At 41.2% G+C, this 144,179-nt stretch overlaps 1 protein-coding gene across 1 annotated transcript; it reads right to left on the minus strand.

Annotated features, from left to right (window-relative positions):
* Positions 1 to 6,211: 6,211 nt before the first annotated feature.
* Positions 6,212 to 96,700, minus strand: DCX (doublecortin). Its single transcript, XM_067549676.1, has 7 exons — positions 96,612 to 96,700; positions 94,675 to 95,065; positions 80,153 to 80,493; positions 28,440 to 28,542; positions 24,729 to 24,851; positions 11,154 to 11,248; positions 6,212 to 6,268 (listed from the first exon to the last, which is right to left on the minus strand). Exons 2-7 carry the CDS (start codon positions 95,036 to 95,038, stop codon positions 6,212 to 6,214), a joined length of 1,083 nt encoding a protein of 360 aa, XP_067405777.1. The 5' UTR covers positions 95,039 to 95,065; positions 96,612 to 96,700.
* Positions 96,701 to 144,179: the final 47,479 nt, after the last annotated feature.

Below are 144,179 nucleotides of genomic sequence, written 5' to 3' on the forward strand. Positions count from 1 at the left end.
GGCTCAAGAACCACACTAGGCTCTCTTAGAACATAGAGCTATGCCATTAACATGTGGTGTTTTGCCAGCACAGCTCCTGATGGATCAGAAGATTAAGTCTTTTTTACCAGGCCCATTGATCAAATTCTGAATGGCCAGATCTTAAAGTGTACAGAGAAAAAGGCAGAGTTATAGGAATTCCAAACCCAGCTTTACAACTGAAGTCACAGGTTACAAGACATAAGAGAGCTAAGGCCAGTAGAAAAGTTGGAGGGGGAGGCAATGGGCAGCAAGACGACCCAAGAACAGAATCCATGAAGGGAGCAGCAAGAAGCCTCAGATACTATCTAATACACACCTCACAGGCTGCCTTCAGAGAAACAAGATTCAGTTTTATCTCATTCCCGAGTCACCACTGAGAAGGCCTCCCTAAATCCGCAGACTTGCTGTGAGAGGGCATCAGTGCCACGAGACAGGACAAATCTGTGATAAACTATACTATCATCACAGTGTGCTAATAAATATGAAGCAGAATAATCATCTCAGCAGGCTCGAGAGACAAGTAGTGTACCCTGGCTGCCAATACACGCTTAGGCCTTATTGGGCTTTTCAATATTAGCAAGTGTTTCTGAAGCCCGAAGAGGGAAGATGTGCTGGAAGGCACTTAACGAGTAAATTGAGTTGGTGTCACTACACAAAGACTAGGTTCTAGTTGTATCATTTCTAGGTTATCCCTAACAAAGCACTTACTTACCCCATTGCAAACACACATGGCTCTTTGTATTAGCTTAAATCTCAGTGTAGACCTAGCGGTGAAAAATTCTGTCTCTCATCTGCAAACACTTTGAGTCATCCAGCTCCTTAATATGAATGACATCATGAAGCCTGAAAAACAGCTTGCAGTCAGCTTTGATATTGGAAAAATAACTTTAATACTAAGCACTTTTAAAACACGTGTAAAATCAACATTAAAGGAAAGAAACTAGTTTGTTCCCTCTTACCTATATTTGATAGCTAATATATGGTGAGACTACACCATGTGCCTTTTCCGATTGCTCTGCGGCTGTATTTCCATGTATTTCATGTGCCTATTTTTTGTTTGTTTATTTATTTTCTGTAAGGGTAGATCCTGCCCCTATTGAAGTCAATGGCACCTCTCCCACTGACGTCAGTGGGTGAAGGAAAGATATAAGGACCCTATCATGCTCCCACTGAAGTAAATGACAAAACTCTTATTTGACATTAAATGGAGAAAGATTGAACTTTAAGGGTCATATTGTACCCTTGAATGTGAATGTGACTTCCACTGATGTCTGTCAGTGGAGTTGCACGTAAGCAAGGATATTGTATGTCCCGAAAAGAGCAATGTCAGGAGCTACCACATGATGTGGCAGTATGTCATTTCTAAGGTCAAAGACATTAAGGAACAGCCACCAAAACATTCTGTAAAAGGTCCTAGATCTTATAATCTTAAAGGAGAACACACTTTTTACACCACCTTTTCCTTATTAAAAATGACTTATTTGTGACACTGGTTGGTTGTGTGCCAATATCTTTTAGTTTCCCTCTCGCTTTTTTCCGTTCAAAAATGATTGTTCATGGACCATAACACTGAAACAAGGGTAAAACGACAGCTGGCAAGTGTTTGTGAGAGACAGACCAAAGTGAAAGGGTGAGGTGGTGGCTGATTTAAACTAATTTTTCTGATCTCAAAGAGGGTAACACAGTTGGAGCTCCTTGTCCTTGAGAAGGTTATGCTTAATTTACAGATGTTAGGAATATGGAGAATTTTAGGACAGAAAGACATCTGACATCCCATCACAAAAAATGTGCCAAATGAAAACCAAATCACTGAAATCTTTAAAGTCTACCTCAGGGGCTCCATAAACATAAATCAGAGACTAGTTTAGCTGCTCTGATGGTAGAACTGGTGTAGCTCCACAATTCACACTAGCAGAGGAGCTGGTCCATACACTTTAGGATTCAGATATTAACAAAAAGTTTCAGAAGGATCTGTAATTTGATGCAATACTCTGTGGACCTGATCTTCTACAAACAAAACCGCCGTTGACATCAATGCTCCTGAAATGTATGAGAGGACTACTGGTTGGTTGGTGGGAGGATTGCTCTAATTCCTCCTTAATGTGGATATGTCTTGAAATAGCCATACATACTGCTTAATATGCATAGACATTGAAATATACCAGGCATAGTATAAATTAAAGAGTGGGCACCTTCTCACAAATAGAGCTATGTAATACACAATGCTTAAGATTCCTTCCAGTAGAGTTTTAAACAATGCAGTCTTAATGACTCATTTAGTCTCTGAAAACACTTAGAACAGCCTCATATGGGAAATCAGACAGCACTTTTATAATAGAATATGACAGATCCTTATATCTTGTGGAGTTCTGTGTGTTTGTAAAAGAAGAAAAAAATTAAAAGTGAGCTGTGAAGTTTATCATGGCATTACTATAGTCTGTTCCAAGTCTTCAAAATGACTGCAATTTGTGCAAGTAGTCTGCTCCAAGTAATTCATAATTCATCACAATTCAGGACAACAGTTAAGCACGTGCTTAAGTCCCATTGAAGTAAATGGGATTTAAGCATATGCTTAAAATTAAGCAGATGCATAAGTGCTTTCCTGAATTAGGGCCATCCATATATTGAAACGACTATAGTATACTGCCTATAATTCATTTCTCTTTATATTCCATCTATTTTAGGGATCCTATGAAACCAAAGAAGCCTAGCACTGTATGTACGCTATTCCACATGCATTTCTGTACAAGTATTCATGCAATATCAGCATTAATACAAACTAACTATGTGTTACATCTGAAATGCTCACTGACCTCTACCTACACTCCAGGTATCTCTACCTGGAAAAACGCTTCTAAAATCTTTGAGTCTGACCTCTTACCCTGCTTTACTTGTGGCTTTTGCTCATTTGAATGGCTATGCTTTCCCTCTGAAGAAAATGGTTTCTTTTATTAGGCCTCTGTAAATTCCCACGCTGATGCCATTTGTGCTCAAAAATGATCATCAGGCTCAGTCCTGCAGAACCCTTACTAATGTGAGTAGTCCTCGAGTATGCAAAACTCCTCCCATGAGTGAGTATTTGCAGAATCAAGTTTTTAGTCATGTCACTTTAAGTGCAATTCACAAAGAATGCCTGTAACAGTTCTTTAGAAAGTTCCAGTAGCAGGGATTTGTTTAATTATCTAAGCACTGTTCATAGCAGATGGAAAACTATCTCCTTCTGCTTAAACTACCCATATAGCGGGTTGCCCATAGTTCCATTCAGTTTGTGGGTTCCTGCTTTGTCTCATGCAAACTAATTTTGATGGATTCTCGAGAAGAGTTTTCTGATGCATTTTGAAGCACTGTACAATACTGCTGTCAATAATATGCCTCATACCTGCTTGTGGGTAAAAGAGACTTGGATTCCCGGGTGAGCTAATGATAAGTGTTCTGAACGGCTATAAAGAAGACCCAGAAGTCCCAGACTTATTTTTTGGTGTTGGCCTCTTGCCTCCTAAACTGACAGGGATTGGGAGATGAGTGGCAAGACACTCAAACCATGGATGTGGGAGGAGAGCATCTTGTGTCACTTAAGTAACCACTCTTCTGCCTCATTAAGAAGCATCATTGCCACTGGAGTTCTGCTCAGTCATCTTTAACAGGTAGGATGATGACTACCATTCAGTGCAGAGCCTTTAGGAAGGCCATGGAGAAAGACTGGTGGTAGGGATCTTCAAGATTCCCAACAGGGAAGCAGAAAAGCTAAGAGGAAGTCAGTTTCTATTGTACCAAAGGTAAATTTGACTTCTCAGTGTAACGAAGGCTGTAGTCAATAGTATTGCTGGCATAAACAATTCAGTCTATGATGCCTTTATACTTAAAGAGCTGTATTTTCAAGAATGGTCCATAAATCAGCACCCACCTGCTAATTTACACCCAACCATCAATGCTTAGAGCACCAGATTAGTATCCTCACAAACAGTAAAACCTTGCAGTTATGCAACACCTTCCATCAGTGGGTCCCTTTGCCAAGTAGAGCAGTGCTGTTATCTTCATTTTACAGATAAGCATATTGAGGGACCAAGAAACTAAGAGACCTGCTCTAGTTCATACACCAAATCTGGCACAGCCAAGAGCTAAGATCTCCTGACAGCCACTCCTGTGCTTTGTCCACAAAATTGTCCTTCCCTAACAGGGAGCTTTAACCATGAAGGAACATGAACCCCCATCCATCTGAATTGAAGCCAAATATCTTAATACAATAGGTCAAATGGGCACTTAACACCCAAGTGGTCAGAGAGTTACCTTAAAAAATTACGTTTTTCATGGGCACAAATGATTTCTCATGCAAAATTGCACGTACAAATAATTGCGGGCTCCAGGCTGAGGGTGAAAATTTGGTGCAAAATAACTCAAACCTCTGGGTAACTCCAAAATTTCTTTTGAGTCATCTCACATGCAGCTTTTTTTTAAAAAAACTTGCATTATACACATGATCACGTGAACCTAAATGGAAAAACAAACCAAATACGGAATGGCATCCAGGCACAAATGAAGGAACAAAACTGTGTCATCCTATAGCCAAGAATTCATGTAGCATCAAACATCACAACTTCATAATTCATTCTAATGACAAGGGATTGCAAGGACATAAAATAATCTGCATATCTTCTGAAACAAAGTAAAATAAAGGCAAAAAAAGGGGGGGGGGGGGGGAAAGAGCTTGTTTGCATGGACCATACCCAGGTAAAGTTTTGTAGTAGTTAGGTTCATTGAAAGAATAGAGGCAATGTCAACTGACCTATGCCATTAAAGCCTAAACATAGTAAAAACCACTCGCTCTTTTTAAATACATGAACTTTGCATCCTGCAGGAGTAATTAATAAAAGTGAAAAGTTTCTCTAAATTCCATACCAGTTTGTTTTTCCCCAATATGAGTTTCTTAAAATATGGTCTTTTGAATATCACAAAGTTTGATCTGTAATATAATTAGAGCATCTGGCCATAATTAGGAGTATTGAATTGTATAAAACAAAAATGCAAGTTTAAACATTACAAAAACCTATCAAAACATTCATTATTTTGAATTGACTTCTCTTCTGTTTGGCAGTGATGACATGATTTCTAAACACAGTTATTACTGTTTTGCAACTGGCTTTTTTTTTTTTGTAAATTTTTCTGAATGTGTTTTTTAACCAAAAGAAAATTACCAGCTTTTATAAAAAAGGAGCTTGAATACTTACTCCCAAAAACAGATACAAGTTTTTTTGTTTTTTTTTTTATAAAAAGTGTATTGGTTTCTTGCTACAAAAAGCGACCTAAAGGTGTCAGACCTGAAAACAAATTCTCACAGTGTTTTCAGTGTTGGCTGTTTACAAGGCATTAATATTATAAGCAGAGATAGAGAGATACCATATGGCAGGTATAATAACTTGATATCAGCCAGCATTATCTTTGGGTTATATGAGAAATCTGGTTCACCAGACACTCAGCTGACATATATATATCTTTGCTTATTTATTAGAAAATGACCCAATACGTAAATTTATAATGTAATCACTGTGCTATAAAAACTTTACTTAGCATCTTATGCAGCATTTCTTAATCTTGTCCAAACTCCTTTGTTTCACATTCTGCTGGCATCTTTTTCCAGAGTAAACAAGTCATCTCCCTCACCACTCTTCAGCAACAGAAATTGGTGCTAGACAGCATGCAGGTGATAAAACCAGGGGTGCAAAATTAAAAGCAGATCTGCTTTCAAAGAGCTGCTAGCATTCATCAGCATTTTGAGAAGGTGGGAAACAGTATTTGATTTCTTTTAGTTTTAGAATTGCTCAGTGGAAGATTTATTTATGCACTTCTAGGGGGAATTGTCAACTTTTCTGCAGTCAATAGTAAATTCAAGAAGTTAGAGCAGAAGAAAAAAAACTGAAGTCAAGGGGAAATGCAAGAGATCATTGGCCTCTGATTGCTGGCAATGCCCATTTTGCATCCCTATAGAGTTACTCAGAAGGATGGTATCACTCTATCCCTATTAGTCGATAGGTGTCGATTTGTGGCACAGATGATAAATCACAGAAAAAAAAAGACATATAACTTTGTGTCCTTTGATTTGAAAGCACCAGTCACCTATCTGCTTCTTTTGGCAGAAGTACTGTACTGTATCATAAACATAGCTTGTACTATGGACAATTAGCATTGTGTTCTTTTACATGGAATCGCCGAGGGAATCAGAGTCATCCAAGGACAGAGGCAGGTACAAGTCCTGTAAGAAGAAAGAAGAAAGTGTTAACTCCCACAATCAGTTTCCAGCTTCATCTTTTAGTAAGAAGACAGCTCTATGATTCAGCTCAGTGAAGTACAACTTCCTGTGAACAAGGTTGAAATCTCCTTCATGGGACTTTGAATGGACAGACCTACTATTGTCTGAGGAATTATGACTGAAACCAGGGCAGTTTACATTCATGGTGGAACAGGAAGATCTAAGTCACAAAAGGCAGAGGTGATCTGAGAAGATTTTAGCCACTTCTCACTTCTATCAATCTGTGTTAGATTTTGCATGAATCAACAGACATTTTCGTGATACAGGTCAGTTTGAACCTAGGGTCAAAATAAAGAGTGTTACCTTATTTAACAGCTCCCTCTATGAAACATCTCTAGAACAGCTGTCTCAAGAGACTTGAGAGGAATATTACATGCTCCATCACATGTTCTTATTTGAAGCCCATAATAATTATACACAAACAATTAAAATGCTTTAAAAATTAGTGCAAGCTGCATCATTTGGCTCTGGCTCGGGCTCTAAACTCTACAGTTCCTATCTTAGGCTTTGATCTGGTTCCACTTCTGAAAAGATCCCATATGGACCCACCCATGTATGCAAACTATCACTGAAGAAGGCTATAGCTCTGCTGTTCCTTACTGAGTGCTCTGTTATGCACAGGCTGGGGCTATCATCAAAACACAGCAAAGCACAAAAAAATTGAAGGGGGTTCCAAACAGACCTCAAGCCTCAAAACAATGGCTGGGCTGGGGAATTTTGCAAGAGAAAAGAGAGTTTTAGAGTGTATGAAGGCTGGAGCTTTTTACTTTATACATTTCAGGAAAAAAAATAAAGCTGTTTTTCTTTATCAAACACTAGAATAGCTCCTGGAAACAAAACAATGATGCATGAATGTTCTAATAACTTAAAATGTTACATTCACGTCTGCTGTTAACTCAATGGAGAAGCCTGTAGTTGATCAGCTCTGCCTTCAGTAATCACAATTGTAAATTTTCTATGGGAATTCACAAGAGTGGTCATGAGTCAACTAGGCAACAAACATAAATTAAACAAGGTGAGATTTTAAATTTTCGTTACAAGGATATGGGAAAAAATCCCACCCCTACAATATTGGAAAACTATTTTCAGATCCTTGATTATTGAGGTATAAAAAGGGAGCTTAAAAGACCTGGAAAAGACATGATCAACTGCTGTATGCAGGCTGTGGGCCAGGAGCTGCTCCCACGAGACAAGTGACTGATTGTTACTTAACCTCCCTCCTTCCACCAGCAAGAGGTGTTTTCTACAGGGATTATGTGCCTGAGGACCTATTCATACAGCACTAGTAAACAGCAGGCATTCTATAGGAATCAATAGGGCTACTTTTTAAGCCCATGCCTTGCACTTTGCACACACATCCGACTGCACCAACAAAAGAGACTGAGCACTTGTTTCGTGTGTACTAACACCTGTTTCTACAGGGAAATGCCATTCTGGATGCACTAAATTGATTCACACACACTTTGGCAGCCACATTCAGTTGCACGTGAAAGAGTGAGCATGCAAATTCAAAGACCAGACTCTGCTTGGTTAAAAGTTTGGCATTAAGGACCTGATCCAAAGCCCACTAACATCAATGGGAGCCTTTTCACTGACTTCAATGGGGTTGGGATCACGGACTGGAAGTCCATTCTGAACATCATAAAAATGTATGTTAAAATAATATTGAGGATCTGATCTGCCTGAAATATGCAAAGCGCCAAGATTTTCAGAAGCAAATCTCCAGCTCCATGGGATATTATGTGCAGGTGTAGGGATCTCTGGGAAGTCCTACTCGGATGGTATGATTGCACAGTCCCAAACCAGGGGCCGTACCTTAAAATCCTACATGTTATATGATTCATCCAAAGCAACTGAAATTAATGTGAGACTTTCCATTGATTTCAGTGGGCTTTGTTTCAGACCCATAATTACTATGAGACAGATTCTGATCCCATTACTCACCTTGATCCTCAGTCAACCAACCTAATCCTCAAAAAGGGACTGCTCAAAGTGAGTCAGGATTGCACAGTCTGGCCCATAATGAGCCATAGGAGTCTTTTCATTGGCTTAGTCAAACTGATTTTCATACCTCCTTACCTTCATTCTTTTTTATTCCAAGGTTTTCTTTTAATTCAGCACCTTCTAACACAGACTGACAGGGCCATTTGTTTATTAAATTACATTTGTGTGCCAAAAGTAGGGTGGTGTCTCTAATAAAAAAAGGATGTTGTTTGTGTTTATTAGCGCCGAGCCTTTAGAAATGGTGCCACACAAACCTGAAAATCAAAATCTGTTCAAGAAACGCGCTCCCATATACACCTCAATTTTAGTCCAAAGTGCTTTTTCCCCCACCAGCTTAACCCCTCCATGCCATCAAAGGTCAATTAAAATGTTATATCTATTACTGGTGACTGCCTCTACCATGTTGATCTTGTTACATACTGAAGCGTAAGACTAGTCCTCAGCCATGAAGAAGTAAGGAGGCATGAAGAATGTCGATCACTGTTCTTTACTAAGAGAGCCACCTGTTTTCAATAAAAATCTTTGTAGGAAAATCCTTTAATTCTTCTGTTTTCAGAAAACATATAGCAGCGATCAGATCAAGTAACTCCCTAATTCTTTTGTAGGCCTCTTGTTGAGAGTTGGAGACTATCCGAGAAATGAAGAAAACCACCTGAGGCAGGAGAGCGGAAGAGTGAGGTGATGAAGAAGACTGGTTATTTCAAAGGAAGATCTGGGATGAAATCCCGATCCCATTGAAGTCAATGGCAAACTTCCATTGACTTCAATAGGTCCAGGATTTCACCCTTTAAATTAACAATTAGGATATATTTCACACTGAGTGAAGACATCTTGGAGAAGAGGATACCTTGTCCGTGGGGTAGCATAGCCCAGAAAAGAGATCAGAGGAAGCCAGTGGGAAAGACAAACTGGATGCAGTCAAAAGGGTGGCGGAGCAGCAGCAGAACCAATTACTGTGTGTTTTGAGGGTCCCTTTAACAAAAGATTCACCTCTGGTCATAGATGGCAACAGCACAAGTTCACAGATATGTAACAAAACTCCCTGCTGCTCTTCAGATGGCATGGTAAATTAGAGGACGTTACCAGGAAAAACAATCATTGTACCAGAAAGGAATTACCAGAGAACTACCGGAAAGTAATTACACAGTAATTCATAGCTTGTAAAATAGAGCATGACCTAAAGTTGTTGTTTTTAAAATTTCCTTATAAGGCAATATTAGGATCACTACTTAGAGCTTCACCGACATGCACATTTTTTTCACTGTTTAATGGGACAGAGCTGCCAGCACTTTAGGCTTTTTCAAGAGAGAAAGATTTACAAGATGATGACTGTTTATAAGGAATGTGCCCATCAATACACCAGAAACTATTTCAAAGAGTGAAACAGTTTAAGAGTACAATTATCCTCTCTGATCCATACTGGGGATCAGCCTCTCTGTCTCTCAAATGGAGGGCATGGATCAGTGATCTATGGCCCATCATACCATTACACCCCAGAGCCACAGGTTCAAGTCTCAGAAAAGTCAGTTCAGCCCCTTCATCTGTCTGGGGTTTCTATTCAGAGTTCCATGCAGTTTAGTCTATATGGGTCTTTTGGATGTGATCTTAAAACCAATATCTTTTCTCTACTATGGGAACATTAAAGATTTAATGACACTACTTGTAAGGGCAGCAATTTGCCACAAGATCTTTGGCCAGCATTAAATTTCCTCCTTTTCCTTCCCATCCAGAGTTATACGCCATTCATCCAAAGGTGAACGCATTTCAGCGGTGCTGAAAGCATGAAATTTGTAAAGAGATTTGGGATCCTTTCAGAATGAAAGGACTTTACAAACATAAATATTGTTATTATGTATTTCACACAGAACTCCCATCTATAACTCTGACAGTTTGGTAAGATGGTCTAATGCAAAATATGTGATACAGCTGTGTACTGAGAATGGGTTCAAACCAAAAGCTGCGATCCAAACAGTCCCTTAACTTTGGGGAGCTTCTTCTCTGGACTCAGTTCTGAATTCGGCATTTTGGGCCCAGTTTGGCAGATTACAGACCTTGACTGGTGACTAGAGTTTTGCCCTAATATTTTACTACTAGAAATTTGAATTGACAGGTGAAAAAATGTGTGAATTTAGTGCTAGTGGAAGGTGCTGGATTAAGTGTTTAGAAAGGGGATGGCTTGATTCCGTGTTCAATGTACAAAGGGAGAATCTCAGCTGTGGTTCCAGAGGAAATTCTGGTGTAGCTAAGTGACACCATCCTGATTCTCCATTAGCTTTTGCGGCAGCAGTGTGCAGGTATTGACAAGAGCACCTCTGGGCAATGAGAGGAGCCAGAGTTGTGGGCCTTGCATTTCCCTCTCTTCATTTATTCCCTTGTCTGTGCAGCAGTGGTTCACAGGGATATAGTAATCCTTGATTTGTTGGTCTTGTTCCTGATGTTCAGGGGAACTTGGAGAGAACCATGGGTACCAAGCTGGCTATATCTGAAAACAGGCACAAGCAGTTCCTACGGCAAATGCTGAAAAGAGCTGCAGAGGAAACAACCATCTGAAAAAACCCTTGTATTACACTCAATGTAAAGCTCCTCCAAGTCAGTGCTATACTAACATACTACCTTATTCACCTACAAAGCGCGCTTACCGGTATTCACTGTGGATTTTTAGTCTTTGAAAACAAAAGGATTCTAGGTAAGGGCCAGATTCTCTGCAGATATAACCCATGAAGTTATGCCACCCAAGAATGTGGTTTTGTTTTAGCCATTTTGTCTATATATCTAGGTATATGTAGATAGAAACAGTTTTAGTAAGGTATAAGAAACGTAATACCTTGTGCTTACGGAGGCTCCCTGGGCTGGTAGGTGTGGAGATTGGAGACTGCTTGGACTTGGGTGTAGACAGCTGACTGCTTGATGTTCCATTTGCTGTCATAAAAAAAGACTGAAGTCAGCAATGAATTCTCAAAGAAAAGCAAGAAACAGATTACTTCTCTACTTCAGGGAGATGGAAAACATCCAGACTGATAACATCTAAAACAAGACTAAAGTCAGCAATGAATTCCCAAAGAAAAGCAAGAAACAGATTATTTCTCTACTTCAGGGAGATAGAAAACATCCAGACTGATAACATCTAAAGGCTCCAGTTTATTTCATCTATAATTCAGACAGGAAAAAAATCCAAAGAACAAAATAATTACTCATCAGATTGGATGTTTCAGCTGTTCTAAATACAGGGCCTTGCCCCAGCTGAGATGCAATATTTTACTTTATAAACATTATTGCATATTTACCAAACTGATTCAATGTAGGAATTGACTATAAAAATCCACTGTAAGATTTCCAGACTTTCAAACCTTTTAATACAATTTAAACTATGCAGTATTTTGACTTACCAATAAAAATCAAAGTCTGTAAATGGCCTAGACAACCAACTTTAATTATTATTCAATGAGTTCATGTGTTAGCTTAGGGTTTATATAAAACTTGGTCGCTTGAGCCCAGGGATTGCACTCAGTGCTAAGGACCCTTGAAGTGCCAGACACCACAGAGATATGGGCATAAACATAGCTCCATCCATTCGCCCACTGCGCAGGACTAGGGAGTGTGTGGAGGAATGAATACTGTACCCTCCTGAAGATGGTGTAGTGAGAGTACATCTCCTTTAGGTCCCCTGCGAGGTAGCTTCATTCTGCACCCTGTGCACCAAAGCAACAATCTGGCCTTTTGTAACCACTAAAGAAAACAAAAATCTTCCCACTCTTTAAGTAACGAAGAGAAAAAAAAAGGATGATTCATTTAAACCAAACCTCTGAACAAAATGTTGGAGGGTTGGTCTGTGTCGTGTTCACATAGCCTATTAGCAACTGGATTTTAATTAAAGTGAAACAGGTGAGGTCTATGCCAGAGACAGCTATTATGGATGTACTGGGCAAAAAAATAGATAAAAGCAAACAGCAAATTATAGCAAAAAACAAACAAAACAAAACACAGTGAATAAAAATGAAATGAGCGAAAGTGAAAATCTTACTGCAGTGATGTTCTTTAAAGTAGTGTATAACTTTGAATGTTACCAAGTGTCACAGAGAATACCAAGCCAATATTTCATAAGGATATGTTTCCTTCTTGTTCATTTGGTAATGTTTCTGCTAGATTCTATATGCTACGCTTTAATTCCAGGGAGATAGACCCTGATTCTGCTCTTGTTCACATGGCATTTAATGGTGCAACTCCATTGGCTTGGTGGCATCACTTTGAGGGAAGTGAATTCAGAGACAAGCTGGCTACATATAAGTATATTATCTTTTTGGGTCCTTCCATTCTGAGTAATCCAAGCAGAAATAGGCTGGAGGGCGTTACTTAAACAAGCATTAAAAATACATTTCTCATTCAAGTCTACATAAAATGACATATCAAAAAACAAGCCATGATGTTTATTCACTCAGTACAATCCCCAAAACTAAAAAAAATAAATGTTTTGATTATTGCTTTCTTAAATGGCATTAAACATCGCTAACTATCCATATAAATACATTAAACGGAATTTTCCTTTGCCAGGGAAACAAACAAACATTTTTAAAAATTGATTTGAAATTTTACATAGAAGGAAAGAAAAGATAGGACTGGTTGTCTTCTTACTTGGGTGTGCCTAATATGTGCCCACAGTTACACTGACTGTCAGTAGATGCATGTAAGAAAGGCAAAAATTAGGCACTTGCTTGAAATCATGGTAACTGCATGTGCAAATTAGGCATGTAACTGAGCATATATCTGAGTGCCTAAATTGTCTGAAAATCAGGCCTATACAATTTATAAGGCATAATATTGTGAACAATGGCAGGAAGGGTGTATGGTATATCAAGTTTTAAAGGTCAGAAAAAGGAGGGGAAAATAAGGGTTTAGATAAGTAGCAATAAGTACCCTAAAGTGGAAGAGAATGACAATTAAGGCCTCTTTATACCTTCAGAGCCATGTGAAGATGCCTTAGCAGAAATGAGAATTAGGCCCCATATTTGTGATCCTTACACCTATGAGTTATCTGGAATTTTGCCTGGGTAGGGACAGATAGCTTGAGTCTCACCTATGCAATGCTAACTCTATAATAGTTCTGGGCCAGCCTAAATAGGGGTTGTGGCCTAAATACATATGTGTATACACTCACTGACCTCACAATCATAGAATCACAGAAATGTCGGACTGGAAGGGACCTCAATAAGTCATCTAGTCCAGTCCCTTTCACTGAGGCAGGACTGAGTATTAACTAGAGCATCCCTGACAGAGTATTTGTCTAACCTGTTCTTAAAAACCTCCAGTGACAGAGATCCCACAATCTCCCTAGGTAATTTGTTCCAGTGTTTAGCTACCCTTACTGTTATGAAGTTTTTCCTAGTGTCTAACCTAAATCTCCCTTGCTGCAATTTAAGCCCTTTACTCCTTGTCCTGTCCTCAGTGGTTAAGGAGAACAATTTATCACCCTCCTGTTTATAAAACCTCTTATGTATTTGAAGGCTGTTATCATGTCCCACCCTCAGTCTTCTCTTCTCCAGACTAAACAAACCCATTTTTTCAATCTTTCCTCTTAAGGTCATGTTTTCTAGACCTTTAATCATTTTTGTTGCTCTCCTCTGGACTTCCTCCAATTTGTCCACATTTTTCCCGAAGCATGGGGCCCAAAACTGGACACAATATTCCAGCTGAGACTTTATCAGTGCTGAGTAGAGTGGAAGAATTACCTCTTGTGTCTTGCTTACAACACTCCTGCGGATACTTTTTCTTTTTTTGGCAACACTATTACACTGCTGAATCATATTTAGTTTGGTATCCACTGTAACCTCCAGCTCCTTCTCTGCAATATTCCTTCCTCGGCAGTCATTAATTCATGATGTTTACTCACATATCCAGTCATCATCATGGTTATTTCTGCTCTTGGAGAGAATCCAGAGTTCTGGGATCAGGTTTTGACTAATTCCTACTCCTGCTGAGTCTGAATAAAGACTGACTGAAAACGGAGTAAAATCTTCAAGATTTGCTCCGGTAGGAATGGACTGCCAAACCTATACAAGGGGCTGATCTCATTCTGATTAGAACTACCTTTCAGCCTATGGCTCTGATCCAGCAAAACACTGGAGCACGTGCTTAACTTCAAGCACATAAGAACTGCGGTTGACTTCAGCGAGACTACTCAGATATGTAAAGTTAAGTATTGGCTTGATCCTGCACTCACTGAAATCAATGGCGAAGCTTGTATTGATTTCAGTGATGTAGGCTCAGGCCCTATGTGCTTAAGTACTTTGCTGGATCAGGCCCAGTGTGCTCAACACCTTGCAGGATTGACCCAATGGCACGTGTTTGAGAATCCATTATGCCTCTTTCCGATTGCCAGCCAGAATCTGGCACCTTGTCTTTGTATTTCCATATGAGGAACCATCCCAGTCTGTATTCACAGTGCTCTGTATTCACCACAACTCTGATTCGTTTTTTAATCCATTAGCATCCTCTGTCAATAGTTTCCCTCCGTTTCATTTCACACTGTTAGTGTAGTCATGTGCTTTGTGTAACTGTTGTGCTAAGACTGAATCCCTTTAACGTGGTTTTGTGTTTTGCCATTAAAATATTTGTTGACTAATAAATATGTTTTGTTCCTATTTACCACTATATAATCATATCTTTTTTTAAAATAAAAATAAAATCCTCAGAACCTATTTGCAAGAGACAACCTCATAGAGGTTCCCCAAGTTCACCATTAAAGCTAAAGACTGGAAAAGACCCTTCTCCTATTGAGTGAGTGATGGAGCTATTTAAATTTAGGCCGCAGTAAGAATCCAATCTGCAGGTAGCAGTGAAAGGCTTTGACGAGCTGTTTTAAAGATTGCAGTTGGTGCAAGGTGCGGGAGGAGTTTCTGTTCCCTCTCCCACACCACTTGTGCACTTGCACAGGGGCCAGGCCCAGTCCCGCCTAATTCTTTACTTCTGTGGCTCCAAACTTTCTTGACATTCTGCCTCTGAAGTCCTATTGCTGCTCTATTCCTGCAAAGTCATGATGGCTTTCCTCTCCACACTCTAGTTCTGAGATCTAGAATTGTAAATTAATTAGAATTTCTGGTTGGCTGTTAGAGTGATTTATTCTCCAATGAAGCGATCCTATGCTGAGTTCCTGAGACCCTCTTGATCCCTCACTACCTTTTGGGCAGTTGCTTTCATTTCTAATAGGGCCTCAGGTATTTTCTCTACTATCTATACTTCATCTATGATGCTTTTTAATACTAATTTTAGCTAATATTTTTGGGTTATATTTAGAGGTGATGCAAGTTACATGTTGATATGTGGATGTGACTCCAAGAGAGTCTAAACTGGTGCAACTCTCATGCTGTGGGAACGGGAAGAATGTATATGTCCTATCAGGTTAGATTTATTAGACTCACTTCAGACTTTGACCCTTTATTTTTTAACATACATTTGTCAGTATCATTTCATCTCTGTATTCAATGATACTCTGAGGGGCTGATAGGTAAAGAGGTCTGGTCATCATTTATAGTCTCTCTTTTCATTACAAATTTGTACCATTTGGGAATTAGATTTCCATTAAAACATGGTCAAAATATGGGTGTGCAGAGCTGGGGGATGGAGTGACTTCACAATTCACTTCAAATCATTCTGCACTAAAAAAGAAGTTTGACTGGTCAACTGTATTGGAAAACAGAACAGATTGCATACTAGCTATAGTGCTGTAAAATCCCACCATTCCTCTATTTCACCCTTGGAAGCTGAGTTACCCTTTAGATCAGGTGCATAAAAGTTGAGTTTATTAACTATACAACATAAAATCTAAACTAAAGACAATTCAGACATATAGATTTTAGATCTCCTGCAAGTTTCTTTAGCGGGTGACCTTGGCTTTTCTACTAAGTAAGCCGGTAGGTAAAACAGCTCTAACGTACCCTGTGTTATCTGGAAATCCAACTCTAACTTCTAAATTGTCTTTTTTTGTACTGACCTCCTGTTATCACTGACCCTGACACAGAAAGTAACTTCTCCTCGCAGGAACAGCATCATTTAAAAAGCATGCAAAGAAATAAAATGACATTTATTTGCAGCATCAACATTTTCCTAACCACAAATGGAGAAGAACTGGGAGAATTGCTAATGTTCAGACATCAGTGTACAGCAAAAGTATGTAATTGCTACAAGGGAGGAGAGAAATTCCCTAATACAATAAGACTTAAGTGCTATAGAAGTGATATTAATACTTGATGAGCACTGGTGAAAAAAAGACATTTAGTCAGTAATCCCATGAGACTGATGTTGATCATTAGGGATATTCATGAACAAGTTATCAGTAGCAGAAGCAGTTGAGAAATAGGTCTGATTTTCTCTCTGCTTTTGTAGTAAAAATAGCATTCTTTATCATACTTAAAAAATGTCTTCTGAACTCGAATGGAACCAAACAATGAGGTGTAAGGGCCAGATCCCAACTGGGGTAAACTGATATAGCTCTGCAGAAGTCAATACAGCTCTGATGATTTATGTTGGCTGGGGATCTGGCCCTGTATAAAGTCATAGAGTTTAGCATTTAAGGCCAGATCATCTAATCTGATCGGTCGACCACAGGCTACCAGCACCCATACGCATAGCTACCAGAAAACCAGATCGTATAATCAACTGTCAGAATTAATGAATGCTTGAATTCAAATTAAGCCTCTATTGTTTATTATATGTATAAAAATTATATTATATATGCTTGTGAAAATGCAATTCAACCCTATTGCATGTGTGCATTAAGATACAGTCTTTAACTACATGATCACATATTATTTTTCTAGAGGGTACCTGCCTCATTCAGTGCACAGGATGGACTGTGCTCTAGGGCTGAATCAGGGTTGTGCAGTGAAGGGAGCTGTCGTCTGTAAGACACCTTGTAGAAGATGGAAGATGTACAGTGAAGGATGCAGGGGATTGCAGAAGAGAAAGGACAGTCTCATGGTTAAGGCAGTTGAATGCTGCCATGCTGAACTGGATTCTGTTTCTACCTTTGTCATAGAGTTCCCGTGTGATGCTGGGGAAGTCACTTAAATCAAATTTTCTCCAGGCGGTCACTAACTGTGTGTTCCTCGTTTTCTGGATGCCTGACTTAAGGCCTTGGGGTCTGATTTGTTGAAGTGCTGAGCACTTACAGCTGCAAATGAAGTCAATGGCAGCTGTGCTTTAAAAATACTTTGAAAAATCAGGTCTAAGGCATTTCAAACTGAGCACTCAAAATTAATGGGCAATCTGACATTAATCGCTTTCTTCCTCAGTTCTCCATCTGTAAAATGGGATAATACCCATTATTTATGAAAGACTCAGATACTACAGTGATGAGTGCCATAGAAAAGACAATTAGGAAATGAATAATTCAGTATTCAGAGCAGGGTTTATATAGTATGCAATAATAAGGTCTGGGACCAAACATTGAACAAGAGAACAAAACAAAATAGTAAAGAGCTACTCTTTTAGTGAGCACCATCAATTCTGCATGCTGAATGAGGCAGGAGTCCTATGGAAAAAAATAGTATGTGATCATGTAATTAAAGGCTATCATAATGCATGCACATGAGGCTGGATTAAGATTACATGGGCAACCTTAAATCAGATATTTCCTGACTTTTGAATGCTTGACTTTGCAACTTTAACATTCTTTTAATTTAGCTTTTAACTTGTAATATCTCTATACAGTATACAGTGTAGATTGTCTGCTAGCTGGAGCTGAAGTGGAAGAAGTGGAAATAGATAGCAGGCTGGTTTGAGCAATATTGTGCATAATCCCAAAGACATCTGCTGCCTTTTTAACACATTCATTCATAATAACCCTTGGGAGTCAGGTCTGCAGTCAGGACAGATTGACGTTCTGTATCTGTTTGGTTAATTGTTGCTGCCTTGTGGAAATGCATTTGTCTTTCTATCTCATTAGAGAAGTAAGAAATTAAAGTCCAGAAGTAGTCCCTCTGTGATATGTTCATAGGTTCCCTGAGCCAAATTCAATCCCAGGCCACTAGATACTGTAGCTAGAGTAGGTCATATTTCAATTTAAACTCAATTGCCTGCAGATCTCCTCTGAGAGTCGCTGAGGGCATGCTGATGTTAATCATTTCCTGCTGGAAAAATCATAGACCTCCCTGTCACAGAACAAATATTTATACAACTGAACCCTGATCTGACACATATGAATTCTACCAAAGGCAAAACTTTAACTCCAGAAGAGTGAAAAGGCATGATGGAATCAATTCTTCAAACCTGAAAATAAAACTCTGATTTCATACACACTGTAGTTCTGTTCCTCTCTTTGAGAAATCTGAGTTATCATGAGGTTTAATGCAAATGGTTTAAGGGAAGTGTTTCTGGGAGTTCGTTAAATGCTATTGATAGGTGAAATCATTTTTTCAAAATAAATAAATACAAATGATAAATGACAACATTTCCCACCTGACATCATTACCTAAGATTTACCTCTGCTGTTTTTGTTGGTTTGTTTTTAAATTATTCCAGGTTTTAGAAATCTGTTGTCACAGTTTTGATCTTACTTATGCTGGCTTTACACTGGCTTAAATTGTTCGGGCCACATTGCACATTCTCCTTTTCCTGCCACCTCTGTATCTCCCCAATCCTGACCCTGGTCCCGGCCAGGGCCTGCCTGAGCCATGGCATAATGTAGAAATACCTTGCAAGCTGCTCTAAATTGCACCGGAATGTAACAACCCTCTGTGGGCCGTTATGCCAGAACATAATATCCAGAAAAAAAAATGTTCTAGGGCCACGCCCCCTCTTACTCATCCTTCCTCCAACATGCTCCCTGAACCAGGGGACAGGAGCAGGAACAGCATATAGCTGCTATGCCAGCTGTCTGTCAGCTCCTCTTTTGCAGGGGCAGTTTAATTCCTCTTTTATGGACCCTTTACACTGCTCTAAGACATTTCAGAAGGCACAGAGGGATCCATCAGTTTAGAGTGAGATGCATGAGATCACAATTTGGCCCTGAGTATTTAGCCATCTGGGATCCCTGCATTTGGAGTTCCAGTTCTCTTAATTCCATTTATATTTTACAACCTAGATAGTGTATGGAAAGGAAATAGACATTCTAAGGAAACTGACCTTTGGGTCAGACTGTGCTGTCCTTACACTGGGTAGTATCTTACTGTGAGAATAGTCCTACTGAAATCAATGGGCCTTCTCTGGCAGCAAGGTACTGCTCAGTATGAGTGAGATGGGCAGGATCTGCCTCTCTGAATTTCTGAATTATGGAGGGCTTTAGGTAAAGGCCTGAGTTATAATTCCTTCCCTGCTTCCCCTTACTCCTGGGGGAAAAACTTGCTACAGACTTTTTTCATGTGCTGTTTACTGGTCCCTGAAACTCTCCCTGCACCAGTTTAGGTCTATTGGTCGGTACTTTGGGAGAAGAGGGATAGAGACTTGACTCCACCCAGACCACACCTACTTGATCTGAGCATCTCCATGAATCTTGCTCTCCTGCTATGCCTGGGGGCAATCTGGGAGGCTGTTGGATGATGGTGGTGAAAGGTTAGGCCACCATCTGGCTCATAGTAAACAAGGACACGCAAAAAGATTATATGAAAGTACATTCTGAACTGCTATCAACTTGATATATTTAATGTATTAAATCACATTGCCATGATAATATGTAAAGAAACCAGCAGTGTCAAAGCAACAAGGAAGGTCAATCTGAGACTCAGAGGAAAAAGACCCACCATATGGGAGCAGTCATCTTAATACTGGGAGAAGCCACTGTATCCAAAGAGAACTGACATAGGCAGCAGCGAGAAGCTAAAGATAGAGGCCTGCAACAACTAGCAGTGAGAGGGAAGAAAGAACTCCCCTGGAAATACAAAGCTTGCTCCCATAAGTAGGAGGAGTTATTGTTTCTCAGACATTCTGCACCTCCATTGACAATCCAGTATTTGTCCTCTGGAGAGGAAAAGGAAAAGCTTGTTTCATAAGGAATATGGCGGCTGGTTACCGCATGAATATTTTGAAGCAGTTCCTTATTGTAATGAATGTAAGTTCTAGTTCCTGCCATCAATGACTACACAATGAAAAGATTTAACATCTCTGAGATACTGTAAAAGGATGAAAAATTATAGAGAATAGACAGTCTCATTATAATGAATAAGAAGTGGCCTGGCACCAAGGCAACTGAGTCAACTATTGTTACAGTTAATGTGAAAACAACATTTAATATGTCCGGTGAATACAGAGAGAACAGGAGTGTGCTAAGAAAACAGTTTGACCTGTTCTTGTAGATTAGCTAACTCATTTTTGGAGGATACCTTGAGAGGGTGGGATTTGGATACCTCTAGATAAAGCCCCTGTTTTGGAGGGAGCTGAGCCTTTCACGGTGCATCCATGATGTCTCTAGACTGAAGGAGATAGAGTTTCCTAAAGAGAAACTCCCTCTGGCAGAAGGTAACAATGTGACAGCAATTCCTGTTCCACTTCTAAGACCACCTAGCCTGAATCACTGCAGCAGCCAACTGCCACTATCGGCATCGTGGCCCTTCCATGCACAGACCCCTTTGGCCTGATGGTTGTTTTCAATGACCGTGTTACATTTAAGGATTTTTAAAAATCTTTGTTAATTCTGGGTTTTTGGAACGAGATCCGATCGTGCACATAGTTGGGTGGGACTCTGCCAGGGTTGCTATAATAAAGACTCCCAAAGAATAGCAGAATAATTAGTATATTGCAATTCATATCAAGCTGACAGTGGGTATATTTAGGTCACTCAGCAGCAGCCTTACATACCCCCCTTTTTAATATTTTCTTAACTATTAACATGCAGGAATCCACAAGCAATTACAACCTCAGGGACTTGTGCCGACACAGCAAATATGCACCCCAGAGTTTGGCGGTGCTCCAGGAATGCTCTACATACCAATTCACCTGCATAATCTGACAATTTACTGCATATCAATGAATACTTGACAATAGCGAATATGAGACAGACCGTAGGGTTGTCTCAGGTCAATGACAAATAAGGGCTTAACTTCCGCGTGATTCTCCCTCCTTCAGTTTGGGGAAAATAATGAGAGAGCTAGAGACTACAGGCCAATCAATCAGCAGGAAGGCATGAGAATGATGGGCGAGCGGACAGAAGAAGAAGATGCCTTTGAACATGAAGGGTGCCACACACAGCCACTCCAGCGCTGGGACTTTTCTGAGAAGGTGAGTTTTGTTTTGTTTTTTGTCGATATTGCTCTTCAAATATATAGAGAAATGAAAACCACCTCAATGCTTTTTTGTGACTCTTTCCATCAGTGGATTACAGAGCGCTGTAAAAGAATGGTAAGTATCACTACCGCCAAAAGAAGGGAAAAGGTTAAGTGATGTGCCTGAGGTCACCAACTAAGTCACTGGCACAGACAGGAATAGAATCCAGCTATCTAGACTCGCATACCTATGCATTATCCACTGTATCACCACTGTTTATCAGATGCTTCCAAATCCTCAAGGTCAGTAATATTTTATATATGTCAACACATACAGATCAAAAGTGTTTCTAGGAACCAAGAGTAGGGCAAGTGGACAACATTTTCAGGCTGTCAACGCTGTGTCATCAGGACCAGCAGCACAAGGCGACTATGCTGAGGCAGTTCTCTCTACCAGTGCTGTATAGCAACCTATTCCTTTTGTCCAATATCTGCTGACAGCATTGGTTTCCTTGTTGACAAATGAGACACAGCATGGGCGGCAGAATTTGCCTTAAGATTTACATTGTCTGTATGAATGAGGTGTGGGCTCAGATGAACACTGTTGACCAATTACCAGAGGCAAATCCACTGCTACATACATTCTGATTTTTGTTGATGCTCAATAATGTGTAATTTGCCCATCTAGCCTTGCAGAGAAATTGCATAATAAAGATGATAAACCCAAGAAAATATGTTCTGTTCTTTTCCATTCTATACAGATTTTTATACCATGCTCATCACCATGATTAGGACTCAGGCGGCATTAATGTCTACATCCTTGTCAGAGGGCATCATACCATACAGAGGGTGCTCAGATACTATGGTGACAAGCATGGGTATAAGAACTTATATATAATACAACAAAATAGATTAGACATTGGGAAACTCCAACTTCCAATAAGAGAGTAATGGAAAGAATGAGAGAGGAAACAACTTTTACAGGGATAGGAGGTCTAATGAACTGGAAAAAAATTAACTTTCTTAAAGCAAAGATTCATTCTGCATTTTACTCAGATAAAATATGTGAAAACTGCATGAAAATGGATCAAAATCTTATTCAGCATCATTTTCTTGCTCGTCTTGCTTGTCTCTTGAAATTTGGTACCACCAAGATCCAACTAAGCCTATTGATGGTTTATGAAATAGAGTATTCTCTCTCATGTACTGTGTGTGTAAAGTCTGATTTAGTATTGTAAACCCAGAGTCTTTATAACAAACTCAGTGGAACAGAAAGGCAAGATGGTGCTCCTTTTTCTCTATCTCCTGACAAAACAACAAAGGATCTACTGATTACTTTAACAGCACCAAAGAGTTCAACTGATTTTTTTTTCCTGAAACAGAACAGGCAACCATTTCTTTGCATATTGAGAACACCCATGAAAGTGTTAAAGGGTCATTGTCGAGATGGATGAGAGGGATCTGACTTGAACTTTGTCTTTCATTGTTGGTCTTACCTCCAGACCATTTACTACCATATCCAGAAATGATATACAGTCCTTAAAGTCCTACTTACTGATTTACATAATGCAAACAAACTATTGAATGTACACTGTGACCCATCAGCAAATCCATGATTCACAACTTTTGTTCACACTGAGTTGCTCAGCAAGCTGGATATAAGCAATACAAAGTTGCTACATCATGATGGACTGTTTGTCTATCTAAACTGTTTATAACCTATATAGACTGTTTGTCTGTTTGTCTTCTGGAAGAGGTCCTTTAGAGGAAGTTTTAAGTAATATGCCATAATGCATTCAGCGCCTGATCCAAAGCCCAATGAAGTCAAAGAGTTCTTCCATTGACAGCAGGCTTTGGATCATGCCATCAATACACTTAGGCAAATACAGCATGTGTTTGGGATTGTAGCAATGGTATGACTACCCCAAACCTGGTTTTAAGAAAAGAACATGGCTGAAATCACGAAGGAAAGGAATATAAGATGGGATCACCTTTTAGAGAGAGAATACAATTTTTAAACTATACAATTTGGACACTAGTCCTTTAATTTAACTTAGTATTCTTCAACATTTTAAAGAGCATTATGTGACTCCTAAATAAATGAACTGCCTCTTCTGGAAAATATCTGTTAAAAATTATGAAAGGCTTTATTTCCAAAGATATTTCCAGTTCAATTCAGTGGCCAGCTTTCTTTTGGCCAATCACACATATTAAATTACAAGGTATAAAGGGGCTGGGAGAAGGAATGATGTTTCTGGTCATGTATTCTCTGAGGGTAGAAAGATTTTGTGCTCCCCTTTGGCATTTTGGGTAACTCTAATTTAGGCACCTGGGGATCTGCTCCTTTAAGTTCTCCTGAGGGCGTTCTGCTACTTTAATTAGAGGCCATTTCCGGCATCTCCTGGAAGAAGTATTCTGATGGATAATATTAACACCCTATGTCCATTGTTGCTATAATAGGATTCCACCAAGTATCAATTACCAGAGATGTAATGTTGCAAATACAGCTATAAGAAGTGTGTTACACGGGCAGTTGCTAGACAAGCTGCAGTTTCTGCCATATCCGACCTGCCCTCTCCCACAGTACTGAAATATGAAAAGCTGCTGTAGCAAATTAACATTTCCATTTTATTTACTTCAATCTCTGAACAGGTGCCTCCATATCATTTTAATGAGCCAGCTTCTGCAATGGGCCAGGTTCTTTAGTCTACTTAAATAGGGATTAGACAGGCATGTTTCTAGATTATATAATTATTAACACTCACATTACATGGGAGGTTATTTTAAATCAAAGTACATCTAAGAGGCAAAACATCTAATCTGACACATATGGAATGTCCATTGGATCTCTCTGTACCTCAGTTCCCCGTCTGCAGAATGGGGATAAATAATACTCCTTTCTCTCACCTTCATTATCTTGTCTATTCAAGACTGTAAGACATTTGGGGCAGGCACTGTATCTTACTCTGTGTTTGTACAGGGCCCAGAACAATGGGGTCTTGATCTTAATTGGAATCTTTAGACATTATCACAATGCAAATAAATAAAAATAACAGCACTGTACAAGTAGCCATTGTTATAAGAAATGTCAGAGTTACACAGGGAAATGCCTGAGGTCACTGCATCCAAAGATACATGGCATTTGTTTCCTTGTCTGGATGAAGTCAATATTCATCCACCGGAAAACAGTCACTCACCATCTTGATGGTTACCTGAATCGGCTGGGGACTTGCTCCGGCGCATGGGCGCTGGACTCTTTGCTGAGCTCTTCTGAGGGGTTGGGGAGGACTTGCTGCCTGGAGTGGTCGGAGGATTCCCTTTCATTACACGGCACTCTAACGAAATAAATGACAAGCGTACTTAGTTCTCCTATTGACCGGAATTGCTAGGGGTCCTTTACCCTATGGAATGCATGTAGGGCACCAGGTATTTGCTGTACAGTCTCAGAAAAGAAATCAAAGACAGCACACCACTTCATAGTTTCAATTTGCTTTGCAGACCCTGGGGAAGATTCAACACCGCTGAGCACAGGGGCAGCTGGCATATCCATGCAGTGAGCAGGGTGGCTGCATCAGAGGGGAGATTCACCCTGGGGGACGGCAGCCTTAAAATCCAGCAGAGTTCGCTTGTGAGAGGTGCTGATTCAGTGCCTGCCTAGCTCAATTTGATTCCCATGGCGGAAAGGGGTTGCAAGTGGTTTGCACCTCTATACCCTTACTCCAGGCAAACCTGGCTCTGAAGCCCCGGCTGTGCTGGTCTCGACTGGCACACCATAGGTGGTGAATCAGGTCCATTAACTAATTAATTTCTGTAGCATATTGACACCTGTTAGAGTGCACCATGGGAAAAGTCAAAATAAAGCACAGTTAATGTGTCTCTTGGCCAGCTAAGGCCAGGGTAAAAGGTGATAAAATGCAGCCCGCACTAACCAGGCCATGTGTAACAACTAAGGACAAGGAGTGAAATTTACTCAGGTGTGGAAAACCAGCACCAGGCTTACTGCACCACTTAAGCCTCACTTATGGCCCTGCATTAAAGGCTTTAATTGGTGCATGGGCCATCTGCACAAGGGAGAATTTCACCCAACCTGAACAAACCCTCTTCTGTGACCTCCAAGCTGTCGTCTTTTGGGAGCTGCACTATAAGCAGGAAAAAAAGACAAAGCAGTTGTACAAAAATGAAGTCCTGTCTCCTGGGTACTCTGCCCCTGCTCTTACACACACAAGTAGATTACAGTCCAACTGCGTTTTCCTAATGAATAAATACGCTGGGTACTGAACAGAATGTAAACAGAATCTACGGAGCGCTCCAAAGAGGCGTAGAAATGCTACAAACCTTCATGGGAGTTAGGATTTCAAGCATTCCAGATCTTGAACTCAGCAGTTACTTGAACTGAGAGGTCACTGGAAGAATACTTCTCCACTTCCTAAAGTTATTAATTTCACCCAAACAGAGGGAGGATAAGAAGAAGAGGATTTCCCCTTTGTTTAATGCTGATTAGTTCAGCCCTGTGTCCCTGGACTTAGTCCTTCTACATGGACGCCCTTAAAAATGGACATTATGGTGGTTCTCCAAGTTAGAGCTCCCATATACAGTCTGTGTTCCATGGGGAAAGTTCAGCTCAGCCAGCCTGGGTTTTGATTTAAAACGTCCTCGACTGGATTCCCTAATGGAAATGAAATAAGGCAGCACACAGCAGACGAATGATTGGTCAACCGAAAACAAGTTGTCTGACCTAAATGTACATGTTATTTATTTATTTCTATATCAGAATATCTATGAAAATGTAATCACCCTAAATTTTCCCCGTGGCTTGAAATGAGGCAGCCGGCCTCATTTTCTTTCTTCCAGACAGTCTGCTAGAAAGTTTGCTGTTGAGTCATGCAATATGAGAAAAAGAGGAAATTATGCTAGTACTTGGCACTGTGCTCCAGGGATGCCACACAAGGCTAATCAGAATTAGCAATGAACCTGTTCGCTCTGTTTAATACCATAAGATGCATCATATACAAAAACTGTAAATTAGATGTAGGAAGGTGTAATGTTTTTAAAAGAGTGTGGGATCTTATTGATGGTATTAAGGAAGCACTGATCGTGGCTCTGTAATTACAGCTGAGTTGATATATAACCCCCATTTTATATACATACAGAGACATTAATAGACAACAGTATTTCCCTATAATTAATAACAGAAATAATGTGGACTCTCATATGTCACTGTATGATGATAACCATTGGTAAATATGGACATTTTAAAGGCAACCTCTGTGTGTGTGTGTGTGTGTGTGTGTGTGTGTGCGCGTGCGCGCGCAGATACACACATGGAGAGAGGATAAAATCCTGACCTCACTGACGTCAATGGAAAACTTCCATTGTCTTCAATATGGTCAGGATTTCACCCAGAGTTTTTAATTAGCTTCCTATCACAAGAGACACAGTAACATAATTCTGGAAGATACAGGGTCTCAACAATAGTAATTATAAGGATGAATCTGTGACGGGCATTTTGGAGGAAAAGGATGACAAACTTTTCTTGGACTACTTCTCATCTTGTCTCCTGATGTCTCATCAGACAGGACCTAACAGCCAGCAATCTGAGTGCACATCTTCCATCTGGGGAGGCAGAAGTGCCCATGACAAAAAAGATTGTAATGAAAGACATTCATTTGCGAGATATCAGGAAACACAATGAAGCCGTATCCCTGCACTGTGTGATTTGTAACAGAGAGGGATACTGGTGGAGAATGGGAAGATGGTGAGGGCTAAGGGAACATTGTTTGCTTTTGGGAGGTGCTGAGCACTTGCCGCTCCTATTATAAATGCTCAGTGCCTCTGAAAATCAGGCCAGGCTTATTTTTATTAAAAGACATCCAAACTGGAAACGTGTTCAGAATCCAGGCATATAGGACCACAATGTTTGGCTTCCTTTCAAGTTGTTCTGCTGCTAGGATTTCATCCAAACTGTTTTACAGTATGGAGCTCCCTCAGAGCTGCGTGAACTGTGTGGTGTTAAAATATAAGTGAAGCTCAGGTTACAGACAGCCTTTCTGGCTCAACCAGGGCTTCATTCTCTGTCTGCAAAGCTTTAGCAGAACGCTGGAAACTCTCTCTGACACACAGAGGCCACCACATTATTTAATCTGAGTTATGCAGGTCAAAAATACTAGAGCCAAATAAAGTCAGACTCCAGGAGGCGTCATAAAACTCCAGATTTTGAAGAAGATCAGAGCTCACCTGACTCTCGCGCTGACATTGAACAACAACAACTAAGGTTACACAGGATAGCTAAACACCTCTGGCATCTTGGAAAGCGTAAAGCTGAAGTCTAGAAATCCATTTTCTGCTGTATAAATGGACAAAACTCCATGAAAGTCAGTGGAGTTGCACTAAATGACACCAGCAGAGAATTTGGCCCTAGATATATACAGTCTTCGGATAACTGCAAGTACCGATGACTGCTAGGGTAAATCCTACAAGTAAAATGTATACGTTCCTTATTATCATAGATTTCAGATCTTAATTTATCAGTGATACCTACTGCACTGTAAATGTAGTGCTGCAGGGTAACGATCATTTTGTGGGTCTGTTTTTATTACTAAGCAATGGAGTAACTGATACTAAAATCAACCATACGTATATAACAAAGAGGACATTTGCTAACAGATTTAGGTTACTTTTCAATGAGTATAAAATGTTAGTGCCTTTAATGAGTTCACCTATTCGGCCTTGCGACAAATCAGGTAATGTCCATCACATCACAACATTCACTGACTGTTCAATAAGCCAAAAGGATGCTGAATTACTTGTGATGCATCTCTAAAAAAATATGCAACAAAATACAAGCAACGTCAATCAAACTGAGGTGGGGTGGAAGAAGAAACACCCCAAATACACAGAATAGAGATCAGTGTGTGAGATATTACCGTTTTCATCCAGCGAAAAGTCATCCTGGGCATAGCGGAATTTTTCCGGACCACAGGCAATAAACACATCATCATCCCCAAAGAAATCATGGAGACAGGTCACCTACAGAGAGAACAAAGTCATTCATGTTATTTTTAACTGTTAACTCTGATGTGGCTCAAGTTTAATTGACACACGAGGGTACTGTCTGCCTCTCCTCTCTATTTTTTTGCCCAGTGCTAATTTGGTAAGCCTGTTGCACAACACACTGTGTACGCCAGACAAATCAAGCATAAAATTATCATTTAAAAAAAAAAGAAAAAACCCAATCACTTTGTAAAATGCAATGACGTGTGACCTTTCTGATCCATGCAGGAGTTGACAAGCTCTATTACTCACCATAATGATACAATTGTTCTTGGGCTACCTCTCAAATAAGAAGCAGATGTGGCCCTTACTGGTTATTGATAGCCTTACTCATGTTGACTAGTACCTTCCTTCTCAGGTAGAGCCCTCAAAATCAAAGGGACTACTTACTTTGCAGAGTAAGGATCACAGAATGCGACCCTATGATAACAACATGGTAGCTACGAGATTTGAAAATGGGTGCAAATACTGAGTGCTTAATTGTGCCATTGAGGTATGGCCATAATAAGAGACACCATGGAGGTGTGCCATCCCAGAGGCACCATTAGGAAGCATTCACCCAAGTGCTCCACCACTCCCAGGCACACAGATACAGCCTACTACACCAATCTGTGAGGTACAGAGTATCCCCACCTCAACCTCCACTCCACCCCTCCTGCATTCAGCCTGTACTTATGAGAGCCCAGCAATGGCCCCCACACTCTTTGGGGTACATGCATCCCCAGAAGAATAGGGATCGAGCAGCTGCTGTGCTTCCTAAAGTTTAGTGGCTGAAATTCTGTCTGACCCTTTCCCCACACACATATGGGGAAAGTTCCTACCCTGCGGTGCCATTAGGGTGCCGTACAATCCGGCCTGGAACTGGGAAACTGATCCAGGACAGGGTGTGCCTCTGGGAAATATTGTGCCTCCTTGTGCTCTCTCCTGCTTGCGCGCCCCAAATGCGGTGACATTAAGACAATATCACGTCACTATTGCATCTTCTGGTGAAATTCTCCCATAGAACCTGAGCCCACCAGGAGAGGGAGAGCAGAGGAACAGGAAGGAAAGAGTCACCATGTGGTAAGCATGTGATAGGCAGTGAATTAAAGAAGATCATAGAAGGGAATTTCAAATGAGGATGACAGCTCTGTACTAAGCCCCTGCCCACAGTTCAGGAATGGAGGGTCCATTCAACAGCAGAAGGTAATCACTTCCTTCCTACCTAAGGCAACTTCTATTCCCAGTCTGTAGACACCATGGATGATGGGACACAGAGAGGGAAGACAGATGGACAGCAGAAACAGTCATGTTGGTAATCGTTCTGAATATCTCACCTCTCTATTTTGCCATCCTAAATGGGTAGAAAAAAACAACTTGCAACAAATCGTGGTCCAGACTCCCATCTCGCTTGTGTGGCCATATCGAGCCAGGGAGGAATGGAAGCAATGCCCAGCCTTTGCGGGCTGCAGACCAGAAATACAATCAATCAGGGAAGCTGGCATCTGGGAGTTAGGAAATAAAAGAACCCATAGCAAGCAACATGCTCCACTCAACTGCCAGGAAAGCATCCCGTGAGGGGTGAAGCGTGAAGAACAGTCACAGTGGAAGACAGACTTCGATGAAAGTGTTTTTGATGATGGAAATCACAGTTACCTGCCTACTATTCTACTGATGACTGAGATGGTATTAATAATCTGTATATTCAATCAAGATACTCTGCTGGCCGGCCACAAAATTATTAAAATAAAAGGAGTTCTTAAAACACTTGCTGGGAGCAATGGAGAAAAACGCAACGCACAGCCTTTGGGGGAGTTCCAAGCAACATGTCACAGAGAGAAACCTGTTAGGTTCTGGGAAGTGTGTCTGGGTGGCTTCTCTGGTTCCAGAATGGGTTGTGCTCTATATGGAATCAGGTTGGTTTCCAAATCTTTTACCTCCCTGTGTGGCTAGGATTGGCCTGGGCATGGGAAAATAAAATATGAAGGGATGAAACTACCATATATTATTTTCTTCCCTGCTGTCTGAGGGAGATCCTTTTTTGGTAAGATCACCTCCTGTCTTGGTGTGCACACCAATTGTAATTCATAGCAATGGCTACTTAGGGCCAGATTATGCCTTTTAGCCAGAGCCCTCATAGCGGGAGGGTGAAATCATGGTGGGAGCAAGGGAGACATTTTGTCTACTGAGCAATGATGATGCCGGGAGCTCTTCAGTGGGAAGCGAACGTCCACCGTGCCACCTTTTAAGGGATGCAGCATGTGCTCCCCTCCATGGTTGACCAGCTCTATTGTATGGCTCTGATTTCACAAGCCCTTTGGGTGGCTTGTGCCCTGAAGGCACTATCAGAGGGAGTAGTACCTGTGCTTAGAAGAACATAGGGAATCTATCTGTAGTTGGCCCCTGTGATGGAGAGGGGGGCATGACACCCTCCTCCTCACTCAATGGCCACCTACACAAGCGCCAGCCACCATCTGCCTTTGACTACAATGTTGGCATACAAAGGTACCTACGGTTTCCATCCTGAGTTTAAAAAGTCAGTGGGTGCCATCGTGTTAAACCTGAGTGCCCTGGTCCCGACCCACCCCCGACTTTGAAATGCAAAGACAAGTGTTCAGAACCCTAGTCCAACAATCTCCATAAAGCTCCCATGTACATTGATGGCCCTGTTCATTTCAACTGGGCTAAAAGAACTCTTTCCAAGGTACAAAGCCTAACGCATTTCCACATGAGGTGACTACACCTAGATGTCCTTGTCACTTTCAGGCTGGTAATTTTGCCCTTTCTACAGAAGAATTATGTTGTACACAGAGCTAGCCTGTAAGCAGCTGATCTTATTACCATTTGCCTCATCTTCCCTCACCCACTTTCCTTCTATGGTTTGTTACATATGGAAATTGTGTCTTGTTTCAAATTAGATTGTAACTTCCTCCGGACAGGGACTGTATCTTCCTGTGTGTTGTACAGCGCCCAACATAGTGGAGTCCAGCGGGATTGAGGGCTGTAGGCGCTACCGCAACAAGAACAACAAACAATAGTGCTCTTTATAAAAGGAAAAAATGCTCTCTTTTGCTACTGCATCTGCAGCTAGAGTTGTGACAGCTTAATTGCATAGTTACAGTGAAATATGGGATGTGATTACACAGTAACAGCAAAATCACTATGTTCATGGTGACTCCCCTGGAATCAGTGGTAATTACACAGTAACTCATGCTAATACTATTGTGTTATCTCCTGGTAAGTGCAGTTAATTGGAGTCATCATTGTGCAACAGCTAGTGGGAAATGTGCACAGGAGGTCACTTGGGAGAGAATCTTATGGACTCAGACCTGTCATCAACATCCTGCCAAACTTTCTTTTCACCTGGCCGTGTGGCATGTTGACAGGTGTTCTTCTGAGGCAAAATTGGATAATGATACTCTTCCACCTTTGTCAGATGCCTTGAGAACTTGGATGAAGTGCAAAGTAATATTATTATTATAATAAAGGGAGAAATATTAACAGGGAGACTTGGTGGGGACCGTAGCACACCAAAAACGTAGAGAAATAAAGTGGTGAGTATTCCAGAATGTACTTATTTATACAGGGATTAGGGCCCCTTTGAGAGTCATGGAGGCAGCTCTAGCTCCTTTTATCTTTCTCTGCCTTTTCCTCACATTGGAACTTTGTTGGCCTTATATTCCAAAAATCATCTAAACTAGCCATCCTTGGGTAAGTAGTGTGCAGGCAAGGAAAGGACCAAATTAAAACATCCCTCAAAATTGTCATACGGGGGTATCCACACTGAGTGAGTGTGAGCTCAGTAGCATGATCTCCTGGAATTGGAAAAACATTTCAAACATTTTCAAAAAATTCAATTTCCACTTGTAATCAGAATTTTCCAGCCAGATCTAATGTCTGCTTTGATTTTTTTGTACAGAATGCTGCAGACTGGCAGCTGATGGCGACTGTTTTGGCATGTCTGAATTGATGATGGAGCCTTTATAGTTTGCATGTAAATTTGAAAGGTCCACCAAATGTGTTGGACAGACTGGAGATAAACTTACTGGAATAGTTCATCCCTATGCCCACTGATCTATTTGAACTGAACTGTGAAAAAAGGTAATTTTGAGCTTTAATAAATCAAACATACAAATGGTTTTCAGCTATTCTGATAAGGTTCATAATTTCATACTGGTTATAATATCTAATTACAGCAGAGGGCTGATGGTGCCTGCTGCAGTTATGGTTGCAAAGCAGTTGCTAGCATAAGCCCCTGTTTTCACACACACAACTTCCAAAACCCTAACCCCTTAGGGTGGACACCTTCTACAGTTGGTTTTGATCTAAAGTAGAATTTGCTTGGCAAATTCTCAGCAAACATTTTCTATCAGGTTTGATTAAAGCTAAGTTGAAAATGATTATTGCATTATTTTTAAACCAGATTTCATTGAAAAAAGATGAAGTTGGAAATTTGGGACGTCGTACAACATAGCCCTCATTAATGGCCTAGAGTCTTTGCTAGGCTGAAAAATAATTGGATTTGATTTAATACAGACATCGCCATCTGAATACCTAGCATTGACTATGTGCAATAGAAAATATACTTAGGTCCTGGGAGCACACTTAAAAATAGATGCACAGTGCTACTAGTTTAGTGTGCACTGGTTCTTTCAAACAATTTATAAGCACTGCTGTCAAAGCTTTCCAGATGAGATCAGGAAAAGTTCAAACTTGCTTTTACTCCCTTCAGGTCATCCTGCAAGGCAAACATTTTTGCTATAGAATTTCCCACAAAAAGGGAAGAAAACCTGAGAAATAATAGACTCCTATTCAACCTGATGCACAATGGAATACTAACATCACGCACAAAATTAGAGGCCCTGATTATGCTCAGAGCAGGATGGAGAGCTGACTGCCCCCTGCGACTCATCACCAAGATTCATCTTGCAGTTTAACAGTAATTAGGTAGAGAGGGACGAGAGGGAAAGATGAGGTGCTATAGTGCAAAGGATTTAGGTGATCCACTGGTTGAGTTTCTGAATTGCACAAGCCATTAACTTCCACATTTGCTTTTACTTCCGTTTTCCCCATTTTAAATTTTTTTCCTTAAAAATCCATAGGAAATTAACTGTTTAAAAAAATCTAACATAATGCCATATTGAGGTTGCAAGATCCAGGTCTCATAGCGTTAGGGGATTCCAAAAATTAACTCTTATGCAATGCCAACTCACCCATGTTGCACATATTCAATTATACTATGTAGTATTTCCTATTCCTCTTTCACTTATTAAATATAACTCTTACCCTAGTAGACTTTTTTATTAATGTATGCCATAAAATATAGTGGATGTGCAATGTGGCCACGTTAAAATTGTTGGAGTAACTTTAACTTTTGAATTTTGCTTATTTTTGACTGCTTGATCTTACAACCCCACACAGGTATAAAAGCCATCCCTGAGGACATGAGACCAGAAGATCTGGCCAGGCAAACAATAGTGTATGCTGCACTCGTGGCAATTCCAGGATGAATTCTGTCTTTCTGAATTCCTCCTGAAGCTCGTGATGGGCAATGTAGATCTACTCCACCCTCAATGTAGGGTTGTTCTTGACTCACATGACAGAACCTTTAAATTGCATTAATGCTATTTTAATTTTTTGCATTTAATTATAAAGTCACATTAAGGATCTTATTTTCTCCTTTCTTGCAATGTCCTGTTTATCTCTTTTTCTTGGTAAAGCTAATAAATATTTCAGGCCCCTAGTATGCCAATCAACCTGAATCATTTATAAAGTTTGCTTTCCACTTAAGGTTTACTTTAATCAGTCGTTCTAATTATGTTTGATAATTAGTCCAGAACACCATGGAAATCCCAGGAGAAAGTAACTGCCAACAAAAATGTATCCCAACAGATATCTTGAAAATCATTAATTGTTCTAAATGCTGCATTATGCTGCTAGCTATTAATGTATTAAGCCATGATTCAGAAAACTGTTAACAGCTTGCTAGTGCAAAGACCAAGCTGCTCTCGGAAAAATGTTGATATTGATAACACCATTATCATGAAATAATGACAATGCTATCAAAAGCCACAAGGCCAGTAAGATTTTATTGTTAACATTAAATTTCAATGGTTTTCTGTGCAGTAGGTAAAAATGAAATTTATAATAGATAAAAAAATAACTTGCTTTTGTATGTATGTGTGTGTGTGTGTGTGTATTTTAAAGGAAGACAATACAAACAGTGCTTCCATCAAAATTCTAGATTAAAAGGACACACTTAGTTGACTTTTAAAAAAAATCATACTGCAAAGAAACATTTAACTCTTTATGTTTCTCCCATCTTAGATAATAAAAGTGAATGAAGTCTATTTCACCAGGTTTTTTTTATAATCCGTTTCACTTTCCTGTTTTTAGTGTTTGGGTTGCAAACCTAGTAGCAGCATGTCCCTGTAAAAAGTCAATAATCCCAAAAGAACTGCATTTACAAAAAATTGTGCTGGCTGCGCTTCTGTATCAAATATGGCTCCCTAGCTCTTTACTGATAGGGATCTTTGCATGAAAATGTTCTTTGTTTACAGGACACATATTCTATTGAGAATGAATCCTGCTCTCCTTCCTCAGGGAAAACTCTCAGCAACTATTATTGGGTCAAATCATGGCCCAAATCTTTCCCCTTAGTTCTGCACAGGGAAGATGTGTCAGAAACTGCAATCCCATGCAATATCTTTGGGGATCATCTTGTATTCAGTTTATGTATCACTATGGGCCAGAGATTGTATGCAACTCTGTGGTGGAGGGTTACCACACTCCTCCAGGAACCAGAAACAAAGGGGATGATTAAGGTGAATGACTTAGGTTGCAAACACCTCCACAGAGAGGTCCAGCCTGTAGGAAGACTGCATACACTGGTTCAAAGTGGGTTTTACAGGGACCAACGGACAAAAAGAGGCTTTTGGCATAAAAGGTCTGTGTTTAAAACTGACTGAGGACCTTCCTTCTGATCCAGCAAACAGAAAAGACCGTCAATCCCAGGGTGAACCCAATCCTTGTGAAAGGGTTGAAGGGACTTTGTCTTTCTTACTAGAGACATAAGTCTGATGGGTGACTCCTGGTCTTTTTAGTGTGTGCTTAAATCTGTTTATTGTATGTTTTCTCTGTATTGATTTTACCTTAATAATAAATGTATTTGCTTAGAAAAAGCTGTGCGTGAACTTGTAACTGCTGGCAATACACTGCTCACAGCATTCAGAGAGAAAGCAAAGCACTGGCACTGACCTTTAGGCAGACTGGCTTGCTGGGGATATCAAAGTGTAAGGCATGGAGTTGTTAAAACCCCCTGGTGAGAAGGCAGTGAGACAAAGGTCCCTGCCCAGAGACAGGTGACGACTGGAGTCCTGAGACCTGACTGGGCACTCCTGGAGTGGACCGCAGAGAGGGAAATACAGGTGCAGGTAACACTGAAACTGTGACAAAGGAGACTCTGCACAGGGTGAGATTTCCTCCCCACCCCTCCCACTACCACCATTGCTAGGCGAGATCAATACTATACCCTCCACCATCTGCAGTTGACTTTGCCTAGCTACATCACAGTTGAAACTACAGAGCCTTGTCTCCACTAGATTGTACGGTGAGCCAGTTCACACATTTTCGTTAACTCACTGTAAAAACACACCCTTTTCTAGTAGTGTTCTGACGCTTTAACAGTGGCTGGGTGTCTTCAGTTCCCACTGATTTCAGTACAGGAGTTGCAGGGAATCAGCCTTTGTCAGGGTGTCTACCAGTGGCAGTTTGCCCTAAAATACCATTGAATGGTAGGGATGGCAGGCATTTATTCCACAGCTAGCTTCATAACCCCCTGTATGTGACTTCACACTTCGCAGCTGCGGAAATGCTTGTGATGTCATTAATAGAGTTTTGTGAATTCACTTGGGGAAAGAGCAGTAAACATCTAAATTACATGGAAATGTCACTAATAACATCAAAGGGGGGGAAAACAGAGAGAATATAGGCGATACCTGCGGAATTGTGTGTAAATGGTATGTTTTACCATCATCCAGGAAGTGGCAATAGGAATTTTAAAATTATAATTCAATAGCAATTGAAATAAATAAAAGGAACATAGACATTACAAGCCTTTATGTTCTCCCTGGTTTAAACAATGTGGCTTCCTTTCAAAGTCTGAGTCATTTACCAGGGCAACACTCTGCTGTGCTTTAAAATGGTCTTGTGATTACCAGCACCTTCTGTTTCCTTTAGCACTCTGCAGGGTCATACAGATTACTCTATCTGCATGACTAATTGGGTGACCCCACTGTCATTCCAAAACTATTACAAACATCAACACCAAGAGCAACTTATCTCTTTTATATCCACTTTTTACAATTTACTGTGAAGTAGGTGATAAATCTCTAGTGATCGCATGGCTGGTCCTTTACTTAGAGACCTCTAGTCAATGAATTGCCCCATACTGTCTTCCAGGAATGTGGCTAGATGTAACACCTCTTTGAAAAGGAACATATCACAGGGGAGGATTAACTAAACTCTATCTTCTTCTCATTCCGGAGATATTATTTTATCAGAGGTTCTTATTCTTCACCAATAGAACCAACAGTGTTCTTGACATACTGTAAATGGTCAGTCTTTGTAACAAGCAATCATTCATAACACCTCCTTTAAGTCTACGCCCTAAGATTTATGCATAACAGCCTCCAAGCTTCAATCTCTTCCTGATTTGAGTTAATGAACATTGTAGAATATGAGCCATATAAAGTCTTCAGAGCCCTCCATGTATGGATGCAAAGAAACTTTAGAATAATAGCGCAGAACTATCATTTTCGCATCCTGGTTGTCAGAAGAGATACACCTCAGCCTAGCTTGTAGTGTTTCCACAAGTCTAAGCATAAGATCTTGTCATGGGTTTGTTCTTTTTTAAATTTTATTCATGATGGTCCTCTATTTTAGGTCTTACTTACCTTACTTACTTAAGGGTCAGATCTTTCCTGTTGAATACTTTAAAAGGAAGAAAGGAAAGATCTTGGCACGTGGGAAGGTCCAGCAATCCCCATGTTTCTGGAGTTTTGAGGTTTCTAAGAAACTGGACTTCAAGAGAGATCTATCTATCTACTTTCCTCAAATGGTCACCTTTCTTCCACTTGGAAAACATCTTTCATCCTTTGGGGTCCTTTATGGCCAGAACAGAAGGAGAATTTCCCCTTTTGTCTTTCAAAATAACTTCTTTTAAGGCAATTGAGAGTTATGGATGAATCCACATGAATGAAATTATACTACTGAGAACAGAACTAGAGTCTCTAACTGCTTTAATTAGTGTTAAGAAATTCAGCATATCAAAACTGTTATCTTAGCTGAAGAGTAATGACTTATTTCAGAGGCTTGCAAACTTAGCTCGTCTCTTACCACTTGGCCAGTTAGGTATTAGGGGATGTAGACAAAGAGAATGGACTGTGAAGTATAATCTACTTCAGAGAAAGTTAGACTAGTGCCTGTGTGGGACTCAATGTAACTAAGCTTGATTAAACTATAAGAAGGTCTTAATGGCCTTGTTTGTGTAATAGCATCTTTTATGTTTGATAGGAGTGTGTTTATTTCAGATGTGGGAAACCAAAGTCCCAATTACAAAGGCAGTATCTCTCTACAATTAATCAACTGTGTGTGCACGATCAATAAAGCCAGGTGCATGGTACAGGAATGATAAACACGAAGACTTGTTCTTTTGTCATGCCAGTCCCACAGCAAGACCTAACAAGGTCAGATGTCAGAGTGAATATCAAAAAATACCGTTAAGTACCTAACTGATTTTAAATGTGTCACCTTCTCTTTTCCCAAATATCACTGAGCGCCTGTTCAGAAGCAGAGAGCTGTATTTAAGGGGTTATGATGATGTAATGGAAAATGAAGATCTTGACAATGGAATGTGCAAACTCTTAATATAATTTTTTAAACAGTACACATATATGAATACAAGTCCAAAATACACATTACAAAATGATTTACATTTTATTATATTTTGGTTTCCTACATTTAAGTAGCAGAGATGTTTAGGTTTAATCGTTTTAAAGTTAAATACACATGCACAGACGCACTCAGTAGATTCCAAAAACAGAATTGCTCATCTGCTTTAGGGAAAACACTGCACATAAAGTTTAGGCAATGGACAAATTGCTATGGCAAGAATAATCTTTTTCTCATATGTAAAATTCTAAATGAAAAGACCAATACCTCTTTAGAAAATATGTGAAATTAACTCTTTGGGCCAGAACCTGCTTCCAAAGGCTAGGAACCTTTGGGGGAACTCCTGACTCTGCAGAAGTCAATGGCAAAACTCCCACTGACTTTCATGGGGCCAGGATTCATATTTTATCTTTAAGTTAGAAATAAATAATACTTGACATTTAGTAACAGATTCTTTAAACCCCTGATAAAAAGGTAGGAGTTGAGGGGTTATAAGAAAGTCCAATCCCTTCAGAGCTCTTAAATGTAATTATGACCTTAAAACTAGAGATGTAACTGTAAATTATAAACAATATGCATGCAAAGGCTGATACATACCTGTAATCAGCTATTCATGTTCATATGGGCTCATGTCTGTTATTTATGTACACATCATGCTGAGGGGGCTATGTGCATTTGCCGTTCCCAGAGATCTCTTCCCCAAACTGCCCATCACACAGGAGGAAAATGCCTGCTGCTATATCCTTGTCTCTCTTCTGTGCCAGTCTGCCCTGAATACCCTTATGATGGCAGGATCATGGTCTGGCCTTCTCCCCACCCTTTTCAGGGCAGTGTGTGCACTCAAGGAAATAGGGAAGAAGTAATCCCCACATTCTGATTTCAGGGACTGCAATGTTTCCCCCCAAAACAGCCTGAAGTGAGAGTTGGTTTTTTTTTTTTTTTTTTTTTAATTAGGCAGTGAAAATCTCAACCACTCGCACATTAAGGGGTATGAGTTTTCATTTATGCCTAGATTTTTTAGGGTAACAAAAATAGTCTTCTGTTGAGGCATATGATTTAGTCTTCAGGTTTTTTCCTTACTTCTTGGCTGATTCATTTTAACTGGAAAACATCTGGCAGTTCTAGCAATTTATATTATAATTCTCACCATCAGCCATGTGGGAGTCAGGCTGGTTCAGGTGTTTTCGTTGATTTGTTATGGGAGTCTGTATTAACCAATAGCTTTTTTAGATTGTTTTAGAAATATACAAATATAACCATACATCTTCTGCTATTTTTTATCAGTGATAAAAATACATCTTGAAAATGAAATAAAAGAATACTCTATGGATTTTAGAGGACCAGATTCTGACATCCTTGCTCATGTTGAACAATATTGTATTTCATGAGCTGTTCCACTAAAGCCAATGGGACTATTTGTGGACTGAACTGTAACTCAGTTGGAGTAAAAACATCAGAATCTGGCCCGAAGTTATTAGTTGGGCCCAATCCTGCAACATTTACGCTCACTCAGTAGGTATTACTCACACCAGTACTCCACAGAATTCAGTGAGAGCATTTGCATGAACGAGTGCTAGTCTATGAAAGGGCTGCATCATGAGGCCCTTAGTATTGAAGTCCTGGCACTGTATCAATTTGAAATAAATTAGAATGAAACCTGGCCATTAGCCAAGCCGCTCAATATCAACATTAAGTTGAATTGAACATGTCTGGTGAACTTTTGGTGCCTCCAAAACATGAGAAATCCAATTATCAACAATCAGAATGGTTCGTTTGCTCTCTCAATAGCACGTGCACGTGGCCTATGGGCAAGGCAATTTGGAATGTTGGCGGAGTTTAGGACATATGGAAGTTTTCAAGTTTAAAAGAATATATTATTCAGAAAAGATATGCAGATCTACATTCATCATCTACCACACAAGTGTCAGCCCAGAAGGTAGGAGAGAATATAAAGAGACCTCTGCTCCAATGACAGAGCCATGAAAACAGAAATCTGAGGTGGGTAAGAGACGTGCTGTAGTAGCAAGAAAAAGGGATTTCCAGCATAAATTGGCACACCATGTGTAGCATTTCTGATTCCTGGGGCCTTTTCAAGTGTTCTTCCTAGTTGTCTCCCCTCCCCACACTTGTAAGGGAACAAGCTGTTATGAAATATAAGAGAACAACACCAGAGGCTTCTGACATAGCATAACTACGTGGCCCAAGGCAAGTGACACAGCTTGAAGTGGTGGCAATGAAAACAAGGACACAATGGATCACCTAACTGCCCAAACTCAGGATGAAAACACTGTGAGGCTGACATTTCCATTTAATGTGATTTCCGGTAAAGAGTCCATAAAATCCATTGCTGTAGCTGATCCCATTGTGCATGCTTCAGGGGAAAAAAAAAAGACCAGGTCATACAGCTTTGTGAGTGACTGTTTCTCTTTCATACTATGGCAAAAGTGCTGATTGATGAAGGACAATAGTGGTAAATAGTTAATCTTCTTGTTAAAAGAAGAACATATGTAGTATTACATAGTACTCCAAATCCTCCATGTACTGAATGAATACCAGCCAACTAATCCCTACCAAACTCTGTGAGATACGGTAAAGCAGTGTTTCTCAATTGGTGTTCCGCGGAACCCTGGGGTTCCGAGAGATGAATTTCAGGGTTCCGCGAAAAATTGAAACCGCGCCACCGAAAGCTGCTGAAATTGCGCCGCCGAAAACAGCTGACAGCGCGTGCCGCCGAACAGCTGACAGCACCACCGAAAACAGCCAACAGCGCGCGCCGCTGAAAAGGGGAAGATGTCCTGGATTTTTCAGCGGAGGGTATTGCATGGCCCCGCAGAAGTTAAAAAGGGTTCCGCGGCCAAATTTAATTGAGAAGCACTGCAGTAGAGGAACATTATCCCTGTTCTACTGATGAGGAAATTGAGGCACAAAGAGGTTAAGAGCTAGATTGAGGATTTACCACTAGCACAGTGTAAGGGGCAACACACAGTTCCAGCAGCCCAGGAGCAGACCATAGACCAAACTATAACTCGGACTCACCCTCTAATCTTAATTTCCTCTTGCTCTAGGGCGAAGCAATCTGTGCCACCACTTTACCTGGTGCAGATTAGTCCCCCTCCGTGCTGCAGCAGTGAGAGGGGTAGCACCAAGGTTCTGAACATTTCCTGCCCCTGCCTGCCCACTTCCGCCCAGCCAGCCCAGGAGAGAGCCTAATGGTCTTCCGGAAGCTGCTCCTCACCCCCACCCAGTCTGGGTAGAATTGGGTGAATAGTCTTCCCTTACATTACTTGGTCTAGGCCATACGGGAGTTCCCAGCTCCCATTCCCAGTCTTAATTCATCCAATAGCACTGTTTCCTAAAATGAAAAGATGAACTCCAGATAATTATTTTATGGTTAGTTTCTCCAGGTACTGAACACCCAGCCGGAAGGTTTTTGTGTACAGATGGGTTAACCCACTAGCTAGGAGCATTTCAGTTGTACTTGCACCTAACTGTGTAGATTGGGTACTTTACTCTGGGTATATTTCTACTTAACCCCCATCAGTGACTGTTGTCATATTAAGCTGCTTTCACAGTGGGACACATCTGATAAAAGAAAAGTGATTTTGTCAGTGATTTCAGTGGCTCTGTTCCTGTTCAAACCAGCCCATTCTTCTCAACAGCTCTGTAGTGTGTAACCATGGAAACAAACACCACATTGCCCATTACAGGCCAAATGCTGCCTTCAGTCAAATCCCATGCAACTCATCAAAATGAAGGAGGAGGAGGAGTCCACACAAGTATAAAAGGGAGCAGGATTTGGCCCTACAACTACAACTACAACTTCTCTGCAAGGTGGGGTAAGAAGAGGAGAAGGGAGGGTCTGAGGAGGAGGTGGCCCTGCAGCAAAGTGTACATCTTGGATGATCACCCAAAGTGCCAAGGGAAGCTGTTTACTGTGAATGGATTTGGCTTTCCATACGATATATGGAAATGTTTTGCTCAGTGTGACAGTCTCTCTTTAAATACCATAGTAATACCACAGTGTGGTGTGTCCTACTGACAGCAATGACTTTCTTCCAGAATATGTGCTGGGGAAAAAATCAATGTCAGACTTGGTACTGTTATTAATTATTATTATTATTATTGCATCAGGAGTATGTTTCACATCTACAGCCAGTTCCTGCTTCTGTTGAAGTCAAAGAGAGTTTTGTGGCTGACTTCAAAGGCAGCAGGACTAGGCCTGACTGTGTCTTCACTAAGAAAACTACCAACTGCCTTGTCTTCACTAGGATTTTACCTTGTGTTAGTTACCACATGTTGGCTAACATATGGTAAGAACACATCACCTTGTTTCCCTAGTGAAGGTGCACCCTATAACTAGATTGAACGAAGCACCCTTTTCCCTCTAGTCTAGACAAACCTACTGACTTCATTTGGATTTATGCATGTACTGAGATGATGTCTTCAAAAGGGGTGCTTGCAGCTTTCCTGAATTGGGGATCCAACTACCTCAGAATTTCTAATGTAGGGTCTACTATAGGCACCATGTCCAAGAATCAATTAATAGAAGCTCAACACTTAGAAAACATAAAATACCTTCTTCCCAAAGGGGAACTTGGGAAACCGATAACATTTTAGTTCAATAGACATTAAGGGGAAAGGACACAATCCTAAATCAAACTGCTCTAAAAAAAAAATTAAAAAAAAATCTCAAATTCACCTCTCCCAGTCTGACAATAGAAACCACCCACACGTTTCCCAAACCAGTCTAACTTCACTCAGAGCCTATGGTCTGAAGTCAACCCAATCCTTAAAGTGTATAAAAATAGGCAGCCTGTACATTATCAAATATATTTTTTGAGCTGAAGTGCTCTTCACTTGCTAAAATATGCTGAAAAGGTTCGGAAAGACATTTTGACTGGTTAAATTTCAGTTTTCACCCCAATCTGTATTACACTGTTAATCTGGGAGATTACTAAAAAGTTAAAACAGACTCTTTTAAAAATTAAATTATACCAGAGACCATATTACCAGAGACCAGAGACCAGAGAGCAACAACTACCATCTAGCCATTCTTTAAGTGAATTTAAATTTCGTCCTTAAATACAGTTCTGAACATGGCCTTTGTGTTTGGGGAGCTTGCCTAAATTTATAGCAAATTCATATGTCCTTAGTATTGAAAGCATTTTGTTTTCACCTAATTTCTGTTAATCTTCACATAAAGCTATTAAAATATTTCTAATTAAAATGGACTTTTTAAATTCAACTGATAGCTAATAGAGTAATGGAAAATTCAGCATTGTGTCCTGTGCAAAAACCACAATAGGAGACAAATTAACAATGTTAATCAGGTTAGGAGATAGAAATACTTTGCACTGAATGTGCAGCCGGACCATGTCCTGAAGTCTCTCAAATGTAAATGTCTTTTTAATTCTGAAATATGTCCCATCCCCTCTGTGTCTACAGGACCAGTGACAAGTTCTAGCTTAGTATGCAGTAATGTTAATGGAATATTTGATGCAGTAAGGCTGAAATAGATGATGTGTAAAATGGCAGGCGGCATAATTGTCTGAAGTGAGTTCAAGCATTTCTACAGTGAAAAATAGTCCTGTTTTATAATCCTATCACGTTCACTTGCTGCTGTGTAACAGACAAATTTCGTTTGGAGAGGATCCCAACATTCAGTAAAATTACCCAAGGGATTCCTGAAGGCAAAAGGTTGTTGTTGCACTGTTTCCTTTACCCCAAGTAAGTAACAAGAGAAAAGGGAATCAGATATAGTATTAAAGAGACAGTATTAATTTCCTCACAACCTTATAAACTGCATCATTGTATGAAAAAACAAAAAAGACACCCTCTGCTGACTGCAGTTTCGGCACAAGACAATGGCATGAGGATGTCTGCAAAATATGCTCCTTTTTATTATTCTGTCTTTCCTCTTGAGTCTCTTCAGGTCATGAAATGTTACATGATGGACTGAGGAAGAGGGAGTGGAAACATTTCCAAAATGATGCATTAAAATAGGAAATAGGTTTCATTTATTTTTCTTGTTGAAACATGAAACATGAAATCATTACCAGTTATCACTATTCCTAACTCTGATTTTTAGACTATTCAGACAATTGGAAGTTCTCTCAAAATTCTCCCCATATTCTATTTAATAAAAATAATCACAATTAGTCATTGTGATCATTGGGAATTTTCCTGATTTCCTTAACAATCTCTGACTTTCATAGCAACTGTACTCTTCACACAGGTGTAGTGGTTACTATATGAGCTCATATTATCAGCCTGCTTTGGATGGTTATAATTAACATTTCCCTTTATTTGTGCCATTTCTGGAATAGTCGCTTATCTACTTCCAGAATTATTATTGTTGTTGTTAAAATAAAGTATCTGAATATTTTTCTTCCCCTACTCATTTACAGAATGAGCTCATTAGCGCTCTGCACATCATTCACTCTCAGCCTCTCCTCCCATCCCCCAACCTCTAGATTGAATGTGTCGTTTTCATGATAAAACGCATCCTCTCTGCTGGTGTGAAGAACATGAGCCTAGCATCTTCCCACACAGGACTTCACTCTCATTGCTGGTAACACACGCCAGGATACCAGGGGGCTGCTTATTCTTAACAGCATGCTAGTTAGAGACATGAATGCACCTTGCTGCTGTTCTTCCAGGGATATAGATTTTTGCAGATCTTTCTTGCATTGACAGACAGTGTTTTTTGTTCCTTATGGATTGAGAGCCAGCTTCTGATCACAATTACACCTGTGTAAATCCAGGTGGAGCCACTGACTTTGATGGAGTTACTCTGAATTGATATCAGGGTAGCTGAGATCAGAATCTAGTCTTATAACTACATTCCAAAAATCACATTACCTCACCCACCTTATCTCTCCAATATCCTGGGACCAATATGGCTGCAACAACACTGAGTTTGAGCAAATCTAACTCATTTAATCCCAGTTCAAGACATGGATCCATTTTTTGGTTTTTTTGTATTATAAGAGCCAGGAAAAAATCTAGGCTTGGTGCCTACTTATTATTGTAGACACAGGGCTCCACACACAAGCACATACACAAAAAAACAGCACAAGGATGAAAACAAATTAAACATAAAAAGCCAGATCCTCAGCTAGTGTAAAAGCACCCTTTGGTGTAACTCCACTTAAATTTATTCCCAGTGTCATTCTTGGACTTGACTTTACATCCCAATTAAATCTGCCAACAGCACTTTCGCATTATTTTATATATTTTTTGTCAAACGCCTTATAGATTCCATTTGCATCTTTCCCCTTTCAACTCTGATCATTTTTGACAGGTAGTTCAGCAATATCAGCCTGCCCTGTGGAAATCTTTTTTATATCCTTAGAGAAAAGCAGCACACTTTAAATTTGCTCCTGCATACTAACAAACACGGAGAGTAGATGCTATGGGCCTGCTTTTTCAGAGCTGCTGAGTTTCTGCTGCTCCCATTGATTTCCATGGGCACTGCAGAGCCACCTCTGAAATTCAGGCCTGTTAGGAATAAGTAGGCTATTGGAACCCAGACATTTCATTGAGCTCACTGAGACACCATAGACACAATTTGTAAAATAAATTTCTATTGCCTTCTGTCTTTTCTTATAAAAAATATTTTTCAGCTGGAAATGTACATTCCATAGGGAATGCAATGGTATTACACTTAAATTTCTCTGTACTAAGCTGGCGGCCTTTTTATTTTCTTCCCTTTTTCTTTGGCCCACGAGGATGTAATAATCTGTAACCAGATAAAAGAAACCAACCACCATCCATAAAACACCAAGTCCCCACAATTAACATGTTGGTGTAGTCAACACTTGGAACATCAAATCCACTATGATATTAGTACACTAGAATGATTTAACAAGCATTTTGCTTTTGCTTTGTTGCCCCAGACTCACACATGCTGAAGTAATATTAAAAAAAAATGCACCACCCATTTCCCTTTGTCATCTAGCTAAATATTTTACTGCTTTCCTCCAGAGAATATCCATTCCATTCTGTTTTGTTTGTGTTTGTTCCAAGGCATCTTTCTTTGATAAAGAGAAAAATAAGCACTGGCAGCTTTGAAGAAGAAAATTAACCTCAGCTAATCAGTGGTACAGTTTTCTCCATAACATTTTATTCATACTTTAATACCTAGAGCAGTATTCTTTTTTTTTATTCAAACTTCTAAACTTATCATTAGAAAATACTTTTGCAGAAAAGCTTGAAAAAAAAACCACAGCATCTTTTTTCTTTAGCTTTGTCTCTTGAAAGAGCTTCAGTGTGATCAGATCTGATTTTCTAGATGAGCCACTGTCACCTATTGTGTTACATTATTATGCACAGGACACATACAGAAGCTGTGGAAACACTCAGACAATGATCACTGTATCAGTTTACAGATTAAAACAGAGAACAGCATTAGTAAATACAGTCAGATTTGCATTTGTAAGCCTTCCTAAGTCTTTAAGGTACGTCTACATCACAATAAAAGACTTGCAGCATGGCCATGGCTGGCTTATGGGCATGGCTCTGGTTCGCAAAGCTATAAAATTGCAGTGTCGACATTTGGGCTTGGGCTGGAGCCAGGCTCTGAGACCCTCCCCCCTCGTGGGTTCCAGCCACAGCCCAAACATCTACATTGCTTATTTTTTAGCCCCACAGCCCAAGCCCCACAAACTGGAGTCAATTGGCCTGGTGCCACAGGTTTCTTTTTGCAGTGTAGACATACTAAGACTTGATTAAAAGCAGTTACCAGGAGTTCAACGAGCACAGGGAAGAAAAAAGGGATACTGCCAAATTTGGTAAGGCCAATTTGATCTACTTTTCCCCCCTTAGATGTGTGTGCAGTGTTGACTTAATTCTTCATTATAGCAGGAGTGAAGAATCCAGCACGTGTGTTAAGCTGGGTGAGTTTTTCCAGTCTAATTCCTTTTTCAGTTGCTCATCACTTTCTCCCAAGTTCACCTCCCTGCTGATATTTTCCAGATTTGGTCTTTGTTTAAAGATTTTTTTTTTCCCAAATATTTGAGCAGCAACCAGCAAGCCATTTTACAGTACGAGAATGATCAAATATAGAGCCAAGTCCCCTGCTGGACTACTTTACACCAGCAGAAATTTGACTCATATGCTTTTCCTACTTTAGAAAAGTTCTTGGAACCTCTATTTTTGAACAGCTCTCAAGCCAAACCATTGGGCCTAACTACAAAATAGGCAGGGAAATAGTTCTCTTGCAGGACAAGTGCCTTTGAACATTCTAGTCAACTTTGGCTTTGATTTGACTAAGTTATGACCATTGAATATCACAGTCTATGCATGTGCAAGGTATTTTGCACAGGGCTTTTCCTGAGGGCTGGACCGTGCCTGTCAGGAGCCACAGCATACCAAAGGGAGCATAGGGAGCATAATTTTCCCTCTGAACTGTTTGGCGTGTGGAGGAAGCACAACTGCTCCTTTATGGGGTGCAGCTTTCTCCCCAATGCATGCAGGTTCAACTCCACAGCCTAGTGGAGGACCTTGCCTCTTCTCACTGTCCCCTTTCAAAGTAGTTCCTGGACTTCTCAGAAGCATGATATTGTGTTCTTTAAGGAATGCCATATGATGATGCCATTAAATGCTATATCATAAGGGGCAGAAGGCTCAAGATAACACTGATGTTTTTCACCATGGCTAGTAGGATTAGGCCATCGGTTAGTAGGTGTCAGGTACATTTTTCAAGCCCTTCCCAGAACAGATATTCCATTCTATTCTGGATACAAGCATGGGGATCTGGAAAGTACACTCTTCAGGGCAGGAACATTGTCTTTGTAGTTGTCTCTAATATGCCCAACACACCTCTAGATCTATAAAAATGAAGCAATGGTATTGTAAGCCTTCACACACTGCCCCAAAAATGTGCCATCATTCTGACTTGGAGGGACCACTCTGGGGGAAGGAGTAATACATGCTTCTCCACTGACACTGCCAACACATTTGCCACAGACCACACTAATGCCAGAATTCAGCTCTTGCAGAATTCAGTGGCACTACTTACAATACATTACACCCGGGATACATTTTTGCAGGATTGGGCCTAAATTTTACGCTACCCATCATGAGTAGCTGATATAATTGTATGAAAAACAATGGTTAGATACCATGACAATAAAATTAAAATTAATAAATCAAATAAATAGATATGCAGAGGTAAGGAATAGTACTAATGCAAAATACTGTGGTGACTGATGCTTTAGAAGTCTGTGTAATAAATAAATAATGCAAATAGTTTAATAAAATATATTATTAATATATTACATATTTGTATTACAGTAGCATTTAGAAGCCCCACTAAAAATCTGTTTCTTTTGCATTAGGCACTGTACAAACAAGAAATATACAATCCAAATGCAATGCATATCTTATTGCAGTTTTAATGTAATATTGCTCTTCCATTGTTTATGCTAGGCAGACCACCCTGATATTTTAGGGTTAATGAATGATAGCAAACAGGAGCATGAAAATAAAATTAGCAATGCCCAGAGCAGCCCACTTTATCAGACTCAACAGTTTATAGGATTAACAATGGATTCAGTGAAAATCTCTGCTGTGGGTATTATGAATAAGATTTATGCCAATTAGCAGTAACAGTGCAGATTATTTGGGAAGAACATTCACAATGCTTTAAAGCGTATTCTATTTTTCAGCCATGGTGCTAGGACAGACATTTAAAGCATACATGTCCATTTCTAAGTCTAATTTTTACCCACTCCTAGAAAGATGTCTAATTTCTTGCAAGCATTCAGGGCTTTATTTCCTGATGGCAGTGAAGAAAACTAAATGATTCCTTTTCCAATAGAAGCCTTCAAATAGCTACTCACAACTACTTTAGGTTCAGGTCAAATTGCCCTCATCAGCATCCTGTGTGTTACATTCCTGGTTTCTTTCTATAAGGGCATGAGCCAAAGCCCACGGAAGTCAATAGAAGGCTCCCCATAGACTTCAACGTGTTTTGGATCAGGCCCTAAAACTCTTCAGAGGTGGAGCTTTCTGAAAGAATTACAGTGATTTATTGGCAGATGTCACTGGAACAGTGAGAGATTTTGGCATGTCTCCACCAAAGGAATGTCACCGCTAGCACACAGCGCCAGCTTGGTTTTCCCAACAGTGCAGGGAGGTCAATATGTATGCTTTTTGGTATCCAGATTGGAAACTACAAAGGTGCAGAATGAATGCTTTTCCCAGATGCTCTCATGTTAGTTGACAACAACAAGGATCAAGCTAGCAGGCCATCCTAGTGTAAGACACCTCCCCTTCATAGCTCAAACTATATCTGACCTGCTTTGCTGAGAGCACCTTTGATTATAGTTCTATATGCCCATGTCCTCATAAAACACTAATTCTGAGGTTTAGCATCCTGTCGTCTCTGAACAAGAGTTTATCTGGCACCACGGGGGGCTGGAGTGCCATTCTTCAGCAGTCTCAGAGGAAAGGGTGTTTAGTCCAGTCTAATTCCCAACACACATCGACAGTCTTCCTTTGCCATGACTAATGTAACTGATAATCTCTTCAGTCAGTTTATCCCCAAAGAAAGGCTGGTTAATATAAGTAGTTATTTACAACTGTGACAATCACATTGAAGTAATTGGGGGAGGGGAGGGAAGGGGACTAGAGGGAGGCAAAATTATATTCTTAATTAAGATTAACTGAAATTAAATGCTTTTAATTGCAATTTATCCAGTCCTTGGCTACTGTACAGATAGTGTTCTGACATTTATGCATCATCACAAATCAGATTTGTACTTTCCTGTGGCAAATCTGACTGTAATTATTGGCTGGCTGTTCAGTGTCAGAGGATGCTGACACCGCAAAAGATTTCCAGTGCAGTAAACCACAGTGGGGAAGAATTAGAGATTGAAACTTTCTTCTAGAATCACTTAAAAACGCCATTTGCTCACACTGTTCTCAGAAAAGCCTCCTCTGCCTTCATGAGTGAAAATATCTTTATGGCCTGCTCCTGCTCCCACCAAAAGCAATGGGAATTTTGCCATTGATTTCAACAGAAGCACAAAAGGGACCCTACATCTTTGTACCGAATTTGCCAATGTGCTTTCTCTTTCCCCACTTAAGTTAGAAGAAACAAACATGGGAGTACATTACATATTTTACAGATCAATTTCAAAAGTTTCCTTTGATAGACAGCTCCTTTATTATTCAGAGGATCTTCACATGCAAACTCTACCTGTTAACAGTCAAAAAGAATGGAGTTACCAAAGCCAGATAACAGATTTATTAGTGATTTTTTTTCTGTCTGAAGAACTTTTCCTACTGGTTTGCAAAAATGGGATTTAATAGTAATAGCTGTGATAGTTTTATGACCAGACACCTAAAAGCCTATTGAGAAACATCACTGTATAATCACACAGGGTTTCACTCCCAACTAGAACTTGTTTAGCTTCGTTGTCTGCATTATGTTCCCATATAAGGGCTCAGAACTGCATGGTGTTGAGTAACCACGAAACTCCAAATGAAGTATTGTGGTTCACTGCAGTTGAAAACTTTGCAGTTATCACCATCCTGTGACATAGCACATCAAGCAAGTAGTAAGAGGCTATAGGATTGTTGGTGCTCAGCACACTCCAGAATTGCTCAGCTCCTTGCAGGATTAAGCCCTAAATATTGCCTTGGTTAAATCCTATGCAACTCCAGTGGTATTGGATGGAGTGTGAGTCTGGTCAGAATTTGGTCCAGTATCTCTAAGACCAGGGCTTCTCAAATCTAGGGGATGACTGGTTGTTTTCAGATGGGGCAGTTATTTCTTAATATTGTTAGGGACCACAGAGCCATAAAAAGGGCTCCCTTGCCAGCCTTCCCTGTTCTAAAAGGCTATCATATAACATTTCTAATTACTCTACTTAGTGCCAAGATGTGTGTGCCCAAACACCCTGCCCATGTCCGCTCATCCTCACCCCACTGAATACAGTTGTGGCAGCTGGCTCAGCACTCTGTGCCGCTGAGGCTGCATCAGTTCTTTGTCTGGTCATCTGTCAATTTTCTGACAAGAAATTTACTGACACGGAGAGATTTGCTGATTTAAGCAGAATGCACCCAAGAGAGACCTGCCGTGGCTGCTGAATCTGCAGAGTAAATAAAAAGGCCCGTCTCTTCGCAGTGGGAATCAGAGGGCCCTACCTACTCCTCATAAGCAAAGCCTGAAACATCTAGGAAGAGTGTTTCGTGCTATGCAATGAAGTGTTTTATCCAATGCACATGTTAGATGACAGCAAGGGTCTCTCCTTTAAACTAGAATGAAGCTGTAGTCTGCCAGATTTGTTTCTGTTGAGGATCACACATACAGTGGTAGCATTCATTCCAATACATATTTCATTGTACAGATACATATTTTATTATGCTTTATGTACTGATCCCTGCTGCATTTCACTTTCGCAATGATGCGTGATAAGTGACCATTTTTTAAAAGGATTATCTGGAATTGTGTAATCCAGTCTAGCATCCTAGGCAGGAGTCATTCCTCCCAGAGACCTACTGTAGTTCTGTATTGCCTCTGGATTTAATCTCTCACTTGGGTTTCCCACCCATGTGTTCTTAATTGCAGCAACAGTGACACACCCCTCCCCTTCAGCCCCCCTCCTTCTTCCTGACTTCAACTCCAGACATTCCAAGCTCCTTAGACCATTCAGGTTTAATACAGAGTCAAATCCAATGCACTTTACTGAGAATAGACCTGATCCTGCAACTCTTATTCAAATGTGTAGTCCCACTGACTGCAAGAGATTTACTCACTCATTTAAGGAAGGATTTGCTGTACTGTGCCGACAGCTGGTCAAATAATAGACAACTTCACCCTCATGCAGAGGACCAGTACAAGTTCCACATAAACCGAGTTTTGAACTCCTAAATCAGACTTAAGTGGAGTCTAGTCCTTGTGTCGGCTGCTGCACAGGAGTAAATTGCACCCTTTGTGAGTAATTATTCAATGAAAAACACGACAACATTTGCAATTAATATTATTCCCAATGATTATCTAACCAGCTCTAGGGAACGTGGCCGGCCCCTAAACTCTGATCATTCAGCAGGAAAAATATATAGCCATAGAATAATAATTGTGTTGTAACCTTTGCATACAGTCCAGATTAATACCAAAGGAGTTATTTAAAAATATGCATATACCCAAATTCTTTGAGACCATTTCACATCTTGGTAGGAAGGGATTAAAATATTAGGGTTGAGTTTGACCACAGGATGGTTCTACCATGAAATCTTCAGAGACTGTAGTTTAAAGCAGCTATTTAAGCTGCTATGATATCAAATTAACTTGAATACAGGGGTATGCTTGGCTGTCTAGAGAAGTCACTGGTGGTTTTAATGACTTGTGATAATTTAAAGAGCTGGAAGAGCTCAGAGAGAGCACCAAACCCATTTTTAAAAAAAACGATATTTTACTTATGCAGTTATTTATCAAATGAAATCTCTTTTCCTGCTAATTGTAACATTGCATTTTGTAGCCTCTTTTCCTGACAAAAGAAATGTAGGTACACAAAAGTCATGTTTGAACTTTGTGTTTTTTAATGTATTTATTTATTGCTTTACAAAATGCACCCTTAGACACAACCTAATTAAAAAGGCATATATGTTTGCTACTTCTTAGGGGCAAAACTTCCAAAACTCCCAACCCTCTCCAGGAAACACAGAAGACCAGAGATGTTTTGCCCTATGCCGTAAAGGTCAATAGATTTAGGCTTTGTTGGGCCAGCAGGAGAGGCAGATTCCAGATTCAAGAACCCTCCATGTAGAATGCCAAAGTATTAGATCTTGAGACCATTAGTTCATCAAGAGCCCTGGATGATTTCAGGTGCTACTTTAGCACATGGGGTGAAAGAAAGCCTTTTAGGAAGCCAGGATCCAAATAATAAAGAGCTTTGCAGAGCAAAATCAACATCCTGAATGCACCTAGAAGCCAAAATGAAGTCAAATAACTGATGTAATATGTTCCGTTCAGCCCACACTGCGTAACAGGCAGCATCCACATTGTATTTCTTAAAAAATTATTCCCAACTAGAACATATGACCATAATGACCCAATTCAGAGCTTACAAAGGGACAGATTAGCATAGTCATATCCACTTCCACCAGAAGCACACAGCCATAAAAGCTACCTGGGATTCCAAATCACAGACTGTAACCTCTTGAGAAAAGGTCAGAGCAAAATCCTTTAGAACTTAGGTCAGCAACCAACCGCCATAATCTCAATATCCTTCCATCTTCTTACTATAGCACTGCTGTCTTGTCTGGATGGACTTTAGTCAGCTCCCTCTATCCAAGTCTCATTCTTAGTGAGGTGATGGAAAAGCAAATATAGCCCACCAGCTAAGTTTAATTCAAATGAGGCACAGAGCTGCATGTCACCACCTTAATGATGGTAGTGCAGCACAAATCACCTCCCTACCCCACCACAGGCTTATCTATTCACAGAAAAGGAGGACTGACAAAAGTAATCCTTGAGAAGGGCCCAGGGGAGAAATCCACTAGGAAAGAATAAGAATGGTGACCCCAAACTACCCTTTGAATGGATGGAACTACTCAAAAGTGATACCGTCCAGCCCGGTCCCTACAGGTTAGTTAACATAACCTCATAGTCACGAGCTTTGAAAGGAGGCTTCCTGAGACAGGGCTCACACAATGAAAACTTCAGTGTGCAAAAAATCAGGAAGAGTTCCCACGTGGTGCTGTGTGCAATAATGGCTCCAATGTAGGTAATTTTCCTCTGTTTTCTATGAAAACATGATTTTAATTCATCCCATTTCCTACAGTTTCACATCTGCAATTGCATTTTCTCTGCCACCAACAAAAGATTTAGGGAATAGGCCATTCCCCCAGCTCTCCCCCATCCAAGCTAGTGAGCTCACCGTATTGTTCCACTGTCATTTTTTCTCTCACTTATTTTCATCTTTACTTCTCACCAGTAGTGAATTCTCCTATAAGTCTAATGGTGAGGAAAAAAGCTATTTCAGCTGTTCACACCTTTTGACTGGTTTTCCGAGGGTGAGTCTCCGAGGATAATGTAAGATTAACTTACCTTCCTCTTCCTAAAGCTCAGATTTGGCATATGAAGTTAGAATATACGTTTTGCCTATGAAGGATTCTTTTGAATGGGTGCGAAGTGCACACACCACAGCAGTGAAGCACATTTCAATACTACTGCTGTGAATGTAGTTTAATAGACAATGAAGAATACAAATATGTGCTCATTTAGGGAAGGACCTGACAAATTACTTGAAAACTGTTTATAGAATTTAGCAAAATCTTCCTCCAAATGGACCCATTTTTCAGTTTGCAATGAAATTGGGATGCTGAGTACTTTTCTGTTTTACCAAGATTTTATCTACCTCCAACTGCAAATTCCACAGGCACAGGCTCTGTGCTCCTCAGCCAGCAAAGTATCTTCACATTAGGCTGTTTGTTAATTGCTTCTGCACCTTGTCTGGACAGTTATGGGAAGGACTCCATTGAGCAAAACAACAATTCCTAACTTTGAGCTTAAATCCATCCACTTTGCACCTGTGATTACTGCATTTGAGTCCAATTTGCCATCATTATTTTGATACAAATTTGCCACATGCCAGCCTAATTACAAAGATTTTCTTTCTGCACTGGTGCTTTCCAGATCCACTAAAAATCCCTCCTGCAGTCATCAAGAAAATGGTTTGGTCCCTTTTCCACTGCTTTCCTTTTATCCTGTTACTACAGGCAAATACACTCACTTGCTAAAAATTAGGCTTGTTTGCAGCTTACAAAAATCCACCACTTCTCTGCTCAGAAGTGAAAACAAATCAATGAAGAAGCATAAATTATCCCAAGCCCATGGCTGTGGTAACCTGAAGACTTAACTGTCTGTATTCTTTGTTATTCCAAGGGAAAAGAGAGACAGGCAGAGGAGTCACTATACTAGCTGCCCCATGGATCAAATTTGTATCACCTACATATTTGAACAGTGTTGCTGAGGTCAATGGGCCAAATTCTACTCTTAGTTTCTCCAGTGTATTATAGTCAATGGAGATATTTTGTATAAATACCAGTGTAAGAAATAACAGGCTCTGGCTTACTGCTACTACTTGGGTGAGGAAGGCAATCTCTGTTTATCCCCCTGGGGCATTTTTATGAACCACTAAAGGTGCAAAACACATTTTTCTATTATTTATATTGTAATAGCACCTATTGCCCTACCCTCATTGTACTAAGCACTATACCTACACATAAGAAGGCAGTCCCCTACCCCAAAGGGCTTACTTCCTATATTCTTCAGTGAATAAACACCCTCCAGTGTGGCTAGATGGTTCAGTGGATTAAGTGCTCTGGTTTTAATCGAGCAAATTGGTGCACAGTATATCACAAAAGCATCACCTTGAATCGCATTACAGACAGCCCCTCCTGATCTGCAGTAAAAATGAGCAAGCCAGTTCAAGCAACATAAGAACCAACCCAAATCTCAATGGATCCTTTTTTAAAGAGTCCAGAAGATTCAGATAAATTTCTTTCTCGGTTGCTTTTAGCACTCTTTGTGCCCTACGTGGTTTACTCCAGAAGGGGGAGTGCTGAAATACCATGGTCAAGGCACTGTGGCTTTACCAGAAGCAGTGATAGCAGATACACAGCCTCTCTGATAAGAATTGCAGCCCAACTCTGCAGAGGCAAGAGGCTCAGATAAATTGGTAGGATCTGGGTGTTTATCTGAAACGAGCAGTTGACCCTTTTGAGATTTACCTATTTGACTCTACCACCTCGCAAGGTCCCAGAGCCCAGGCTCCAGATGGAGCCCAAACATCTATAATTAAACAGCTCCTTAGCCTAAGCCTCATGAGCCTGAGTCAGTATGTCTAACTGCAGTGTAGCCATACTCATATCTCTGTTAGATCTTTTAAGCCACTGCCCCTCCTTCCTGCTGATGTAGCAGGGATAAGGGGGAGTGACTAGGATGTTTCTGTGCCACACCATACCTTGGCTGTGGTTGATACCCTTGAGGTCATTTGCAGCTGATGGAAGCTAGTGCAGCCCCCATGTTGCTCTAGCTCAGCAGAAGGGTTCTCAAACTGGGGGGTCGTGACCTCTCAGGGGGTCACGAGGTTATTATGGAGAGGTCGCGAGCTGTCAGCCCTCCGTGCATGCCGGTAAGGATGGCATGGGGGAAGGGGGGTCATCATTTTTGTGGGGGGTTGTCACAGCCTGGAATATTTTCAAAGGGGTCCCAGCAAAAAAAGTTTGAGAACCCCTGAGACAGGCCCTGCAGAGAGGTTGCACAAGGATCAGCACAGCACAAAGGCAAGCGTTAAGTCACTGGTGCACCCTCTCCACCCACCCGCTCTGTGTGCACATCTGACACTCCCCAAGATGTGCAGCAATTTGTCCATCTCAGATACATGTGAATGGCACAAACACAGAATGAGAATAAGATAAACTACTAGGAACTCAGCCATGAGTGAAATGTTCCTTGCAAAGCAAACACAGGGAGAAGCTATTTCCTGGAGTTCCTCTCCTTTCTGTTAACAAATTCAGCTCATTTGCCCCCAGCCTGAGCAGCTCTACTTTTCCACTATGCTGAAGCAATTACCTAAACAAAGGATTTGCTGGTAGCTTAGTTACATCATCGGTGTTGCTCTGGTAGGCTTTTGAAGACGATGTGTGATTAACATATCAACAGAGATGCTGAATGGTTAGTTCCAGACAAGCTGACTGCACGAAGCCACCATTCTGTAAGTACTATAGAAGGATACAGTTACTTAGACCTTATTCTGCACAGATGTTTGGGTGCATCTGGTTAGATTTATGTGCCCCCTTCATATTTTTTTTCCTTTGCAGCTTTGAGATGGACAAACATATAATGGGCTCTTACTTTGAGCCCCCTCAAATGCTGGGCCATGTTGTTTGGCAGTAAAAGAATTGCTGCACTGTTCTACAAGGCAGTAATCAGGTGCCTAAGTGGATACAATACCAGATTTATCCTAACAAGGAAAATGGATAATCGCTGAGACAAACAAATAACGCTGTTACCAGTGTCATGATAAAACCCCTCAAGACAATGTTTCTAAATACATTTTTAACAGTAAGCACTTGGGCAGTGTAGACAAGTAGCCGAGCAGGGGAGGCAATAGGTCTGAAGGGGGGAGTATAAGAACAGTGCTATGGTAGTAAGAACAGGTTTAGGGCACGATCATCTGGTATAAATCAGGGAAGCTGCACTGGCTTCAGTGACACTAACCAGACTTACACCAGTTGAGGATATGGCGCTTAGTCTGAAAATTGCCTCTGCAAAAATGGCATTATGGAGTTTCTTGTTTATTGTGTCTCAGTGATTCCATATCAAACATGCTCCACTGACAACAAGATGTTATTTTTCTAAGTGGCAGTCCTGAAAACTTAGCCTGGGACCTGAGAGTCAAGCGGGGGTCTTTCTGGCTCCCATGCCGCCACCATCACTAATGAACTTTTTGCAGGCTAAGCTACACCTGTGGAATTTATTTTCTTCTAATCCTGCCCTCAGTGACATTTCAGCCACCCCTTTGGTTTCAAAAGAATTGCAGGTGTAACTGACTGGCCCTGTAGCTGGAACTTAGTAAGCAATTCTCTTGCTGATGCACAAGAAGGAACAGAATCTAGCTTCTTCTCCTAACTGCAGGACTAACAGAAGCAAAATCGAGTTAAAATTTAGGAACAGATCCCCAGCTGATATAAATCCAATTTACGGTAACTTACACTAGCTAGAGGACATAGACTAACATGAATTTGACTGAGAATAGCCCTGCAGGGGGGCACAAAAGAGTCTCACACAATTTTCCTCTGAGGAAGGAAAAAGGGAGAAGCACAGAACTAGACGTGACAGATGCCTGTCATGCACTTCTGGCAAGTGTTCAGCAACCATTATGATAGGTGCATTATAAGAACCAGAATAAAACAGGAGAGGGCCCAGTCAGGGCGCCTTGCACAATCCGGTCACAACATTTCTGGTGTGTGAAGACCAAAGGAATCTAGCAGAGGAGAGCTGTGGGTGCTGCAGACAACAGTGAAAGAGGGGGGAGGGTGGCATGAGGGCAAGGCCAGGGCCTCCCATTCCCCTCCACACCAGCTGGCTGGCACAGGTGGAAGTACATGCTGTTAAATGGGGTGGAAATGGCTGCCTCCATTGATTATGGAGGATTTGCCTCCTGGAGGCACAATGCCTTTGGGAGCTGCTGTCAGTACACACAATCCCTCAACCCTCACAACAAGGACTGTGGCTGAATGTTGGTTTCAGTGGAGGTAGGCCAAGTCCGTCCTCCTTTTCCCCCAGTTCTTCACCGTCAGATAACGCCTCAGACTATTCACAGGGAGAGAATTTTAAATGACTTTATTTTAATGGTTAATGGTACTGGTTTATTTTCTGTTTTGCTTTCAGAGTGGCCAGTGAGACTAGACTAGCCAGTAGACATGAGAAGATGCTGCAAGAGTCTCTGACAGCACACACATAACACTGACTAATCCAGTGAGACAGGATCTGCAACTCACCCTCATGTTTACCTCTGACAAACATTTGGAGTGGGTGTAAACTGCTCCACTGGATCTGATCCTTGGATGGGCAAGGTGTCTTTTTGTGTTGCACATGAACATAGCCTCTCTTTATTCCTCTCTGCTGTGGACTTCCCCATCATGATCCACACCTTTGTAACATCAAGCCTAGATCGTTGCAATGAACTCTAACAGAAGCTTCTGGTATTGCGCAAGGAAGAAAATGGCCTCTGGAGCAGAGCAGCTATTATGACTACGGCAGTGGAAATGTTCTAAGTATTGGTCCCAGACCTCTGGTGGCTTGTCAGGGCCTCAGTTTGGAGAAATTGGGAGAGCAATGCAGGACTTCTCTGTCTGACCAGGCCTTTACTAAGCCATGCACCTCCCCATGGCAGCCATGTACAAGGATATTTTAATTGTAGATGTTCTTTTAATTCTGGTATGACACCCTGGAGCTGAGGCAATAGCCATCAATTATAAATCATTAAATGTATCAGCAAATACTGGCTTAACATGAGGGCAATAAAGAAAGACAGTGCACAGTAACTCAGGATAGCATGGGCCAAGTACACTGAAGAAGAAGTGAAAAGATCAGAGCCTGGAGGGATGGGGTGAGATGAGTATTGCTCCTCATTTCCACCCCATCACGCAACTCCAGAATCCTGGTTTACAAAGCAGCCTTGAAGTGAGCCACTGAATTCATGTTTTGCTTAGTGTTCCTGATGCATTCCACTAAAAGTGTTGCATGAACCAGGCTTTGGGTTCTGGTTGCTTTCAGTTTAAGTTTTCATATGATTTTTTTCCCCACATCATTTTTAGAACCTAACCTTTTTCCCTTTAAAGTGAGTAACTGCTATTTAGTAAAAGTAAATGTAAGAATGGGATAAATGACCATCTTGTTCACCCTGAGCACCTCTACCGCCTTTCTCACAAGTGAGTGCTGCCTCAGTGCACTGAAAGATAAATTCACAATTCTATTAATTAGTCTGAATAAGTGACATGATATAATTATCAAAATCATTAGACTAGCCATAAATAAATAAATAAAGCATCAACTAATCAAGTTGGTCATTCTTTTTGGTTTCCCTCTCTGCAAATTTCTCAGCGGTTCCTTGATGTAATAAATTAACCACATTCAGGACCACGAACAGCTCTTCTGGGACAGAACCTTTTTCTGATAGGCTGGGCATAAGAAATTTGTCTCTCTCCCCACAGCACGAGATTAATAAAATTAAAAGCAGCTCATGGGGACAACATGCATTTTCAAAGCTAAGCAATAATCCTTCTGCAAAACTCCATCTCTCGCTAACTCAAACACCACTGATTCTTAAATTACAGTTTGTCAAAAGGGGGCTTTTTCAGTCCTCGCTCTGCAGGCCACAGTGTGATGCTGTTACCATTCCAAATGAAAAGTCATAAATGCTTAAACGATCAAATCTGGTTTTAAAACAACACAAGTTTAATACTTTGTGAGTCTAAATAGTCCCCCCACTAAGCTGGCTCAAGGTGCAGAAGGAGGGGGGAATCAAGGCTCTGTTTATGCAGACTCTTTTGTATAGCAGCAGGATTTGACTCAATGCAGTGGGATTTTGGATCCAAATGTTGAAAGGATGACATTGGCAGAATGAACTCTGGAGAAAAAAAAAAATAAAAGTCTGACTTTGTTAAAGGGCCTCATTCGCACACTGGTGAGAAATGGCACTGAGCTGAAGCGTCTAGTAGCGACAGGGCGAGCAAAGAGCAGCCAAGAGGGCTTGGAACACCAACAAGAAATGGGGACATGGAATAAAGGGCTTCTGCGGTGAGAAATAAACTGAAACAAAAGGCTAGTTTGGAAGAGCTCTGGCAATGGAAATAGTGAGGCACATGCATTTAACATTCCTTCCAAATAGCCAGCTAACCACAGTTGCTAGTAAAGCAGTGCATACACTGTGTTCAGATTTAGGGATAAATCCTCAGCCAAGTTAAGGGCAACATCCCTATTTGTGGGTGCAATATCCGACTCAAGAGAAAAGGCATCTGCAAATGGATTGTACGTGCAAATCTTAGTAATTACATATCTAAATGCTTGATTTGCATCTACAATTGTCCCCACGAGTAGGAGCCTGGGCTGTAAAAACGTGGCCTTTAACGTTTGACGCGCACACATTATACATGATGATATAGTACCCCTCAGCTATGTGAAACACTGCCACAATCCTACTGCATGCTCTTATTCTCAGGGGTCTACAACTCATCATCATTTGTGATTCAGGTCTGAACAAGTTATAACGATGTATTATGGTCTTTTGTTGGGTGAAACCTTCTGCCCTGATCCCACTGAAACAGAATGGGACATGAGTGTGAGATGCAATGCACATTTTTCAAATTACAAAAGTCAGATTTTGTGCAATCAGAATGTGATGGTCACCCTCCATGGGCCTGATCCAAAGCCCACTGAAGTCAATGTGAGGCTTTCTATTGACTTCAGGAGGCTTTGCATGAGGCCCTGAAGATTTTTCATTCAAATACCACCCATAGCTGGGATATTAAAGAATAAATGAGTGGAAGATGATGAGATCAAGGGACTACCCAACTGCAATATGTGTAACATTTCAAGAAAGTGGATCACTACCATCTTCTGAGTTTACAGAATAATGTAAAATTCCTGTTTTTGTTTAGAATGGGACTGCAGCACCATCTGATTGACTTTTTTGCAGATATAAAAGGTGAACAAGCCTAGCTAACAATAGGAGTTAGCAAACGTCAAGCTTCAGGACATAACGTAGGTTGCTATAGGGGTCAGGAAGGAATTTCTTCTCTCTCTTGTATATAGCAATTAATTATTTAAGAGGAGTCTACCATGAAAGCAACAGGGAATGGCTAGTGCCAGAGGCAAAAAGAGGGACTTGAAGGACTAATGGTCTTGTTTGGTATAGCAAATCCATTGACAATTTAGGTCTGTAATCACCCTCCCTAATAGGAGTGACATCTTTCAATCCTCCAAACAACTAGAAGGCTACAGTTGCAGAATCACTGAGAGTTTATATACAGTGATTTTTCTCAATATGGGATACACTTGCCAAACTGTCTAAAATCATCTATTAGGAGTCCCCCCCCCCAAGTTGTGCAGAGGATTTAAGTGTGAAATTCCAATTAGGGCGAGGAGATTAGGCTGTTATATTTACATAGGATTTGCCACAAAGGATCAGTTCATTGGTCCATCAAGGCCAATTCCCTGCCTCTGCAAGGGGCTAAAATCTGATGTTTCAGAAGAAGGGGAAAGTCCTTCTCTCACAAATAACTCACATAGGTCTCTGTGCAATGCTGCTCAGAGGAGTAAATGTCTTTCTGACCCCTTCGTTGATCCGTATATGTCCTGAAGCAGGAGCTATAGGATTATCCTTATCATTAGATTCTCTGCATAAAGATGTAAATCAGAAAGTAGTAAAATAAAAAAAGTTAACATTAGATTTGGGAGTAACATAAGAAATCCATGCATGTACTGAGAGCAGAAAATAGCCTGGAAAAAGCAGCTCAGGCACAGTGGTGAGGAATGTGGGAGAGATGCCTAGATAAATTAGATAGAAATGATCTGCAGATCAGAAAGGAGAATCTAGCTCCAATACATGTCCTGGAAATACAGCACTGGACTTCTGCTATCTTGACATCATAAAGAGTTTTCTTGTAGGAAAAAAAAAGAAGTCCATCCTTATGAATTTTCATTAAGGATTTGGATAATGGATAAAATTTGCAGATGACACCAAGCTGGGGGAGCACTTTGGAGGACCAGATTAGAATTCAAAATGATCAACATAAATTGAAGAATTGGTCTGAAATCAGCAAAGTGAAATTCAATAAAGACAAATGCAAAGTACTACACTTAGGAAGGAAAAAATGAAATGCACAAACACAAAATGGGAGTAACTGACTAAGCAGAGGTACTGCAGAAGAGGATCTGGGGATTATATCAAATTACAAATTGAATGATGCAGTTGTGAAAAAGGCTAATGTTCTGAGGGTGTATTAACAGGAGTGTCATATGTAAGAGATGGACGGTAATTGTTCCACTCCACTTGGCCCTCGTGAGCCCTCAGCTGAAGTATCGTGTCCAGTTTTGGGTGGCACACTTCAAGAGAAACGTGGACAAATTGGAGAGAGTCCTTCAGAGAGCAACAACGATGAAATGTTTAGAAAACCTGACCAGAGAACAGAAATAGAAGTCGACGCTTTTCATTTTATCCCTGCAGCGCTCTAACTAGCCAAACATGCCATGGCTGCCCCACACAATCACTTTCATGGCTTAGGAAGAGGGAGGTGTTGTTTAAGAAGCCATAAATAGTTTCTGCTGGCGTTCTCATTTCTATTAAAAGTTGACTTTGATTTGGCTCCCTGTGATTAGCAGAAACAAGAGAAAGACAAATAATAATTCTGCACAGCTGTTTGGAACTGACAGACCTAACCTCCCCAGCTGAGAGCTCTTTGTGCTGTGGAGGTTGTCACCTAGCAACCAGCTTTTGCAGCTGCCAGGCTACAAAAAAAGTGAAAGCATGACTTATGGAAAGGAGGCACATGTGAAGAGGATAAGGTGGGAACTGAATCAATCTCCGCTTTGTCTTGTGGCCTAAATACAGTACATGATGCAAGAAGAGATTACCATCAGTGGCTCCCGCTGTGGGTCAATCTCCAAAACCCTCATGTGGTTATTCAAATCACCTATTACATAGGTGGCTTTTGGAGGTGAAGACAGAAAGGAAAATAGATTAAATGATGTTATGAAGTTTTCTGAGACCTAATACTCTGCACCATTCCTCAATGGATTTTAAAGCAAATAAACGTGAATAGTTAAGTCTCACACATTCTCGCATTCCAGTGATGTAGGTAAACATTATACCCATGTTACCAATACGTGAACTGAGGCAGTGACAAGTTAAAAACCAAATTTTCCAACGTGGAGGCATAAAATTAGACACATAAATAAGCAGACTGATTTCAGCTTATATAGGTACTTAGATATGGAACTGAGTGCCTAAAGTTAGGCACCTAAATTTGAAAATTTTGACTTAATTGCCTTACTCAAGGTTACCGTGAGTCATAGTCTGACTCTGAAATTGATCCCAGGAGTCTTAAATCTCTGTCTTCTGCTCTAATCTCTGGAATAAGATGCCTCCCTTGTATCAAATACAAAACCCTTGCTATAGCAACTTTCCCTCTTTTCAGGTTTTTGAGACATCAAGAAGATTCTGGTGGGAGACGTCTGATGCTGTATATCTCCAGTATTAACATTAGCAGATCCTTCATCTAGTTTCACCCTGTTTTATTGCAACTCAATTTCATTGCCCCTTTTGGGTCAGATTAAATACGTCACACTGGCAACTGGAAGGAGTCTAGATCTTTAACGTCAGAAACCACTGAGTTTTCTTTCAGCGTCTGCTTTCCATAAAGAAGAGCATTCTGGAGAAAAAGTGCCATATGTAAGTGGTTATATATGATTAGATACCAAGTTATATCCAATGTGAAAAACACCAGAAAAACCTTATGAAGGCTATGAATAATATCAGGTGGATAAAAATTTAAGGAAAGGAGGAAAAGGAGAAGGCTTTTAAAAAACCTATTTTCCATTTTAAATAGCAAAATGTGCCAAACATTAGAAGATTTCAGTCACTTCAGAGTTAAAAATAACATTCAGTCATCCCTGTGGTTTGCATTTTGATCCTGCAATATACATCTTAATTTTAAACCCCAATGACTGCATTTGTCAAAAAAGTAGAAAAGCCACACTGCTATTCATTCTGAAAGTAATACACAGTATTAAAATTCAGCGCAGCAGAAGAGATGCCTCCACTTTCAGCTAGTATTAAAAGATGTAGGCTCTTGTTTCTAATCCACTATGAAGGGCTTTCAAGTATGCAAGAATAATATTCTTGATTCCTAATTTTGGCTATCAAATTCAAGTCTTTGATACACTTAATTTACACGTAATCCCGAAGTCTGCCAGCAGTTGATAAGGTTCCTGATATGTGTAAATTCAGTGGAGAGAAGTTTAGTTATTTCAGTCATCTTATTGCCTTTTAGATAGCTCAGCTATATGAAGGCAGGCTGCTCAGGCTGAAGTTTTCAAACAAGCCTTTGGCTTTCCTTGTTTGGAATATTTATCCCTGCACTATTTTATCTCCTACATTTAAGATTCTTGAGGATTTTAAAAAAGGCACCCCATATGAGTTGTTAACGTACCTCAGGGTCTACTACACATACTGGATGTTGTGGGAGAGGTAAAAGGGTGCAATTTTATCTCCAGGCTTCATTTATGTGATGCTGTAACTGTGAATAATGAATAAAATTCAGATAATTCAAAGAGGTGTCTGAGACTCATGCCCTTGGTAAGAGAAGACACAAGTTAACAATGGTGACCTATGTTCCTTTCAAGAAGGATGGCTAGGTAAAAATGAAGGGTAGGATTTTAAAAAACACCCAGCATTAGTTTAGCAGCACTCCTATTGAAGCCAATGGTAAATCTCCCTTTAAAAAAACCAATGGGGAGCATAATTAGGCCAACACTGAGCACTTTTGAAAATCCCACATTAGAAGTTCAATTCTGCAAGGGGCTGAGGTCTATCGACTAACCACTGAGGTCTGTGTGAGCTGAGGGAACTCGACAGCTGCAGAATCGGGGCCACAGTCACAAGCCTTCTCAATTCCTTTGCCTTCTTTGGAGGTTCTAAAATGGTTGCGTAAGTGTTAGTTTATTTCATGCAAAGGGTAAAATCCCAAACCCCTTGAAGTCAATTGCAAAACTCCCATTGACTTCACTGGGGCCAAAATTTCACTCAGTCTCCGTTTGGAATCAGAAATGTCAAAATGCCATGAGGAAGGTGGTGATCATGATATTTCTGGCCAGGAGTTGGGGCCCAATCCTACACCTATCCAGGTCAATGGGATTTTTACCATTAAACTTCAGTAGGAGCAGGATCAGAGACCCTGTAAAAAAAATTGGGGGAATTTTGCAAGAGAGCCTGTTCCAGCCTAATTTCAGATTTAGTGGGTTCAAACAATATCAGCATCTAGCAGTCAATAGGACAGGAAGCTATATTCCCATGTCCAGGCAACCTGGGTGGATTAGCCCTGAACATCCTAAAGCGTGCACCCTACTAATTCACAATCTGCTTCATGCTCCCATCATGGAAGTCTGAACATCAACAATCTTATTTGGAAGGAAAGGAATGACGATAGCAGATAAAGCCATTGGTCCATCTGATCCAGCACCCAACAGGGGAAATACTAGATGACTCGATAATGCAAGAACTATAGAATGGGCAATCTGGAAAAACATGTTGATAGGATTTTCTTTCTCACCTCCCTCTCCTTTTGAGAGGGGGTGACCAGAACTGAACAGTGTATTCTCAGCTAGGATGAATTTTTAAAATAATGGTAGTATATTTTTCCCCTATTGTATTCCTTTTATATTCTGGCACTGGGTTTTTTGTTTCATACAAACCAGTGCTCAGATATTTCCACTTAACTGTCTTCATTGCAGCCCAGGGTCCCCCCCCTCTCCCCCGAGTAGTTACCATTGAATTTGAATCTAGGTGTAAGGTGAAAGTAATTCCTTCTAATGTGCAATATTTTGCATTGGTGAACAATAGATTTCATCTGCTGTTGTACTGTCCATTCAACTAGTTTAGCTGGGTCCCTCTGAAGTTCCTCCGTCTTCATTTACCTAAAATTTGTTATCATATTTGACTTTTGCCGGCCCACCCCCTTGTCCAGATTATTAGTAAACACCAGTCATGCTATGGAACCCCATGACATCCTGCTGCTAATCTTTTTCTGTGAGGAAAATTAACCATTTTTCCTACTCTTGGCTTTTTGCCTTAGCCAGTTTCCAATCCATGACAGTACTTTGCCCCTCACCTCATGGCTCTGCAGTTTTCTCACTTGTCTCTTGTGAGGAACTTTGTCAAAAGGCTTTTTGAAAGTCCACATAAGTCAACTGGTTCTTCTTTATTTACTACTTTTACTGACACAGTCAAAGAATTCTGATAGATTAGTGAGGTATGTATTTCCTTTACAGAAGCCATGATGGTGTACCCCTATCCGATGATGGCCATTTAGGTATTTCATAATGCTACTTTAAATTATTATTTCAGTATCAAATAAATTCACTGAAGTAAGGTTTACTGGTCTATAATTCCCAGTTCCACCCAAGTGCACCCACCAACTCAACAAGCCACAGACAGTCAGTAGGCATCTCTCACCTGCCTGACACCCATGGCAATCACCTCCTCTCAGCAAAGCCATAGGCAGCAAAAAAGACAGATCTGGAGAGGTGATGTGAACTGTGAAGAGAGCAAGAGATGGGCAATACCCTTCAGCATTTACTCTCCTTAACTAAAAAGGAAAAAAAACAGAATGTCTTCCTAAAGCAATTGTTCCTTCATACACACCCAATAATAAGAAGAAGGAGAACATCCCTTGCCACCAGCAATTCTCTCAGCAGAAATGATCATCCAGGCTAGGCACCTCACATGGAATTCTGGACTTGAAAACTCATCACGTCTGCAGATAGGCAAAAGTAGAATCTGAACTACTGTCCCCAGACTATAGATTGAATGTCAGATAAGCAGCACACAGCAGATGGTGAGGGCAATGGAGAGCAATGAAGGATACTAAAATCCTGCTCTCCCCTGGTGCCCCGCAGGCAGACTGGCTGCATAATTATTTCTGTGGCCCCAGTACAGTTCATTGTATTCATTGTCCTTCAGACAATGGATTACAGACCTGGAGGATTGGAAAGGCTCTGACCTCTCATGCCAATCCGGTTGCTGCAAACAAGCACTAAGTTGCACTGCTGGAAAAAAAAGAAGTGCTTCTGAAGATTTCGATGATCATGGGTGCACATTAATCTGTTTTTCAAAATCTAATTTTTGTTCATTTTAAATTAATTTCCCCTTTCACATAAATCAATAGGAAGTAGGTCACAATTTAGACCAATTGCTTCTGAAATGTCCTTAAATATAAGTATTTTCTAAGTTAGAAAAATGGGTGCATATTTCAAGATATTTTTCCTGCAATTTTATATTTTTTTAAAAAATGACAAGGATAGTTAAAATTCAATGGTAATGAAATCTGTATCTATCCCAATAAGAAATAAATATGTTTCCAGTAGGAACAGATAAGAACATTGTATCAGCCCTGGGTTTCAGAGGGTTTTAAATAGGAAAACTGACATGACTGTAGCGCCCTTAGCTTCAGGCATGGTGTAAAAAAGGCTCATATGCCCAGCAGTTCAAGACCGATTTAGCTGCAGGCTCACAGGGGGTGGGGTTTCTCTGGTTTCCCTGAGTAACACATGCTCTGGTCATTATCCCTACTTACATTTGCCTGTTGACACCTAAGCAAATCTCCAGGATCAGCCCTCAAACTCCAGTTCTCCATGTCAATCAATTTGCTGAAGGCTGCTTGACTGAGAGGAACTCTTGATCTCAAACTGGTTTAGCTCTGACATTCTTTGTGACAGCTGCAGTAGCATGGGGCTGTATAAGCCAATATTGAAGATCTAGACAGATCTGATTTAGCCTCGCTTTCCAATACTCCTTTAGACGTGTTTTCATTGCACTCATTTCTATGCCAATAAATCTTCTCATCCTAATGGACCCTACATTGTAAAATGGAATTGGTTATCCCGGGAAATGATCAAAATTATTACTAATTCTCTAATTCATATATACAGAAGCAGGGAGCACCTTTGAATGACACCAGCATCATAATCAAAGAAGCTATAGGAAGACTTCGTTTTGAGCAGTTGAACAGCACCTGCCTCTAATTCTGTGCCCTTTGTGAAATAGACTCTCTCTTTTCTCACCGATGAGATGAGATGTTCAGCTACCTCAGGGTGCACATTTCACAGAGAAAAGAATCAGTGCAGAATCAACTGATGCACTGACCAAATTCCATGAAAGGTGTCAGTGGTGAAAGAGTAAGGAAAGGATGCTCTGTCACCTAGCAACAGTACATTGTGCAGCTTCTTCCAAGTCTGTCATTAAGTTATATTCCAGTATCCAAATCACTTCAAGGAATCCAAACAGCAAAGCACCGGGTATGAAATATATGGTAAAAATGGAAGAAAATAGTATTGTAAAGTCATTATGGGATGAATAATTTAAAACTTTTGTTTGCAAGGCCAGTAACAAAGGGAATTGAGCAGCAGAGGGCAGGAAAGAAAGAGATGTAGAATGAGACAGAAAATAAGAGACATTGACCAAGTACTCAGATCAGGTTCCAGAAGTGTCAGAAACATTAGAAATATATTCAGATACAAGCACAGCAAAGACTTGCTGATCTATTCCCCTGTCAGTATACAGAGGGAACTCCCATCAATACCAATGGGATTTATGCTCAAGAACTAAAGGGGAACCAAACTCTTATGTATCATGTAAAAATACAAATAAGAAGTTGAAAAGTCCTAAAAGTCTTTCTTGGCCAGTAGCCTATCTTGTCTCCTGATATTCAGTCTAAATTTTTCTTTGCTCATTTTCAGCCTATTTAGTCCTAGTTAAACTCTCTGGCACCACAATGAACTTCACCCCTGGCCTCCAGACAATTCTCCCCCTTCCCACTGGTATTCAGATGAAAGGAAAAGATGTCATCGGAAAAGATTACCTCCAAAATACAGATGCTGGTCACCATTTATTTTTTTAAAATACCTGTAAGGAGATGGCTAGCCTAGAATTTGGTAATGGTAATCCTTTCACTTCTAGGTCACTAGGTCAGACTTGACCCTGTTGGTCTCCATCATCTAAAGGCTTTGGGGTGGAGGGCTGAAACTTGTGAAATAAGAAGCAGGTCCCTATTCAGATCCCGACAGACAAGTATCCACCTCAGATGTGAAACTTGTGTGTGCAGATGACAAGAGTTTTCTCAGCGTTTGGGACTGAGAATCTGGAGCTCACTCCTGGGAGAGATGAGGACTCAGATTTCCACCTTGAGAACAAAATACACTCTCTAACATCTTTTACTAGCCTTCTGGCAATAACAAGTAATAAAGAAGCCCAGCCCTTGCTACCTGGAAGGTGGGGATGAGAGAACTGTTGGTTAAATCCTGGATCTGTTGACTCAATGGCAAAACTCCTGTTGGACTTCAGTGGGGCCAGGATTTCTCCCTATGTGTTCACTTTATAATTTTGAGATCTGCTCAGAGACCACACAAGAATCTACACACATACCTATATAAGACACCTATAACTCTGGTGTCCTTATTGACATTCTAAATTGAGAGGCCAGAGACTAAATTGACCATGAAGAGTGAAATATCCCCTCAACTCTATAAAGATGGCCCTTTCAGGCACAGTTTGGGGGCGTGGGGAAGGAGTTGGAGAAGACTGGCGCTGCTGCTGCTACCAGACTATTCCTATTGTTTGAACAAAGGAATTAAGAGGTGAAGGTTGTCAGTATAGCGGCCTTTCACAAGCGTCCATGTCGCTTTTTTAAAGACTCCTTTAAAGTCCACAAACCACAGAAAAGGAGGCTAAAGTAAAGCAGAGACCATCCAGAACCAGGAGAACGCAGTACACAAGGGTCAATGCACTCAAGAAGATCTGTCTCAGGAAGAGCAAGGATATTATTCATCCAAAATCCAACACCTCAAAACCCTGCTCCATCAAAAAATAAGCCATTTGTTACACAGCAGCAGGTCTGAGTAGGAGTGGGTGGGAGGATACTAGTTATCCATTAATGATCCCTCACATGGGCCTGATCCAAAGCCCACTGACATCAGTGGGAGTCTCATGTGATGGGATTTCCACGAAGCTCTGGAAGCACTGTAGTTAGCAAATAATTGAAACTAGGGAGACGGGGACTTGTTTATTTAGGATTTAAATGGGCAAATGTCAAGTGGGCAAATGTCCAGGTTAAGTGGGCAAACTGTAACTTTGCCCTGAATTCCTTTATTTCTGTAAATTAAAGAAACCCTATAAGAAAGAAGCTATTTCATTGCAATTGATTTGCCAAAGTAAATGTGATAGAGGCTTCATATATTTTTACCTTTTGGGTTTAGTGGGAGCAAGCAATGAACTTTCAGTTTTGGCAGTGGAAGGCTTTTAACATCAACTTTGGTCACAGTGGATTTGAATGTATATTTGTAAATCATTTGTAAGTGTGCCTTGAGCACGAGCTAGGCATTTTTTCCAGAAATAATAGATAAAAATAATATCTGATACAGTCTCACTTCGTGGAAGAAATCCATGTTCTAATAGGTCTTTTCCTCCACAACTTCTATGATCCTCTTATCTATGTAAACAGAAATAAATAGGCAAACTGGTTACAGGCTGATGCAACGGCACAATGAGAGTTCTAGATAACAGCTCAGCTACAGGTCTATGAATATTTCACCACATACATTTAGGAATACATTTACAGGAATTTAGCTTATCCACTGTAGCATACAATAAAATCTTAATTTGATATTTGAGTTAAGACTTGGTTAAGTCTCTTTTAGTGTCTGGTCACCATATGACTCATCCAACACTGAAACTTCCAACTTAGACTAAGAGCTCCCTAAGTATCCCAACACTTGAATCTAGTATGACACCTATGCCAGTGCTGATGAGTTGACTTCAGAAGTGTTGTATCCCATGCAGCATAACTGCATTTTCCAATGAAATGCTTGGCTATTATTATTTTGCCATGTAAAATGGAAATTTTGGCAAGTGTCAGAAAGGAAGTGTCTCATCCTGATTTCGCTGGTGTATATCATGAGTAACTCCACTGAAATCAATGGAGTTTCGCCCATCTAGAACTAATGCAAGTGTAATCAGATTCAGGCTCTATATTTCTTTATATCTACTGACATTCCCACAAGAACACCTATAACCACAGTATTCTGGAAAAAGAAGAGAGACTTAGATAAGAAAAGCAGCCATTCTACCATAGCTGAGATGATACAGGGAAAAGACTAACTTGTGTGAGCTATGTTTGTGCTAGTTCTCAACTAGCTCTCAACTCAAACTCTCTGTCCTCTTTACATCAGAATGAAATACTCATTGCAGGTCCACCAAATCTTCAGAATCAAACCAGAGAAGGAATTAAATGGAGAGGAAAGAAAGAAAAAAAGGAAACACATACTTCTGCTAGTTCAATGGCATCAAACGAAACACAAAGAAACAAAATGCAAGAAAACCCCAAATGAAGCAAACGAGACTTTTCTCTAGCCAAAGTACGGTTAAACTGTGAAATCCTAAGAGGACTAGAAGAGTTTTACACTAGACTCAGACATCTTAAATGTAGACATTTGAAGCAACTCATGTGTAGCAGCACCACTTACCTAGTCTGGTTTGCGGCTAGTTGCTGCTTCAGTTTTTCCCTCTTGGGCTCCCCAATAACTTCGACATACGCTTTCACGTGTGACATAACATTCCTTTTTGGGGGTGTAGGCTTATTAATAAAGTGCACAAGGAAACACAGGAACTCCCACCAAGCATTCCTAGGTGGCTCACACTACTTTGGTGTAGGGCTCTGAGTCCTGTCCCTACTATGACTTTCCTCTAGCAGACTTGCTCTCCACAATTCCATCTTCCTAGCTGGCTCCTACTCCTTACAGGCTTTCACCCCCAGGCCCTCTACCTGGGAGCATATTTCTGCATAGAGCAATTCATGCAACCCTCCTGCTCTCTGTCAAGCAGCTATTCCCAGGGCATCCTACCTAGAGCGTTGCCTCTGGCTCTCCACAGGCTTTTGTCTTATCTCCACCCTCCAAAAAGGCCTGATATAGTCATGTGACCTGAACGTCACGTGAATTTGTTCATTTTTCCCACCTGGGGAGGCATCTCCCTTTGAAGGGGCCAACCATTGTAACAGCAAGCGAGTGCAATGCTACAGAGGAAGTGAACCTCATGTCTCTGGGCATAAGCTAACCACCTACAGCGTGTCAGAGGGAATTCATTTCTCCTCTCTCGTCTCATAGCAATGCAGACATTGTGAGGTACGTTATGGGACTATTCCACCTTCCTCTTAAGAGTCCATTACAGACCAATGGATGGGTTTGTGTAAACTGGTCTAAAGTCTGCTCCCGGTCACACCAATACAGGCCCATTATTGAAGCTTATAGAACTATGCTGGCATGACAGAGAGTAGAATTTGGCCCATTACCTGTAATGACAGCTGGGTGGCCAAACTGTTGTGACGGCTTTCCATTTCCACACGCCAAATTAAAATCAGTGTGGCGGATCCAAAATTGATCAAAGTCTGTTGTTTTCACTATCATAGCCTGATCAGCTGCAACTGTGCTTCTCACCAGTATTGCAAAAACACTGGTTTTGTTTGGTTTCTCTACTGCATATTTGGCTGTCATCTGGGAAACCTGACAAATTACCTCTCCTGAACCTGCTCATCTCTGACAAAAATGTTTCTTCCTCTAAATAGCTTGTGCCATCATTCAGTGCAAGTCATCTAAAGCAAGGTGACTCCTCTTTAGACATTAGAGATGGGCCAGCCTCCTATGCATTTGCAGCTGCTTTGCAAACAGAAAGGTAAAGTTCACCTATCACCTGCTAAATTAAATTCTTGCCAAGGCAAAGATTGCTAGAGGGGAACATTATATCAAGGCTGGAAAGCCTCTAGTGAGTAAGACCTCAAATGTCCTAACATATGAATAGGTATATAACTTCATTCGATGAGACAACTAACACTTGGAAGGAACAGAAGCACATAGGGAGCGTCTCTTGTTGATAAAAGTAATTGTACATAGAATAGTACATAGATATCCTTTTGCCCTATATATTTGAAACAATCACATGAAGTCCAGAGAACAGGCCACTGTATTTTTACATGGCTAGGAGAGTATTCAATTATCCTGTCATGATGATGATTATTACAGAAGAATCCAGAAGGTATGGTAGAAAATCCAGCTACCAAACACCAACTATTATCTCTCTCTTTCATAGCAGCATTATAGCATTTATTCTGCTCTTTAAGGCAGGAACTGTCTTTTATGTTGTGTTTGTACAGTGCCTATCACAACTGGATCCCTCTCTTGACTGAGATCTCAACACCACCAAGTTCTCAACAGAAGGACATTTATGTCATGTTAGCCAACCATCATCTTAAGTCTTTGCTGTTCTGTTAACAGAGAATATACAGTTAATAGTGATAGCCACTTAGACCCAGATCCACAAAGGTTCTTAGGCACCTAAACCTCAGACGTAAGTGTATAAATCCCAGTTTTAGGCTCTCCTGCAATTCACAAAACTCCCACTTGGCTGCCACCTAACGCTTTAGGTACCTAAACTCACTCAGCGCCTATGTTTTCAGGGTAAAAGTTCTCTAGGATCCTGCCTCTGGGCATGCACGGTGCTGCCTCCCACCAAGGGTCTGGATGCCTATCTCCCACCTAAATCCCAAAGCAGACCACAGACTGGGGGAAGAAAGACATTCCTCCACCTAACTCACCCATGGGCCTGGATCCATGGCCAAAGGCTACCCACTAGATCAGGTCTCATTCAAAATCTGTGGGTGGTATTTCTCTTATAACTTTTAGGCCAATGGTTCGAGCACTCACCTTGGATATAGGAGACCCAAGTTCAATTCTCCTCTCTGCCTGAAAGAGAGAAAGGATTTGAAGATGGGTCTCGCAACTCTCAGGAGCGTGTTCTTAACCACTGAAATATGAGATATGCTGACATTGGAATCCCTCAGTGTCTCTTGTTGAGCCTAACTCTAGATTTGTGGATTGTGATTTTCTACGCCTCTGGAAGTTAGGCATTGCAACACCTAAGTCTCTTTGTGGATCTGGATCTTCTAGAGCATAGCTACAAAAAACTGGGATAGCATAGGAAATTAACATGCCATGGAGAAGTTTAGCATGTACAGAAGATGTTCATTTGTATGTATAAATGGAATATAGGATTCAGAAAATATATGTTGGTCTACACACACACACAATCTGCCACCCAAGTCTAGTCCAGTGGGAAGTAGAGGGTGGAAGCCATGGGCTATCAATACTAGATCAACAACCGGAGAAGAGAATAACCTCTGCTCCAACAATAACAAAAATCTTAGGTATGCAAGAAGCTAGGCATGGCAGTGAGAGAACAATGGTGTAGGCACAAATGGGACAGCCAGTGTGGGTGAGAGTTGCAAAATCTCGTTCATATTGTATTACATTCAAATAGTCTGATCATCAGGGATGTTTAAAATTACAATTTCACATACAGTTCCTATTTTGTTTTCTTCTAAATTAGATTATGAAATACTCAGGGCATGAACTGTCTCTTACAGCGTATTCAATGCCTGGCTCCAATTACAACCCAGTCCTGATAAAGGACTGTGGATGCTACTGTAATAATAATAATTTGCAAAGGCAATCAATTTGCAATATACTCCATGGATTAGATGAAAGGTTTTCAATAGGGGGTACACATACTTTGGAGTACCGCCTCCCAGCTGCGCGCCGGACTTGGCAGGAGGAGGGCAGTCGCCTACCGAGGGGACCCCCGGGTCACGATGCGCAGTTGGGAGCCTCCTGCACCCCCCATCCCAACTGCACGTTGTGAAGGGCCAGCCAGGCATCCTCCGCCACAGGCCGGGGGGGGTGAGGCCGCCCTGTCCGAGCCGGTGCCGGGCTGCGGAGCTGGAGCAGGAGAGCCAGGCAGGTAAGTGCAGAGCAGGCAGATGACTGCAGGGGGTGGGGCAGCGGGTAAGTGCACGGGGCTCAGAGGGTAAGAGTGGGGCGGAGGGTGGGGGCTGCGGACCCGGCCAGAGCCGGCCGGCCGCCCTGCACAGGAAGAGGTAAGCGGCATGTTCCTCCCTCCCAGCAGGTACAGACCACCCCCCTGCAGCTGGGGGGGGGCAGCGCCGTCTTGTGGGAGCTGGGGACCACTCCTGCCCTGCGGGCGGGGGGGGGGGCATGCCCAAATGCAGGCTTGGCCCGTGTGCTGGAGACCCAGGCTATGCCACTGGAGCTGGGTGAGAAGTTCACACAGTGTGCTTTGCCCTGGGCCCCAAACCCCCTAGGGACAGCCCTGCACTAGAAGACTCAGGGTATGTCTATACTGACGGCCCAGATCGACCTATCTGGATCGATTGAGTGGTCAGTGAAGACCTGCTCAATCGATCCAGAAGTCGACGCTGGTAAACCACCCCCTCAAGTGGCGTAGCACTGCACTGACGGGAACGCAGTTCCCGTTGGCGCAGTGCAGTGAAGACACCACGCGGAAGGGAAGCACAGCAGTTGACGGGAGTTACACAAGCTACTCCGCCGTCGACTGCCGCCGAATTGCCAGGTCAGTGTAGACTCAAGGCTCAGAAGTGCAAAAGGAAAAAAAATAAAATAGAAAATTATCTTGAATGTATTATTATACAAGGCCATTATGCCTTTTATTGCAACCGGGGTAACATCAGGTAGAGTGAAAACCATGAAGGGGTACTTCAGGTGAAACCTTGAGACCATAGAGGTACAGTTGTAAAAAAGGTTGAAAACCCCTGGATTAGACCAATTTCCGCTCTGTTACACAGACTCAATAGGAGTTGTTGCACCCATATAACAGAGCTGAACTTGGCCCATTACCTTTAAGAGTGGTATAACACATGATCTTCTTTGTCTTTTACCATTTCTCATACGGCTGTGAAAGTGTAGGAGGCAAACTCCTATTGCTTTGATTCTCACTGCGTTGACTCATGTACAGTAGTTTCCTTTCCTTTGGAGTTATGGGATTTCTGTCAAGAGGTGGGAATGTGCTCCCAGCAGAGACACTGCATGATGACAGTTAAATGAGGCCGGGAGCATTAGAAACGTATGCCAGACTAAGTTAAAAATAAACAAGCTTCTTAACAAATATAAGTTGCTTATTTAACAGTTTCCAGAAAAACTGGAATATTCCTCCATAGAAAATGCAGGATATGAGGAGAAACAACACAACTCTATTTTCTTTTTTTAACAAATGCAAAATAAATAAATAAATAAGTTCCATTGATATTCTTGAGCTCGGGTGCACCTCGGTCCCTCCTATTCTCTGCCTGAGACATATAATAGTCTAATCTCCTGCAGGTCTCATTTCCATTGTAGGATTTCTTGTGCGGGTGCTGGCTGGTGGCCTGTGATCTACAGGAGGTCAGACTAGATGATTTAGTGGTTCGTTCTGACCTTAAACTCTATGGATATTATATGTATTCATACACACAACATCCTGCTCCAAATTAACAGGTTATCATCCCATCTGCACTAAGTTTGCAGTGCACAGAAATGTAATTGTTTGTATGCCACTGTACCTTCACCATCAATGCCTACATTTCTAAAGCACTCTGATGACTGCTGATTAATGGCATAGAAATGCCTATATCTAAAATAAATAAATAAATAAGCTACAGCATATGGACTCATTAAGGATGATTTCCCTTTGTATATTGCCTTTGTAAATTCTATCATTTCACGACAGTGGAAGGAACACTGCTGTGATGGCACTTAAATAGTGAGACTGTCAAGATTCTTGTCAACATTTCAGCTTTGAGCAGCTTGGGTTTTTGCATGAATATCTTTCACAGAAAATAAACCATGGTTTGTCAGAATTATGCCTTCAAACACTTCTTTGTAATAGCTTGTGGGAAGGTCAGAATTGATGGTGCAGTATGAGATAATGGATCATACCAGCCAACAACTGCACCCACAGCAGAAAATTTTGGATCTTGTTAGCAACACTGGGAACAAATTTAGGTGGGAAACTTCAAATACAGTTTAACAGACTAAGCCACAAAGACTGAAGAAATCTTTAAAAGAGACCTAAACATACTGGCCCACATTTGTCCCTGGTGTAGCGCTCCAATAATAAACGATGTAACAACCAGCTATTAGATATTACATTATCGTTGTCAGATTGTAAATGATCTCATCTTTCTTTTTATTACTTCAAAAATACATCACTGCATGTCCCTTCACATACAATGAAACTGGCACGTGTGAGAGAGATTAATCTTTTCTCAGGTAAGTAGTAAAATATGGGAAATGGAGGAGAGTATATATAAGTCCTTAGTCAGTCAGTCAAACTCTCACTGAAGTCATTGAAAGCTTTCCAGAGCAAGGACTAAGTAAGAACTGCCCAGGTAAGAACTGGTAAGAACTGCCCAGCCAGGCAGCATGTGGGGAACCCCAATCCCTCCATTTGCCCTGGGCAGAGGGGCCAGAGTGCCCGAGAGCAGCCTTTGGCCCATGTCCCTGCCACCCCGAGCACACTGCCCAGGACAAGGGGAGTGTCCGGGGCTTCCCACAGCAGCCTGGGCTCCCTGGACATCTGTTACTACTGCACGGTGCCATTTTCTGGCCTGGCCAGGGATGGGGCCTTGGAGGGAGAACGAGGAGCAGGGGCCGGGGCCTCATGAGGTGGGAGGAGGAACTAAGGCCCCTCTCAGCTCCCCCCACTGGGAAGAGGCTGGTGTCGCCCCTGAGCCTCAGGCAGGCACAGAGCAGCACCACAGGGAATCCGGGACAGCAATCACCCAGCCCAGGACTTGAAATGTACATTTCGGGACTGTCCCGCACAATTAGAGATGGGTAGTCAACCTACTATTCATGTGAGTAAGGTGTACTCCCTGAGTAAGAGTTTGTAGGTCCCATAGATTTCAAACCCCTTCATTTATAACGTGACTGTCAGGAAGAGATGCACAACAGTGTTGTCTTTTACATGCCAAAATTTTTTTTTATATCTCTCTGGATTACAGTTAAAGGGTCAGACAGAACTCCTCCTCCTTCCTCCACTCCCCCCCCCCCCTTCCCTCCACTTCTATCATTTCACCTACACCATTAACTATTTCTGCTTATTTGACGGTACATTGCTGGGTCTATTGACATGTTGATAGGAGGGCGTATTATCGAAATATAAACCATCATGTTTCACGAGTGGAGAAAGCTTGGCTGACACAAATCTAAAGAAAAGTTGTGAGTGACCAATGAAAAATTCTCATTTTGAAGCGATAATAAACAATGAATGACACGTGAGAACACTGAAATTGAGACAAAGCAGTTAATCTGGGCTGCTATTCAGTATGATACTCTACGTTCTAAACCCAAGGACCAGATATGGGCTAAGGTACATTATGGACAAACTTAACATTTGTTACCTGAAGAACTGCTCTTTTCATTCACTAAAATGTATATATAAGTCAAGCAGATTATCTACCTTCTTGCTTATGTTTCAAGAGCCCACATGTATACTAATATTTTCTGCAGAAGATGGGTAATGGAATTAGTCATTTTAAATTTAGAATATCATTCCCCACAAAAGGCAGAGTGTCTAATATAATATTGGTGGAGTCTGTATAACTGGAGATACTGCCCCATTCAGAAAAAATGTGAGAAAATATAGATAGAGGGGGAAAAAATGTATCCCAATTTGAAGAACCACTGACATCTGTGACTTTAACCAAACAGCTTTCCTAGTTGAAGTATCTATACCCAGCACCCCAAGCTGTATTGCACACATTCCTTTAGGGGATTCCCTAGCTGCTGCAGCAAAAAGACCTTATTAAATGGTCTGTTAGTCACGACACAGCTGTAAGGGGTGCTTTTAAAAAATGTCCTAAAATAATAAGAACATGTAGAGCTAAGGCACATTACAATGACCCACAAAATTCTGACCCAGAGGCCCTACTGTATATTAGCTATTTATACTTTTACCCATGAAGATATCACATGACCCATAAATTTTCCCACTAACTACAGAGTTAGGCAGATGAGTGTGTTACTCACCAATTAATTTACTCTGGCTACTGCTCATCTGAGAACAAAATAGTAAAACAGCACAGTTGCTTTCATACTTTTAGTGAGACCTTGAGGACTGCTGCTATGGTTACCAAACAAACAAACCTGCAGTATAAACTGCCCATATTATTTATATATTTTGGAAAATTTCTGGAGAATATACACAGCTCTCTGGTGCTCAGACAGTGGGATAGTACATCTGTTTCATTCAGACGGTTGGCTGCATGCTTTGCCTGATATTAATACCAGTGACAATTTAGTAACAACCACTGGCATGAGAAGTCTGACTTCTAGAAGAACAGATGGTGATGACTCTCTCAGGTTAATTTTAGGCTTCAGTAACTGTTCACTTAGTCAGCAGTGCTATAATAGAGGAGAGGAGAGGAAAAAGAAAAAATAAATGTGCAAATCCCCTACCTGTTTCCCATCTAGGGTATACAGCTTTTTGACCACTCCTGTCTCCAGTTTTATAGCTTCAGTGATATCAGTGAGAACTTGCTCAAACGAATGTGCAGTCTTCTTGTTCAAGAGCACACGAACTGCCTTTCGGGGCTTCACCCCACTGCGGATGATGGTCACCAGCTTGGGACGCACAAAATCCTTGTTCTCCCGTGCTTGCGCACTGTTGCTGCTGGCCAGAGACTGAGGTGCTTTCAGGTTGGCAGATGTCTTCACATTGACGGACCAGTTGGGATTGACATTCTTGGTATACTCCACCTTCTTGAAGAAGTTGTCAGATGAACAGACATAGCTTTCCCCTTTGGAAAATAATAAATAGAGGTTATTATGTAGCGTACCAACACATTGTTATTAGAGTGGTTAGAAAAGGGAGAGAACTTTGCACAATTAAAGTTTATGAAATTTTGTTTCCATTTTTCATTGAAATGTAATTTTCCTAAAAATCATCCAACCAGTTCTGATTATTACAAACATTTCTTAGGTGCTTGTTATTATAGTGTCATGGTAAAAGCAAGTAGTGTTTCCCCAAAACAAGGCATATAAACTAGCCACCCTTCCACATCGGCCAATAAATTACCCCTTAAAATAAACAGAAACTAGTGGATTACAATCCAGAGACCAAAGGCCAGATTCACAAAAGTATATAGGCACCTAAAGATGCTGATAGGCACTTTTATGAATCCCCCCTAGACGCCTAAGTGATTTGGGCACCTAACCCCCATTGAAAATCAGAAGAAGCCACTTCTGTGAATCCCACTAGGTGCCCATCTGCATTTTAAGTGCCTAAATCCCTTTGTGACTCTGGCTCTGATTGCCAAGAGGATACCAACATTGATAAAGATGCGTCTTGCATCAAATCTGAAAAATGGTGACAGTCTGCTTCTGAAGAATCTCTAGTGGAAGTAAATTCAAGGATCATTATGCTGATGAAACTAGCAAGCATAGCACACAGACTTTATTGTACTTTCAGCGATTCAATAGAAGAAATAAGACCGGGAGGTAACTGTTATTAAATGCTACACCTAATGCTATTTTCTGTACTACACAAATCCAAGCTCATGCTTAGTAGCCATGGGTGAAATGTTAGAAGGTCACATTTAAGTTTAATCCACAAAAGGTTGAACAAAAATATCAAAGTTTCAAACTTAGTTTCAGACTTTTTATTCCCAATCAAATATACGGAATCCTATCTATTTGGGGTTTTACATTATGCTCATCTCCATGGTAACTGAATACCTGGGGATTTGTAGAATTTTATTTTGGTGGAAATTTGAAGGATCCTTGGAATGTGTGGGATTTACTACTAGAGCACTGACTGTAAAATAGGCTCCCCATGGGAGTGGCAGAAGCTCAATTGCCTGAGTCATTTCAAAGACTAGGCTGGACAAAGCACTAGAGAATCCATTGCAAGAAACAATTCTGCAATGGCTGGAGTAAGTGATAAGACAATATAATAAGTCTTTCCCCATTTAATATGAATTTTAAAGACATTAGATGTATTGTGCAGGAATCCAGAGGATTTTATAGACCTGTGGGGTTTTGTTAGGATGATCTTGCTGGATTTTGGTGGAATTTTGCCATATTTTTATTTCAAACCTCTCATAACATTTTGACTTTAATTCGTTTGGACTAGATAGACTATCCTTTCAGGCCTGTACTCCCCATCACTGGATTGGTTGGGTTTTCTTGAATACTGTCTATGAAGAACTACAGAGACAGGACCCCCACAACAGTTCATCATGATACCTTTCCTTTGTGAAAAAGACACCGGGCCTGATTCTCCACTGCCTGAAACCTTGTGTCAACGTTACACCTGTGCAAAGTGGATGCCCAATGCTACCAAATCAAAATTCTCCACTCACTTTCACCAGGGGCAGTGTTTTGATTACAAAAGGTGGAAAGCTGCAAAGAATTAGGCCCATAGTGTCCTTACATTTGTCCCTCTCCACCTACATTACATTTCTGCTGGAGGCACAGAAAAGCTTCTTTCATATAACATATGGCAAGAACACTAAGAGCTTTATAATACATAGAAGCCTCTAACAGGCTTAGAACGAATGTGTGTTTAGTGTTTACATACATAGTACAGCTCCGTGTGATGGCACAATAAGAAAGTGATAGAAAAGATACATGATATAAATCTTATTCTGTTCATTTTGAATGTAAATGGCTTAAAATCCTTTTAGATTCTTAGCTCCATGGGGGCAGTGACCTTGTATTCAAATTGCCTATAAAGCAACAAGCACATGCAATATTTAATACAAAATAACAATATTATGATGCAAACTGAAGGAATGAGAAGACCACAATCTTGTTTGAACAGGAAGTGGGAAGTGATGACAAAATACCTCAGCCTGAACAAGGAGAGTCCTGTAGCACCTTAAAGACTAACAAATTTCTGCGGACATAAGCTTTCGTGGGCTGCAGCCCACTTCGTCAGATGCCAGAGTTGCAGCCCACGAAAGCTTATGCCTGCAGAAATGTGTTAGTCTTTAAGGTGCTATAGGACTCTCGTTGTTTTTGCTGTAACACGGCTACCCCTCTGGAACTTTTTACCTCAGCCTCGCTTGAGATACAGTGGAAGACAGACAAAAGACTTGGGATGATTATTTCATTTTTTTAAACAATGCAGTTTATCAAGTAAGGTGCCCCAGAGACTTACATTAAGGCTGCAATCTCATTGTGGTGTTCTGATGGAATACACAAACCACACAGACCTCTGTTCAATACAGTTGTGCTGTCACCAGCATCCCTCATCACAGACATTTCATCTATAGTTCAGGCTTCATAACTCCTTATATATCTTGCATTGGACTGAGCAGAAATATAAAGACATCACACAATGCTGAGCCATTATGAAGAATTCCTTGGGGATATTGATCATCTTTCAACAGCGCCTAATCCTTGGTCTTTCTGATTAATAAATGATAAGCTGCAGTTTATTTGTCTGTTTCAACTCAGCAGCAGCTGGTGTTCATGGGGGTGTCCGGCCTTTATCTAGCTGCATAGTGGTTCTGTGGCTGAAGCACTCCAAGTGCCCTTTGACTTATTCAGGTAAGACAACCCCCATTAGAACCCTAGGCCTTCCAAGGCTCATAATCACAACCATATACAACAGGGATGGGCAGAAGGCAGCCCATGGGCTGCAATTGGTCTGACAGATCATTTTATTTGACCTGCCACAACCCAGCTCAGGGCAGGCAATTCAGCAGCACCAAGGCCAGGAAAGGGGCAGGGAATCACCAGCCTGCCCATGGGCATCATGTGATGCTATGATGAGAGCCAGTGGGCTGGAGCAGAGAGCTGGACCCAGCCCCATACATGAGCTGCCACTACAGGGTGAAGAGGCGACAGGTTCTCCAAACCCCTACCCCGAGTTATGTCCCCAATGCAATCCCCCCTGCATTATCCTCTCCCAGATACAGTACCCAATTCTTCCCCTGCATCGCCTCCCCTAGGGGCAGGACCCAACTTCTCCCACCTCCAGTCACTGCCCTCCAGGAGCAAGACCCAACACACACCCCTGATGCATCACACTCCCAGCCTGCCAAAGGGTTTAGTGGTTTGGGATTCCTCTACTATCTTAAAGTTGCCCATCCCTGAAATATAATATTTACATTCTAGCGCAAGGCTGGATGGTGTTGTGTTTAATTACAGGCCTGGAGGAAATCAGAAGATCTGGGTTCTAGTCCCATTTCTGCCACAGGCCTCCTGTGTGACCTTCTGCAAGTCACTTAATTGATCTATGCCTCAGTTGCTCTATCTACCACACTAGGCTTAAATCATTAATGTTTGCATCATGCTTTGGCGTGCTTGAATAAAAGAGGTCATAGAATGGAAAAATATACATTTGCACTGTGTTCTTTATATACACAAGGCCTTAAACAGAACATTTTCATGAATAAGTTCCACATAAAAAAAAAAAAAAATTATCAGCGCTTCCTGTGCTGTTCGCTGGATTGTAACTGTTACATTTGCTCCAGGAGAAACCTTTGAAATGTCTCACTATGCTAGGTAGTTGTCTAGTATATTTATAGCACACTGGTGGAGTGAAGATAATATTCCTTTACTAGACCTTAATGCGGGATGTTTTGGGGCTAGATAGTCTAGTAGTTTCACACACTGGCCTTCCAAATTGTGCTGATGGTCACACGTGGAAAACACAGTTAGTTTTGCATTTTTAACGTAGCCCTTAGTGAACATTTTGTTCACATCATAAAGCCAGCCAACAATTTTCTTTGATTGGCAGTATGCTTTCAGGAGAAACCAACAACCAGAATAGAAGCAGAAGTGTTGCAGAGAATGACTGAGATGCAGTAGTAAGTCTGTATAAAAAATCATTCCCTCTCTTTCTTAAGCCACAAATTTAACTGGAATGTGAAAGGGAGGGATCTGCCTGTCTGTTTTTTAAATCCTGGCTTCAGTTTATGTTTGAGTTGCCAATTATTATTAAGTCCCGCACAGGGATAATTCCTTTTTAAAAGTCTTCTTTCCCCTTTGTCATGTGCCACTTGGTGGAATTTGTGCAGCAATCTATCAATCAGTTAAAATAGAGTTCTATTACTGGGGATTTATTATTTGATACAGAACAACAACAGACGTGTGACAGGGCAGCAGAAACAATGGGCAGGCATCTCAGGGAACATAAGGAGCCCTCCCAGCATGAAGAGGCAAGACCTCCAGAATGAAAGGGTTGTCAAGGAGAGACCAAATGAGCTTAATTTGTGCCAGGGCTGAGCCCCGGCACCTCTAGACTTGCTACATCAGTTATGAAAGTCAAAAAATTGCTTGAGTCCCAGCACCTCTTTCATTGCAAATTAAGCACTGGCGGTCTTCTTTCATGGGCAAGGGATATTTCTCCACGCACGCATCTCTTCTTGTTAAGCAGCTAATGAGAGATCAAGGCATAGGACTCCCCCAGTCATACAGAAACAGAACTGCAAAAACCACAGCGTGGTTTGGTGGGGGGTTCTCTCCCTCATTCCATTTGATAAACTGTGAGGAGCACAGAGCAGTCACTGAGATTCAAAAACAACAGCAGAGCTTCCTCCCGCCCCTCCCCCCGGCCTCACTCCTGCAAAGGCTTACACACGTGTTAAAGCTTAAGTCGTATGGAATTCGTAGATGAATACTCACGGGCACAAGTCTTTGCAGGATGGGGTCCTTGATCATTAAGTAACTGAAGGCATGGTCAGCAATGCAGCGAGAGCTCACATCCAGTAAGATATGATCTTGAGCAGCCATTTTGTTGCACTCGCAAATTGAATTCCAAATGGCAGCCCTCCCCCCTCCCCCAGCACCAGACAGAATAGTCACATTGACCTCTGCAACCTCCCCGCCTCAAAGAAAAATCTCACTGGCGCATTTTTATTTGGTTTTTTGCTGGGTTTTTTGTTTTAAATGTGCCATTATATAAGGCTTTCACTTTCATCACGCCAGATCACTACGGAATGTACATCCCTGGTGCCAAAGCGGCACAGGATTGCCGTCTCTCTCTCATGGCACCAGCCTAGTGCAAGCCCTGGCTATCCTTGTTATGATGCCAAAGTGCTGCAGGAGTGGATGCCCTCAGCATAATGCTGAACAGCTACAGTGTTGCATTACATCTATGATAGCATGGCACACAATCAGTCCAAGCATGCACTCCTTTTGCCATGACATGGACAAAGATTTGCTTTAAAGTTTCAAAGTCAAGCCTTAGTCATAATTACTGTGTTTTCCATTAGAAGCTACACTTTCTATCAAATTTATAACTCATTGTGGCTTTAAATTAAGCACAGATTTTTCATTGCATCTAAATTTTTAGAAAAAGGAACACTAGGCTTGAGGTGAGAGCTTTAAAATATAGAGTCTATCAGCTAAATTTTAAACTATTTTGGCAATCTCCCTTCAACAATAGCTAATGACGACAGGCGGTCACCTTTTAAAAAAAAATTGCTTCTCAGTTTGTACCAGCTAGTTTTGTGAGTCCAATAAATTCTGCTGCAAGATTTTCATGCACAAGTGGAGACGTTAGATTGAGCCATTTTGAAAATTTAGCTGCCAAGATTATTTCAATAAATAATCTCTTGTGGACTGAGGACAGCTCTTCTGGTTGTCAATTTTGGTACCACAGATCATACATTTTCTATTGCATTTGATGTTCACATTTCTTGGGGATTTATGACTTCAGTGGAAATTACACCTTGCTGGAGCCCCTTTGTATTATGTTGGATTGAGTCTTCAAATTCAACCACCTGGGCTTCATGCCATCTCGGGCACTGGGTGGGCTTTTCTGTTGCCCTGAAAACTTCTCCAGTGTCTTAGAATTCACCTGCAAAAGGCGCTGTTTTAAAAATGGAATTTTAGGATGATTTTTTTGTCTAGAATCTCCCACAAGAGTCTTTAGTCTTTAGTTTGGGAGTAAGAGGAGTTCACTAATCTTACTTGTAAAATAAGGCAATTACAGAACAGTAAAAATTATATGTTCCTATATTGCCTTTCACACCACAAGACCCCAAGGTGCTTTACCTCCCATATATACAAGAGGCCACTCACCAGACCAACTTTGGGATGGGACTCAACAGTCATTTTGTGCCAGCAACAGCGAAAAACAAATAATCCAGTTGAAACTGGAAAAGTCATTTTAGTTAGATAACTAAGTACCCATGCTGGGTTTCTTTCCCAGGACACCAGCCGTGTACACCAGTTCCAAAGGCACCCCTTCAATTAGTGCAATAAACTTGAAAGTATGACACTAAATAAACTGCACACACACCACATGTAATTTCAACACCCTGGAGTCCAGCATGCACTATGCTCTTTGTGAAACCTAACACAGATTCTCTGGAAGGGAGTCTCTCTTTTGATCACTTCAACGTCCTGGTCAGGCATTAGTAGGGGATCTTCCCAGGACGTTATGGACTGAAATGGTTTGGACATGTTTCCTAAAATCAGCTCATGCCCCAAGAATGTATCTGTAATGAAACCAGACCAGACCAGACCAGCAGAAATCCTATTCAGCCTCTTAAAATGTTTATGCTGGTGCATGCCTGATTTCAAATTGTTGTTCTGTGGTATAGGCCACTAATGGTAACCCTTTGGATGTTAGCTCAGGCAGCAGCAGAATGTCAGACATTATGTGCTAGCATTCAGTTTAGAACATAGGCATTCAAAAGTTATATTCCTGATACACGGGGCAACACTGCAAGTGTGCTAAGCCCAAAAGAGAAGGGAAGTTTTGCAGCAGCCACATGCTTAATTTCTCCAAAAAGTTGTTCCCTCTAATCCAAGCCAACCTACGATCTGCAGTTACTATCCTCCCCAGTTCTCATCATGTTTAACCTGTGCTAAGTTTTCAGCTGGTGAACATATTCAACTTCATCTCAAACCCTAGCCAAAGCCACCAGGGATCTTTTATACAAATAACCACATCTGCCCAGAACCAGCATGAAGCCTCGATGTAAGTATTAGGATAGATGAACTATCTGCAATCAAACAATGAAGCCTAATCCAGACCATAAACCATACCAGGGTAGACCTTTTTCCAATGGAAGAAGGCTTGGCAAAAATGAAGGCACTGGACAGGATATCAGGAGATCTGGATTCAGTCCCCAGCTCTGCCACAGACTTTCTGGGTGACCTTCGGCATGTCACAATCTCTCTCTGTCTCAGTTCACTATCTATATAATAATGGATCATAATATTCCCTTTCTCCCAATCGTTGTATATGTAGATTATAAACTCTTTGGGCAGGAACTGTCTCTTCCTATATGTTTGTACAGTGCCTAGCACAGTGGGGTGTCCCGTTTGGTTGGTGCCTCTAGGCACTGCTGCTATAATATATAGCATCAGCATAATGGGGATTAGACCACCTCAGGAGAAGTGGTTTTCAGAAGTCTTTTTCAGAATGAAACAAACCATACACAATCCCCACTGCACTGAGGCTAACTCAGCTTCTACCCAAATCCAGCCTCCCCCCACCCTTCCAAAGGGAAAAAAAGATTAATCAATGCCTGGTCTTGGGAACCAAGGAAATAGCATCTCACTTTAATGAGCCTGGTAGAAAATGGACGCTCATAACAGACTAAGGAAGCAACTTCTATTGTACAGTTATTGGAGGTAATCAGATTCTAGCAGGACTTTTGAAGACAATGTGAACTGGTCTCATAAGCTACAGAAAGGACTACAGATTAGTGTTGAAGTATTCAAAACCTTTCTTAATCAAGGTATTCCACTGCACTGCACAGAGTTGAATCTTGGTTGTACAATGAAATGTATGAAATGTAAGAAATCTGAAGTCAAAGGAGGTTCTATAAATACATTAGGAGCAAGAGAAAGACAAAGGAAACTGTAGGTCCACTATTTTGTGTGGAAGGAGAGCTAATAACTGATGATATCAAGAAGGTTGATGTGTTTAATGCCTATTTTTCTTATCTTCACTAAAAAGGTTAATTGTGACCAGATACTTAACACAATTAATATTAACAACAAAGGGGAAGGAAAATAAGTCATAATAGAGAAAGACCTGATTAAGAATATATAGATAACTTAGATGTATTAAATTTGCAGGACCTGATGAAATGGTACTTAATGAGCTAACAGAAGCAATTTCGGAATGATTAACTTCCAGAACTCATGGAAGACAGGTGCGGTCCCAGGGGACTGGAGAAGGGCAAACACAGAACCTACCTTTAAAAAGGGGAACAAAGAGGTCCAGGAAATTATAAACCAAAGAACCTAACTTTAACACCTGGAACAATAGTGGAACAAAATTATTAATCAGTCTGTAAGCACCTAGGGGATAATAGACTAATAAGCATTAGCCAATATAGATTTGTCAAGAAGAAATCATGCAAGACCAACCTAATTTCCTTCTTTGACAGATTTACTGGCCTAGTGGATGGGGAGGAAATAGTAGATGTGATATATCTTTATTTTAATAAGGATTTTGACACAGTCCTACATGACATTCTCATAAACAAACTAAGGAAATGTGGTTTACAGGATACTACTATAAGGTGGGTACATAACTGGTTGAAAGCCCTTACTCAAAGGGTAGTTATACATGGTTTGCGTGAGACTGAGAGGGTGTATCTAGTGGAGTCTTCCATGGTCAGTCCTGGGTCTGGTACTGTTCAACATTTTCATTAATGACTTGGATAATGGAGAGTAAGCTTGTAAAATTGGCAAATGACTCCACACTGGGATGGGTTGTAAGCACTATGGAGGACAGGATTAGAATTCAAAATGACCTTGACAAATTGGAGAAATGTTCTGAAATCCACAAGGTTCAATAAAGACAAGTGCGAAGTACTATACTCATGAAAGAAAAATCAAATAGAAAATGGAGAATAACTAGGTAGGCAGTAATACTGCAGAAATGGACCTGGGGGTTTTAGTGAACCACAAACTGGACATGAGCCAATAATGTGATGCAGTTGTAATATCATTTTGGGCAGATGTGGTATCATTTTGGGCATATTAACAAAAGCGTCATAACTGTCCCGGTCTACTCAGGACTGGTGAGGCCTCAGCTGGAGCACCACATTTTAAGAAAGATGTAGTCAAATTGGAAAGATTTCAGAGGAGAGCAACAAAAATGATAACCTGACCCAGGATGAAAGGTTAAAAAACTAGGCATGCTGAGTCTTGAGAAAAGAAGACTGAGGGGGGACCTAATAACAGTATTCAAATATGTTAAGGGCTGTTTTAAAGAGGGTTGTGATCAATTGTTCTGCATGTCCACGGAAGGTAGGAGAAGAAGTAATTGATTTAATCTGGAGCCAGGGAGATTTAGGTTAGATTTTAGGAAAAACTTTCCAACTACAATGATAGTTATGCACTGGAACAGACTTTCATGGGAGGCTGTGGAAACCCCGTCTTTGAGAGTTTTAAGAACAGGTTAGGCAAACACCTGTCAAGGATGGTCTAGGTATAGCTGGTCCTGCTTCAGTGCAGGGGACTGGAATAGGTGACATCTCAAGGACTCTTCCAGCCCTACATTTCTATGATTTGAAGAGGAGGTGACATGGTCAGAGTAGCAGGAGGGACTTTAACAGCTCCATTTCGGACAGACTGGAGATAAATATATTAATTTATATTATAAGAATATTATAAGAATGGCTGTGTTACTTTCAATACCACCGACACTGGTGTGATCACTGCTGGAATACTGTCTACAGCTCTAGTGTCCACAATTCAAAAATGTTGCTGATAAATTGGAGAGGGTTCAGAAAAGAGCCACAAAAATAATTAAATGAGTAGAAGACGTCTTATACATAGGCTTGGAAGGATTAATTTTTATCAGTAAATACTGATTTCACCGTACACACAAACCAACTAAAACTATTTCTGTTGATAATAATCAAAATCTACAGATATACACAGTAAGAAAAATTCTGGTTGAGAACTTATTAGAGTTTGATTTGTAAATTTTGATATTTGTATTTTAATGGTTATAAAAGCTTTAACTTTTTGAATCTCAGTGTCTAAAACTAAATAATTGTCTGATCCCCATCATTTCCCACACTGTGAAATTTTAAATCAGTTAAAAAAAAAATCAGGAAAAAAATGCTTTACAATGCTTAAAAATTTTGCGCAGCTGTAAAAATGTAGATTGATAAAAAAAAAGAGAAAAAAATGGTTAAAAATAAACATTAATATTATCCATCAAAATTATAAAACAAAACAAAAAACAAAAAACCCCACTTAATTCTGCCAAGCCTTCTCGCAGTGATAGACACAAGGACCTCAATCAATTTACCTTAACAAAGAGAAGGTTAAGGGGTGTTTTGATTGCAGTCTATAAGTATCTACATGGGGAACAAATATTTGTTAAAGAGCTCTTCAATCCAGCACACAAAAGTATTACACAATCCAGGGGCTGGAAGCTGAAGCTAGACTAATTCAGAGTGGAAATATTGTGTACATTTTTAACAGTGAGAGTAATTAAACACTGGAATAATTTACCAAAGGTTGTGGTGGATTCACCATCAATGGCAATTTTAAAATTAAGGTTGGATGTTTTTCTAAAATTTATGGCTCTAGGGATTATTTTGGGGAAATTTTATGCCCTGTGTTATACCGAAGGTCAGACTGGATGATCACAATAGCACCTTCTGGCCTTGGGATCTATGAACCAAAACAATATTGACTTCTGAGTCTATCAGAAGCCCGGAAGAAATATTTAGTGGGATTCAACACTACAATTGCTTCCAAGTTCCACTTACTTCTAATATGTCTAATCTTCTTTCTGTTTATCAGATGTCATAAAACCAGGATTGCGCCCAGATTTTGGTTAGTTCAACATTGCTTAATGTGACCCTGCATCCTAGCAAGAATGTATTTACGATACCACCATGTTACAAAACAGCATTCCATGATGTTGATGTTATAATCAAAAATGCAGAATGTAACACTCAATACTAATTTCAGTTATTTAATGTTTATGACAAAAGCAAAGGTGGAGATCAGTCTCTCTTTGGTGACTACCTTTTCAGGTTCTAGTTGCTGTATTGAAGGTTAGACTTTAGACAGTGACTGTAATTATGCTTTTATTACACTCTAATTATTCCTTTTGATACATGTAGTTACTATTAATATACAGGTTAGTTATATAATTGAAATTATTTTTATCCCTTTACTGACATTTTTTATTTTTTCCTGCATGTACTAGCACACAATTTTATAAGCAGGAAGTTAACTGCATGGGTTACGTGAAAAATTATAGTCCAGTTGTAGTGTAACTACAGTCACTGCAATATAAATTATAACCCATTAATGTCTCTTTCTGGTTGGTATTCTGCAAGCAGGCCATCCATAGTGATATGGAAACATTGTTATAATGAAGCAGTTGGTAAAGGCATTGGGCTATTAACTTTACATTTTCATTCATTGGAGTGGGGATTTCTTTGTTTTCATTCCATTCAGATACATGTGTACATTGGCTGAGGTTCTGTAGTGTGAGTCTGCCAACCACATTTTAAATAAGTACTTGCTTTTTAAATTCACTTCAGCAGCTAAATCTTTTTTATTGCCATTTTGGTGTGACACCAAAGCCAAATTGTCATCACCCCCTGCTGTAACCTAAGCACTTAAACAAATGCTTTTCTAGGAGCTGGGTAACATTCCTGCTTGTAGCACAGTGAAGCCAGTGCAAAATGATGTTCAAAAATAAAAAGGCAGGAATATTTGCTTCTACTCCACTGCAAAAACAGGACAAGTAGGAGAATAACCAATGGAACAGAAAATGTGATTTTTATGAAGCTATTGCTGAAAATATAAGAGTTACAATAAACAATGAAACCTAGAAAAATGTGGCTGGCACTATACCTTTGGGAACTGTTTTGGACTTACCGGAAGACTGACACTAAATATATTACATAATCCTTAGATTAAAAAAAACCTTACACCTCCATCTGTTTGAAACCTGTTCTTAATCTAATTGTAGTAGTAAAGTTGTACTATTCTGACATCTCTGTACCTTTGCTAGTGAAGCTCTCAGAGTAATACTACTTAGCACAGTACTTACTCCAATACTTTTTCATCCATAGAACACAAAGTATCCATATTTCCATTCTACAAATGAGAAAATTCAGGCGCAGGGTTGGGGTGTTGAGCCTTCCTCAGGGTCACACAATGAATCACGGCAAAGCTCAGCACAGAGCCAACCTCCTCCTAATGTGCAGTCCAATGTCTTATTCACTAAACATGCTGTTTCCTAACGAAAGGAAGGGGCCTTGTGACTTTCCAATGGTCTCATCAAATGAGCCAGGTCTGTTTGCATGAAAATGCCAGCCAACATGCTTCCTAACACTATCAAAGTAACATCAACTCTGTGAATTTAGAGAAGAAAAAACCAAGTGTCTGAATTTCTAATTGAGAGAGAACACAAGAATTACTGTGGGCGGCTTCTTTACTCATTACATACAATTATATCAACTGCAGACAGATACACCATGGCATTGCTCCTGGGAACAAAATGAAGCTGTGACCATGTCGTCATGATATCATTTCCTGTCCTGACTTCAGATGGCTTTATCTCCAGAGAGTGACATCATTCGAGATGGCAGCCCATTGGATCAGAGGTAACTCACAGGTCCAAAATCACGCCGGTAAAGGGAGAGCAAACTGAACCAGCTGCCCAAGTTCTGAGCTGACCAGATTTCATCCTGAATCTCAGTTTTAGAAACAGTTTGGAACAGTCTGCAACTGTGGCAATTCCACAGATAACCTACACACAGACTGGCACCAAGCCATACCACTGACCGCTGAAATAGCTTTACTAGCGAAGCACATATTCAACACGGAGACATGCCCCTCCAGGCAACTGCGCACCTCCCTCCCCTCACAAGTACATGCTCCGACCGACACACACACAGCGCACATCCCTCCCATCGCACAGACACACCCTGACAGACACACAGTGCACCCTGCCCCACCGCACAGACACCCCCTACACACAGACAACTGCGCACATTCCCCTCAACGCAGAGATGCACCCTTACACACATTGTGCACATCCCCCCACTGCACAGACAAGCCACTACAGACATGGACCCCCGACACAGACACACAGCTCACGTCCCCCCTGCACAGACACACTGCACACATCCCCCCTCACACACACACACCCCTACAGGCACACCTCCCCCCATGCCGACATGCCCCCTGTAAACACCCCACACACATCCCCCCACACAGACACGCCCCTATAGACACGCCCCACACATCCCCCCCATGCAGACATGCCTCTGTAGACACGCCCCACACATCCCCCCATGCAGACACGCCCCACACACACCCCCCACGCAGACACGCCCCACACATCCCCCCCACGCAGACATGCCTCTGTAGACACGCCCCACACATCCCCCCCACGCAGACACGCCCCACACATCCCCCCCATGCAGACACGCCCCTATAGACACCCCGTGCACATGCCCCCCCATGCAGACACGCCTCACACATCCCCCTACACAGACATGGCCCTATAGACACCCCGTGCACATCCCCCCCCCCACGCAGACACACCCCTGCACATAGACACGCCTCACACATCCCCCCCAGGCAGACACGCCCTTACAGACATGCCACACACTTCCCTCCATGCAGACACGCCCCTACAGACACGCATCTCCCTGCACACATCTTAACTGAATCATCCCTCCACAGACCAGATATATACTCCACACCTCTCAAGCAGACAGGCATGTACAACCACTTCAGACAGACACACATGCTTTCTATCAATTTGCCTCCCCTTTGTACTTGTATTTTGTATTTTATTCTTTTAGGGCAATAAAACTCCCTACAGTCACCTACCCAAAGCTCTGGGTGGGCATTCAGTAAACATACAATACAGCTGACATTACAGTATCATCCACTGGATGCCAAAGAAATGTCACCTTAGAGTCACATCTGAATGATGCAGTATAATCTCCCCTCCCTATCCCCTCCTCACTGCACCATAAAGCGATCGCCCGTATCATGCTAATTACCTTCTTCCAGTTCATCCATGCTCCCAATCTTTCTGGTCCCATCGATGGTGTAGATGTAGCGAACTCCCTGAGGCAGGTTGATGTTATCAGACAGAGACCGGGTCAGGTCAGCCAGCAAAGCATCAAAGCTTCGGAAGCGGTCAGAGGAGACGGCATACACAATCCCCTTGAAGTAGCGGTCTCCATTGCGATAGAAACGCACCTTCTTTGCTTTCTTCTCATTACTCAGCGCCTGTAAGGTCCTGGTTCGGTAGAAGCTACAGTGAGCACTGTGAGTGGGACTAGGCAACCCATTCATACGTGAGCCTCGCATGTTTCTGGACGTCTTATCTCTTTCGTCAAAGTGTCCAAAATCAAGTTCCATAGTTTGGTGAACCCTAAAGATGTGAAGCTGAGCAGAGAGGAATGGGGAGGAAGGAATGCAAATGAAATATTAGACTGATCAGGCCCAAATCCAGACAGAAATTACGTACACATGAGATCTTGGCTTTTCTTTGAATGAACTGAAATAGTTTATTTTCAAAGTGACCTTTGTCCTGCCTATCCCTGCTCTAGATTCATATCGATTCTGGGCTGAAAGAGCATTTTTGCATTTTTGGAAATGATCCAACCATCGCGGGACGGAAAGGTATTTTTAAATAGCAGCATATTTAAGTTCCCTGCAGTTTTGAAGTGTAGTAAATTGAGACCTTGGGCTGAAGAAATGCATGAAAATTACAAACAAAAAGCAAAAATCCATCACACCCAAAAAATAAAGGCTAGTAATTAATTAAATCCCCTGAGCTTTGGGAGACTTTCCCTGGCAGCAGAGAACAAGCGGTTGGTTCCCAGTGAGTTAGGTTTCAATCTGTAGATCTGCAGAATGTTTAAAATTAGAATAAACTATTTATGAAAGAAAGGTCACATGGGAATAGCCAGTTTCTTTGTGACAGTCTGTTCAATAAAGACTAGCAATCAGATACTAAACTCCCCCACTCAGCAGCCCCCTTCCAGCCCATCAATCAATTCCTGAGACCATCCTACATTTCCAAGAAGAAATGACTGAAATTTTTTCATTGAAATGAGGGCTCAGTAAGCAATTGTCAATTCACAAGTCCTTCCTGGCTTTGTTTCTGGGGCCGTTTAATCAGGAAGAAAAAAAATTGGGTCTTTTTGTTTGTTGTTTTACTCCCCCTACCCTTAGGGAAATGATTTAATTGTGGAAACTGTCCCTGTCGAAGTATTCACATCACAGCACTGCAAGCACACCTTTCATTGTTCTGAGCTGTAGTGTATTACAGAGGGAAAGAGAGAGAGGCAGTTTTATGGGCAAAATACGGAGATGGTGCTGAATTGAAAATCAAACCCAATTACCAGTGGTTTTTGTGTTCTCTTTAAACTGAACTTAGTACCAAAAGAACAGCCCCAATCCTATAAAATGGGAAACCTTGCAAAAGCTGTCACTCTGGGTAAAACTATTAATATGCAACTCACATATGTTAGCAATGTGTTCATACAAGATAGAAATGGGATTAAAATCCAATGGCTCTGTAATCAGGTACAAACCCTAGGAAAAGCTGTTGCTATCATTCCCCCACCCATCAGATTTTCTGGAACCAGTCCCTTTTCCAGTATTTTTCAATGTCACCATGACCTGTATAAGATCTCATTATTATCTTTGACATGTAGCAAAGCAGTAGTGGGTTACACAGACTCCAGTTTTTACATAAACACTGAGTTGCATATATTTTTTCCAGCAGTAAAAATTGTGATATATGTATTTTAATGTCATGCATAAAACAATGAAATATGCAAGCAACTTTAAACATGAATCAGAGGTTTTAAGGTTTTTTGGAAACTGCAGATGCTATAATGTACAAAAAGAAAGGATTCTCTTTTCCCTTTGTATGTGACATCTGTTACTTTCTGCATGGAAATCACTCTAAAGCTCTACTCACCGGTTTTCAGCTCGTAGGGTGGAGATGCTGAGAGAAAGAAAACCAGTCTCACTCTGCCTTTGTTGTCTGAGCTCCAAGCAAGAAATTCCTGCCAGGGTGGATAAGACTTCTCCTAGGTCCTAGTGCCTTGTTCACCCCTTTAATGGTAGCGTTGCCTCAGTGGTTTTCACCCTGATGATCAATGATCAGTTTAAAGTCTTATCTTTATTTTAAACTAAAAGAATAGATTCATTCCAGTTCTGATTACATTAATTGTGGGATAAAATAAAAAAGTGAATGAGACAAATCTTGAAGTCATTGCCTTCTGCTTTTTTAGGCAAAACTCCCATTGACTTCACATGATCTAATAATCTGGAAAGCACTAATCTTCTAATCATCTGGCCCCAATTTGGAAAAAAAATGCCATTATGCTTATGCAGCAGCATTATAGTGTTTTAGCTGCAGTGGGGTAATGGCTGCAATCCTATAATGTACCTCAAGTTTTGACTTGTATGTCAAAAAAGGGAAGAAAAGAAAGCAAGAGTTGACAATAGGCAGAGGGGCCTGATTCTTCTCTAATGTTTTTAGAGTAGTTCACCCTGATTTACACCAGTGTAAGTGAAAAGAGAATCGTGCTCAATGGATCTGCATCTTTTTTGCCCCATATAAAATGTATCTGTGTTACAGAACATCCACAACTATGCTACATTTGTATGTGTATATAGGATACAAACCCTTATGTTGAGTACCAGGCATAAGATGACCAGTAACGAACAGGAATTAGGAGAGAACTTCTCTATAGGTAAACTTTTCCATAACTCTTCACTGTGGGGTTTATTGCACCTTTTGCTAAACTATCTCACTCTTAGGGATGGGATACTGGACTACGTGAATCACTGTTCTAAGCCATCTGAGCCATCTGCATCTGACAAAGTAGGTTGCAGCCCACAAAAGTTTATGCCCGCAGAAATTTCTTAGTCTTTAAGGTGCTACAGGACTCTCATTGTTTTTGTTCTGAGCCATGTGGCAGTTCTTACGGATAATCTAAGTGAATAGTTAAAATGTGGGTAGCTACGTGTAAAATTATAATATGTATTTCCAGAGAGAGATTTTTAGAAATTTCCTTCTAGTATCTCTGTTTCACTGAATCATATGTTCAGATGAGTTCTGAGATTTTGCTGATAGTTGATCTGATTAATCTTAAACTTAATAAAATTTACCTTGCAAGCATTTTGAATGGTGAGCTGTATTTCCTGTATCCTAACCAACATTACTGGTTTGTTAATGTCTGGGCCAAATCCAAAATCATGAGTTCAAATTCCCTTAAATGACAGAAAGTTATAGGCTCGAGTCATTTGATCCAAATCACCCCAACAGATTTGGTCCTAGGTAAATCCAAAACTAGAAAAGAACTATTTTCTGATTCCAATGCAGCAGAAACTTCACAACAACAGCCATACACTTTGGATCAATGCCATTTTAGGCCAGAAGAACCAAGAGCCATTACAATCCACTAGCTGGACTGAGGAAAGACTTTGGAGACCTCAGTCAGGTATTTACATCACAAAAACACCATGATAATTCACACCCTTGCTGGTGGCAGGCTCAGCATGTTCCAGGCCCTGGAAAAAAACAAACAAACAATCTTCTCACCCCTGGAGAGGTCTCTTCAAATCAAGGCAGTGCTACCTGTGCTGTGCCTGTTCTGGAGAGAAATACTGGCTTCAGTTTCCAGCCCTTCTGGCACATCCTACTGGTATCACATTCACATAAAAGCTATTTTTATAGAAAAAATAAACTGCACACAGATAAAGTTTCTTTGGTCAATATTTTTTTCCAGTTGCATCTGCCCAGAGAGGGAACAGGCGGTGCTTAGACAAATAGCCTACAAGGTTTGCTTGTTTGTTTTACTATACCTTCTGTAAACTACACTCCTGTAGCCAATGATAAAAGGTTATTCCCTAATATAAATTTGGCTGTCATTTGACATGGTATCTATCCCCTATGCCTCCTACAGCAACATCACACAGTAGGGACCAGTTTTAATTTTCCTTCAGAAATGGAAACAAACCAATAACATGAATGGTTTTACAGAATCAGATTCCTGGCCCCTTTTTTACAGGGAGGCGCCAGTATCTAGGATTAAGCATTAGTATGGAAAGCAGGAGTTCCTGGATTCTAATCCTGGCCCTGCTACTGGTTTATTGTGTGGATTTAAGCAAGTTGCCATGTGTGAACTTGTGCCCTGGAAGGATGTTGAGCTACGCTGCAGTCAAAGTCTGTTTGATTCTGACAAATCCTTGGCGAGGTTGCAGTGAGCCTCCCTCATTGTATGTTTAGCTAGATCACTGGCAAGGAATGGTGGAGATGAGGTCACAGCTTCATTCTCATAGTCTCCTTTCAGGAAACTAGTGCACATGGGGACAAGTAGGAAAGAGCAGGCCCCGTGCTTCCCAGTTGGCCCCTGTACAAGGATGCAAGAGGAGGGTGAAATTTCTTGAGGCTTCCCCTCCCCTGCTTCTTCCCCAGCCTGATCTAGCCATAGCCCAGCCCAGCCTCTATGCTGCAGTTTACCCACCTATAAAATGGGTAAACTACAAAATCTAATAAATGTCTTACCTCTACATCACAGGGCTGTTGTGAGGACAAATTAATTAATGCCTGTAAGAGTGCTCTGAGGGCAGGAATCATTATATAAGTGTTAGGTATTTTCATTGAAACATGAGGTAGAAGATGTGAAAAATAAAGGCTAGAAAAACAGAATAAGATATACTTGAGAGCTATGATACAAAAAAGATAATAAACCAATGATTCCAAATGGCCCACTGCCTATAAGGCACTCAGATATGATGGTGGTGGGCCAGCACAAAGCCCAAAGACAGAGAGAGATAACCCAGCCAGCCAACCGACTCATAATGCCTCTCTCGGTGTACTGGTCTTGATTTAAATGAGGCTACACATGGACTTTTGTGAGGGAGCGGAAAGGGGTCTAGAATGGCTTCAGCGGATTATAGCTTTATGCACATATGAAACAACACACACTGTACTGAAAAGATGAAGTACAATAAAATGCACACACCTGCGTGGGACTCCATTACAAGCTTTAGATGCAATATGCATTTCCCTTTACAAAATGGTAAAAAATTAATCAGAACCAGTATTCACTCCAGCATGATACCATGCACTTGTCACTGACTGAGAGATACAATTTCTCTAGCTGATTATAGCAACACTCATCCCACATGATCTCTTCAATGATTCTATGGATACCTAAGGCACTTTCTGGCTATTTGCTCTTCTTTCATCCAGCCACCATTGGAGAAACAAAATATCTCCATAGCCACAGTGTCAGTGATGATGAAGTGTCTTTGGGCAAAATTATTTTGTCAGTTACATTGACATAAATCCAGAGTAAACTCAATGAGCCCAATGGAATTATTCTGGATTTACTCCAGTGCAAATGAGAGCAGGATCCGGCCACAGAGACATCACTGAGCAACCCAAATATGGCAGAGCAGTGACAGCCATTTCTAGGAATATTTTGATGTGTCTGCCAGTCTGATTTGGATCTTGCTTATAGTGGTTGCACACTGGTACAATTCCATTGGCTTTGATGGCATTACTACTGATTAATACCAGTTTCTGTTAGAAGAGAATCAAGCCCTATGGCTGCATCAGCTAAATCACTTTAGACAGGGTAAGTGATTGAGAAACTGGGAATACATCTGCTTTCTTCTTATCAATAAATTCATTTAGGTAAAAAAAGAAGGTTAAATTTAGCTCCTCAGATTCAATTACCTGTTCTAAATTAGGTGAATTGTCTTTACCCCAAGCAGCAAACATTGGATCTTTTTGCTGTGTAATTAAATCTGGCTAGAGATGCTGCTTTTGTCCCCAGTGAAATTTTTTATTGCATTTTGGGGTGATTGTGATGCTTTTGAAACTGAGGGAAAGATCTGCAGGTGGGAGGCATACTGTGATTTGCTGCTGTGCAAGCTTCCCACATAGGCACAATGCACCAATACCAATGCACCTAAACCCCCTGATTTGCAATACTACCAGCTATTCCAATCCAAGGTCCCCACTCAGCTCCACCAGAGTGCTTGAACCCTGAAATGCAGCATCCTTGCTATTTCAAAGAACTTCCTCAGAACATGATGCATTTTACCATCAGTATCTGATTGAAACTGACCATTAGCTGAGGATTGTCTGCTCTAGATGAGGATTCTAGACAAACTTTTGATAGTGTAATTAAAACCTTCACTGCTAATTTGTTTTTGGAGGAAGCCTTGGGTTGATATTTTCAAAGAAATCCAGTGTGCTTTGACACATTTTCCATTGATTTTATTTTTAAATCCCTGTTACTTCTTCGAAAATATCATCCTTTACCTCGTTTCAAAACATTTTTTTAATGAGAACACCTCGGCCAAGTCTTTCAAAAGTAACTAGTGATTTTGATTGCCTCTATTGTTTTGGAGCCCAGGGGGTGGGGGATGATTTTCCGAGGGTGGGGGTAAGCAGTTTATGAGAATCAAGTCTCTAATGTGTCTCCAGTTAGGTACTAGTCACTTTTGAAAGTCTTGGTCCTATAGCAAAAGCCATTAACATGGTTCTTCAAAGGAATGGCTTGTACCTCAAGGAACTATTTTTATAAGGGCTAGAGAGTAAAGCCGTTCTGCACACAATCCACTGAGCTAATAACTGATTTGGAATTGGCAGCCTTTCACAACATAACGTGTCCCCTTTTGAGATTTATTTTCTAGGGACTATACACACCTTAATGTCTTTTAAACATCTGTGTCACAGAGCCACGGATTCCTGCCTGCTTCAGAAGGAATGGTTAAGGGATATCTCCACAGCATTGCTTCACCCCTTCTCCAACCCCTGCAAAACCTCCTCTGTGGAGACTGTTCAAGCCTTGAGATCTGTGGGTTGGGACACTCTTTGAAGCGTGGATCACCATAAACATAAGGGACTTCCTCTTGCATACTCTGATGGGGGTAGCATCAAGTAGAGGAAGCCACGACAGTTCAGCTCAGTTGGAACCATTTTATCGTGGAGGCTGGGGAGGGCCAGGTATAACGCTTCTGCACAGATGGTCTCGACCTTTGGCAGCTCCCCAGAGATCTGCTTGTGTCTTGAGAGATGATCACGGTATCCATATGCTGAATTCGCACAGCGGCTGGGGGGGAAGGAGGTAAACCTCGCCGTCCTGTGGTAAAACAATGGGAAAAACACCATGAGCGCAAATTCTCTTTGTTTCCAGGTCACCTACACTAGCTTAACTAACGCAGGAGACAATATAGCCCATAGCGATTTCCTTAATGAGTGGTGAAAGACTGGATCGTCACCGCATCACAGCCAATTGTGAGTGAAGCGTTAAAATAAACAATATCAACCAACAAGAAGAATGCCTCTCACACTAGACTGTGCTTCGGCCCTTGCCTCGATTGCAGACAACAAATCCCCCATGACGAACAAATCCTTCAATTCCCTCCCAGCTGAAAACAAGTTCCCTGCAGGGTGAACCCCCCCCAGCCCCCAACTTTGAAATGGTAGAGCTTGCACCAGGCCCTGCCTGTTGCCAAACCCAGGAGGGGCATTGCAGCCTGGTTACACAGCAAAGTTAGTGGTAGCTAAGAACACTGCATTTCACTTCCAAATCCTGAAAGCTCGCAGAATCCTATGGAAATCACTGCATGCATCACCCTGCAGGAATTGTCAGTATGTTTTTAGCTGACCTTACTGTATGAGATATATGATCAGGCAAGGTCTTACTGGATGGCTATCCAGAATACCCACTTTCCAGGATAGCCAGATGTTCCTCCTATGAGGTTGCCTATTGACTGCATTGTACAGTGTTTAGAAAGCTCTTTGAGCGCCATGAAAAAGCCTCTCCTAAAGTACGGTATAATTTGAAATTATCAGCTGAATACATGACTACCAGACTCTCACAAAACTCCTGCAGAATGTAATATGGATTTAAAGGATTCTTTCCTGAAGAAATATTAAATAAAAGAAAGGAAAATCCCATCAAAGCCATCAGAAGGGATCATGTCACACACAGGTTTGAAATGCAAGATGTATCCCCATCTAATATAGATCCTCTCTGTCATTTAACTAACATCAGTCACCATTTTGTAATACTGGTAATGCACTGTGTATGAAGAGGCTTGAACAACCTTTCTTATAACTAAGAGATCATGACAATAGGTTATTACAGAAATGCATTTATTGTTACAAGAGATATGTCTCTAGTAAATACACATCCTTATATCCATGTAATCACAGAAAGGGTCCAACAAGGGTTGCTTTGTCAGTCACATTAATTATTCCAGGGAAAATATCTTCTACAGAACAGAAATCAAGAGCTTACAAATGAAAATGAAATATTGGCAGGTTCTTCAGTTTATCCAGCTCATTGCTAAAACTGGAACAAAAAGAAAAAGCCCCTTTTACTATTCCAGACAAATAATGGTACGTTACAGCATGCCAGCATATAGTCTATTACTTTAGTCATTGTTGCATGGCGTGCTTCTATCACTGTTTCTATATGTTTGCAGTAGAGAAGGGTTTGAACCAAAACCTTCAATCCAAACCCCACCTGTACTTTGAGAGTCTTCCAAATTTGGCTTCTGTTCTGAATTTTTAGGTTCAGGTTCACATCCTTTATTATTATTCACAGTAGTGGTATTACATTAGGACCAAGACTCCAACCCAGACTGAGGCTCCATTATGCCAGGCTCTGTTCAGATATATAGTAAGGAAAAGCCCCTACTCCAAAGCGCTTACAATCTACATAGACAAGATAGACAAATATGGGAGAAAGGAAGGATTTTATGGATGGGGAAGTGAGGTACGGAGAAATTAAGTGATTTGACCAAGGTCACACAGCCAGAAAACAAACTTCGATATCCTGAGTCCCCCTCCAGTGCCTTAACCACAAGACCATCCTTCCTAGCACCAACCAGGAAAGGAAGATGTGTAACTATGTGGGCAAAGCTCAGAACTGGGAGTCAACAGCTTGAATATTAATTCCAACTCTGAAAATGATGCCTTCTGTGGCTTTGGTGACAGACTTATTATTTGTTGTTGCTGAGCCCTGACACTGCACCTGATATTGTATAAAACAAGAAGCACAACAAACTGTGCCTCAGTTTCTCCATCTGTAAAAAATGGAGATAATAAAATGTAGCTGGTTCTCAGGTGTGCTATGAGAATTAGCATTCATGCAGTAAAGTGCTTCATAGCACATAGAACACATTTTGTTTAAGTACTAACAATTCCTAGCACTGTAAGTATGTGGAGCTCCCTCCTGGCTCCAGAAAGTACACACTGGATAAGGTGCAATATACCCCCTTTCCGGGCATTGTCTTTATTGTTAACAGAAATAGCTTGGCTGTTTTTCACGTTTCACAGCAGAACCACTTTCACTTTTCCCCCTAATTCCTTCGGCCTCCAGATGGTTCTTACTCCTTTTATAATCCTAGATTGTGGAAAATTGGAGCGACCTGATATAATCTTAGACTGAGAATACTTTAGCATTTCTTGGCAGGGTTCAAATCCCTGACATCAGGTTGACTCAATAAAAGAACCCTGCATCCTTATGCAGGCTCCAAGAATGTGTCACCCTGTTATAAACATTTATAAAGTCTTTTACAAATGTTGGGTCAAGTCCAGAAGTGATGTGTATGGCGGTGTAAAATTTCACTCTTCTTAGATTCCCTAAGGGCTACTAGGATAATCGGAGACATGGAGACTCTACCTTATGAGAGGAGATTTAAGGAGGTTGGCTTGTTTAGCCTAACATGGTGGTTCTCAACCTGTAGTCCGCGGACTCCTGGATACTATGTCTAAGATTTCCAAAGGGGTCCACACCTCCATTGAAAAATTTTTTAGGGGTTTGCACATGAAAAAAGGTTGAAGACCACTGGCCTAACAAAACAAAGGATGAGGGGAGATATGACTGTTCTCTATAAATACATCAGAGGGACAATCACCAGGGAGGGAGAGGAGTTATTTAAGTTAAGGGCTAAAGTTAGAACAAGAACAAATGGATATAAACTGGCCATGAATAAGTTTAGGCTTGAAATTAGACAAAGGTTTCTAACCATAAGAGGAGTAAAGTTTGGGAACAGCTTTCCAAGTGGGCACAAAACCTCACTTGTAAGACTGAGCCTGATAAGTTTTTGGAGGGGATGGTATGGTGAGATTGCAGCTGATCCACAACTGCTATTAGCAAATATCTCCAATGGCCAGAGATGGGACATTAGAGGGGGAGGGCTCTGAGTTACTACAGAGAATTCTTTCACGTGTCTGGCTTGTGAGTCTAGCCGAAATGCTCAGGGTCCAACTGATCACCATAGTTGGAGTCAGGGAGGAATTTTCTTCAGGTCAGATTGGAAGAGATCCTGGGGGGGTTGACTTCCCCTGCAGTGTGAGGCACAGGTCATTTGCTGGTTTGAACTAGAGTAAGTGGTGGATTCTCTGTAACTTGAAGTCTTTTCATCAAGATTTAAGGACTTTGGTAACTCAGCCAAAAGTTATGGGCCTGCGACAGGAGTGGGTGGACCTGGAATGTGCAGGAGGCCAGACTAGATGATCAGGATGTCCCCTGCTAGCCTTAGAAGTCTATGAGTCTATGAGCCACTCCCGAGCTATGTGAATGAGTCGTGTAATTTACACGTGAAAGAGTCAGAGTTTAAGGGCAGAAGGGACCACCAGACCACCTAGTCTGACTTCCTGTATATCGCAGCCCACCAGCCCCACGCAGCACCCATGCACTAAACCCCATCATCAAAATGAGACCAAAGAATTCCAGCCCACAGGACACTCGATATGTGCCACAGGCAGAGAATAGGAGGGACCGAGATGCACCAGTACTCGAGGCCCCCACAGTGGCAGGGAAATTATTAAATAAGATATACCCAAATAATCCTGGCAAGTGACCTCACCCACAAGCTGTAAAGGAAGGTGAAAAAACCCGTGTCCCTCCTAGGTCACAGACCTGGGGGAAAATTCCTTCCTGACCCCACAAATGGCGATCAGTTAGACTCGAAGCATGTGAGCAAGAACCAGTCAGCCAAGCACCTGAGAGAGAGACTGCTCGGTATCACCTGAGAGCCCAGGCCTTCTCCATCCGGTGTCCCATCTCCAGCCACAGCCATCCCTAATGCTTCAGGGGAAGGAGATTTAAAGAACAAAAACAAGCAAAAATCAGCCACCAGAATACGTTGGTATTTGTGACCCCTGCTGGTGGTGGCTGAAACTCTGAAACCTGAGCTTTTGAGAACATCAGACATGAACTGGGTGCGAGCCCCAAGACTACTGATCCCTGCCTCTGCCATCACAAGCAGACCCAGCATGCAACTGCACTCGTAAGTTTGTCCAGCTGGGAGAAGGTATCTAGTAAGATATAGATAGAATACGTAAGTTAAATGTTTATCTTCTTTCTGTTCTCTTGCTAGTTGCTTTCCTTGATACATTCCACTCTTCTGGCCCCTCGACCTGCGAGTTACACCAGCTCAGACTCAGCATGCCAAATTCAGAAGTGATGTTTAAGGGACATATAGATTACCCCTTAGTAAATTGGTGTGAGTATAAATCTCAGAGAATGTAAGTGGCTGTAATACACGCACTGAGGGCATGAAGAAGGGGTAACTTACATTTGAATTTGGTCCATTAATTAAGCCTCAAAACATCCTGGTGAGGTAGGTGAATATTATCATCACCCTATTTTGCAGATGGGGAAACTGAGAGATAGGGAGATTTAAACAGTTATTTAAGGCTACATAGAAAGTCAGTAGCAGGGCAGGGTTCAGAACTTGGACATTGTTGGTTTCAGTGCTCATTTCAATATATCACATAGCCTTTTGCATTCTAGTCTACTAAATATGCTCTCCATATACCTACGAGAGATGTGCGTGTTTATTTTTGTGTCTCTCTCACACGCTGTATGTGAATGATGTTTCATCTCCCATGCCTTTTATTATTTGTAATGCTGTGTAATCGTACGTATGATCGAATGCACACTCTTCATTGATAACACCACTTGCAATGAAGTCTGACCACACCACAATCTGTGATTCTCAGCCAACACATAGCCTCTGGTCTCTAGATAGAGAATATGGGTGCCGGAAACTCCCGGGCCAGCAGTGCGGTCCTCAGGAATCCTATCTGTAGGCGGGAGATGAGTAATCAGTAGTTCATGTGCAGATTCTGGCTGAGCTCAGCTGTTGTGCAGTGGCACTGGGTTGTCAGCTACATAATAAGAATAACTGTAATTCAGCTGGCCCACCTCCTTTTACCAGCAGTAACAGCTGAGAAATCAAGGCTGCTCAAAAAGGCTTTAGCATTCTGTAAGGAAGCAAAGAGCAGACTTGGGGAGCAGGAAATAGGGCTTTTTGTCTTCATGTTTTACTATATTCACGAGATCTTGTTTTATTCTTTATTTACCCTTGAACTTTACCCTTGAATGAATGTGCTAGTGCCTGAATTTCTGTATCAGGACTATAGAAAACCAGCAATTCTGCATCCCATTGTTCTATTATTTCCTCACACATCATTTATCTGTGAATAAGAGGGATGTGGTAATTATCACTCAATCTCTGCATTAAAATTCAAAGGTAGATGAATATAGTAAATACCAATATTATTTAGTCATTCAAATTAAAAGGAAAATATCTGTCTCCTTTTCATTAATTATTTGCTCAAAATATCTCATGCACATTAAAAACACACACACACGCACATTTACAGACTGTTGATGTTTAATAGTGAATTGACATTTGCAATTTGCCCATCTGCAGTCTCTCCATCTAGAAAAATAAAGTTTCCTAAGCAAATTGAAGAGAGAATAAATGCTAAAAAATATCAGAACTACAAAGCCAGGAGAGACATCCTTGTTCAGCCATTAACTAGTATAAACAATAAGCAAGGTTGCCTTTGTCCAGAAACCCAGGTTAGTTCTGTAAGACCAAACCCTGCATTAAACTGGCCCAAATGCACCTGATTTCCAGTTTTCTAAAACTTTGCTGAACCAACAAAATGCTAGAAATAGATCTGTCTGTCTGTTTCTTCCAAAGAAATATCACAAAATAAAATATCAGGAATAAACTGATACAGCTCAGCATGCCCCTGAGATTTGCATGCAGAAGAGGGACTGTCTGCATGTTTAGTAGCCATTCCCTCCCCAGTGTCCAAACCAGATTCATACAGGAGGAGTCTGAGGACAAGGACATCTCTTCTTGCTCCTTTTCAAGAAGGAGAAAAGCACCTTTTTAGAAAACTTTTTAGGCTTCCCCTGTTTTTTCTTAGGGGAGGGTCTGAAGAAGTCAAAGAGGATTAACAGGAGTCAATGGTGTCCAAGGACAGGCTTCTTTACTTACAAACTTCTCAGGTCTGAAGACGGAGAGAAACTAGGGCCTGTGGCTCCTTTCACATAGAATCCCCATGATCTGAACACAGGGAAGCCATGGAGGTAAATACTGTGTGAGTAGTATATCATGCAAGTACATCAGGGTCTCTCACAAAATGCACTTTTTGAGAGGAGAGTTACCTGGCATTAAGTGTCACTGAGGTAAGAACTGTGTTTAAGAAGCCTGTGGGCAGCACGTTCAATGACCCCGCGGACTCATAGAAGCTAGAGGGTTCTGTTTCAGCCATAGCCCTATCTTTACACATGGCTCCAGTGACCAGTGAGATCCTCCCCAGTCCCTCGTCTCTATGATCACCCTCCTGATAGGAGCCAGCAGAAGCCCATCTGCTCATGGTGTGAGGAGACGTCCCCAGTTGTTCCTGACAGGTTTCCTATGGGGCCCTTGTAACTGTCACAACTGGGATGAGGACAGTTTGACCTCGTGGTCAAAGTAGGAGCCAGGCCAGGTCTGGATACCAGAATCTGAGACAGGCCAGAGAGTAGACTGGGAATCAGGGGCAAGAGGCAAGCTAGGACAGGATACCAATGGCCCACTGTCAGGCAGCAGGAGCAGGTAGCATAGGAAGGCAGGGACAAATCCAGTTGCAAGACAACTTTCTGTTCCTCTGCTTGGTTTAAATAGAAACAGGGAACCAATCAGGTCCCTCAGAATTTCGCCAGTCAGATCCCAGGACTGGAGTCCTCTGCCATCGTTGAGCTTGGAGTTCTAGCAACTGTTCTCAAGTCACTGAGTGGCTGGTCAGAACATGCAGATGCCTAAGTGCCCTGTAGACCAGCATTCAAGACCTGTGACCCTGACAGTAACCCAGTCAGAGCATATGGTGACTGACTTGTCCTGGAGTTGAAGCATTAATTGCTCCAAACTGTTTCGCTGCTGAGATCCATGTGTCCTTCCTACCACAGAAGTGGGCAGAAGAACAGAAAGACTGATGAAGGCCTGTACCTTCCCTAGGAGTCCTGAGCCGAACTGCACTCTGAGCTGTTGCTGAAGACACAGAAAAATCAGATTGGGGCTGTAATATTGTTACCAGCCCTACATAGGGGAACCGCAAACCCTGATCTATGGACCAAGTGTAGCCTGCAGATCCCTTCGTGGTCATCCACAGTATCAAACGTTTGAGAAGCAAGGAGATTAGAAAGATCCCCTCTCTCTTATGAAGTACCCCACAGAATGGAAAGGTAGTAGAATCATTGGACTCAATTGCTTTTCTGTTACATGTGCCACAATATATTTAAACCTCTAATGAGCTGTCATCTGAGCTCCTTAGAACTCATGTTTTCCCCTTTATATTTTTTTAATGCATGTGGTGTTTTCAAGAGGTGAGAGATGGCTGGAGGCAGAAGCTCTTCTCCTAGTCTGCAGAGTGAAATCAACAGTGAAGCTCAGGGCAGGGGGTCCTCTTGCTTCATTAAGGCACCTACCTTTGACTTGAAAGAGGGAGACATCTTCTCAAGCAGGGAGAGAACAAATTCTTCATGGAGCCTATTTGTTAACCTTTTTGGCAAAAATGACATCCCTTTTCAGAACATCTGCAGTCAGCTGGAAACCTGGCTTATCATCAAACTTCTTAGAGGGGAGAAGAGCTTGGCAGATGGACTTGATGTTTCCTGAGCTACAAGATCCAGGGGGTGACCCAGCAAGCTCCAGGGTGCTTACTTCAGTGCTATAACTCTTCTCATTTAGAATATCTGGCAAACATTTGTGAAATTCTCCATGTGCAAATCATAATCCTGCTGTCTGTTAATTTCTTCTTCCGCCCCACAAATAAACCCAGAAGAAAAAGTGTGCAAACCAAAAATGTAGCTGCACAGGATAGTTGGGATGTGCACACCCTGAAACAGCTGTGCCGACACCCCTGAATACTGAGATGGTTTGGATCAGGAACTGGATCAGAACTTCACTGCTGGTCCCCTGTGTTGCTGGTGGGCACAGCTAAAACCAGAATGCAAACACTCCCAGATCCTGGGGGAGTTCAAAACTGAATCCAGGCTTTGTGCCTCAAAAACATCTCTAGAGAAAATCAATATGGAGTAGATTGGCTGTTGGGGTTAAGCATGTCCATATATCCCATCCAATCAATGGGCCTGAGTCTCCCTTCACACAGAACTTAGAGGAAGAGCCAAATGATATTCAGGTCTGGTTCTAGGCTCCAATTACTGGGGGGAGACAAATGGGTATTTTGAGGCCCCCTGGATGTTGCTATTTAAAAAACAACTTTCCAGGAGTCCAGGAGCTACTTGGATTTTCATAGATTCCTAGACTCCAAGGTCAGAAGGGATCATTGTAATCATATAGTCTGACCTCCTGTATCACAGATGGCATAGAACTCCCCCAAAATCATTCTGAGAACAGATCTTTTAGAAAAATATCCAATCTTGATGTAAAAATTGCCAGTGATGGAGAGTCTACTACAACCATTGGTAAATTGTTCCAGTGGTTAATTATCCTCACTGTTAAAAAGGTATGCCTTATTTCCAGACTGAATTTGTCTAGCTTCGGCTTCCAGCTATTGGATTGTGTTATACCTTTGTCTATTAGATTGAAGAGCCCATTATCAAATATTTATTTCCATGTAGATAGTAATAAACTGTCATCAAGTCACTCTTTAACCTTCTCTTTGTTAAGCTAAATAAATTAATCTCCTTAAGGCTGTCACTACAAAGGATGTTTTCTTTAAACATTCTCATTGCTCTTCTCTGAACTCTTTCCAATGTATCAACATCATTCTTGAATTGTGGTCACTAGAACTAGATGCCGTATTCCAGCAGCAGCACTTGCACCAGTGCCAAGTACAATTGTAAAATAACCTCTCTGCTCCTGTGTGATTAGCTGATTAACCACCTCAGCCTCAAAACCTTTTTCAGAATCACTGCTTCCCAAGATAGTGTCCCTCATCTTGCAAGGATGGTTGACATTCTTTCTTTCTAGATGTATACAGTTACATTTAGCGGCATTAAAACACATATTGTTTGCTTGAGCCCAGCTTACCAAGTGATCCAGATCACTCTGTATCACTGATCTGTCCTCTTCATTTTTATCACACCCCCAATTTTTTAATCATCTGCAAATTTTATCAATGATGATTTTAGGTTTTCTCCCAGGTCATTGATAAAAATGTTAAATATTGTAGGGCCAAGAACTGATCCATGCAGGACCCCATTGGAAAGACACCCACTTGATGTGGATTCCCTGTCTACAATTACATTTTGAGACCTTTCCGTTAGTCAGTTTTAAAGAGAGTTCTTTTTAAAGTAAAATTTGGCTTCTGTGTCAGCATCTTCTGATTTATAAATTATATAAAGGGTGAATACACTCCAATCTGCTGCTGTTCTATTGCTTTACATTAGATAACATTGTATATATTTTAGCCTTTCTGACAATAATTTGGGACCCTTTGGGTGGGTAATACAGAGCCTGATGATATTTATGGCTTTGAAACTCTCCCCCTAAATCAGGAGTAATTTAGCTGAACGTAATGCAGTTGTAATGCTGATATAGATCAGAATTAGGGTAAATCTCTCGTGATCAGAACAGAAGGAGTATTGGAGAACCGTGCTTTATCTTGTCTCCTTACTATATATTTTTATGTATGGGTCCAAATAAACTCTTGGCCTCCCATTCCTTGCTAGCATATGAGTTACAGATGCTGCTTACTTTTTCTTTTGTTTGTTTCTAATGAATCCTTGCATTCCACTCAGGGGAAAGGTTGACTGGAGGGATTTATTCATCCAACTCCAGCCCCAAACCCATCAATGCAGAAACAGGACATTTTCAGAAATACTAACTAACCCTTAATTGAAAACAGTGCTCTGCATTTTATTTATTTCAGGGGTCAGAACATGAGTTTGATTTTCACGAACTTTGCAAACAAGAATCAGAAAGTTTGGGTCACTTTGTTTGCTTTCCCTTAACATTATGTAGACTGTGGTAGGGTAATGAAGTGCATTATTGCTCCGTTGAATTATTATTTCATTCTGTTTTCAATTAGAAAACCAAACAGTTAGCTGGCTTAGATTACTCTTCCACTTATTAAGTGAAAACACAGCCCCCCAGATTTTCAGTGTATTCTGTATCATTAATCAAAAAAGAAATGTATGTATATAGCGTTCTTTCCAAATATTTTCTCCCTGCTGTGAATTTAAAGTCCACACCACATTTTAAGTAGCACAGCTTTTTCTTACATATCACCAAAGCACACTCCTTGCTGTGAACAGTTGCTCCATTGTGGTCAGCCTTCGATATCTGCTGATATTAGAAACCAAAAATGAGACCATACCTCATAATTAGAGATTGGCTCAAACCTTCTTGTTCTTTGGGTGGAATTTGGGAATCTTTGAATTTGGAGCACACCTTCAACCAATTGTTATGAAGGGCAGCCCTCATTTGAAAACCAGATTTACCTACAGCCCACACAAACCTACTGTTACCTTTCAATACAAAAATATTATTACCCTACAGGCATCAACATTTTAAATCACCTAGTTTTATAGTGTTTCTCAGTTTGGGTATCCATGTTTCCTCTCTCCTTTCCTGTATCATTTCCCACATCTGAGCCAAGGCAGGATAAGAGATACCTAGTGGGTTACATTGTGTTCTAGGGGGTGTGTTTCATAATTATGGAATGACAGTGACATGGACTGGTATCAAGTATCTCAATGACTTCTGAATTCCCATCAAAAGATGTCATATAACAGCAAGAAATGCACTTCTCACCCTCTTTTAGAGGATGCCTACCTATTTCGCTTTCAGGAAATGTCCCAGGGAAGCACATGGACCAGGAGCAGCAGGAAACTGACGTCGTGTACCAAATTAAGCACCCAAGTAGCATGCCTCTCTATTGAATTTCAAATGGATGGAAGAATGAGCAAAGTGCACAAGTAAGGGCAGATGATGGCTGATTGTGAGGCTGTAGAGTAAATACTTTTCCTTGACAACCCTCGTTAATGCTATGTGCTAGTCGTTTCTGTTCTGTGCATCTCTGAGAAGACAATGGTGCCATCCTGTGGTGAAGCTGAGCATCAATGAACAGTGTAATAAAATGTACGTGTAAAACTTATCAGTGAGAATTTCCAACACTGATGACCAGATTGGGCTGCATCTTGCATGGATCTGCAAGTGGTGGAAGAGCACAACGCCTTCCCCCCCATTTGTATCCCCAGACACAACTGTGTTCTCCTTAGTGAAGAGATTGCTCCATCCTAGTATCTCAGAGTGGGTCAGGAAGAGACGGAGGTATGGGCCTATCCTCCAGTTCCCATCAACCCCACCTCACTGGCAGTAGAGCAGTACACTAGAGAGCTCCAGATGGCCTTGTACAATCCTAAGGAGAATGCCATTCACAGCTCCCCCTGGGGCAAAGTGGGCCCCTCGGCTTTAATGGCATAATTAGACCCAATTGGAATCTGAAAGTAAAGCTACACTAGTCACTGCTCCTCATCACAGCACTGTTGAAGAAGGGTCTGTATTGTATTGTGCTACTTAAAGCAAAGCAGTTTATATCAAAAATGATAATTTTCAAAAATGAAACCAAACAATAATTTCATTATTTAAAAAATGCTGATAACCAGGCCAACATGGGATAGGTGCATCTTACACCTAAACACAACTTTAAACAAAACACACTTTTCAGGAATCCGAAAGACAGATCTTATTCACATACATGTCACAATATAAATGCACGCAGCTATAATAATTAGTTAACCATAGTTAATAATAAGCAAGAGTTTTAAAGGGATATGAACTCGCATGCATCAAGGCACAGGCCAGTTTGGATTGTTGAGGATCAGGAAGAAACTTTCCCAGGTGGTAAAACTGCTTACTGCAGGGTTTTCTGTACTTTCCTAAGAATCAGTAGATCTGGCCATTGTCAGAGACAGGATACTGGACTAGGTTGACAACTGGTCTCATCCAGTATTGCAATTCCTATGTCCCAATACTCCTGTTTACTTGTGCTTGGATGTCCCTTGGTAGACAAACAGAAATTGCTTGTTGTTTAAGTTTGTCCTTACCAGGAGTTTACCAATGTGTACATGTGGCAGGGGATATTTTATGACTCCATAGCTTGCATTTGCTCCCTCAAGTTCATTCTGGGCTCACCCCATCTTTTTACCATTTTCACAGTATCTTTTAATGTCCCCTTGCTCTGAGAATTAATCAGTGTCCTCATTTATAATGTATTGTTCCAAACACCTTTCTCCTAACCATCGCCTTGCATCTGTCTAGTCACCTAACATCTAATTGCCTAACATCGCCTAACATCTGTCAGTGTCGGTATTGTCCACCTAGAACTGGGTTTTATAAAACAGAAAATGGAGTCACTCGGTAGGATGATCCAAAATGCAGGCCATAGTCACGCATTTTATTTATTGTAAAGATCAGTTTCCTCATCACAAAACCACCCCTGTCCAATCGGCTGCTGCTCTTATGATGCAGCCAAAACACTAATGGATGCCCAAAATTGCACTACAGCACTGCAAACTTCCTGACAGGTCATAAACTTAAAACAAGGAGATCCTTTTGGAACGGAATCTGCAATTAAACACTGTCCTAGTTGAGCAGGATAATGAGAAGCAAACACCCTGTGCCCAGCCTGGACACACTTCACAAATATGCCTTCAAGAGGCACTCTGAATGTACTCCCTTAAAAAGTGCAATCAAAGAGGAATATTTATATAGGGCTTGACTTTCCTCCCATGCTGGAGTATTTAACTTCATTTAAATTCCATTTAACTTCAGTGAGATTATTCCAGATTTGCGCCATTATAAGTGAGAGGAAAATCAGGGCCATTGTATTTATTTATGCTATATGAAAGGCCAATACAATGAGGCTACCTGGAAACAAAACTGGATTTTTATATAGGAAATACATTATTAAATATTTCATTAATATGGCAGAAAACTTAGTTACAAGAGGTACAGATATCTATCAGCACTTACAGTCCATTCTCTTTGAGATCTCAAATAGAACGCTGTCTCTCTAAAAGTCAGGGCAGCAGAACGTTGGGAGGTAGAGAAATCAAGTAATCAGCAAGCGCATGGTTTTCTTTAAACTTTCAGACCTCTTACCTCACCCTATTTTTCTGGAAACCTCCGTCCAAGTGAGATTACAACAGTCAAGCTTCCTTTAATTATTTCAATTAAATTAACCTCACTTTGGGACCCAACTCTCTTGGTACTGGGTGCATTTTATTTAGATTCATAGGCAGTTTCTCTATCCCACGCTGTAAGTAAAATAGCTCCCTTTGAGAACTCTGATGTAAATGCCAATGTTCATGATTTTTTTGTGCTCACCAGTTTAAAATGAATTGGAATGCAATGTGCTGAGCCATTTTTCTGGGACAGAAAAAGAGTAGGCCAACATTTTTAAATGTGAGTGCTTAAATTAGGGACAGAACACCATATTTAGAACTGAAATAAGTGGCTTGAATTTCAGAACTGCCAAACAGCCTGATCTCCAATTTGGCCTAAGCATTTCTCTCCCTGTTTAATGTGCAGGCTTTCAAAGTGACTAGGAATTATAACAGTTATAACCAGGACACTCTGTAGCTGACTTGAAAGTTGCCATACTTCTACAAAAAAACTTCAAAAACAGACTTCAGGGAGAAACTGCAGAGCTGGAACTCATCTGCAAACTTGACACAATCCAACTGGGTCTGAATAGGGACTTGGATTGGTTCTTTCATTACAAGAAGTAATTGTCACTGTTCACACATTCTCACCTTCTAATCAATGGTTGTGAATAGGCCTCATCTACGCTAACTGAATGGACTTTGCTAACACCTACCCTCCCCATTGTTGTTCCTTACCTTTGGATGTATATATATATACCCCCTATCTGATTTCTATTTCTTGCATCTGATGAACTGGGTTGCAGTCCACGAAAGCTTATGCCTGCAGAAATTAAATTTAAGTCTTTAAATTGCTACAGGACTCTCGTTTTAACAAGAATTAAGAACAAGGCAAACAAAAATGCAGCAGAAATCTCATATTCTGTCCTAGGTAATACACCTCAATGTCAAGCCAAAATCTGTGAACACTTACAGGGGTGTAAACCCACAGTAACTACATTGAAGTCTTTCCATCTTTCTGGCTCTCTCTATTTCTGTTTTTTGGGATTACTAGAATCTCGCTCTTGTTTTCTTCCCTGCAGATTGTCCTAGATTTCTATAGCTATAAAGCGAGAATCTCTACACAAAAGAATAAATGAACACAAATCAGACATCAGGAACGGTAACATTCAAAAACCAGTAGGAGAGCACTTCAATCTCCCTGGACACTCAGTAACAGACTTGAAAGTCGCCATACGTCAATAAAAAACCTTCAAAAACAAACTCCAGCATGAAAATGCAGAGCTGGAACTCTTAAGCAAACTTGACACTATCAGACTAGGTCTGAATAGAGACTGGGAGTAGCTAGCTCAGTACAAAAAATAATGTTCCCTCTTTTGACATTCACACCTTCTCATCAACTGTTGTGAATGGTCCCATCCACCCTGATTGAATTAAGCTCGTTAACACTTGCCCTTCTCACTGTGATGGAACGCACCCATCCTTGCATGTGTATATATACCTACCAAACTGAAGTTTCCACTTCATGCATCCGACGGAGTGGGTTCCTGCCCATGAAAGCTTATGCCCAAATAAATTTGTTAGTCTTTAAGGTGCCACAGAACTCTCACTGTTTTGCTAAAAACAGACTAACACGGCTACCCCTCTGGAACGCTACAGCTATAAAGAGCCTTTGCTGGGCATTGATATGGAAAGGCTGCAGGGCGGTGGACAAAGTAGGCAATATATCCTACTAACTGACAGCTTTAAAACAATAGCTACCTTATTTAAGTGGACTCCTCTCCCCATTCCTGACACAATTTCTTCCACCTGTTCACCTTTATCGGTAGAGAAGCCAACTCCAATTGCTAGCCAGTGATTCCAGGCTGTGACTACAGGGAAAAGTGTATAACCTGGAATCTCATACATCTTTCACCTTTTCTGCAGCCCAAATGCAATAAACACTTGCTTTCTCTCGTATGGAGCAAAGTGATACTTCCATCTTCATGACCTTTTCCTGTGATCATAAGAAAATTACGGCGTGGGTTTTCAGTATCTAATACCTTCTGGCTATCTCGCAAGGAGAAAAGGCTTGGCAAATCCCAAATACTACAAGCTGACAAACTGGGTGGGGGCCTGATTATCAAATGCATTATGTATATTCAGAAAGTCCTTAAGACATCTGGCTAACAGAGTAGAGTGTCTGTTACACATTCTTAAGGTGAAAAACTAAGCAGAAGGACTCCTAAGTGCAGCCCTAAATATGCCAAAACCTCTTTTTGATCTTTGTTTTCTTTGGCTGAATTGTGACTTTAGAGTTTATACACTAACATGTGCACCTGTGAGGACCTCTCAGCAAATGAAGACATTGCAAATTAAAAGTCCTAGCTGGATAGCTCTCCTGTATTTAGGAGACTACACTCTGATTTACTCTTCATTCTGAGATTTTGAACGTATTAATATATACCCCTGATTCCATTTTAAAAGCTCACACTGTTTACCTACCTGTCAGAGCTCAGCACCACTGCACAGAGACCCATGCTGAACTGGTGGTGTGGGTTTTCTGCTCCCATAATTGTTCTGGAGTAACCTCCCAACCTGATTCCGAGCCTTTTTCCAGTTCAGACAATTGTGGGAGTTAAAGCTAGAACAACAGAAGACTTGGCCACTGGAACTTCTGGCTGAGGTTAACAATTATTTATTGGCAAAGTCCATTGACCAGATGGCCAAAACGCTACAGCAATGGAAAGCACCTGTTTCCATTTATGGCTGGGCAGAGAACTGAGCCCCATCCTATTGATACACCTCACCGCAGTGATCCATGCTTTCATGACCTCCTGACTCAATTATTGCAATGTATTATATCTGGGAATGAAGACAAACAGGGTAAGGAATCTTCCTCTAGCACAAAACGCTGCCGCCCGCTTGCTGAACAGCACAGGCTACTGTGAATACAACAAGCTAGTGCTCGGCTGTGTGCACTGTTCCCACACTGAATACACAGCCCAATCCAGTGTCACTGTCTGGATATTCAAAAGTCTCAGTGGGCCTGGTGCTAGCTACCTGAGAGATCCCCCTAGACTATGACTTCCACTGGTAGTTATGTTCCATGGAACCATGAAATCATCAGCAAGCAGTTGGAGCTTGTGAATGGAGGAGACAGAGCTTTCATGGGAAAGCTATTTCCTTCTGGCCCATGTATTGGATAATTAGTATGTTCAAAATCTTCTCATAATGAAGAGCCAATTAGACTGGGAACTCCCGAACACAGAAGAGCCATCCACATTGGGTTTTCTTTCCTATACTATCCAATTCACCCCTGCAGGAGAGAAGAATGACCATAGGCCTCTACAGCTGGTCAAAAAATTCAAAATTTCAATTTTTTTTCCCTCTGTAAAAGGGTAGGCATTTCCCTCCTGATAGCTCCTTTTTCTGGTCAGCTCTATAGCTAGCCCTCAATGCACTCTGAACTTATTTCTCCAAATGTTTTCCCACAATAGATTTCTCACAGCCTATTCAAAGATAGACAGGCCTGAGGGCAAGAAAAAGAGGGGAAAGTCTGCTACCTTCCTAACCACTTCTTCATGTCAGGAAAGTTGTTTTTGTTTACTCATGATTGCTTTGTGCGCTTGGGCAGGCCTCAGATCCTGAGGTGATGAGGGCCACAGAAGTAGGATTGGTTGAACATTTTTTCATTGGAATGATTCCAGTGAAAAATGCCCTTTTCGCAAAAGTGAATTTTTCCAGGAGAAAATTTTCAGTTTTGCTGAAAAATGTTGATTTTCCATCAGGAAAATCAATATGACAACTCAGGGCCACCTCCCTGGTAGGTTCTTATTAATTTCACTTTCCACAAGTGAAATAGGCAAAAGATCCCTGTCCAAGCAAAGCAGCCAGGTACTCTGCTTCTCTGCCTCCGCCCCCAGCTCTGTGGGACAGAAAGGAAGAGAGCCTGGGCTGGGAGAGAAGCAGAGCATCCCAGCTCTCTGCCTCCCAGGCTCCCACAGCTGCGGTAGGAGGTGGCTCCTCCAGGCTTTCTGCCCTCCCATGGTCAGCCTGGAAGGCTTTTGTGAATTTCAAATAGAATTGACAAGACCCTTCCAGGAGGGCAGCCAGGAAGCCAAAACATTCCATTTAGGTTCTCCAAAAATGGAATTTTTCTTAAGACCCCTTTCTGCAAACAATGTAGCCTTTTTGAGGTCTTGTCCCCTGTCAGCATGAAATGTTTTTCAAAAACACAAAATGTGTTGCTGCAAGGGATATTCATTTTCTGACCAATTCTACATATAAGTATCTAGGAACACAGAGCTGGCAACCTTTTAGAACAAATGAAATAAAGAGATTGGATTCCACTGCATTAATGCTATGGTCAGATAGAAAACCTCTTTTTATCCTACACAGATATCCTATCCTATACAGAGAGTAACAGACTTTCACAAGTTGATCTTGAGTCTCACAATATTTTATGTTTTCCTTAAAGTCTCGGATCTAGGAGTCTTTTGATTACATGAAACTCTCAGCTTTCATTTTCAGAACAGTAAGTTTCTAATCCTCATGGAAAAAAGCTTAAAAAAAAATGAATCCCAAAGGCTTAAAAACCAAACACAAGTTAAAAAAAACCCACATTAATTATTTCAAAGTCTTGTTATCTTTAAGTCAAGTGTATGATTTCTGGAGGATTGACACATGATTTTTGAATGTTTGGAGTTGGCAATACAGTTAAGTAAACTTTGCATTTATCCTTATTACTTTGCACTTCTTGAGACAACGACAATGAATGACAGTTCCCGAATGAGAAAGGTTCAAGTGTGAAGCAAAGACAATCAGATAGGTGCTAGAGAATGAATCATTTTCAAATTGATTTCCTGTTTTGTTTTGCCATTCAAAGACCATCAAAAGCAGCATGGATGACAGCCACAGTCTTAGATTATACTGACTGCTGTTTAGAATGCTTCCAAGCAAAAACATGCTGCCCACATAAGGAAGGGAGAGAATTTAATTTAGTCATTGCAGCATCTAAGTATTATGCACAAAGTGGCTAATTTCATTAAAGTCTAAATGAGGACTTCATTGTATCTAATAATTGTATTGGTTTCATGTCGGGTGACCTGGAGAATGCTGGTGAAAGACGTTTCAAATTAAAATAGACACAGAGAGCAAGCTCCTAGATTCTGTAGTGGGCAGGGCAATACACAGTATCAACCTTCTTTGCTTTAGTGCTCACATCAGATCTCACAGTTTAACAGCAGTTTTTCTAATCAGTTAAAGAGCTTTGAAAGGACATTTAAAAAAAACCCAGCTTTCAGGTACTCATATTACTTCAGGATACTTTAAACATTTCATAGCCATCTTGCTCTCATTGCTACCCTAGCAAACCTGCCGTTAAGTGCAGGGAATGCAGATCTAAATAAAACCAGCAGATGGCAAGGTAACAGAAGTAGATGTCTGCTCTTGCAACTGCTGCTCCCGGCAAATGGGGGTCATGAGGAAAACAGATGCTGTGGTGTTTATTTTTAATGCTAAATTTCCCTGCATTGGCAAAACAGCCAGGAGGTCAGACAGGAGTGAAGCAAGCAAATTTCAGTTTAATTGCAGTTAGATCTTTAAAGAGAATCAAAGATTATTGTGTAAATTCAGTTGACTATGGGGGGTTAAAAGTAACAGTTCACAATACTGTATTTGTTTTTAAGGGACCAAAACATACTATTCCAAATTTATAAATCAAAGACATGCCTGTAAGATATGTATAGCCGTAACTGGCTTTGAAGAGCTCAATCTTTTCCTAAAAAAGCTAGTAAGAATTTTTGTATCAGCGGGAGCAGGAGTTAACCCTAAATTTGTATATAAGAAACCAAAAACCAATTGGTGGTCTTAGCATTTTGTACTCTAAGATTGCACCAAGGTCAAATATTAATCAAACCTTCAGCTTGCCCTTGATCCCTTTATGGTCTCTCCTGCTTCCCTCCCGTTTGGCAAGACATCCTCAATGAAAAATGTCTTGGCGCAAAGGAAAACAGAGTTACCCACTGAATCAACCATGTTGTTGGCTGATCCAGAGAACAAAAGATGCCCAAGGGTTCCAGAGACCATTTCTCTCAAGAACATTCATTCTAGAAGGGGGCAAAGTTATCTATCTATCTTACATACATTTCTGTGCCCCATCACCAGAATATCTGAGAACCTCACCATTTTTTAATACATCTATCTCCTAATATGCCATTGTGGTAGGGAAATACGATCATCCCCATTTCACAAGTGGGGAATGAGCACAGAGAGACGAAGGCCCAGATCCACAAAGGTTCTTAGGCTCCTAACTTCCACTTATTTCACACAGGATCTGGGCCTAAGTGACTTGCCCAAGGAAGTGGAGCAGCTTGATGCCCATTAAATAAAATGGAAAGCCCACCTCAAATAAGTAGGCACTTGTGAAAGAGTTGGCCTAAGCATGCTAGATAAGCTTGTGGTCCATCGAGGGAAGGAAAAAGTAAATATAACATCTGGCTAATTAGTAGGAGGGACAGGAGGCCCCTTCTTTTGGGACTATATATTGATGCTGGCATTTTCAGGTGTGGTCTAGACATGATGCATTGGAGTGTCTCTTCCTCCTCCCTCTCATCCAGGCAAAGATTAGTAATGGTTTCATGGTAATTTGGGTTGCCTGAAATTCCAACAATCTCAGGAGCTGCAATTAGATTTAAAAGAGGCACCTCTGGTTATTAAAATTCATCTTTCATAATTTCTGTAGGTACTTTCTGTCTTTAATCCATTTCAGGATTGAATAAATTGTTGATCAGTCATTCATAGAAGACATCAATGCATGTTTCTGAATGCACTAAACAGATGAGGAGGTCAAGGAGATGCATCAGGCTGTGTGGATTTTATTTAGCTACAGTAGGACAGCATATATCCATTAGCATACACACATTCACATAAAAAGAATGGAAATTAAATTATGAAAGGTCTGTGATGCACAAGGCTGAGTGTTTATGTTTACAGAGCTTTGCACAGTGACAAGAGCTATAAACAATCAAAAATAGAGAAACATGGTTATGTATTGGCCAGATGATAGAGAGAGAAATGTGTCTAATCCATTATATTATCTCTTTCGCTATGCCACTTCTTGCTGCATTTATATTTGTTTGCATTTTCCACCAGGCTATTTTGAATTCTGGCATCCCTGGGATATGTACATTTAGAAAGAACTAAAATGTAAATCATGTAAAGACAGATAATGCCTAGTCCTTATAATGGTGCACAGTGCAGGAGGCAAAAAAGAGCTCTTCAGTACTGCAATTCACAGAGTCAAGGGAGCCTCCAGACCCCCACCTCACTCCCAACCCTGACCAGCAGAGTGGGAAGAGGCAAACTGAAGTCAAAGGCCTGGTGGCAAATGGGGAACATTAGAGTCCTGCATGGGGTTTATTGCAGAGAACCTGAGTAGTTAGAGAGGCAGGCAGGGCTGGGGTAACAATAGTTACCCAGATCACAGGGGTGTTGTGAGGATAAATTAATTAATGTTTGTGAGATGCTCACATGCTACAGTGATGGGTTCCATAACAAAGTCTACAAGGAAATCAAATACTTAAAAGATCAGATGAACCCAAACTCAGATCCAAACAAGCTGAATTTCCAGGGGGGTTGAAATGTGGAGAGTGTGCCTGGAACATCAGAACACAGCATAAGAGGCAATGTTCAAACCAATTGTAGTCAGTAATAGGCAGAACAGCTCTTTCGTACAGGATATGGAACATGGAAGGCCCTTACTGTCTGCTTTTTCTTCCCATCTTGCATTGTTATCTGGAAGCACAGCTGCTAGAAAACAGATCCAGGTGACTGTAGAACTTTTCTGGGATCAGTGATTCTAAGATTTTCATAGATTTTGCCACACATTAACCTATCAAGCAGGTACACCTCTGCTCTGCAACAGTTTGTTCCTTGTCTTGATCAGGAAATTTTGCAATGATTCAAAGTGATGCAAATAAAATATATATCTACTGACTGGGGGAAAAAGAAATCCTTAAGAAAATGAGATGGGAATGAATTCATGCCTGGTGTAATTCCACTCACTGAAAATCATGGAGTTATACCAGTGGTGAATTTAGCCCACTACTTCAACCATTTCTAGAAATAGAAAACATACAAAATCTGAAGTGACATGTTGGCAGTGGGCAGTCTGTAAGGCTATGGAAGAGAAGAACAAGGTTAGCTGAAAGAGAGCAGTGGTAAACAATCTGTCATGAGGAGAGACATGCAGATGGAGGGTTGAATGCAAGGGAAGGTATGTGAAAAAGGGAATAGGTGGTAAAAGGTGAGCCAAGGAAGGGAAAACTAAGGGTATGCTCCAATAAAGTGAAGATTTGAAATGTTGAAGAAAAACGGACATATATTTTCTGAAAAGGTAAATGAATGTGGTGCTGAATTGGTAGCCTTGGCAACTGAAGCCCAATATTTAGCCACAGATACTGCCTAGACAGGAATAGCATATGCTTTTACTGAATTCACCATCCTCTACCATACTGAGAGCGAAGGGGCAGGGGGCACTAAACTCTGTGGAGAAGCCATTACTGCAAATCTTTCCTTCTGCACTGATTACTGTTCTTAGTGTGTTGAATTAGTGGGCCATGCTTATCATGTGTGCTTCACAGCTTCACCCATGCACTAACTCTGCAAGATGAAAAAACACTGAGGCAATATTACTGTGCAAGACATGAGCCTCTGCTAGGCCTACAAGCAGCTGCTCAGCTCTGTGACTGAACTGTGAGTTTCCCTTTGGCTCAGCTCAAAGGAACATTACTAAATTGGCTCATCTCATGTCTAGATGGATACATTTGCTGACTGGATCTCCTAGTGGGTGCTTCCTAGGCAAGTAAAAAGTAAGTCATTTACCATGAACTTCTTAAAGGGCCAGATCCTGAGAAATGCGGACATCAACCGGAGCTGAGGTTGCTCAGCACCTCTCAGGATCAAGTCAAGGTAGACAAATTGCAGCCCCGGCAACGGCACTTCTAGTTTGCAGCCGTCATCTATTCCAGATGCTTCAGAGGAAGTTTCAGTCCCACACCCCTCTCCTTAGCTTATAATGGATCTCATTGTGCCAAGTCAAAGGCGTGGCATGGGCTATCAGATTCAGGAGATTTCAGTTGGCATCTATATTACCAGTGAATAATTTGATGGCATCAAAAAGGCTGGGGTTGTTTTCTCTGTAAAATTTTAAAAGGCAGAGTTGCTATCTGGAATGCATCCCCCCAAGGGCTCTCTGATGAAGGGCTGTTCTACAGCATAAGAAACTGTGCATGTGAGAGTCATGCCTAGAAGAGAACCAAAGAAATGTTGCTTGTGCTGCAGGGCCAGAGATACCCTTTCTATTTACTGGAACTAGAATGGAACAAGATTGTCTTGATCTGAGGGATAATTAATCTGTTCTTAAAGTGAAACTCAGGAGGAAAATACTGTCCCATCACCCCATTCAAATTTTAAAGCACGGGTTAAGCCCAGAGAGGAAATGCTACCTCACTAGAGAATCAGGCCAGGGGCTGAAATTTCCAAGGCTGGTTATTAGTCACCTGGCAAATAATCACAGGAAGGGCCACACTGGTCAGCCCAATGGTCCATCTAATGCTGTTTTGTGTCCTGGACAGTGCAGCTGCTTTAAAGGATGGTGTAAGAAATGCTTTAGTGAACAGCTATGGACTAATCTACTCAGAGGGGGAGTTTTTTTCCAGGTGGCTAGTGGTTGGTTTATTCTAATAGGATAAAGATTTTTATCCATTATAATTTTTAAATAGTTTTATGTAATGGTGAATGTTCTGTTTATCTAGATAATCACCTGAATCTTTTTTTTTTAATCCTAGTTCTCAGACTCCTCAATGTCCAGGGGCAACAAAATCCACAAGTTAATTAAAAGGCCTTCAGTTGCTCATTGAGCATCCACCACCCCAAAGGAACTGACTGTATGTGAATATTGCTGTTCACTGCTGTTTAAAAATGAGCATTAGCCCTGAATGAAGCAACAAGATGGGATATGCATTGAAGATGCATCTGATGATTCATGTTCACTTGTTCAAGTTAGAAATGCATTTGGATTTTTTGGCTTCTTGGGTATAAATATCAACTTTTCTTCATTCATTATAAATTCTCAAAAGAACAAAGATGTTGCTGCCACAACTTTAAATAATGGCCACATTTTGCACTCAGCTACAGCTGTGCAACTCTATTTGTCTTCAAAAGGATTGCACAGGTGTACATGGAAGCAGAAATTGGCCCTAAACTTTTAACCTGAACCACCCTTCTGCCCCCACGATATGCATCCTGTACATAAATGGTTGTAAAAAAACCAAACCTGAAAATCAAATGGTCTATTTATGGATACAGATTATAGGGGAGGTAAAACCTGGGAAAGCTTTAGTTATAGCAATGGGAAACTTTCATGATGAAACCTTAAACTACGCAATGCACACCTGCTTTTTTTAAAAACTCAAAACTTCCCCCAGGTTCAGTGAAAGGTTAACCTAAAACTCAGGAGCATTTCAAGCAAATCTGGGGTTGATTGACAGGCTTGCACTGGAAACCTGCCAAGCCTCAAACTTTCAGCCCCAGGTGAGGTGAGGTCACAGGCAAGATGAATTTGGGAGTCTGTTCAAACTCAAAGCAAACCTCAGAAAGTGAAACCCAAGTGAAATCAAAATCCCCAAGAAAACAGTTTGCACAAAACCATGTGATTGCTTCTATCACTCTCATGTCAGGACTGCTCATAACTGAACATGTCTGCAGTCATTTCCCTCCTTTCATTAGGACTTGTGTACTCTTGGGGGCTGCTGATGCACTGCATTGGGTTGGGGTCTGGGAATAACTAGCTTAAAAGGCTAAACAAAGCATCAGAGCCCCTTGATGGGAGCAAACAGTTTTGTATATTCCTGATTTTCTATTTGTTTATCGTTTGTGTATTCTAATGAAACTGCACTGTGTCAGCCAGGAGAGTTTGATATTGCAGCTTCATCTTCTGTACAGCATCTTCTCTTCCTTCCCTTTGTGCAGCATTTATCACTCATTATGCCACCCTCCTTTGCTAGTTTCACTGCTATCTATATCTTCATTTTTCCTCTCCTTGCAGCACCATCATTATCCGCTCCTTGTGAAACCATTTCATATGCTATTCATTATGGGGACAAGTAATTTCTTCCACATCAATCCTTAAACCATCAGGCTTTGTGCTGTTGGAATATGCAGGGAGATAGGTGTAGCACATATAGTACAGGAACGACTGAGTGCATGCACACATACAGCCATTTGCTTCCAGTGAGTGCTTTATTATCTGCCCATAGTCCACACTGGAGGTGGCAGGGAACAAGCTGTTCCCAGAGTCAGGTTACTAAAGAGCAGCACAACACAGTTAAATCCTTAGTATCTGAATACCCTACAGCTGGGGATGCAAAATCTCACTGAGGCTGCTATTCTAACCTGAGGTCTGCTAGAACAGCTTCTGCCCACTGTGCAGGGCATTAGGACCACTGGAGCTAGGTAATCCCATGGCCCCTTCCCAGCCTGTCCCCAATGGTGTTCTTTGTGTGTCTGGGGGAAGATACCTCAACCACAGCATGCAGGAGGTATAGTGGCCCCATGCTGTGGGCACTCTGTTGGCATCTTCTCCCTTCCCCATTCCTGCTTTTCCCTTTCCTGCTGCCTGGCACTGATTCCATGGAAGTTTGCTGTGGCATTACTGCGATGGGATCACATCCAAAGTTCCAGAGGGGTAGCCATGTTAGTCTGTATACAGCAAAAACAACGAGAGTCCTGACGCGCTTTAAAGACTAACAAATTTAATTTCTGCAGGCATAAGCTTTCGTGGGCTGTAACCCACTTCTTCAGATGTAAGGAATAGAAATCACATACAAGCTATATATATACATATCCAAGGGTAAGTAACAACAATGGGGAAGGTAGATAAAAGCAAAGTCCATTCAGTTAGAGGAGTTGAGGCTTATTCACAACCATTGATTAGGAGGTGAGAATGTGTGAACAGTGACAATTACTTTTTGTAATGAGATAACCATTCCAAGTCCCGATTCAGACCTAGTTTGATCGTGTCAAGTTTGCAGATGAGTTCCAGCTCAGCAGTTTCTCTTTGAAGTTTGTTTTTGAAATATTTTTGTAGAAGTATGGCAACTTTCAAGTCAGCTGCAGAGTGTCCCAGGAGATTGAAGTGCTCTCTGACTGGTTTATAGATGTTATTATTTTTTATGTCTGATTTGTGTCCATTTATTCTTTTGCGTTGTGACAGTCCGGTTTGGCCAATGTACATGGTAGAGGGGCATTGCTGGCACATGATGGCATATATTACATTAGTAGATGTGCAGGTGAATGAGCCCCTTATGGTGTGGCTGATGTGGTTAGGACCAGTGATGGTGTCACTAGAGTCGATGTGTGGGCAGAGTTGGCAACGGGGTTTGTTGCAGGGGTAGGTTCCTGGATTGGTCTTCTTGTAGGGTGTACGGTTGCTGGTGAGTATTTGCTTCAGGTTGGGGGGCTGTCTGTAAGCAAGGATAGATCTGCCTCCCACGGCTTGAGCAAGTGAGGGATCATCTGCTAGGATAGGTTGTAGATCCTTAACGATGTGTTGGAGAGATTTTAGGTGGGGACTGTAGGTGATGGCCAGTGGTGTCCTGTTGTTTTCTTTGTTGGGTCTGTCCTGTAGTAGGTGACTTCTGGGTACCCGTCTGGCTCTGTCAATTTGTTTCTTCACCTCTCCAGGTGGGTATTGTAGTTTTAAGAATGTTTTATGGAGATCCTGTAGGTGTTTGTCTCTGTCTGAGGGATTGGAGCAAATCCGGTTGTATCTTAAGGCTTGGCTGTAGACAATGGATCGTGCAATGTGTCCAGGGTGGAAGCTGGAGGCATGAAGATATGTATTGTAGTCAGTTGGTTTTTGGATAGGGTGGTATTAATGTGACCATCCTTTATTTGTATTGTAGTGTCCAGGAAGTGGATTTCTTGTGTGGACTGGTCCAGGCTGAGGTTGATAGTAGGGTAGAAATTATTGAAATCCCGGTGGAATTCTCTGAGGGACTCTTTCCTGTGGGTCCAGATGATGAAAATGTCATCAATGTAGCATAGGTAAAGGAAAGGTGCTTGGGGATGAGTTTCGAGGAAGCGGTATTCTAGGTCAGCCATAAAAATGTTGGCATACTGTGGGGCCGTGCGAGTGCCCATAGCTGTGCCAGTGACTTGAAGGTATAGATTGGCTCCAAATCTGAAGTAGTTGTGGGTCAGGACGAAGTCACAAAGTTCAGCTACCAGGTGTTCCATATCATCATCAGGGAAAATGTTCCTGATGGCTTGTAGTCCCTCTTTGTGTGGAATGTTGGTGTAGAGAGCTTCTACATCCATAGTGGCTAGGATGGTGTTTTCTGGGAGATCACTGATGGATTGTAGTTTTCTCAGGAAGTCAGTGGTATCACGAAGATAGCTAGGAGTGTTGGTGGCATAGGGCCTGAGGTCCAAAGGTCCTTACTTCAATTTTACTCAGGTAGATTCAGAAATTTTATGGCCAGAAGGCATGATCAGATCATCCAGTCTGAACTCCTGTATAACCCAGGCCATAAAATTGCCTCCAGTCACCCTTGTATTGAGGCCAGGGCTAAAGCATAGTGTATTTGACTAAAGCACGTCTTCCAGAAAGCAAGCTGGGCTTGATCTGCAGACATCAGGAGATGGAGAATCCACCACTTCCCTTGGAAGTTTGTTCCAAGTAACACACTTGCTATGTATGTTGTGTCCCTTTCAGGCGACTAGTTCTTATACAGGGAAAAGAGTCTACTGCTACTCAGCAGTTATGTCTTTAGCTCAGGTGGTAGATGCCTATTCTTTTGGTGCTGAAGTCCATCCCTGGGTGCTGTTGCTGATAGGTCCTTCTGCTAAGATTGTACTCAGTTCTGTCAGACAAACTCCCACGAAAGCCAATGGGAGCTTGCCTAAGTAAGGGCTTATCAATTCAAGTAAAGGCTTGGAATTAAACTGATTAAGTCAAATCAGTGCAAACCTTTAATTCATGTCAAGAGTGGTTCATTGCAGTTTAGCCTAAATCAATTCGGAACAGGTTTAAGCAAAACCAAAATAACCCACTTTTATCCTAAAAGAAGAGTGCTTACACAGCCTTTTGCGCTGGTTTAATTAAACTTGTGCAAGGTTGTGTATAGATAAGACCCGAGAAAGAAGTGAAAACATGGAAAAGCCAGCATAAGGCCACCATCATTGTAACAGCTGAGTGCCATTTATAATCTCTCTGTCTCTCTCATGATTTGATAGGCTTGAGAGATAGCCCTGCTTGAGAAGGAATAGCCTGTATTATATAACTAAAGAGATGCTGTCCCTTCACATTGTCCTTCAGGGATACATTGGTTGCTATGCTTTACAGAACACAGGAGATTTTCCTGTGTCCCCTATACCCAGAAGTGCCTCATTTGTTTCCACAAGGTCACCCAAGACGAAGAGAAGGCCTCTGTGTCGCAGAGATTCTGGAGTGCTTTATTCCTTTATTCATCCAATTAGGAAAGAGGGAAATAAAGATTCTAGAAAGCAGGTGTTTCATGATCCAGTCTTTCATAAGCAGCGTTTGTGCTTAATTAACAAATTAATTTTACAACAGACAGTTTGCCTGTGGAGTGATTAAATTAGCAACAATTTTCAAAATGAGAAGGGTGCAACATAGGACAGGTGAAATGTCAGCCTGCACATTCATTCCCATTTTCTGAAGAGGTGATGAGTCAAGGTTGTTAGGCAAAGCTTATGCGCTATAGTCATTCAGTCAGTTGTCATGGTTCACCTCAGCAGGCACCCCACTGGTCTGGGTTCTATGTTGCTACTTTAAAACAAATGTGTATTTCATGCTGCTGAGAAGTGTCAGATTGAAAACTCTGGACACTGCAGGCCTCTTTTATCCACAGACCAATACATATTATAGTGTTGCTGTTATTTGTACCACAGCAGCACACAGGGTGTCTACACAGCATTGTGGATAAGGCTTCCCAGCCTGGGTCAACAGACTCAGGCTAGCATGGCTTGCTCCAAAATGCTGTGTAGACCCATCCCCTGACTGAGATTGATGCCCCGGTGTGCTATATGTTGTACAAACACATAATCGAAAGCAGTCCCTGCCTCAGATACCATTCTATTTAAATAAACAAGAGAGACAAAGGGTGAGAGAAAGGAACTGTTATTCAAATTTTACAGTTGGGGAATTGAAGAACAGAGAGATTAAGTGACTTGCCCAAGATCACAAAGGGCGTCTGGGGGCAAAGCTGAGAATTGTAGCACGATCTCCTGAGTAGAGATGGCCAAAACAGGATTTCCAGTTTACTCAGAAATGCAACATTTCCAAATTTGGTTTCACTTTATTTCAGGAAGCCCCTGGAAGGGCTGCTTCAGAGTCACAGAGCCTGGAAGGCCAAGGTCACTAGCAGGCCAGCTGGAAACCAGATGATTTGACAAAAGTTCATCTAATCTGAGATGTTTCCACAGAACTCCCTCAGTTTGACAAATCAGCATTTTCCAATGAAACTTTATTTTGCAGGAAAATTCCCAACGAGCTCTACTCCTCAGTCCCAGACTGATGTCTTAACCACAACACAATTCTTCCTCTCTCAGTGCAAACTTCCCCCAGTCTGGGCTCCTGGTGTGTCACAAACCTGACCTACAAGCTAGTTCAAAGTCCTTCTCAGATAAGAACATCTAGGTACACACATGAAAGACAATGGGTCAAGCTGCTAGCTCCAAATAGCTTGTATCCTGTCTCCAACATGCTGCAAGCCTTGTTTTGACAGACCTGGGAGATCAAAGGGCCACAAACCATTTAAGGGTCTTGATTCCTCCGAAGGAGGGTCACTTGTCAGCAACTGCCTGGAGAGTCTAGATAGCTTCTGCAGAGCAGTCTGAAGACACGGGCCTTTTCCTGCTCCAGGGAATAGTAAGCCTTAGGGAAGAGCTAGAGATGCGTACAGTCTGGTTTATTGTTTTTAAGACAATTTCTCTTAAATGCTTTTGTTCTAAATAAATACTTTGCATTAAGGAGGCTGTTTGGTCACTGATTACCACTATCTTTGTCCTTGAGGGAACAGAACTGTAGCGTCTGGACATAAATCAGATCTGCTGAGGTGATCACAGTTGATACATAGGGAACGGCAACTGTGCACCCCATCTGAGAGTGGGAGAACCATGTTATTTCATCCTGACAGAGGGGGTGAGGCCTGAGACCTATAGGGGATGCGCTCAGAGAGACCAGGAAGGGTCAGAGGTGCAGTTTGTCTGGTAGCTGTGACAGGGTCTTTTTCAAATTACCAGTTGCAATGCTGTGACCAGGAAATGTCAACATTCAGAGTTTGGCTAAGATCTATTTAGGTATGTATACAGCGCTCATTACCATAGTATTTAAAGGCCTGACCTTACAAACACTTACCACCAAGCATAGGGACTATTCATGAGAGAAATCACTGTTTGGTAATAAATGCTTGCAGGATTGGGTTCTAGGAGACCGAATTGTCAGGTTAAATTATTATAGGAGGAGATTGGGTGCTGAAGATCTTATTTTATTGAAAACCAGTTTGCTCCATCAGGTCTCTAAAATAATAAATTGTATGAAAATTGGGAGCATTCCATGGTTTTCTGGAAGGGGTGGCAATCCTAGCTAGGTAAAATAGGGGGTTGCAGCCGAGACAGTATTTTTTGATGGACAAATATTATATCTAACCTCAGTATTATCTCCCCTCTCTTTGCAGTTCACATCCTTGTCCCAGCCTTCACTATCCTGGCATGCACAATTATCTCTTCATACTTCTCCCCAGGAGAATGAGCCCTGAGAATTTAAATCAGTCATTTGGTATTTGAGCTGCCAGCTCTGCAGTGCTTATTAGGTCAGTCACATACTCTCTCACTTATGCTCAAGGTTTCCTTTTGGCTCCCAGGACCAGCCTCTGTGTTTTTGTCTGCTGCATGGAGACTTAGTAGCTCTCAGTTACAATTCCCTGGCCAACCAATAACTCAGCTCTTTGCCTTCGAGTTCTCTGTGTTTCTTTTGACTTCTGTTACATTGTGGTACTGCCACAAAACACTGTTCAAAAATTAAAAAGATGCTAATCTGATTCCAGACACAGGTATCAGCCAAAGCAAATCACACTCCCACACAACTTAGTATTAGGGTTGCCAATTTTCAGCACATTAGCTTAAATTATACCCCTTTTTTATATCCTGTTCAACCCACTGTCTTCAGTGTTGTTGCAAAGGTGTAAGTAGGGCCAAATTTGTCTTTAAAGCACCACAATTTTAAAGATGCCCTGGCCTGGCCTCCCACAGCTTTGCACTTACAGATAATTCTGGGTGCAGTTTTGCAAGTATAACTGACTGCAAGCACAAATAATAGCACTAAGTCAAACTATTTAATTTTGGGCACAGTCAGGTATTAAGATGTTTAAATGCCCTAATCACATTTACAAGTATTTACAGATGCAAAACAGAAGGTCAGTTTTCAAACTTTGGCCCTTACTGTCCTAAAACTTGAGGGAGCCAGTCTGGGTAAACTGAAAAGCCCAACTTTCTGGACATTCTCCAGCCTTTATTCATGCTTCTACTACAACTCTATGCTGAACACCAGCCGATTGTTACAGGGTGTTAACGAGCAGCCTTATCTTTCTCAGCAGGCTCTTATTAACAGAAGCACCACCTTTGACTGTTTGTCTTCTGACGTACCAAAGCAGCATGACATTGCAGCACAACACCATCAAGTTGCAACACAATGTCAAAAAAAGAGATAATTTGCACAGGCCATGAAAGATGTTTCAAAGCATTTCAGTGTAGTGAGAGCCTAGCATACAAGACACAAGGTCATGCTATGGTAACTGGACCACTCTTGCTAAAGCAGAATGATTGGCATGGAAATTTTTCTGCACAGGTAGTTACCTTAATGACTTTGCTTTAGTTCTTTCAGGCAAGATATTAGCTTTCCTGGACATACAGCTTATCCCCTTTTTATAATGAATTATCCAAAGTACCTCAGATATTTCAACAATCCTTGTGTGGCTACTGAAATGAGTCACATCTCAGACAGCGGTGAACCTAATATGCTGTGAGAAGCACAAGTAGGAGAATAAAGAGCATCAATTGTCAGTGCATTTGAGAATGATTTCAATAATCACTGCCAATAAAGCATGAAGTGTGTTTCAAAAAGTAACACTTCAACTTTCAAAATATAGATGTGTGTGAACTTTGAGACTGGCACGTCAAGCAAAGCTGGGGCAGATTTCTTTTGGAAGTAATTATTTATATGTGACTTTTATGTCACTGCAGTACGACTAAGGTTGAGATTGTTCTTCTCTTTAAGAAAAAGAATGAAGGAAATGTATAGTCTTTATTTGTATAAAAATAGCTTACATACATACAAAAATGGTTGCTGGTAAAAGGCTAAACTTATATCTCAGATTACGTATCATCAACTGGGTACAGTTTTTGTGCAATGTGTAGGTAACCAGTGGAACTTACGGTAACTGGATACAAAATATATTTGTTTAAAAAAAAATATGAATGATTTACATGAGTAACACTAGAATATGTCATGATCCTAGCTACCATAAAATTACAAGGAGTATAAATCCCCCTGTTACAGGACACCAGGTGAGGTCAGGATTAAATTTACATCCCCTTTTGAAGAACTACAGTATACAGTAGCACACTAAAGTGCATTATGGGATTTCACACCTCCTGAGGCATCTGGCATCAGTCTTTGTCAGGATAAAGGACTAGTGTGACCAATTAATCTCTTTTGGTTCCCGTGTTTCTCTGATATGTGATAACCTACTATTATTTTTACTGATGGGCCTAGGAAACCCCATTCCCATCTCAGTTAGGTGAAAAGCATAGAACATGGGAAATAAAATAAAACCAAACACCATTACCAAATTCCTGAGATTGTCCTTTTCTAAGGGAGAGCACAAGCACTGAAATAATGGCTGTATGGGCTTTACTGTTACCTGCACAGTATCTTTAATTAAGGTGAGCAACTGATGGGACTCTCATCCCAGGCAGGAGGGCACAAATAATTTGGGAGGTTACACTAGCCTGTCTTTCTAAGATGTATCTCACTCTTTCACATGTGATTTCTTGTGAAAATGATGCCTCTTTATCCTTTTCAGAGGGATGCTCGGTTGTTGACTTTGTCAAATAGGTGTTCAACAGTTTTCTCTTACACTTGATGCTACCCCACACAGACTGAATCTCAGGGGGAAAAGAAATTCGGACATTCATTCTGAAGAATGCTGCTATGCCTTGATTAATTGCATGTGGGTGTGAGGTGGGGAATGAGGGAGTGTTGCATTTTACAGACATTCTTTATGTGGATATAAAAATACACATAATGATAATAGAAATGACCAGACTTTCACACATCTTAATATAACATCATGAGACTACTTCCTTTTTCCAAAAGTACCATAAGGGTTATGCCCAGTGCCTGAATGGCAGGATACAGTGTAGGGTATACACTCTTGAGCTGCACAGAAAGACTGATAAGAGGTAGCTTCCAAAACAAAATCAGTATCAGACCAGAAGTATACTGCATTTTTGCTAATCCATCTTAATTGTTGAGTTTTTTAAAACCAGACTGTTCAAACCACTTGTAAATGTGTTGTGATGAACAATCTTGCATGGGCAGGGAACTGCAATAGATCTTTTCCTTTTCTAACTGTGACTCTGGGTTCTTCTATAAAGTATGTACTTCTGCATCCCATTCACTTCTGGGTGGACACACAACCCAAGGAAAGGATGCCTAGCCAGCTGTGTGACCTCAAAAAGCAGAGGCAGGGTCCATGAGCACACTGCTGTCTCCTGTGGTACATTTATTAAATCTGCTCTGATTAATTGCCAGTTAGATGTTGAATCAATTGCTGCCCACAAACCTACATTGGGAGAACAGAGCTGAGAGTGATTAACTGACATTAAGGAGCCATGGGAAGTTGTAGGCAACCACTAAGGGCTTGTCTACAATATAAAATTTTACCTTTTTGAACACGGATTGTGAACAGTCAAGTTATCAGACATGATACTAACCCTAACTTAGCAGTTAATGATTATATCCACTAATTGTGACTTCCACCCTAGCAAAAAGGACATATTAACACTCTCTTTACAGCAGGGGCCTCTACTGAGAGAGTGCTGGTCTCTCCATTTCACCAGTTTGAGATGTTGCCCTTTTTAATACCCTTTGCCTATTGACCACCATGTAAGGAGAATTTGGGTCACCTTTGGCATGCTTACTTATTTGCAAATCACTTTGACATGCCTTGGTAAAGACTGCCCTGTAAATAGGGAGTAAGAGCTTAGCTTTTACAATGATCAGAGTTGTGGGGAAGTTTTCATGCTCCTGGCTGAGTGACCACCCTTTAGTAAAGGTTCTTGTCTTTCCTGCCCCCCCACATTTTGGTCATAGGCTTATATGTGCTGTGTGAGTGACTTGTCCCTGTAAGAAGGGTTCAGGTCCTACTCTGTAGCTTATCTGGGCTTAGTTCACTTCTTCTTACTGGACAAAGAGACCATTCCCTACTGAGGAAGTACAGGTGTCTTCCTCTCACCCAATTTCAGATGTTGCCCAATTTAATGCACTTTGCATACTGACCACCCTGTAAGGAAGGTTTGGGTCACCTTTGGCCTGCTTGTAAAGGACCACCTTGTAAATAGGAAGTAAGGTCTTAGGTTTTTCAATTATAGGAGTTATGGGGAAATTGTCATGCTACTGGCTGAGTGACCACCTTGTAATAAGGGTTTGTGGTCTCGTTTTATCACCTCTTTAGACAGAATCTTTTAAATACTCTGTTTGAATGACTTCCCCCTGTAAGAAAGGTCAAAGTTCTGTGTCTGTATCTTAAAGCTTTCTATATGCTGGAGATGGTGACCACCATCAGGGTTTCTGGTCTTTTTCCTCTTACTAACAGCCTCCGTGGCCCCCTTTGTTGTGTTTCAGGATGTAGGTTCTCTCCCTCTCTTAATATTTTTGCCCGTTGAATGTTCTGGGCAGAATCTGAGACCTCTGTGAAGGACTTTTCAACAAGCTGGCTCTGCATTCTACGGCAAGTCTTCCTGCTTTTTGTGACATTCTCGTGTGGCAGACCAGAAATCTTTGAGGAACTTCAGGCGCACTCCACTCTTGAGGTTTTATTGCATTTCATCTCAAAATGAAAGCCATCACTGCAGTACTTCTTGCATGCTTTTTCTGATGTTTAATTCAGATCCTGTTATGCACCTCTCAATATTTAATCTGTTACAGGTTTGTCAATTAATGGCTGGAATTTTCAATAGTCATAACCCCGGATGGCCCTAAAACATGCGACTTGTTAGAGAGTAAATGTCAACGCTTGGCTGAAGTGTAAGTGTACTGTGCTCATATACGATCCAGGAACACTTAGGCCAAGAGTTTATTTTGTTCCATCTCAGTACTCCCAGATAGAGGCACAACACACAATAACCTATTCCTGGACAGACAAACTTCATCCTTAGGCACGCTCAATTCAAAATCCTGGACAAGCCCCACCCCTACTGCAACAGGTACCATCTTGACAGACACCAGGGATGGAACAAGGCACTTCCAGAGGTAAAGCATGAATTAGTACAACTTGAACTAAAGAGCTATGCCCTGTAGCTCAGGCTGCAACACACTCACATCCTCTGTGGATAAAGTATAGATGGGTGCCTATAACTCGTTTACCAGTAAGGTTATACCTGCACACACCACGTCGCAGAAACAGGGTTTGGATGTAGATATCTTACATTTCAATGATATATTTTATTTAAAGATTCTCAAAACTGTCTAAAAACTAAACATTGTTGGGGTCTCTGCACTCCCCAATGAACTGCTGCCACTTCTAGGGTGGAGCATGCTAGCTGTTTTACAGTTTCCACCAAGGCTACTGAACTGTCTAATTGAATAGAAGATGTTCATTTCTACAACTAAATGTAATGGGAGTGTTTAGACAGGGAAGAAGTAACTGCTTCAGTTGCAATTTGGCAGTGACAAATTCCTTGCCCTAGAAATAGTGAAGCCATTAAAAGAGGAAACTGTTAAGTAATTCACAGCCAGATTTACGAAGATATTTAGGCACCTCAATATAGAGAAGCTCTTAGTGGGATTTTCAAAGCCAACTAAGTAGCTGAAGACACCTACCTTGATGGTGCTCCTGCTTAGGCACTTTTGAAAATGCCACTAGATTCCTTTATCTTTACGTGCCTAAATACCTTTGATGGATTTCTGAAAAGAGTTTAAGTTTGGAGATTCTCTTCACTCTATTTTTTGGCAACTTCAAGCTCTAAGGGCCAGATTTTCACTCTGTCACAATGAAATTTTAAAAGTATAAGGCCTACATGTTTTCTACTCCACTACATTACAGGACAAGGCAAACAGTAAGAAAGGGTGAACCAGTTAACTGATCAGCCATCTTCTTAGAATCCTACTAATACCATTGATCATCCTTATCAATGATTCCGTTGTATGAACAGGTGAATAAGAGAAGAGCCTTGCTGATTGCCTGCTTCCATAGGAATCAGAGGCAAAAAGAAATTGTCTAATGAAAAAAGAGAAAACGGGGCTGGAAACGAAATGTTATTCTCAAGTTCCTGAGATGAGTCCAATACATGTGTTAAAACTGTCAACCCTAGTCTCCACAGAAATAGTAGGACAATTCTCTGCCCTCAGTTACACCCACAAGGAGGTTGCATGGATGAAGCCATTTTCTAAAACTGTATCATGTGTGGTATGTTAGACAATGTGAAGAATGGTCATCTGAGTAGCAGCTTGGGTCAGCACTGGATGTCAAAGTTACCCAGGTTAGGTTGGAGTAAAATGCTATTATGCAAAGGTCACCTCTTCCAGTTTTTTCTCTGGCAAACTCTCATTGAAATCTGTTAGCTAAATCCTCACTCAAGCAAAAGCCAGTTGAAGTCAATGAACTAAGTCCTGACAGCCGCTCACATTTTCAAACAAGACTCCCATTGGCCCAAATCCTGACATGGTTAAATTTTGTCTCCAGTCCAGAATCCCAGCTGATTTCAATGAAAGTTTTGCTTGAGTAAGGACTGTAAGAAAATGGCTGTTTCTGGAAAAAACTAAGGGATAACGGTGGTGTCCTGGCTCAGTAAAACAGGTTCTAATGTCCAAGGCTGTGTATGATCTCTTGCTAAGCACATAAGAACTGTCAAACTTTCCTCCACAGCCACTTCCTCTAATTCACTGTGAGAATGCAATTCTATTTGTTATTAAGGTGATCACCATAATTGGTTGCAAGGACATTTCAAACCACAGAACATAGTATGCTTCAATCATCAATGTTTAGGTGCAATTCTCAAATAAACCATTATAAAAAGCTCAGCTTCAACAGTAAACACTGTGCATTCTATAGCAGAAGACCAAGTCCATTCATAGAACTGTTAGCCACATTCTACCTACATAGCAGAGCTTGCTTCAAGAATCACTAGGCACCGCGATCTTAACATGCAGGTCATGTATGATGCCAGGTACAGAATCAAAGATGTGGTTCCCTAGGATCGCACTCAGACACATGCGAACAGCCAACAGTAGACACTGACCACAGTGACAGGATGGCTGTTTGGAAAGCATGGCATCACTCTTGTTTTATAGATGCTATAAAGGTGTAACAGAATATTGTTATCAAATTTCGGCGTCATCCTTAGAGACTTTCCATATGGGGTTTATTTGCATATGATAAAATCAGCTGTTTGTATTAAGTGAGGCTAACAAAGAAGATTAAGTGGTGACCTGATCCGTCTAGAAGTACATACATGAGGAACAAATATTTGATAATGGGCTCTTAGTCCAGCAGAGAAAGGTATAACATGATCCAACAGCTGCAAGCTGAAGTTAGACAATTTCAGACTAGAAGTAAGGCATACATTTTTTACAGTGAAAGTAATTAACCATTGGAACAATTAACCAAAAGTTGTGGTGGATTCTCCACCACTGCCAATTTTTAAATCAAGACTGGATGTTTTTTTAAAATAAACTCCAGTAATTATTGTGGGGAAGTTCTATGGTCTGTGTCATACAGAAGGTCAGACTGGACGATCACAAAGATTCCAAGGACAGAAGGGGACCAATGAATCAGAAAAAGGGATGGTCACAAAGTGTAGATCTGCATCTATGTTCAGATTCTTAACTCCACTTCCAATGAAGTCTAAGAGTGCTTGGATCTTGGGCTTTGGTTTAAGCCCATGTTTAATAGCAAAGAGTCATATGTCTTTCCTCCCTAATCTTTTGATCAGCAACAGCATAAAACACTTGGCTTGTCAGTGGTGCCAATTAATTACCATTCTCTTTTGGTGGAACAGGGAATAAATTATCACTATGTCCTGTGTGCTTAGGCCATACTTGTCTTTTAATATCCAGCTTTCGTCTCCTCCCCCGCAACCTTCTCTACAGAAAATTCATTTCCTTTTTGTTCCCAGGACAAACTATCTGGGAAATCAACGTTCCATGCAGTCAATGAACAAATAGCTCATAGAAGGACTGAATCTGTTTATCATCAAAACACTGGGCTCTCTGTTTTTATTTATATCATGTTATCAACTAAAGTTCCTTTTTGCTTGGCTACTGCATGGATGAAGACAGCTTTTTGATATTAGTAAATAAAAGCTCTATACAAAAAATTTTGCCGCATGGTTCTTGTATACTGAACTTACTTTTTCCTTCATGAAGTTCACTGTTTGGTCACTTAGTAATATCCTTCCCATCCCCCACTTGAAATACACAATGCACAGAGGTATAGGAACATTGTATTCTGTTATATATGGTTATTTTTTAAAACTATAGATGGATAACAGGTCTGATCCAGTAAGTCAATTCCTGTCTCTGATAGCAGCCAGTATCAGATGCTCTAAAGGAAAATACCAGAAACTCCACAGTAGACAGATGTGGAATAATCTGCCCCTGTGAAGGTCTCAGCTTAATCCCCACTAGTCAGAAATTGGTTTAAGGTGAAATACGATGTTTTATATCCCTTCCAGCCTCAGCTCATCTGTTGGGTAGATAAATATCATCATCCCCATTTTACAGATAGGTGAACCAAGACACAAAGAGATTAAGTGACTTGCCCAAAATTACAGGACTAATCAGTGGCAGGGCAATATTAGACTATCGTGAGTCTGTCATTGCTTTTATCCCTCCTGCTCTAATTACAACATGCTCCTTCCAGATGGAGTTAAATGGAGTTCTTCCACCCCTAGCTGAATGTGCCAGCGTCTGAAATGTGAACATATGGGCGGGGACAAAGAGTTCTCTCCTGCCGCTTGTTTTGCAAGTGAGGACAGGGGAAAGTTTTTCTGTTTTAGAAAAAAATATCCTAAAGAAACAAATGTAATTTAAGTGGATATTTGTCTTAAAGTAATTTTCCGTCATTATATATCTTCTTGTAATTACTACTTAATGATTGTAGATGAGGAAATGGCTCCCTCTGATTACAGGCAGCAAGGGGTCCCCTCTGAATATAGGCAGCAAGGCCATCTGTTAAATCTGTCATGTTATTTACATGACTCAGTCTAAGCGAGGGATTTAACTACTTTACAGCTAGCATTTCCTGTGGACCATATCCGTATTCGCTATGCATTCAACTTTGATCTGCTTGCAATCACTTGTTTGGAAAATAAGTACTGAGCAACAAGATCTACAGGTGTTTTAAGAGATCCTAAAAACTAAGCCCTTAAGGGTCCTTGCCAGGAAGCCAGTCAGTGAGCTCTTGAGTCTATTTGTTAACTTTGGGCTCAAACCAAAAAAATCATGTCGGATCTGAACACACCCAAACTTTAGGAAAACTCTGATCTGGATTTAAATCCCACAGATCAAACCCATCTTTATTTAGCTTTACTGTTTCAGTGATTTAATATTTCTTTACAGTTTTACCATGGTATTATTGAGCATAAAGCACTAGGCAATTCTGATTATGTTTTATGTTGTCTGCATTTGAGACAACTGCTTCTCAGGGATTTAACCATCATATAAGGCCCAATCCTATAAACTCTTCCTTGTGGACAGAAATCTGCATGGTGCCCCAGCAAATTAAATGAGGCTCTGTGCAGGCTCACGGGTCTAACTGCCCAGGCCAGACCAGGCCACTGAGATGGACTGGGCCTTGTGTCGAGGCTCCACCCCCAGTCTTGCCGCCCATCCTCCCCTGCAACGGGAAGAGGCTTATCAGTTCTCTCCCCTGTGAATTGCAGCCTCTGCCGGCGCCACTCCGCACCTGCCTTATGCAATGCGTTTCCCTGCCCCCCAAACTACACCCATGTCAAAAAGTAGGAAGGCATGAGTTTTGGATGGGATGTAATGGTCCTAAATGTCCTTTGTGCCCTGGGCCCCCATAAATCTTAATCTGCCTCTGCTCCTCTGTCTATTTAAGGAGCAGTATTACCTGACACTGAGGACAGCTCTAACCAGTATTCCACAGCCAGAAGGTTGGAGCCTGTGATGCAGGGATGCAAGGGGGATGGTAGGAGTAGTTCATTAAAGCAGGGACTCGGGAGCAAACTGGGGAATTTTGCAGACTCCACCAGGAATATGGAGGATTTCCATGGAAATGGGTAGATCATACCAGCAGAAATATACACAGAGATTCACATTTAAATTACTGACTTTGTTGCTCTGGCCTGTGCTGACTCTCCTCTGAGAAACAGCCCTGATGTGGAAGTGTAAATATTAGAAAATTCTATTAATCATCCAATTCCTGCCAAACCCCACACTGTCCAGCTGGATTATTTGTCCGTCACACCAGAAAACAACCTATTCTCTTGAAACCCGGTTCATTATCTTGTTGCTAAAAAAAGGACTAGCAATTAATATTCAGTGTACACTGTCAGTCTTGTTAATATCATCTGGCAAGCAGAACAGTCAGGCCATAAAACAACCCTGAATAATGATTTTTTAAAATTAGTGCCCATTTCAAGTGACTAAAATGAAGAGGGTCATTGCCAAGCAAACGCATATCATGTGTGTATCCTAGCAATAATCAAGCCTCAAACAAATCAGAGAAGCATCCAAAAGATTATTAAACCCCTTTAGTCTAAGGCTCATCCTGAAGCCTAAGAACAGATGCTGTTGAGAGACCTGCTATGTTTCAAAGGAAAGGTCAAGGCTCAAAATTAAGAGTAAGGGAATCTGGGATCTATTCCTAGCTTAACCACTGACTCCCTATGTGATCCCAGGGAAGTAACCTATGACCTGATTTTCAAAGGTACCAAGTGGTGAAGGCTTCAGTGGGAGTGCTGTGTGCTCAGCACCTCTGAAAACAGGTCATTAGTCTTGCTGTTTCCTCATCTGTAAAGTGCAGGGAATAATATTAATCCACTTTACAGGATGTAATGTAACATTACATGACATTACAGGATTACACACAGGTTGTAATGTACATTACAGGATGTAATGTAAGGTTTTGTTCATAGAATGGCCAGAAGTGATATCAGACAGACATTAACACCCTTGACCTTCTTCCACTCTTGCTGAAAGCAAGTGGAGTCCAGTGTGGGTTGAATGCCTGTGCACGCTGGGTAGCATTTTGTTGGGCAGACATGTGGTGTGTTAGGGTGTTGCAATGCTAAAATTCTCCAATACAGAAAAGGCCAAGTTCATTTCATTCACAAGCTGTAATGACGAATGAAGGCAGTCCATCTCCCTGCAAGGGGCTGCAGTGAGGACTGTGAAACCCTGCAGAAAAATCTAGGAAATCTGCCCTGCAATCCATGATCTGCTGGCTCATATGCAGACCTGGAGAAGTTAATAGACAGCACTGATCATTTCAGCTGCCTCCACCTGAAACCCGGAGGTAAGAGGCTAGCACCATCATGCCATGCAATCCTTTAATTAGCACGTGAACACCATCCTAGTGATTTAAAATACCACCTTTTCATGAGCTCATTTATCATAATGAAACTTCAAGGCTGCTTGGAATATAGAATTCTATGTATGACAATCTAATACTTAAAATATTAAAGCAAATTATAAATGTTCCCAAAACTTAGCAGCGTTGACTCAAACAGAATATCCAGTGTCTGTGGTAGAACAGTAATCATTTATACATAAACCGGAGCCTTGCAACTTTTTGTGTGTGCGTGTTTTGGGGAACTGTGCAGGGCAGAGGGAGTAGAGCAAACTCAGAACAAAGCCAAACATTCAAAACAGCCCAAAGCCTTTTAAAATGTCCATTCTTTGCATTCCTAACACATGAGCAAATATAATCAGAGTTTACTGGATAAATGGAGATTGCTTTGGGAACCACAGACGGGGACTAGAATTCTACCTTGAAGTAAAAGTGGACATGATGAATATATATCTAGTGTTTTATATCCATAGCTGTCAAACTGTTTTACAAAAGTGGGCAAGTGTCAATACCCCCCATTGTATGTAGATGGAAACTTGGGCAAAAAGGTCACCCCATGGTCCACTTGCAGATCCTGTAAGAGCTCAAGTCAACTCCCAATCTAGAGCCTTATCCAGTGGTCAACGCTGCCTCTTCACTGAAGTCAGCATTAGCTCAGGGGTGCTTCTACAGGGCTGACTTTAAACCCGAGAACCCGAACGAAGAGTGAACACTCCAAAGTTCAATCAAGGATGGTCGGAACTAATAAGTCCAATCCTTATGTCTGTCATGAAAAGGGAGTGTGCCTACAATGCCAAGTCCCCTAGCCTAGCCCATTCCAGTCTCCCCCCTCACGGCTTTAAATCATCCTGTCTAACAGGTTTTTTCATTAGAACATAATTCTCTTTCTGCCCTTAAACAACATCTTTAATGAAACAATGTGTTGACTGAACACTAAGTACATATAGCGGGTATGGATAGAGCTGGTTAATTTTTATTAAAGCAGATTTTTGTTTTTGGGGTCGGGGGTGGCATTTAACTAGTACTGAGTGGCAATACCCTGGGGGAGGAGTGGGGGTCAAGAGAATAAGAAGCTGCTAGAGAAAAGATGGTATATGTTGAAGGCATTGGCCTGAGACTCAGGAGACCTGGGTCCAATTCCTAGCTCTGTAACAGATTTTCTAGGCAAGGCACCTAATCTCTGTGCTCCATTTTCCCCAT

Source organism: Emydura macquarii, unplaced genomic scaffold (assembly GCF_026122565.2).
Source record: "Emydura macquarii macquarii isolate MOO-44397 ecotype Brisbane River unplaced genomic scaffold, CSIRO-AGI_Emac_v2 contig_1253, whole genome shotgun sequence".
NCBI lineage: Eukaryota > Metazoa > Chordata > Testudines > Chelidae > Emydura > Emydura macquarii.

Coding starts and splice junctions, on each gene's coding strand:
- DCX (XM_067549676.1), bottom strand. CDS start 95,038: ATGGAACTTGATTTTGGACACTTTGACGAAAGAGATAAGACGTCCAGA. Junction 28,543..80,152: donor ATACCCTAGATGGGAAACAG/GTAGGGGATTTG, acceptor TTCTCTCTGTAG/GTGACCTGTCTCCATGATTT. Junction 11,249..24,728: donor CAAGTCCCCAGCCGATTCAG/GTAACCATCAAG, acceptor TTTTTATGACAG/CAAATGGAACATCAAGCAGT.